Source organism: Eleutherodactylus coqui, chromosome 5, assembly GCF_035609145.1.
Source record: "Eleutherodactylus coqui strain aEleCoq1 chromosome 5, aEleCoq1.hap1, whole genome shotgun sequence".
Classification (NCBI taxonomy): Eukaryota; Metazoa; Chordata; class Amphibia; order Anura; family Eleutherodactylidae; genus Eleutherodactylus; species Eleutherodactylus coqui.
Window position 1 is genome coordinate 267,367,467 of NC_089841.1, and position 119,306 is coordinate 267,486,772.

At 47.8% G+C, this 119,306-nt stretch overlaps 1 protein-coding gene across 1 annotated transcript; it reads left to right on the top strand.

Moving 5' to 3' along the window:
- Positions 1 to 3,508: 3,508 nt before the first annotated feature.
- FSTL3 (follistatin like 3) lies at positions 3,509 to 65,800 on the top strand. The gene is made up of 5 exons (XM_066604637.1): positions 3,509 to 3,787; positions 20,665 to 20,850; positions 22,386 to 22,601; positions 49,420 to 49,647; positions 63,297 to 65,800. Exons 1-5 carry the CDS (start codon positions 3,703 to 3,705, stop codon positions 63,347 to 63,349), a joined length of 768 nt encoding a protein of 255 aa, XP_066460734.1. The 5' UTR covers positions 3,509 to 3,702; the 3' UTR covers positions 63,350 to 65,800.
- The last annotated feature ends 53,506 nt before the right edge of the window (positions 65,801 to 119,306 follow it).

The following is a 119,306-nucleotide window of genomic DNA, read 5'->3' on the forward strand; positions in this document are numbered from 1 at the left end:
AATCACTAAAAATTGCATCCATCTACGGTGTGTGGGCTTTATAAATAAAAAAGACCAAAACAACTGGGGATAATCTCACAAACCCCAAGTACCAATATACCCCTGCCTCATACATTACCGGCTTTAAGCAGGACAAAAAAACTTTGTGGTCGCCGGTGACCAGATCACACAAACACCCACACACACAGTACAATTGGATGCCCATCTTTAGTGACGGTGTGGTTGGATGGTATTTACCACGCCCCTTACTTATCTTTTTTTGTTTTTGTTGTTTTATGTGTTGTGCCCCTATATGTGCATTTTAAAAAGTTCAAAATAAAAATTATATTTTTTAATTCAAGTCACCACTGTGAAAGGGCTACTCAAGTTAAATTTGGAGACTTTTTGCTCTGCCTACTCTGTGAAATAGAGTTCTGCAATGGATGGGCAGCCAATGGAATGAATGGCATAGTGCACAGGCATCTGAGAAGCGGCTGGATAGGAATATGAGCCTGGCTGCCACATTTAGCATGGATTGGAGAGTGGAGAGTCTGGTGCTGGGAAGGCCAATGAATAGAGAGCTGTAGAAGTCGAATGGATGAGGGCAACAGCAAGTCTTTAGCGTGTCTGTGCTGAGGAACGGCAATATTTCTGAGGTGCAGATGGCATGTTCGTGCTAGAGATTGGATGTGAGGGGTAAAGAAGAGGTCAGAGTCCAGTGTGACCCCCAAGGCAGCGGACGCGCTGTCTGGGGGTTATGATGGTGCCAGATACTGATATAGAGATATTGGGTGGAGGTCAGCTGGATAAGAAAAAGGGAGGACATGGTGTAAGAGACAGCGGACAGTCAGTGATGTCTTGGAGGAATGCTGCCGAGATGTCACGGGAAGAGGTGTATAGTTGGGTGTCGTCATCATAGAGATGGTATTAGAGGCCAAATTTGTGGATGGTTTGTACAGTTGGGGCTGTATAGATAGAGAAGAGGGGGCCGAGGACCGAGCCCTGAGAGACCCCGACAGGGAGAGGAAGTGGAGAAGAGGGGGCCAAAGACCGAGCCCTGGGGGACCCCAACTGCGAGGGGGAGCGAAGAGGAGATAGAGTCAGTGAAAGAGACACTGAAAGAGCAGTCAGAGAGATAGGAGGAGAATCAGGAGAGAGCAGCCTCCTTCAGACATAACAAGGAGGAGGTCATGGTCGATAGTGTCAAATGCAGTGGCGAGGTCAAGGAGGATTAGTAGAAAGTAATCGCTCCTTTGACTTCACCGTCATCAGGTCATTTGATACTTTTGTGAGGGCGGTTTCGGTCAAGTGTAGAGGGTAGAAACCAGACTGGTGGGGAACGAGGAGAGAGTTGTCAGAGAGAAAGTGTAAGGTGGGAGGAGACCAGGCGTTCTAATGATTTGGAGATGAAGGGACGTTTGAGATGGGTCCGTAGTTGGCGGCGTCTGTTGGGTCGAGGGTCGCTTGCTTTAGTATAGGGGATATGATGGAGTGTTTGAATGAGGAGGGGAAGATGCCAGAGAGAGGTTGAAGATGGTGGTGAGGTGGGTAATGACAGCTGGGGAGAGGGACTGGAAAAGGTGAGAGGGACCGGAGGAGGTGAGAGGGACCAGAGGAGGTGAGAGGGAAGAGGGACCGGTGGAGGTGAGAGGGAATGGTGGAGGTAAGAGGGACCGGAGGAGGTGAGAGGGACTGGAGGAGGTGAGAGGGACCGGAGGAGGTGAGAGGGATCGGAGGAGGTGAGAGGGAAGAGGGACCAGAGGAGGTAAGAGGGACCGGAGAAGGTGAGAGGGACCAGAGGAGGTGAGAGGGAAGAGGGACCAGAGGAGGTATGAGGGAAGAGGGACGGGAGAAGGTGAGAGGGACCGGAGGAGGTAAGAGGGACCAGAGAAGGTATGAGGGACCGGAGAAGGTGAGAGGGACCAGAGGAGGTGAAAGTGAAGAGGGACCGGAGGAGGTGAGAGGGAAGAGGGACCAGAGGAGGTATGAGGGACCGGAGAAGGTGAGAGGGAAGAGGGACCAGAGGAAGTATGAGGAAAGAGGGACCGGAGAAGGTGAGAGGGAGCGGAGGAGGTAAGAGGGACCAGAGAAGGTGAGAGGGACCAGAGGAGGTGAGAGGGATCGAAGGAGGTGAGAGGAATCAGAGGAGGTGAGAGGGACCGGAAGAGGTGAGAGGGATCGGAGGAGGTGAAAGGGAAAAGGGACCGGGAAAGTGAGAGGGACCGGTGGAGGTAAGAGGGATGGGAGGAGGTGAAAGAGAAGAGGGACCGGAGAAGGTGAGAGGGACTGGAGGAGGTGAGAGGGACCGGTAGAGGTGAGAGGGATCGGAGGAGGTGAAAGGGAAGAGGGACCGGAGGAGGTGAGAGGGAAGAGGGACCAGAGGAAGTATGAGGAAAGAGGGACCGGAGAAGGTGAGAGGGAGCGGAGGAGGTAAGAGGGACCAGAGAAGGTGAGAGGGACCAGAGGAGGTGAGAGGGATCGAAGGAGGTGAGAGGAATCAGAGGAGGTGAGAGGGACCGGAAGAGGTGAGAGGGATCGGAGGAGGTGAAAGGGAAAAGGGACCGGGAAAGTGAGAGGGACCGGTGGAGGTAAGAGGGATGGGAGGAGGTGAAAGAGAAGAGGGACCGGTGAAGGTGAGAGGGACTGGAGGAGGTGAGAGGGACCGGTAGAGGTGAGAGGGATCGGAGGAGGTGAAAGGGAAGAGGGATCGGAGGAGGTGAGAGGGAAGAGGGACCAGAGGATGTATGAGGTAAGAGGGACCGGAGAAGGTGAGAGGGGCCGGAGGTGAGAGGGACCAGAGGAGGTATGAGGGGAGAGGGACCGGAGAAGGTGAGAGGGATCGGAGGCGGTGAGAGGGAAGAGTGATGAGAGGAGGTGGGAAGAAAGAGGGACCGGAGGAGGTGAGAGGCAAGAGGGTCGCTAGCGCAGGTGGTGGGGCAAGCAGTGGAGAGTAGTCTGGAGACGTCTACCTCTGTCATTGGTTCTAACATAGCTTGATTGAGGCTTTCCGCTCGTTCCGTCCCGCCAGGACACGCGCAGCGCCCTCTTAGATCACTGTAATATCGGACAAGCTGACGTTGCCCCCTTGCTTATGCTGATGTGAGGAGACCCTCAGGAGCGCCCCCCACAGCCATGTCTACAAGAGAATATCTGAAGGACTGGCTGAAGGATGGCAGCCGGGGGCTCTTCTCCGGCTCCTCTGACACCTCAGCACTAACTATGAGGTAAAGCTAAAGCCTGACAGGAATGGGGGGGGGGCATTCCCCCGAGGACGCCGCACACTCGGTCTGCAGCCCCGCAGGCAGGACGGCCGCCGGCCGCACACCACTGAGAAAGTTCCACAAATGTTGTCCCAGGTGACACGGTCGAGCAGGCAGCCCTCCCCGCCGCCGCCGCCGCCAGACATCGGCAGACAGCCGCACAGGCAGGTGAAGCAATACTACAACAAAGTGAGGAGAGCAGCCAGCGTGGGGGACGGCAGAGGAGGGGAGACCCGGGGAGAGGAGGGGAGACCCGGGGAGAGGAGGGGAGACCCGGAGGGGGCAGACATTGGACAGCGCTGAGACACAGGACAGACATAGGGGCACAGATAAGGGGAGACGCAGGCGAGAAGTGGCCGGCAGACAGCGGGGATCGCGGGAACACTTCCCCCAGCGACAGACGGCGGCCACAGCCAGGTAGACAGCGGCCAGACACTCCTCGGACTCGGCAAGTTCCTGCACCATGCTGCAATCACTGCTGCTGCCCCTCCTGCTCTGGACGGCCACCCGATGCCACCCCATCCCGGGAGGGGACACCCTGCAGCCGGGTAAGTCCGAGCAGAAGCCCCAACTGCCAGGCTGAACCCTGCAAGCATGTGGGGAGCCCGGCTGGGACATGGCAGCTACATCTCTCTATATACATGTGTCATGTGTGTGTATACTATGTATCTATATACATGTGTGTGTACTACCCATCTGTGTGTATGCTGTGTATCTCAGTATATATATATATATACACTACCCATCTCTATATATACTATCTATCTTTGTGTGTTTATATATATATATATATATATATGCTATACATTGTGTGTAATTTTATATATATATATATATATATATATATATATATATACACTATCTATCTATATACATTTGCGTGTATACTATGAATCTCAGTATATATATATATATATATATATATATATATGCTATCCACTTCTGTGTGTGTGTGTGTGTGTATATATATATATATATATATATATATATATATATATATATATATATATATATATAACCCATCTCTATATATACCATCCATCTGTGTGTATGCTATGTATCTCGGTATATATATATACTACCCATCTCTCTCTATATACTATCCATCTCTGTGTGTTTATATGTATATATATATCCTATACATTGTGTGTAATTTTAAATATATATATATCTATATACATCTGTGTGTATACTATGTATATCAGCATATATATATGCTATCCACTTCTGTGTGTGTATATATATATATTACCCATCTCTATATATATACTATCTATCTCTGCCTCTCCAGCTATCTTATTGCACAGACATGACTTTCGGAGCCCCGTAGCCCCCAGAGTGAGACCCTCCTAGCCACAATAACCCATATATGAGTGAGACCCTCCTAGCCACAATAACCCATATCCATCGCTGTTCCTCCTCTAACTGAAGTGTTACATTCGTCTGTCTGTCCTGCATGTCAAAAATATCATTTTCAAAACCTGGAGCCCTTGCTTTCACTGCGGGTGCGTCGTTGTGCCTGCCGACACACAAGCACTGGTGGACCTCCGCTCTACCAGCAGGTGCAGCCCGAGACTCCGCGGAGAGCCCCCCGTGCCGGCAGGTGTCCTCAGGGACCTTCGCAAAGAGAGAACGCTCTGCGGGGCGCAGCAGGATCTGCTGTCCTGACGATAATTTTCCATCCCGCGCGGAATGTGACGCGGGATGTGATGCGGAATGTGATGCGGGATGTGATGCGGGATGTGATGCGGGATGTGATGCGGGATGTGATGCGGGATGTGATGCGGGATGTGATGCGGGATGTGATGCGGAATGTGATGCGGGATGTGATGCGGGATGTGATGCGGGATGTGATGCGGGATGTGATGCGGAATGTGATGCGGAATGTGACGCGGGAAGTGATGCGGAATGTGACGCGGGAAGTGATGCGGAATGTGATGCGGGATGTGATGCGGAATGTGACGTGGAATGTGACGCGGGATGTGACGCGGGATGTGATGCGGGATTGACGCGGAATGTGATGCGGAATGTGATGCGGAATGTGATGCGGGATTGACGCGGGATGTGACGCAGGATGTGATGCGGGATGTGATGCGGGATGTGATGCGGAATGTGACGTGGAATGTGACGCGGGATTGACGCGGAATGTGATGCGGAATGTGACGCGGAATGTGATGCGGGATGTGACATGGAATGTGACACAGGATGTGATGCGGAGTGTGATGCGGGATGTGACGCGGGATGTGATGTGGAATGTGATGCGGGATGTGATGCGGGATGTGATGCGGAATGTGACGCGGGATGTGATGCGGGATGTGACGCGGGATGTGATGTGGAATGTGATGCGGGATGTGACGCGGGATGTGATGCGGGATGTGATGCGGGATGTGATGCGGGATGTGATGCGGAATGTGACGTGGAATGTGATGCGGGATGTGATGCGGGATGTGACGCGGGATGTGACGCGGGATGTGACGCGGGATTGACGCGGAATGTGATGCGGGATGTGATGCGGGATGTGATGCGGAATGTGACGCGGAATGTGATGCGGGATGTGATGCGGGATGTGACATGGAATGTGACACAGGATGTGATGCGGAGTGTGATGCGGGATGTGACGTGGGATGTGATGTGGAATGTGATGCGGGATGTGATGCGGGATGTGATGCGGAATGTGATGCGGGATGTGATGCGGGATGTGATGCGGAATGTGACGTGGAATGTGATGCGGGATGTGATGCGGGATGTGACGCGGGATGTGATGCGGAATGTGACGCGGGTTGTGACGCAGGATGTGACGCGGGATGTGACCTGGAATGTGACGCGGAATGTGATGCGGGATGTGATGCGGAATGTGACGCAGGATGTGACGCGGGATGTGACCTGGAATGTGACGTGGAATGTGACGCGGGATGTGATGCGGAATGTGACGCGGGATGTGATGCGGGATTGACGCTAAGTGTGACGCGGAATGTGACGCGGGATTGACGCGGAATGTGATGCGGAATGTGACGCGGAATGTGATGCGGGATGTGATGCGGAATGTGACGCGGGATGTGACGCGGGATTGACGCGGAATGTGATGCGGAATGTGATGCGGGATGTGATGCGGAATGTGATGCGGGATTGACGCGGGATGTGATGCGGAATGTGACGCGGGATGTGATGCGGGATTGACGCGGGATGTGACGCGGGATTGACGCGGAATGTGATGCGGAATGTGACGCGGGATTGACGTGGAATGTGACGCGGAATGTGACGTGGGATGTGATGCGGAATGTGACGCGGGATGTGACGCGGAATGTGACGCGGGATGTGACGCGGGATGTGATGCGGAATGTGACGCGGGATGTGATGCGGAATGTGACGCGGGATGTGACGTGGGATGTGATGCGGAATGTGACGCGGGATGTGATGCGGGATTGACGCTAAGTGTGATGCGGAATGTGACGCGGGATGTGACGCGGGATTGACGCGGAATGTGATGCGGGATGTGACGCGGGATTGACGCGGAATGTGATGCGGAATGTGATGCGGGATTGACGCGGAATGTGATGCGGGATTGACGCGAAGTGTGACGCGGGATGTGACGCGGGATTGACGCGGAATGTGATGCGGAATGTGACGCGGGATTGACGTGGAATGTGACGCGGAATGTGACGCGGAATGTGACGCGGGATGTGATGCGGAATGTGACGCGGGATGTGATGTGGAATGTGACGCGGGATGTGACGTGGGATGTGATGCGGAATGTGACGCGGGATGTGATGCGGAATGTGACGTGGGATGTGATGCGGGATTGACGCGAAGTGTGACGCGGGATTGACGCGGAATGTGATGCGGCATGTGATGCGGAATGTGACGCGGGATGTGACATGGAATGTGACGCGGGATGTGATGCGGGATTGACGCGGAATGTGACGCGGAATGTGACGTGGGATGGGATGCGGAATGTGATGCAGAATTGAAAAAGCAGAATTCTGCTGGTGATTCCACCTCAAAATCTGCAGTTCTGGCCCCTTTAGACGGACGTATTTGCGCACGTAATATACAGAGACGAGAGCGCCTTGATTTCGATGTATTCATTCTCACCCTCCCTTTTGGCAGCATGTAACAAAAACTGTAGCATGCATTTGTGCAACAAAAGTCCCCACAGGGACTTACAAATGTATGCGCAATACGCCAATCCCATGCAAAAAACGCATCTTATTGGCCATGTAGACCACAGCAGCGCTGTCCTGCGCCCATGTGAGCAGGCTCGGCGAGTGTAAAAAGTGTAGTAAAATGCGCCAATGCATGCGCAAAAGTTGTCTCATTCACTGTGACATGCACTGTGCATACGTCCGTGGGCGGAGCCCGGAGAGCTGCAGATTTTGGTGCAGATTTCTGCAGTGGCGAATTCGGAACAATTCCATTCTGTGTGAAAGGTCCCTAAGGAGGCGCATCGGGGGGCCGCGCATCAGGGGGCTGCGTATCGGGGGGCCGCGCATCAGGGGGCTGCGTATCAGGGGGCCGCGCATCGGGAGGCTGCACATCGGGGCGTGCTCAGACCACCGTGTTGTGCAGGTATTTGCGTTTACAAAACACAAAGAATAGAACCCAATGACTTCTTCGCTCGGTTCGTTCTCACACATGGAATTCAGTGGGATCTGCTCTACTTTTCACATTTTATGCAGCAAAGACCCCCATAGAAGTCTATAGGAGGTGCGCAAGGGGAAGCGGGAAACACTGCGAAAACACGGGAAAAAATAACACATCTGGACCTCATTAGGCTAAATAGCCATTTAATCCACGGAAGGGGAGCGTCACGCGTGCAAATGGACCTCATCCAACCGCGTTCATGCGCCAATACGGCGCTCTGTTGAAGTGTTTTTGAGCATTCGCTTGTTTGAAGAAGCTCTTACACGTATTTTTCATGTTTATAGGGGCTTATTCACATGAGTGTATATCAGCCGGCCATGAAAACTGGGAGACAGCCCATCCCTCCCCTCGCCGGCTCTCTGCAAGGGGAGGAGCCAGGACGGGAGCTAGTGTGCTCCACCCCCTCGCCCCATTAAAGAGAAGGTACAGAGTTTAGCAGTCACGCCTCCCACCTCCCTTCTCCTGCAGCTGCCGCCACCGACATACAAGCGCCGGGCGAGCGCTTTCACGCTGCGGAGATACGGCCCCGTGCACTGATGCATTACTGGGGCGGCGTGAAAACTCGGCCCATATACGCCCGTGTGAATAAGCCCTAATACACAGTGCGCAGTTATATGCTCATGTAACACGCATATTTACTGCATATTTTAACCCCCGATGGTGTATAATGTGCTTATTACGCACTAACAGAGGGCACAGTGTGGTTCTTACGCACGTGTGAAAAAAATGGCGTGTCTGAATGCTCCAATGCAAATCAATGGGATTTCAGGACTGCGCAGCCCCCGGTGTGAGGGAACCCTGAGCGCACACTAAAATGAACGCTGTATGTTCTATCTTCATGCGTTCAGCGCGTTTTTGGCGCACTACATCAACCCTTGCAATGATGGGGTGCTTTAAAAACGCTGTCAAAAACACCGTTCTAACGCAGAAAAATGCAGCGTTTTTACAAACGCCTGTGAGAGCGGCCTGTGCTCCCACCCCCTCTCCGCCCCTCGCCACTAGTTGCAGAGAGGGACAGCATATATATATATATACGCATGTCAGAATAAGCCCTAAAAGTGCAGCAATCAATCTAATTTCATCATTCCATTCACTCGAAAAAACCCTCAATTGGAATTACTTCTAATAATTAAATGGAGGCCCCTGTAAGCTTTTCCCAGCATTGGCCGCTGCTGAACTCCCTCCCCCTCCCTTTTTCAGCTGCTCCCATAGAAGCCTATGGGAGCTGCCAGCGTATATCGGCCGAAGGATAGGGCAAGACCTATAAAATCGGCCGCGGTATTCGATCACCGATGTTCTATCTTTTCCGCGGCTAACAGTTGGTCATCTGAATGAATGCATTGGACTCCGTGCCCCCGATGGTAACTGCCCGAATAATCACTGGCGCAAATAATATACGCAGACATTGTAAAGGAAAGAGTTGCAAGTCAGAAGGTTACGCTTGTTATGGCAAATGTGACTCACAGCTCATATTGTGCTCCCCACCATGTGAATCTCGCCCCAATATCGCACTCCCTACTATGTGAATCCGGCTCCCATATCGCGCTCCCCACGATGTGAATCCCGCCCCATATCGCGCTCCCCACTATGTGAATCCGGCTCCCATATCGTGCTCCCCACCATGTGAATCCCGCCCTTATATCGCACTCCCTACCATGTGAATCCCGCCCCCATATCATGCTCCCCACCATGTGAATCCCACCCTCATATCACGCTCCCCACCATGTGAATTCCGCCCCCATATCGCACTCCCCACCATGTGAATCCCGCCCCCATATCATGCTCCCCACCATGTGAATACCGCCCCCATATCGCGCTCCCCACCATGTGAATACCGCCCTTATATAGCACTCCCTACCATGTGGATCCCACCCCCATATCATGCTCCCCACCATGTGAATCCCGCCCCCATATCGCGCTGCCCGCCATGTGAATCCCGCCCTTATATCGTGCTCCCCAACATGTGAATCCTGCCCTCATATTGCGCTCTCTGCCATGTGAATCCCACCCTTATATCACGCTTCCCAACATGTGAATCCTGCCCTTATATTGCGCTCCCCACCATGTGAATCCCACCCTTATATCACGCTCCCCAACATGTGAATCCTTCCCTCATATTGCGCTCTCCACCATGTGAATACTCCAAGGATGCGAGGCATTTTCATGCCCAAACAGCCTGGCATTACTTCGGGGAAGAAGCAGTCCTGCGGCGCGGCTGTCAGCCACAGCAGGAGGATCGCGGGATTTCTTTCATTGCTTTCAACGGAAGACCTCGCACTGCTGCCGACAGCCGCACTGACACCAATAGGGCTGCGATGCGAGATCACGCAGGGAGACAGAACATGCCGCGCTTTGTCTCCACACATCGTGGGGCCATGCAGGAACACATCGCTCATGTGTATGACCGCATTCAAAAGAATGGCGTCCATGTTTGTGCGTCTTGCACGCCAGTGTGAAGGCAGCCTAAGACCTTATTCACACAAACCCTTTTATGTGGCTATTAAGTCGTCCGAAAATTGCACCGTCAAATTGCCGAATTTAGTGACCTATCTTTGGATGAAAAACGTAGGCGGCTCCCATAGACTCCTATGAGAGCTGAATAAAAGGGGAGGGGAGGGAGTTTACCTGCGGCCGGCACTCGGAAAAGCTATTAATATTTAAGCTATTAGAAGGATTTCTGCGGACTGCCGGAACTTCACACTGCAGCAAAGTTTTCACATGATGTAAACGGGCGAGCAAACGGTAATTCATATTAGGACTCGATTGCGACTATTTTTCATTGATGCTACTTTCGGCTGCATGCAGCCAGCGTAAGAACTAGGGATGAGCGAGTATACTCACTAAGGCACTCCCCGCTCGAGTAATGTGCCTTAGCCGAGTATCTCCCCGCTCGTCCCGAAAGATTCGGGTGCTGCCGCGGGGCGGGGAGCTGCGGGGGAGAGCAGGGAGGAACGAAGGGGAGATCCCTCTCTCCCGCCCGCTCTCCCCCGCTCCCCGCCGCAACTCACCTGTCAGCTGCGGCGGCCCCCGAATCTTTAGGGACGAGCAGGGAGATACTCGGCTAAGGCACATTACTCGAGCGGGGAGTGCCTTAGCGAGTATACTCGCTCATCCCTAGTAAGAACGCACACGCTGGTGGGAATGAGGCCTACGGGTGTCTGTACGCTCTGCGTACCATCTGCGTTACCTGCTTACCTCGGCAACTGAGACACCAACAAGTCCAGAATCTGCCTGGCAATCAGTGATTCTCTGCAGATCATCCACGGCGGGTCGGGGCACCGTAAGCTGGGAATGCATCTACTAGTACTAGTGGGACTCCAACGCCAGCCGGTCTGCAGTAAACCTCCTCCTGCAAGTGGCACGGAGCAGTAGGCGTGAGGATAGAGCGCTCTTGTGTAAGTGATGCGTAGACTGGAGTTGTAGGGATGATTTAGTCGGGGGCCGCTCACAGGCTGTAATGCAAGTATTGATGGAGCGTGCTCTCACATACGCGGGTAGTCAGGGTGAACTCCTAAGGAAGTAGTCTAGTGCTTACCAAGACCCCGTGAATCCGCAGCGGATTTTAACTCTTCTGCCTGCCTGCGGATCCGCACCCCATAGGGATGCATTGACCACCCGCGGGTAGAAAAATACCCGCGGAGGGTCAATAAAAGTGATTTAAAAAAAAAAATGGAGCATGAAAAAATCTGGGCCATGCTCCATTTTCGTGCGGGTCTCCCGCGGGGACGGCTCCCGCGGGCTTCTATTGAAGCCTATGGAAGCCGTCCGGATCCGCGGGAGACCTAAAATAGGAATTTACTCACTCGCTCCGGTTCTTCTCTTCGCCGAGGCTCCATCTTCTCTCCGTCGCGGCCGGATCTTTTTTCTTCGGGCCGGCGCATGCGCGGGGTACGTCACCGACGTCATCCTGCGCATCCGCCGGGCCGAAGTAAGAAGATCCGGCCGCGACGCAGAGAAAATGACACTGCGGCGAAGGAAGGATCCGGAGCGGGCGAGAGGTGAGTTTATTCTTATTTATTCTGATTTTCAGCGCTCATGTCCGCGGGGCAGGAGGGACCCGCTGCAGATTCTCCATGGAGAATCCGTAGCGGGCCTGATTTTCCCCGTGGACATGAGGCCTTAGTGACGGAGCTTTTTTGCTTTTTTCCATTTTTGCTTTTTCCTCCCCACCTTTAAAAAATCATAACTCCTTCATTTATCCATCGACGTCGCTGTAGGAGGGCTTGTTGTTTTTTCCGGGAGGAGCTGTATTTTTCAATGGTGCTACTTAGTGTACTGAAAAACTTTTAAAAAATTCTAAGTGGAGAGAAATTGAATAAAAATGACATTCCGGCATCTTTCATGGCGTCTTGTTTCTACACCACACAAATTGCAACAAAAACGACATGATAACTTTATTCTGTGGGGCAGTACGATTACTACCGTACCAAACATATGTCGTTTTTTTTTTTTTTTTGCTGCACTACTTTTATTTTTTTAAGATATTTATTTTTTTATTGTAAATATGTTTTTTATAACTTTTTAAAAAAAAATAATTAATAAAACTTTATTGTTCTTATTTTCACATTTTCTTTTAGTCCCCAGGGGGAATCGGTGCTTTGATCGCTCCTGCAGTATGATGTAATGCCATAGCATTACATCATATTGCTATCTGACAGGCAGTCTTATCAAGCCAGCCCTCGTGGATGGCTTGATAGGCATTCTGTCATGACAGCCCTGGGGTCTTTCAGAAGGTCCCCGGCTGCCAAGAAACCCGCACAGCTCTCCCAAACTCATTGCGAGGGGGGGGGGGGAGGGGGGTGTACGGGACATTGAACATCGTTAGGGGAATTTAAATGTCGCTGTCAGATTTGACAGGGGCATTTAAAGGGTTAACAGCCCTGATTGGCCATGCGTGCGGCTTGTTAGGGCTGCTGCCCACGGGTGTCAGCTGTTTCTTACAGCACAATCTCCATCCATGCATGTCCTGCAATGGCAGGACGTAAAAACACGATAGGCTGGTCACCGAGGGGTTAAAATGTGCTTCTGGGCAGACAGTTTAAAATGTCCCGCTGTAGGTAGCTGGGAATTCCTCCAGCCCCATTGTTGGACAATTTCCCAGTGGCGGGGGCAGTAGGGGACTCCATCCACCTCTCTCCCCAGCAGTGGGTTGCCCAAAGGATTTCCCTATAGCGGGATAAGGCAGGGGGCGGGGTTAGAAGGCTTCCCTGAGAATATGTGGGAGAGGGTGGAGCTCGAGGGATCCACCCTTTAGCCATGCCCCTCTCTACTTACTCTGGGAAATCCCTGTGAGAAGCCCTCTAGCCCCACCCCCTTTCTCTGTGTTATGGGGATTTTCTTCGGGGATCCCCTGTAGCCCCCACCTCCTCTCTCTTTGCACTATGGGGTTATCTCTTGGGGATCCCCATTGCCACACACTCTCTCCCTGCTATGGGGAAATCCCCTGTAGCCCCGCCCTTACTCTCTCCCTGCTATGGGGAAATCCAGAAGCCCTGCAGGGCTTCATCTCTCTCTCCTCCCGGAGCAGCTGCGTTTTTTTTAAAGTAACACGCTATTTCAGTGAATGAGCGATTTTTCACACACGATGATGCTCGGGTCCTCTGTGTGTGAAAAATTGCCTATTCACAAGATTTTTAGTGTACTTTAGCCGCGATTTTTGGACGTACCTCTACTGTGCTAAAACCAAGCCCTAAGCACTAAGTATCGTATACAACTGAAAGTGACTGCAACCATCAAGATTATTGCGCCTCTGTGTGAGCATTTTTTTTTTTGCTTTGCACCATAAAATCTCTAAGGCATTTCGTAGCTGTCGCGACAAATATAAGCTGGGCTCTGATTAGTTGTTCTGGGCTACATGGTCAGTTTTCTCTCACACTTTGCTACAGATTTTGGAGCAGATCCCCAGCAGATTTCAGTTAAATTCAAATTGGAAGAGTGAAACCTGCTGCAGATCTGCAGTAAATCTGTTAGATGTGACACATCCTTAGGCCTCCTCACACGACCGTATGCTTTTATGTTCGCATTGTAGAATCGCTGGAATGACTTTTTGCCCCCTGATCCTAATTAGCGTATTCAAAGCCATTGACACACCATTGTAGAAACAATATGCAGAAGCGATGGTAAGCGACAATCGGCAGAAATCCTTCGAATGCCAATAAAATGCCTAATTACGGCGAGCTGTCTCCTATTCCCACGCAGGGTAACTCCCTCCCCCTCCTTTTTTTTCAGTTTCCGTAGAAGTCTATGGGAGCTTGCTGCGTATCACGTCAAAGATAGGGCAAGACATATGTGTCCATGTGCTGTATACAATGGGCGTGTATGGTCACGCGAGGATATGTTATGTGGGAAAGAAGCGTTCGTCCGAATGAAGCCATTGAAATCCGATGCTCCGCATGGTTGTGTTTTCGGATGCGCCTAAATGCTTGCGTGAACGCCCCAAGACACTTGTGATAAATGATGTTTGAAAACGTTGAAGGCGCTAAAGCAGCGCGGGTCCGTGGGGAATTAGCGTGCCAACGGCTTTGGGATAATGACAGGGCCGCAGCGTTTTATATGTTGGCCCGTAAACTCTTCTCACATTAGGATTTGGTGACCCGCAGAGATAGTTTTATGGAACACTTGCGTCACGTTGAAGTCATTTCCTCTTTGGAGATGGATCCTTTCTTCCAGTGCGTTTTATCATTACAGCCAGCCATTAGTCAAACAAGTGTGCGTGAGGCTGCGTACTGTCGTGCACAAAGATAGAGCAGTGTTATAGAAGAACCTCTAGAATTACCAGAAACAGTCTACCTGCCAGCTGTCAGCGCACGGCCGCCCGTCAGGAACCTGTCTGATGAGAGTCTCTGCACCCCGAACCTTCCAGGTCGGCCAATAAAGGGTGTCACTTCTATGATACTTTTCTCTCTATATTTGAATCTTACACAATAGTATCTAACATCACACGGCTAATTGGTTGGGATTCCAACATTCCCATCCACTTAAAGGGGTTGTCCCGCGGCAGCAAGTGGGTCTATACACTTCCGTATGGCCATATTAATGCACTTTGTAATGTACATTGTGCATTAATTATGAGCCATACAGAAGTTATTCACTTACCTGCTCCGTTGCTGGCGTCCTCGTCTCCATGGTTCCGTCTAAATTCGCTGGCAGCTTGCTTTTTTAGACGCGCTTGCGCAGTCCGGTCTTCTCCTTTCAGCACGAGCCGCTTCAGTGTGCTCCCCGCTACAGCTCTTCTGCGCATGCGCAGACGAGCTGTCACTGCTCGGGAGCGCACTGGAGCGGCCATTCTGTACCATCCTCTGTTAGAGGAAGGTGCAGAGCCGCCCAGCTGTCCGGAGAAGCCGCCCAGCTGTCCCGCCGTCCTGCCGTCCTGGTAAGTGATGGGCCGGGGGGGGCTGCCGTTGCGCCGGGGGGGGCTGTCGTCGCTGTGCCGGGGGGGCTGTCGTTGCGATGGGGGGGGACTGTCGCTGCGATGGGGGGGGCTGCCGCTGCGATGGGGGGGCTGCCGCTGTGTCGGGGGGGGGGGGGGGGGCTGCGCCTGTTACCTGCTGCCTGGCGGTGGGTGACTGGTTGGCCGTGTTCACTCCAGGGGTCCCGTCGGCGGCTGCGTGGCGTCTGGTTGTCAGGGAGATACAGCTGGTAGCGTCTCGGGAGCGCGCACGTCGGGCTACAGCAAGCGAAGGGAAAAGAGCTGGTGGCCATCTTGGGAAAATTTTTAGAAGTTGCTGAAACGCTGGAACGGTAAGTACAAACCAGCTAGAAAAGTCATTTACAGGGGGGCTTAGTAATGTATGCTTAATTAGGGGGACTGGGCAAAAAAAAAATTCACTCCTGCCTCGAGACATCTCCTTTAAGTACTGTCATGAGTCTTAGTTCGTTAACGAGCATCCACTGTCTCTGGCCGGTGGGCAGTGCGGCTCCCACTTCAAGGTCGGGCTCACTGGAGCGCCCGGTAAACACCACAGTGTCGTAGCGTCATGCGGATCTGCGGATCACTGCATATGTCATCGCGTATGCCTGCGCATTTATGACTATGTATCTCAAGCACGCTCTTCTGTACCGAACTCCCTAATGCATCCATAGAGAACAATAGTTCTCTGTTGTGTGTAATACGCGGTAAAATAGAACATGCCCATATTATACGCGATGAATGTACACCAGTGCGAATGGATCAACGAAATCACTGGACTTACGTCTGTTCAGAAAAAATTACCAGCAGCACATATAATGAACCACAATTATGGTGGGACCTTTAAATGATGCTGCAGCCACCAGGAACCGAACCGTGGCAGCATCCGTGGATGTGCTCTATTCTCCCATAGCACCAACAGAAAGAGGCGATGTCTCGGCTCCCAATTGGGGGCCATAACGGCGCCTCTTTCTGTTGATGCTATGGGAGAATAAAGCACTTCTTGTAAATTCTTCACATCCGTGGATGCTGCCACGTTTTTTCATTTGTACTTCCGTTTGTATGAGCCTAAGAAGGAGCTGTTACAAACTAGAGATCTGGAAATGACCCCACAGCTGTCTGTTCCGTAAGCGGCTGCTAGAGCAGAAGAAGAGTAAGGGTGGTTCCCGATGAGCGTGGTTCTGTCCCCTCATACAGTGGTGATAATCCCAAACCACTCATATCAATGGATTTCAGTGGTTTCATTAGCGGGATTCACGCCTGTTAATTGTACCAGTGAGAAAAGCTAGGACCTGTCCTAGTGAATACTACGTGCGAGGAAGATTGCGCGGCCCCTATCTTCACGCCTCTTGTTTCAAACTTCTGCACTCTGGCGCGGAGTTTAAAGAGCCAGCGAAGGGGAAGGGATTCCCCTCATTCAGGCGCCACTACACTCCCTGCCGCTGTGTGTAGATATGCCTATGGCAGTGAGAATAAGCCCTTAGGCAGTCCGATGTCGCGCTCAGGAAGGTGTGATTTCCCCACGGATGGGAGGCGTTTTTGTGTCAAAAATGCCTCCCATAACTTCAGAGAAGTAGCGATCCTGGGGTGCGGCTGACAGACGCACTGGGACCTCAGCAACATCTTGCACATCTAATGATACTTTTGCCGGCGATGCATTCCAAGGGAATGCCCAAAGATAAGACGTGCCACGATTTTTTCCTGCCCCGCAATGCGATGGGGGAAAGAAATTGCACATGTATATGACCCTATTCAAAAAGAATGTGGTTCATACTCGTGCATCTCGCAACACACAAATCTTGCGCGGTTTTCTCGGCTGAGTGAAAATGATCTTCCCCTAGCAGAAGCCTGTATAATAATCTCACAGAGGATACTGGAGCTCTCACCTATTGCACCTCTAGGAACCTCCGGACTGTCCCCCATCTCTCTCCTCTCATGCCCCAGCCTGGCTGCTGAGCATTACTCCACCACCCTCAGACGTGTCCTGGCTGAAGCAGCGCCCCCCTGTGACCCAACTAGTCCACCGCAGACCATGACAACCTTGGCTCACACCCCAAACGCACTTCATCCGGCGGTGGTCTAGGTGTGCTGAACGTCTGTGGTGCAAATCCGAACAGTGCGTAGACTTCATCCACTTCAAATTTATGCTCAAAACATACAACCTCGCCCTCCACCATGCCAAACAATTTTATTTCACCTCCCTCATCTCCTCACTATCCCACAACCCCAAACAACTCTTCAATACCTTCCACTCCCTCCTCAGTCCTAAAGAACAGGTCCCCATGACGGATCTCAGTGCTGGAGAGCTAGCCGCCCATTTCAAAAAAAATAAAAAATTTTGAAAACATTCTCAAAGAAATCTCCAAGCAATGTCCGGCTACCCCGATACCAGTCTCTAAAGCACTGCATACATCACTCACTATGTATACAAGAACAAACGACACAGGAAGTCTCCAGACTGCTTTCCGCTGCTCGCCCCACCACCTGCCCTAGCCTCACTTTTTCTCCGGCTATCATTACCCACCTCGCCACCATCTTCAACCTCTCCCTGATCTCTGGCATTTTCCCCTCCTGATTCAAAGACTTCATCATATCCCCTCTGCTAAAGAAACCGACCCTCGACCCGACCGACGCCGCCAACGATTAACCCATCTCAAATCTCCCCTTCATCTCCAAACTACTTTAACGCCTGGTCTCCTCCTGCCTCACACACTTCCTCTCTGACAACTCTCGCTTTGTTCCCCTCCAGTCTGGCTTTCGCCCCCTACATTTGATCGAAACTGCCCTCACAAAAGTATCAGTCGATCTAATGATGGCCAAATCGAGAGGCGACTACTCGTTACTAATCGTCCTTGACCTCTCTGCTGCATTTGACATTGTCGACCATAACCTCCTCAGTTTGCTTTGCTCCATTAAAGTAAAGTACGCTGCTCTCTCCTGGTTCTCTTCCTACCTCTCTGACCGCTCTTTCAGCGTCTCCTTCACTGGCTCTATCTCCTCTCCGCTCCCCCTGGCTGTTGGGGTCTCCAAGGGATTGGTCCTCGGCCCCCTCTTCTTCTCCATCTACACAGCTCTAATCGGACAAACCATCCGCAGATTTGGCCTCCAATACCATCTCTACGCTGACGACACCCAACTGTACACCTCTTCCTGCGACATCTCAGTACCATTCCTCCAAAACATCGCCGACTGTCTGTCCGCTGTCTCTTACACCATGTCCTCCCTTTTTCCCAACCAGCCAACCTCCCCCCAACATCTCCATTCCAGTGTCTGGCACCATCATAAACCCCAGACAGCATGCCCGCATGACCTGAACATGCCATCTGCACCTCAGGAATATAGGCGTTGTCTTGCAGGATCAAGATTCTCTCGGTCTTCCAGGACGTTCCTCATCATTTTTGCTCAAGGGGCCCGTTTTAAATTTGGCAACCCAGTTCTTAACTGTAGAATATGAAGAGCATTGATCCCCCAATGTCTGCCACATATCATCATGAATATCCGCCGCGGACGTTATCACTCCTCTGCTCTCATTGGCTGTGAATATCGCCTTAGACTCCGCCATTTTGGTTTCCCGCGTGCCGAGATCACTGTTGCTGTAAGCTACAAACACATATATTAGACACATAAGGCTTTCATGTGATGTAACATCCGTTACCATGGAAACAAAAAAAGAAGACAAAGACTTATCAGCGGCCCCTCGTACGCTGCTCTAGGCGGTGATACTCCAGCTCACACAGCGGCATACACACAGCACTTCACGCATACGCTCCTGTGAGCTGGCCCTTCATTCAACAGGTTATGCTATCTAAAAACGGGCTATCCTGCAGGCTATTGCTGTGTTTATACCACCTGAATAAGGCTGGGTTCACACAGGGCGGATTTGCCGCGCGGAATTTCGCCGCGGCAAATCCGCCCATGGCCGCTAATCTCGGGATTAGCCAGCCATGTGGACGAGATTTCTGAGAAATCTCGTCCACACGGGACGGCCAATCCGCTGCGGTAAGTCCGGCCGCCGCAGCCGCGGTTTCAAAAGATGCAGCATGTCTATTTATTGTTTACTTCCGTCGTGGCCGCGCTCTCCTCTGTGGGAGCGCCGGCCGCAACGGAAAAGCAAGCGGCCGGGCCGCGGGTTTGGAGCGGCGCTTCTCCCGGCGGAAATCTCGCTGTTTTTGCTGCGGCCAAACCGCGGGATTTCCGGCGGGAATAGGCCCTGTGTGGACCCAGCCTAATAATACCAATATTTATGTTTTGGAGAAATAAGAGTTTAGGAAATAAATAGTGTGTGTGTGGGGGAGGGTGTGTGTGTGGGGGGGGGGGGAGGGTGTGTGTGTGTGGGGGGGGGGGGGGAGGGTGTGTGTGTGTGTGTGTGTGTATGGGGGAGGGTGTGTGTGTGGGGGGAGGGTGTGTGTGTGTGGGGGGGGAGGGTGTGTGTGTGTGTATGGGGGAGGGTGTGTGTGTGGGGGGGGGAGGGTGTGTGTGTGTGTATGGGGGAGGGTGTGTGTGTGTGTGTGGGGGCACATATATTGATGAAACATTTGTGAAATTAATTTTTAAAAATGGTGACAGAACCAACAAGTACCAAAAACGAAAAAAAAAATCAGCAGATTGACTGGTTCTGATGGTCAATACTGTAATATACGGCGGCAGCTCGGCCAGTTGGGGAACCTGCTGTTTATCCCCTTCTATCTATGTGGACGCCATAGCTCCACACCCGCGCACTCCGTGCCCGGAACTTCGCTCCCCGCACTCCGCTGGTCTATGAGGTCGGCTGCTTCTTCCTTTTTCCTATGTCTTCATACAAGTGCAAATCGCTCTATTTACCTAAAATACCGTTTACTATAAAGCGCCGGCCACTAGAGGGCTCCTTTACTTCTAATTTGTTGCCCACAGCTAGTTTTCAAGTTGGTCTCTAGCAACAGAGACATATAGACAGAACACAGGAAGTGAAGGAGGGTGATGACACATACTGCTCATAGTAGTCTCACACCGATGTGGCTGCCACAGCTAATAGTAAGTGATTTACAGCTACCGAAATCGCATCTACACTGTTCAGCGCTGCTCGTCATGTCCTCCATTATACTGCTATTTCTCTGTGTGCTGCAGAAAGTTGGGGAGCAGAATCTGCTGTTTTCTCCATATGCAGTTATATAGAAGACATCATCGAAGCTAATCTCCAGCTACTAGCACAGAGAAAGCAGAAACTTTTAGATAGACTGTAGAGGTGAAAAATACAGGACACAAGTCATACAACCGCCAGATATAGCGTTATTCTTCATGTACACGCAGCAGTTCTAAGCCCCAAACAGGCCTAGTAATTAAGGGGTTACGATAACGCTTTCACTATTATAAATGATATTTCCTACTTCCATCCTATAGGGGGCACTTGCTGGCTTCTACAGGGTTCTACTTCGACATGCAGCTTAATGCTGTTCACTGCGGTGACGTGGGATGAATGCTGCAGAGACGGACACCTCGACACGGCCTGGTCTAACTACACCGACCCCATGAATAAAATGAGCCTCTTGGGCTTTCTGGGACTGGTGAATTGTCAACCTTGCAGAGGTGAGTGACGCAAGAAGATGAATCTCCGACAAGTTGGATGTGATTAGCCATAAGGGTCTGAAGAGCGGCAAGTTATTGCTGAGCAAAACCATCCTTGACCTCCAAAGGGAGTCCAGATGGGACAACTTACCTCCCGAGATGTCTGTTCTTTGTCTTCAGCTGTGCAGTTTGGGTGGTTCTGTGTACTGCTCGGCTGTGCCGTTGGTTATATGAGCATTGCAATCCCTTGACCTAAGGCCAGTCTCACACGGGCATCAGTAAAACACGTTCAACGGCATCCTCAACGCTCCCCGTCATTTCAGTGGGTGATGTGGGGCATTAAAAATCGCTGAAATGCACTAAAATAGAACAGTGTTCAAAAAGCGTTCATCTGGAGGCTCAGTGCAGTGGTCTAAACACCCGATAAATGCTGGCAAAAACCGCCTGTGTGAGAGTGGCCTTAACTGATGTCCTATTGTAAGAATAGGGGATCAACAGCTGGTTGGCTCACCAAAAAAAGGTTGGGCCCCATATCAAGAATTTGAATGTGCTGCCCCCTTGAGCATACTGCATGAACATTTTGTGACCCCATGTTACTGAACAAAACCCCTTATACCAAGAACAGCATTACTAATAAAAACACCATGAAAGGGACAAATAATACCCCCAGACCATGAACATGTATTACCACAACATAATGATGGAATAATATCATACTTCACTGAAAAAAAACACCACGGAAAGACCACTATTGCCAGAATACATTAACCACTTAGTGGTATGATACCATTTCTACACAGACACTTTGCAGACTGCGGTCGTTTTCCATTTTCTTCTCCATCCTGCCCAGACCGCCATGACCACTTCTCCCGGCCACAACTTGTCTCTGCAGAATTTGAGAAAGACATCTTTGGCTGCTCAATTTTCTAGCAACGTGACTTCTTCTTTCCACATCTAAACAAAAATCTCTTCATCTATAGTGCCCCAGCTAGTAGTAATGCTACGTAAGCAGACACTCACTAGCTCACCAGTCAGATCCACACTGAAAGGATACAGCATGGACCGCGCCTGACTAAATATATGTATGAACTTCATAGAGATACAAGAGGACAGTGCAGTGAATCAAAATGGAAAAACTTCACTTTATTAATTAAAAATAAAAGTCCTTTTCACAGTAACCCACGACAAAATCACTTATGCTGAATCACTTCCAATGCCAGTCTGGCATCCTTAGTTGTAGCCTAGCATCAGCAAAATGATTCTGATCACTGCGGCCAATCCTCGGCCTCACAAATGCTGAGGTTGGAGGTTGGCTACAGCAATCGTGTGCTTGTCAATTGACAGTTGGTGGAGGATCGCAGTACGAAGACTGCAGCGTCCAGGAGGGGAACAAAGGAGATCTTTTTATTTGACTCCACTGCTTTCATTGATAACACTGAGGAGTGCTTGGCTTCCCTGCTGACCCAGCGGCCCCCTCTGCCCGCCGGGCCCTTGTGCTGCACTCACTATGGCGACCTGTGATTCATATGTGTCTAACAGTCCCTTTTCTTCTACAGACAGCTGTGATGGCGTGCAATGCCCATCTGGTAAGACCTGTCTTCTGAAAGATGGCCGCCCGCAGTGTGAATGTGCGCCGGACTGTTCGGGTCTGAACAGCGATATTCCCGTATGTGGCTCAGATGGAAACACCTATCCGGATGAATGTGAGCTCATCACAAACAAATGTCGTGGCCAGCCGGACCTGGAAGTCATGTACTACGGGCGATGCAAGAGTAGGTTACCGCCTCTTCTGTATGTTCACTACATGTATAGGAGCCATCTTGGAAATGTCTTTAAACGGAAAGCATCTTGCAGATAACTGAGGCATGAAGTCCCTGCGGCTCCACAGTACGGAGCTAGAGGCCTTCTCCTTGCTGTGGAAGCTGTATGAGGTCGCCTGCGCCAAAATCTGTACATCTACTGTGGATTTTGATGCAGTTTTGTGGATTTGTATTTGCAACATCACTGCAAATTTGCATAAAAATCCCAAATGTTAGACCTGCGGATTGTGATGCATATAGCTTCTGCCCACGTGAAAGCACCCCTATATAGATTTTCTACCCTCTGCGTAAGGGTCGGATTCACACGGCCGAGCGCATCGGGCCGAGATATCGCGCTCGCCAGTGTGCATTTTTCTCGCAGGAGAGTCTCGTCTGTGTGAATGTAGCCTAGAGGTGTTCGGTCAAAGTCATCTCCGAAGCTCTAGCCTTAAGGCCTCTTTTACACGGGCGACAGCGATATCCCCGCAAGAAATTTGCAGCAATATCGCAACTATGTTCCCGCGTTTTTTGTGAGATATCGCTGCATTTTCTTACGGCGATAACGCGATTTCCTGCTCGACTCTATCTTACAATTTTGGCGCGATTTTGGGATAGGTCCTATTTTCCCTTAAAATAAGACATATCCCTAAGATAAGACCTACCCTACATTTTTCAGCATTTTCGGAGGGTTGGTTGAGGGGAGGGGGCCTAAAATATAAATCCTACCCCAAAAATAACTCCTAGCTGCATTACATTAAAAAAACAATACATTACCTAATAGTTGGAGTTCATAAACCCCGGATTGGTTCATCGAGCATTGATTGGCCGTGCCGCGGCGCTTGAGAACCATTTAGGTTTATGAACCCCTTAACTAGGAAGCGATTTCCTGAGTACTGAAAGAAAAGTGTGCCGGAGCGAAGGAGACCTGCGGGAGGACCCAGACCGCGCCTGTTAGGTGATGTATTGTTTTTTTTATTTTTTTTTTATGTAATGCAGATAAGGGTTATTTTCAGGGTAGATTATATTTCAAATTCCCCCCAAAACACATCAAAAAATTAAGGTAGAGCCTCCTAATGTTAAAGTCACATCACATGAGAGCTGCGACTTCATGCGATGCAACACAAACGAAAGCTCCATAAAAAAATAATGGCTACAAAAAAAAAAATTGCGAATCGCATCTGTTAAGAGCATGTCGCCATTTTTTTTCCTCGCAACATCACTAGAGATGAGCGAGCGTACTTGCTAAGGCAAAGTACTCGAGCGAGTAGTACCTTATTCGAGTACCTGCCTGCTCGTCTCTGAAGATTCGGCTGCCGGCGCGGGAGAGTGGCGAGTTGCAGGGGGGAGCGGGGGGGAGAGAGGGAGAGAGAGATCTCCCCTCCGTTCCTCCCCGATCTCCCCCGCTGCTCCCCGCCCCCCGCCGGCAGCCGAATCTTTAGAGACGAGCGGGCAGGTACTCGAATAAGGCACTACTCGCTCGAGTAGTTTGCCTTATCGAGTATGCTCGCTCATCTCCAAACATCACAATAGAGAAAACATTGTGGATGTGAAGGAACCCATTGGAGAGTATGGCCCCACATGCAATCTGTAGCGCTGTCACATTGACGGAAAATTGTGCAATTTTGTTGCCCGTGTGAAAGCAGCCTTAGACCCAGAAACAACATTCCTTGAAAACGGGACACTAAAGAGGAAGAGACTTCATTTAAATGAATCCTCCCATGAGATTGTCCCCAGCAAGAGAAACCAAGTCATCTTGCAGATATGCTACCTTTTAATGGCTAACAAAAATACATGATGCTACCGCGAGCTTTCAAACCTACTTAGGGTTCTTCCTCGGTCATAATGAAATAAATCCGAAGAGGCATGCATATATATATGCACACATACTTCTGACAAGGCACAGACACGGATGTGATTAATTTGCACTTTAAAGAATCCACAACAGGATGAGTGGATAAAGAAATACTTAAATAGTCACTGATAAAGATGTGAAGGTTTTTTTGGTCCCTGAATTAGTGTTAGGGGGTCACCAGGCCATAGTGTTATCTGTGCTATAGATAACTTCCCAGTCACACATGAATCCTCTTGAAGAATTTAACCCTTTGTTGAAAGTGTCAAAAGTTGTTATAAATTTGTACTCCCAAATTCTTCTATGGCTTTGTGATTTGAAATTGCCTTTCAGTATAATAACTTTCATGTATTCTATGTTGTGTCCGTGATTGGGGAAGTGCTCGGCCGCAGGTAATCCTGTCTTTCTCTCCTTAATTGTGTGGCGTGAGATCTCATCCTCACTTTCAGTAATAGTAATATAACAATGATTCTAGTTCTAAGATGTCAAAGAAAACAAAGCAAATGTTGTATTCCACCAAACGAGTCCAGTTTGGACTTTCCATGCCACAATATGTGTGATCAGATTTATGGTAATATTTTTTTAACCCCTTCCCACAACAGGGTGTACATGTTCACCCTCTGGCGGCGGAGAATCTATGGAGCTGCCCAGCAGTCGAGGCCGCTCCTTACATGGGGGGTGGTGATCGTCTTTGATGGCTGATATTTAGCCATGAAGGCCACAATTGGAGATAATTAACCTTATTGATGTCGCTGTCATCATTAAATGGCCCAACAGAGGAAAGGGGGGCTGCTTTGTCACCTGAATGGCCCCCTACCAAATTCAAAGGTGATAACCGGAATGAGGTCACTTCCTATTGTTAGTTTTGCAAAAAACATTTACCCCCAAAATAATCCCAATAAGCTCTACAATTCATGATGTAAAAACCATCCTTCAGCTACTTTGATGGAAAATATACAAGTTATAGATTTTTCAACGCAGCGATGCCAGAAATGAATACATTTCCAAAAAAGGGGGGTTATTGTGCAAAAGAAGAAAAACCTCTAGGAAAATGTATTTTTCTGGTACCATAATTGCACCATCCAGCAAATAAATGTTATGTCATTTATACCTTTTGGTGAACGGCAGAAAAGTGAAAGACATCTCGTCCTGTCGCTGCGGCATTTCGTTCATATTCTCGCTGGATTGCGGGATATATAATAATATATCAAATAGTCAGCCCGTAAAAGTAGCTTAATATAGCGCTCAGTAAAGGCTTTAAAGGAGTTAGAGGCCACTCCTGGCATCCTGGTGCCCAGGATGTGGGCGCAGAGGCTAGGAGAACCAGCGGTGACTTTGCTTCCTCTGATTGGCCGGCAGCGGTCACCTGACTTTCACTGTCAACCCGCATCAGGAAAATAGCAGGGCGATGATTTGGCTCTAAATTTGAATATAGTTCAGTTCGGCTGTTTGCTAAATGACTTGTAAGATGTTTGTTGCTTCTAAGCTTATCGTTAGCCAGAACGCTCGGACGGCAGACTGTTGGCACGGACTTACAACTTTTGGGCAGGTTCTTGACTCCATTGAGGTGAAACTGTTAAATCTGGATACAACAGCACGGCAGCATTGAATTGAATGCAATTAACCCCTTAAGGACCAAGCTCTGTAAATTTACGGCACTTGATCCTGGCCTATAATCCTATACAATTAAAGCTCTTGCCCCTGCAGTCTAGCAGGAACGGGTCTGTTCCTCGCCTGTTAGTCACAGCCATGGGCTGGAGGAGTCGGCAGCAGCGGTTTTTACCCGCTTCTGCCTTCTCCTTTTACTGATTTAATAGCACTCAAAGAGCGCTATGTAGTAAAGAGAGAAAGCAGAAGTGTTACTTCCGCTATTTGACCCGGTGATCATGTGACCGCCGGACGCCCCCTGCCAAGGCAGAGTTGTAGGGTCCCTGCAGACCCAGATCAGCTCTGTTAGTGACTACTGTCACTGCAGGAAGATGTTTTTTTTTCCCCTGTAGCTAGGGTTTCTATGGGCTCCTATGTAAAAGTTTGAAATAAAAAAAAAAGGCAATGTGAATGACCCCCAGAGGTCTTGTATGACATCATGGGGGATATAGATGTGAAAAATCCTCTGAAACAGATCTGCAGAACTCTCAGGGTTTTATGGGAGGGTTAGGCGCAGGTTAGGCACAGGTTTTGAAGTGGCTTTGCTACCCGTAGTCTGCTGTGGCCATCTCTCCCCATGGAGAGGAAAGATGGCCGCAGCGGAGACGGCGCTAAAATTGACATGCCACGGCTTTGATTTCCGCGCGGCATGTCAGTTTCAGCACGGCTTGGCTGCAATGGCTTCTCTGCAGTGTGTGGACAGAGGCTAATCAACCCATTAGTAGCTAACTAGCTTCATTTCCATGTATTTAGAGAACAGCAGGTGGTCTGTTCTCTAAATACATCACTATTGTTCTCCAGTGGGACAGCAGCTGAAAGAATGTTATCAAGGCTTCCCGCGGAGAACTGAGCGTGCGGTCCATTTTATCAGTCCTGATGGATTTTAAGCTGAGCTGAACTCAGCAATGGACGAAAAGTGCACGCTAAGTACATGACGGGCGCACATTTACACGCAACGATTCTCGCTCAAAATACGGCTTTTGAGTGAATTTTGAGCGATAATTGTTGCGTGTAAAAGGGTCTTTAGGGAGAGCTGTCTGACAGGTCTGGTGAAGAGATAGTGGGGGTACTAAAATCAGTCTAGATACTCTAAAACGCTCACATCCCTATCTGTGGGATAAGTAAGGATTTATGGCCCTTTTAGACGGAGGAGAATCTCACGACTTCCGTTTGCTCGAGCGAACGAGCTGGTGACGCCATGAGCAGCTCGCCTGTTTAGACTCACGATTCTCGTTCCATGTTTCACACAATTAGTTTCGTGCCATACGCGGATCAAAAACTGCCTGTATTTGCTGAGTATTTTGGGTCTTTATTGCTTTTTTTTTTTTGCGCACGTTTTTAAAGACGCAGAAAAAAAAAAAAAAACTTGAAGTACCAGAGGTTTTCTCCAGCCTTGTTAAAGCTCCCATAGACTTTTATAATAGAGACCAAAATAGGACATTCTGCGATTTTTAATTTTTTTATTTTCACGTAAAATGCTTGTGTGAGAAATACATGTTTGACTTCCGCTCTGAGCCGGCGGGGCTTCAGCACTGTGGATTATGTACATAAACAAATACGCTTGTAGGAGTAAGTAATGGCTAACAAAAATCCATGATGTTATTGCCAGCTTTCAGATCCCCCCCAGAGTCCTGGTGACACAGACAGATGAGTGAATGTGTCTGCTGCGTGCAGAAAGGTCAGTATGTAGCAACGTGTCTGCTGGACGTCGTTCTCGGGAGACACTGCTGGCCAACAAATCCTGAAGGTGTTTTCCCATTTAGTGTTTCTGACTATTGTCTCGGCGGATGTCTGGTATGCCGGTATTTCTGCAGTAGGCGGTGTGGTATGCGGCTCCTCCTCCGATGCCAGCAGATACATTGAACACGACGTCACTTCAGCTCTTCTGTTTAGTTTTAGAGATTGTTAACATTTACACTCTTCATCATTTCTGGGAAGTCAGATGGAAGCAGCAGCAGCCCCTCCGAGCAGGGACATCATCCCCGTACACCAAGATCACACCGTCATCCCACATTCATCAGACGTGTCTGGTTATATGTGTAATACAAATATATAGAATACAATCCATACAAGTAATGCACACAGAGGGGTTGTTGGGATGGAAGTGGGAATGTAATGATGGATGTGATTAGGAGAAGGTTATTGGGGAAAACTGTACAATTCAAAGGAATCTCTGGTTCCCTGTTGGACCACCTCCAGCCTAAATACATGATGAGATCGGGTCGGCCAGGGAGGCATAGAGGCTCCTTATGTTATCCTATGTCCACAAATGTTGCAACTGGGCCTCTAGATCCTGCATACTGGGAGGCTGCCGGAGCTTGGGGTCCTGGCTCGTCCCATAAGAGCTTGATTGGCGAGAAATCTGCCGAGAGGGCAGACTTAGAAAGTGTGGCAACCCGATGGAGGCATTCCAAGGAAACCCTTGCTGGGCATGGGCAAGCATTATCCTGCTGTTGGAAGCCCTGCCATGATGGCCGCACATATCGCTGAGCTCCACCAAGCCACCAAGTCCAACACCAAAGATACAGGAGATACATAAGAAATAGAATTTTATTAGAACTCAAGATTGCTTAAAAACATAGTATTCAGTGTCCATATAAACAGTTCACACATCTGGTAATATTACATTGAGACAAGCCAATACACAAGTAGTCCTTGCATATGTAATAACTCAATCCCAATATGCAGAAAGAAAATAAGGAGGACTACAGATATACCAGTAGTGCGTTCCTGCACCCCGACGCGAGTGTCACCACTGGCTTTCTCAAGGGGTCCTGTTAGTGTCCTTGTTATCACTACTGGGCTGGGTTCACACAGGGTGGATTTGTCAAAACTCTCGTCCACATGGGGCGGCGAATCCATTGCGTCAAAGCCGGCGTTGCGGAGCGGATTCTCCGGCTGCAGCATGTCAAATTTTTTTTAACGTTGCGGCCACGCTCTCCTCTATGGGCGCACGGGCCGTAATGGAAACGCATGCAACCAAGCAACTCCAAAACCCGCGCTGCGGGTTTTGAAGCAGCGCTTTCCCGGCAGAAATCTTGCGTTTTTTTGCTGCTGCCAAACCACGAGATTTCCGGCAGGACTTCACCGTGTGGAAACCCAGCCCTAAAGGTAAACGACTGTCACATGCAAGGTCTCCCAGATGATCACACCAGCAGTTGGGACAGTGTGTTCTTCCACAGCAAAGGTAGGATTGAAGCGCTTACCACGAGGTCTTCATATTCAAGCATGACCATCGTCAGCTCTCAAGCAAAAACTGGATTTGTCGCTAAAGACGATACGGCTCCATTCCTTAGCAGTCCAGGTTTCTTGTTCATGACACCACTGCAAACTAAGGCGACGGTGTTGGGGTGTTAGACCGTGCGCACAATGGATGCCGTGGCACCAGATTCCCTTAAGCTAAGTGCCTGCAAAAATGTCTGGGTAGAGGCAGGGTTCAGTAATGATGGTGCCCCGTGTCTGGATGGTGGACAACAAAACTGTTGGATCTGCTCGTGCTCGTCGGTGGATCAAATGATCCTCTCTACTGGGGATCTGTCTGGGCTATCCGGAGCCCAATCGTCTTGTGTGCATGCCCTCAAGTAACCACTTCTCCGAACACCTCCTAACAGCTTGGTAAAAACAGACTACATAGTATATCTGGTCTCTTTTCAGCGTATGTCCATCCAGTTCAGCATATTACTTCCCCTAAAGAGTTGCCAGTTCTAACCCTTCCTATCCCTTCACCCCCATTCTCATTACTCAGTTCCAGGTCACAGTCTTCACTATTTTCCTCTATATTTCTCTAGTTTCCCCATCCCCTTTACAGATGTCAGATAAATATGGTGGTCTTGAGATTTTGAGATTGAGATTGAGATTTTGCCTATCAAGCTCTGCCATGGCATTCATGCGTGAAAGCTCTGGGAGCGTTCTGTATGCTGTGGGCTGACATGTAGACTCACCAGCCTTGCAGTGGTTTGGGGGTATCAATGGGGTGCAAGAAGGGGTCCCCCCCCCTCCTGCTGACTGTTTAGATGCCACGGTCAAAGCTTCTGCGCATCTAAACAGTTATTGGCCACGTTCAGAGCTAACTATGAACGTGGCAGTTACCAGTGGTGGTCAGAAAAAGCTGATCGCCTATGAATGTGAAACTGACTCTACTTCCAAAGCTGTCAATAGCCCCTTCATGACCGCCTGATGTAAATTTACTATCAGTGTTAAAGGGTTAAATGGTTGGTACCAGAATTAACTTTTATCACCTATCCATTTCTCACTGCTGAGATCCCCTCCGATCCCAAGAACAGGGGTCCCGTTTCTTCCGTCGTCCTCGCTGTGGGCTTACTGTGTACCCCACAGTGAGGAGAAGATTGAATGACGCGATGGCTCGGCCACTAGGCAAGATTGCCGGCACATGTAAGTAGTCAAACAACTGCGATTGGAGCTAGCTTTTGATGGCGTCTGTTGGCAGCAGGTATCAGCTATTTCAAACAACTGGCACTCGCTGGGTATCCAGTGGGCTAGGTTCCCAACTGCACTTTATACACATCCTGCACCTCTATGACATACATGTACATCACAAAGGATGAACGCATTAAACATCATTATTTTCTCTTTTTTGGGGGGAGTGGGGGGTGTTCATCACTGTCAGTGACGGCTGCTGTGAAGAATGCAGTTCTGTAGTTTGTCCCCTCCAGGCTGTGTATTCTGCACTTTTCTTTCAGCCTACAGGTCACATGACCAGCACTCTGACAAAGTTCTGTGTCCTGCAGTTATACGGCAGATTTATGACAACTGTCATAAAGCAAAACTTTCTTGCCCATAGCGACCAATCACAGTGCAGCTTTCATTTTGTATTTTAGTCTTGAGAATGAAAGCTGCGCTGTGATTGCGTCTATGCAGATCCATACTTGGCTGCCTACCACGCAGATCCAGGGCTAACTTTTTTTTTCTGTGGGATTGGACCGGACTGGATAATCGTCATTCTCCACATATAGCAATGAAGGTCAGGTGTTCGTGACCCTGTCAGCGATTTACTGGTTATCTTCCTTGGCCCACTCTTTCTAGGGAATGGCCACTGCATACCGGGAACACCCAACATGACCTTGTCTAGCCATTACAATTACGTCTGTGTCGGAATTGCTCCGAGCCTTCTACTTGCCTATTTGTATGAAGATGAGCTGTGGACTATGGTCCATACCACGTGGTTGACACTTCCCCTTCCCCAGAGCAGCATTCAAGCACTCATTGGCCTCAGCGGTCACAAGCTTAGATGGTACCGGACCAACTGCCCAGCAGTAAGCAGAGACTGGTGGGGAGCGAAGAGGCGAGGAAGACTATAGGTTTGTGCATTGCAAGTGCCCCTCAGGCCCGCTATTAGGGAAGGTTCCACTTCCCTCAGCAGTGTATTGAACACAGTACATCACGCTGCCAAACAGACGCTGATATATACAGATTAAGTTGGCAGCACGGTTTGTCAAAGCATTCTTGCCAACATGTAAAAACAATTTCAGAAAGTATGTTGTTGGGCAGGTGCATAAATGCTCTTTGTGTGAGGAACATCAGATGCAGACAGAACATTGCAGCTACCCAACAAAACACTAGAACATCATCAGCGAATAATTATATTTTGTATTTAGCAGGAAAACACAAATCTACTAATTAGTAAAATAAATTGCTGTAGTTTACGTATATCATGGTAGTTGGCAGCTCGGTAAAGTCCCCCGGTGCGAGCCCCGAGTCCGGCTGACTCCTCCGGTGATGTTTTCTTGGCAGACTGTTTTTGTGGTTTGCCATTGGCTTCCCCAGTTATCTTTACCCCCCACCAAGCTGGGATCTCATTTTACTGACCTTGGAAGGCTGAGTCAACCTTGAGCCCGGCTACCTGGACCAACCTTCAGGTCGTGAGCGAGAGCTTAGGACTGCACTTCTGCTGCCTGAACACTCTGCGCCGCACGAGGCTCATTTAAGTAATTGCAGTGCTTTAATTAAAGAAAACAATGCTCCAAGTGACCGTATATTGTTCCAGACAGGGCAGCTACTAATTGCAGGCAACTTATCTCTTCTATATCACAGCGTTTGTGCGCTCTCCCAGCGATACATATCAGGTCTCTGTTACTTCATCTCATAGTTAATCCTTGGGTTCTGTTCACACGGCGGATTTAGCTGCCTATTATGGATCAAATTCATGCAGCAAAGCCTCTCATTCATTTTAGTGAGCATCGGCACCACAGTCTATACGGCAGGGAGCTGAGGCGCATTCTGCTTCTGAAGAAGGGCTCATATGTGTAACCGCACATCACGTCTGTAGCCGACAAAGCCTGACGGATGCAGAACATTTGTCACAGAAGTCTATAAGCAATAACTTTATGTAGCACGGCAATTATGGATGTCACCGTTTTGGGGTGGCATTTGATTAGTACTTTTCTAATTTTCAAGCCTGACCTGTAAAGTGGCCATAACTTTGAGGCGCTGTTCCTTAAAGGGGTTGTCCCGCGCCGAAACGGGTTGTTTTTTTTTTCAACCCCCCCCCCCCCCCCCCCCCCCCCCCGTTCGGCGCGAGACAACCCCGATGCAGGGACCTAAAGAAAAATCCGCACAGCGCTTACCTGAATCCCCGCGCTCCGGTGACTTCTTACTTACCGGCTGAAGATGGCCGCCAGGATCTTCTCCCTCGGTGGACCGCAGGGCTTCTGTGCGGTCCATTGCCGATTCCAGCCTCCTGATTGGCTGGAATCGGCACGTGACGGGGCGGAGCTACACGGAGCCGGCATCCTGCACGAGCGGCCCCATTGAGAAAAGAAGAAGACCCGGACTGCGCAAGCGCGTCTAATTTGGCCATTAGACGCCGAAAATTAGACGGCTCCATGGAAACGAGGACGCTAGCAACGGAACAGGTAAGTGAAAAACTTCTTATAACTTCTGTATGGCTCATAATTAATGCACAATGTACATTACAAAGTGCATTAATATGGCCATACAGAAGTGTATAGACCCACTTGCTGCTGCAGGACAACCCCTTTAAGCCGATCACACAAGGGTGGATTTGGATTGCGGATTCTACGATCGCCGTCCGCGTGGGCGATCCACAGTAAAATGCAGCCATTGAAAGCCATACATTTTGGGTGTTTCATTCACACTCACAGATACGAATTGTAGGTTCCATGAGCAGAAGAAAAATCTCAGCATGTTGTATTCTGCCGCAGAATCCGTGCAAACAGCTTCTACTAATGTCAGTGGAGGCCATCCGACATCGCATGTGGACTGCGGGGACCCGCGTGAGTGACGGGGCGTGAAATAAGAACAAGCAAACAAAACCCCCCTCCCAGTACTGCACATTCACAAAAGAGTGGAAACAGGTACGCAGGTGACCAAGCGGCTCACAGACGAATCCGCTGCGGGCCTCACCTGAGTCCAGCCTTAGGCCGCCTGCACACGAGCGGAAATCCCGACGCGGGATTTCCGCCGCTGAAAGTCTGCATAGGAGTGCATTACAATACGCACTCCTATGCAGACGGCCGCGGTTTGGCCGCGTGAAATCTTGCGCGGCAAACAAACCGCGGCATGTTCTAATTTTCTGCGGGGCACGCACTCACCCGGCTGCCGGCTCCGGTCTGCGCATGCGCCGCCTGCGCGGCAGCCGGCACATGAAAGAGCCGGGGCCGCCAGGCGCGGGTGAGTACGCGCTCGTCCCTGCAGGCGCTCGGGTCGGATCGCGCGGCGAGAATTCTCGCTGCCGGATCCGACCCGCTCGTCTGCAGGCGGCCTTACCCAAGTGATGCTGAGATTTGTTTAGCTTTTTCTGACACATATTTTCATATTAGTGGTTAATTTTGTTCGGTACATTTATGTATTTATTTTTTAAAAATGACAGAAAATTTGGAATAATTCGCATTTTTGACATTTTTTTTAACATTCAGTTGCATATTCTGCTATGTAGAAAAATCTGTATGTCTGACATGCGGAATTTGATGTGGCTCTGTAAGCGTCTAAATACCACCACAAGCTCATGTCGAAATCCGCAGGTCAGACATGTTAGGGTGAATGCGGACGGCCAGGTCGGATTCTCACAGCGACCCTGTGTCCCGGCATTGACCTCTCGCTTACTCGTCCGGCATCTTGTCCCTCTGCTCTGCGATGATGCGGCAGAAGCTCGTACTGAAATAGGACATGCCGCGATTTTGTTACCGCGCGAGTTTTCACGCCGTCAAATCGCATCTGTCTGCATAAACTAATGCAATCCTATGGCAGCGTGCAACGGCGGAAATTCTGAGGGAAATCCCGCCGTGGTCTTTCCGCCCGTATGCCTTCAGCCTTATATTCCCTGGTGAAATATTTTATTGTGCGTTATGAAATATTCTGGCGCGCTTACTTGTTTCACGCGAATTAAAGCAAAGTGGAAACTAAATGTAACATTTTCAATGCTTTTGTAGATTTCCAATTGTAAATTTGTTTTTGGAACCTCAGGAGTCGAGAAGCAGACGTCAGCGGGGAGTATTGTAAAAAAGCTTACTGACTCAGGTATACGGGGCGTATACAGCTTGTGCTCGACTTGTGCAGATAACGACGGATCAGAGAACACGCGGTGATCATTCACATGGCCCGTCGCTCGGTGAGAAGCCTCATGGGCTATTATGGGGCGGTTTGCTGTCCACGGAATGTAAGGACAGCACACAGCCAGGAAATTCAGCTACGGAAATGGTCCCTAAGGCTGCGGTCACGCGGGGCTGAAATCTCGCGAAATGTTCTAAGCCGGACCGCACAGACATTTGCAAGATTTCCACGGCAAACAGGCAGCTTCAAAACCTGCACTGTTCGACAGGCTTGTCCACCTATATTCCGCTGCGGCCATCTCTCCCTATAAAGAGGAGAGAGTCCGCAGCGGAAATGGCAGTACAATTGACATGCCGCGCCTTGGCTGCAACAGACTGTCCGCAGCGTGTGGTTTTTGAAGATCGCACCCACTTTGCTGCGTAGGCTCATGCCTTAGATTGCCGGTGGAATGTCTGCCCCGTGTGGCCCAGCCTGGTACTTCTGCTGGATCGGCTTCTGACTTTGGCTCCCAAAAACATCCAGGAAAATTTTGGTGTTTTGTGTCCTCAGGCCGGTATCACACCGACACATGTTGACACATCTGTGCTATAGGGGACGCTGCAGCTGGATGTCAGCACTAGATCATCCGTATTTGGGGTCATTGATTTTATTTTGGATTGGCCAATTGTGAATCCATTTTGGCTCAAAGAAATAATCCCAATCAATGCAAATGTGCGGATAAAAACTGAGAAGTAACACATGTTGCGTTATGTAAATACACTTATTGTCAAAAATCCTGAAGCAGCTGGAAGGAGTAGTCAGAAGCGAAAGAAATTTTCTGATATAAGTAAGTGATTACAATATCTGAGCAAAAGGATAGTTAATTGCGATTGCGGAAAACTAGACATTAGAGCTCTAGTACCCTGTTGTACCGCCTCTAGCTTGGATACAACATGTAATACGGAGGTCTTGGAGGCTCTAGTACACCGGTTATGGAGGTATACAGGTTCCGTATGGTATCATGCAGCATATTGCTCCACATTTGCTGTAACTGAGCCTCTAGATCCTGCAAACTCTTAGGCTGTCGAAGTTGGCATCCCAGATGGTCCCTTACATGTTCTATTGGCAATTGATCTGGTGACCAGGCAGGCCATTGAAGTGTGGCAATGTAATGGAGATGTTCCTGTGATGCCCTTGTGTGTGCAGCTGAACATTATCCTGCTGCCTCTTAGAAGCCACCATAAGAAGAACACATGTGACTACAGGATATCCTGAACATATTGCTGAGCTATCATTGTCCCTCGTACCACTACTAGGGGTTAGGGGTGGACGACTGTTGTATGCGATGGCCCCCCAGACCATCACACCACCAGGTGAGGCAGTGTGCCGCTCCACAGCAAAGGCAGGATTCAGGCGCTCATCCTTAGGTCTCCGTCAGTGCTCAAACTAAACCTTGTATTATCACTGAAGAGAACCCGGTTCCAATCCATAGCAGTCTAGTTTCGTCATTCACGACATCACTGGAAACAGCGGCGATAGTGGGTGTCAAAGGCACTATACATAATAGGATGCCATGAGACCAAATCTCCTTCTGCCAAGCAACTGAAAATGGTTTCGACCGACACATGGGTGTAACGAAGGTACCACCTGTGTCTGGTTGGCAGACAACCTTTAGAGCTGCTCATGCTTGTTAGATGATCAGACGCTCCTCTCTACTGGTGGTCTTTCAAAGGCGTCCTAAGCCGGGTCACCTTGTTAGCCCCCATCCACTGGTCCCAACACCTAACAGTCCAGTCAGACGCTCCTCTCTACTGGTGGTCTGTCGGGGGGTCCTGAGCCCGGTCACCTTGTGTGCCCCCATTCACTGGACCCAACATCTCCTACCAGTCTGGTCAGAACGGCCCAGGTGATGGGCAATATGTTGCTGTGACCATCCAGCTTCTCACATCCCAATAATGCGCCCCTCTCAGACTCTGGTAACGGGGTCTCTTGTCTGTGTCGTAGAGTCGTCTAGTGGTCAACAAGCTCTACACAAGTGGAAGAAGAGGTCACTACACCAAGGACCCTCTGAGAGCCTCTTATAGGCCAAGGGGGGAACCACTTATAGGACTTCCAGTGACAAGACCGTCCATCTAATCACCACAACTCTCATCATTTGTATTTCAGACTGAGATGGAACTGCAGGCAACTTCTAGGTGATTGATTCTTAGTTTTTTTTTTATGGATATACATTAATTCCTTAATGCGGTCCACAAAACACCGACCGAATACAAAATAAGAACATGGGCATCCGCAAGTGTCTTTCATTATATGTCACTGTAGACAGCGAAAGCCTTATTATGAGCTGCCGCCATCCTTGTTGTCATCAAAGGCAAAAGACTTGAATGAACATAAAAGTAAGAGAGCTGGAACAAAGTTTTTATTGTGGATTGTTTTCTGTATTTCGTAGGAATGACATTCTCCAGGGCCTGTGAGCGGTGGAACCCAGAATGTGGCCAACACTCAGGACGTTTTATAGAGAAGTTCGCATTTGTAGAGATGAATGTTGGGAAATAGATTTCAGGAAACACAAAAAAATAAGTTATTTACAAGATTTTCGAGAGATTAACCAGCTGGCTTGTATTGTAGAAGGAAAAACACGTTCTTGTCTTCAGGCAAAGTCTTCAGCTATGTTAACTTGATAGAATCCATAATTGCCAGAAATGTTTCCCTCGCTCCACTCCATCAAGAGGAAGGGTTTTATTTTTTTAGGTTTTTTTCTTTTCCTTTTGCGTTTTCTTGGAAAGTGAAAAGAAAGAAACACATTTTGTATTCTTAAGAAAAGCAGCAGAAATCCGTGTAAACACTTGGCAGCAGGAGAAGGAACAGTCCGTCCGCTCAAACACATGTCTTACATCTTCCTAACTCTTCCGGCTTAAAGAAACACACTGATAGCATTCATTCGCAACAAAGGGAAACTATTGCAGAGTTATTTAATATGGCTGTAGCATGGAGTTGTGCAACGAGCTCCACCTCCACGGTTAGGCTGGGAGGCTCAAGAAGTCGGCAAGTAAATAAACCTAGGGACTTATTGCTAATTGGTCATACAGTCTAAACATCTCCTCCTCATAGACTGGGGCGGGTTTGTTATTGTAGTTCGTCAGGACAACAAAAAGAATCAATAAGGGATCGATCCAATTAGCAAGTAACCAGCTGCCAAGAGACAAGTGGGTCCGGAAGGAGCGTGAGCAGAGGGGCGAGGGAAGCAAAAGAACTTAGTCTAGTTTTTATCTTACAGAATTCCTGTATTTACGGCATGCACATTTATTTTGGAGCTCAATGGGAGCTGGAAAAGTCTGTTTTTAGTAAACCCCCTCAAATGGTGACTGTAGGTGGCCTGAATGATTTCATTCAAAAAGGTTGTCTGGTTAAGGAAACTGTCTTTCTACCTGCTGGGGAATTCATACCAATTCTGCCTTTAAAGGGATATTTTCATTTTGGACTTTTATGACATATCCTCAGGCTATATCATCTGCATGTGACGGCCTGGAGTAGACGGGAGAATGGAAACGTTTCCGTAACTCCAATAGAAGTGAATGGGAGTTATGGAGACAAAGCATCACAGTGAGCTCCGATGCTTCTATGGATCCCAGGTTTCAGAGACAGCGTAGCTCTCTGCTGTTCCTCTACTGTAAGAAACGGCAACTCTCGGGGCCTCTGTGCCCGCACTGCCGGTCCTACCACCCGGGTTGCAGGAGTGCGGCGCAGGGGAGCCCTGGTTCTAGTGATCTCCCCTGGCTGCCGTAACTCTGGTAGCAGCCGGGGTGCTAAGGGACGCAGCTGATGCCGCCCCACGGCGCGTACCCATTTCCCTGACTACCGGGCGTGCTTCCTTGGCATCCGTCTGTTCAGCAAGGCTGGGGGCGGTGTTCCCAGCGTCTCCTTGATTGGGTCCTGCTGCTGTCAGGCTCCCCGCCCGAATCAGCAGCCGGGCGGGAGTTCTGACAGCATTTAAATGTGTCTGTTTCCTTCCAGCATTGCCAGTGTTAGTTTGGTCTTCCAGCTGCACCCGCGTATTGTTTTGACTCCTGTTGTGACCCTGGCTTTCTGACTTCTGCTTTTGGACTTGACTTCATTTTTGCCCGACCCCTTTGTACCGCGTACCCTCCTGTTGCCGACCCGGATAGTCTGCCCATTCTACTGTTTGTTTGTCTCCAGTGTCTTTTTGTCGTTCCCGTTTCCTGCTTCTCTAGTTTAGTGTAGGGACCGCCGCCCAGTTGTCGCCCTGGGGGTTAGCCCAGGGGGGCAAGTAGGCATGGACAGGGGTTGTGGGTTTCTCAGGGACTTCCATTATCCCGGCCCCTGTCCTGACACTCATACACATTTATGGGTATAACAAAAATATTTGTGCCCAGCCCGCTTAGCTGTTCCCGTACTCCTGGCCACCACGCATAGAGGGCTATTGCTATCTCAGTCATGATTGGCTGAGATTTGAATACTGTACTCCTTTTATTAGACCTTGATACATTAGCAAGTGTGGAGAGTGGTTACAAAGAATGTCTCACTCTGGGAGAACAAGCATATCTGCATATTACATGGAAAGCCATTCATTTCAGTGGGCAACATGTAATACTTTTCTTGCTCTGTGCACTGCAGGAGAATTAGAACAGTTGCCACCAGATTTCATGGAGATTACAGTGGATCCCTTATGGTCCCATCAGTATAACTTTCTGTAATCAACTCATAGTCAGGGGATCCTGAAAGTGATTATCTAAAATGGACAACCCTTTTAACTCTTTAGCCATACAAGGGATTTTGAGCTTTGCAAAATTAAAATAGGGCTTTAACCCTTGCAACAATATATTTTGAATTGAATCACCACAAAAGTTGGGACCAAACTTGTTGCATTTTGCTGGAAGACTCGTGGCTCTGTGAGTCAGAATGGCTAATGGGTTCTGCAGCAAGTGAAATTGTCATAACTTTGGGTTTATAGTAGGAAGAAGGGGGGAACACATAAGAAGTTTTTAGCCAGGTAAGGGAGGAAGAGGTTTGGAGATGTACAGCTAGCATCAATTATATGAGTAATGTAGTGTTTTTGATTCAGGGCTCCTGTGAGCAATGCAAGTTGGGTCCCATTAGAGAAACTTTGCTTTTTTTTTTGGCTGTGCCACTTCTCTTTACTCCGCAGACTCCTGATCTCTTGGTAGCAGCGGGGAGTGAATAGAGAAAAAACTCAATTTTGACTGATGGATTTTGGAAGAAAACAAGTCTTCTGGCTCGTTGTGTAGAGATACTCTGCAAGCGTAAAAGCAAAATGATGCAAAATAGAATAACAAGCATTGAAAAAAAAGAAACGCGTAAACGTTCATGTAGCTTTTAATCTATTCACTACCGTTAAACACTAGAAATATTTATATGAACTCTTCACTACCATAATCACAAGGGTTGTTACAAGTAGTGATTAGTGGAAGAATCTATTTGTGTCGGGATTGGGCCAATTTCATCAAAATCATTGTGAAATGACATGGCCATTCCTACTCCCAATAGAGTCACTCACTAATTTGCCATCTAGAAGGGCCCCAGACCAAATGCAGACAGAACCCCCCAAAGTTCATGGCAATAAAGCCACACATCTGGGGAACACTGAACTGGTCAACATAGTGTACAGTGGTGTGAGGGTCAATTGTAGTATAGAGGTGTTACTGAAAACAGAAGACCCATATAGGGTATTTTAGATCAAAAATTGTGCCAAGGAAGAAGACGGTGTGCTGCTTGTTTTACATGCAATGTCATACATTTTACAAGGATAGTTTCTACCACCCAAGCACGGGCCTCCTAGTCCTCCTGCTTCTCCAAGGAAAAGCGCTAGAGTTAACAAAAATGACACTAAGTAGACAGAAGGCGTGATGCTTGTTTTAAAAGCAGTATTATAAATTTTGCAAAGGGCAAATTCAACCGGTGAACAAAACAGCCGAGCACGGGCCTTCTCCAAGGTAAAGCCGTAGAGCTGCAGGTGTTTCTTGTGCAGAATGAGAAGGAAACATGGCAGACGCAGGAGAAGGAGAGCAGCAGTTCTACCACCAGCACCTCGAGCGCAGGGTGTGCTTGTGAAAACGTTTCTGTATTGACATGTTTTGCATTTGGAGAAGGAAAAGGAGAAAATATGGTGGAAGCTGGAGAGGCAGAGCACCACCAATGGCAACAACACCTTGAGGGCACAGTTTGGTCTTTTAATAGAAGTCCATGCTCAGTCATGTGCGATTAAAAATTGCCAGCACGCTCACTAATCAGTGGAATCTACCATGGGGGTACAGAAGGCAGGTGAAATCCACGGCTGCTTCGTTTTTATAAACGTCAGGCAATCTACATTGTCTGTGGACAGGCGGATGCATCTGTCAGTTATAATGCCACTAGCTGTTTTGACCGCCCTTTCTAATGGCATACTGGCAGTGGGGCAGGCACACACCTTGTTGGCGAATTCCACCATGAGCCGCAGAGATGCAGTCCATTGTGAATGCATCCCCACAGTCATAGTGAAATGCTCTGCTCAAGCTGCTGACAGCTGACAGGAGGATAAGTAGGGAGTAATCACCCCCTGATTTAGCCTTCAGGAGGTCATTCGACACTTTAGTCAGGGCGGTTTCTGTCGTGTGTTGAAGCCGGACTGTAGAGGGTCAAGAAGAGAGTTTTCTGAGAGATAGCTTATAAGGTGGGAGTAAACCAGGCGTTCTAATAGTTTGGAGATGAAGAGGAAATTTGAGATGAGTCGGTAGTTGGCAGCATCATTCGAGTCAAGAGTTGGTTTCTTTAGCGGTGGGGATATGATAGTATGTTTGAATGAGGAGGGGAAAATGCCAGAGGATAGGGAGAGGTTGAATATAGTGGTGAAGTGGGAGATGACCACTGGGGAGAGGTACTGGATGAGGTGTGAGGAAAGAGGGTCGCTAGCGCAGGTGGTGGGGCGAGCAGAGGAAAGCAATCTGGAGACTTCTTCCTCTGTCTTTGGTCTGAGAGATCGCTCCTGTCAAACCAACCTAATCAGTTTCTATGAGAAGGTAAGTTCTAGATTGGACCGGGGAGAGTCATTTGGATTTTCCAAAGCATTTGCTGTTGTGCCACATAAAAGGTTGGCATATAAAATAAGAATGCTTGGTCTGGGCGAGAATGTGTGTAAGTGGGTAAGTAACAGGTCAGTGATAGAAAGCAGAGGGGGGTTATAAATGGTATATACTCTGATTGGGTTACCGTTACTAGTGGGGTACTACAGGGAGCAGTATTAGTGGGGTCATTGTTACTAGTGGGGTACCACAGGGAGCAGTATTAGAGGGGTCACCGTCACTAGTGGGGTACCACAGGGCGCAGTATTGGAGGGGTCACCGTTACTAGTGGGGTACCACAGGGGTCAGTATTGGAGGGGGTCACCGTTACTAGTGGGGTACTACAGGGGTCAGTATTGGAGGGGTCACCGTTACTAGTGGGGTACCACAGGGAGCAGTATTGGAGGGGTCACTGTTACTAGTGGGGTATCACAGGGGTCAGTATTGGAGGGGTCACCGTTACTAGTGGTATACCACAGGGAGCAGTATTGGTGGGGTCACTGTTACTAGTGGGGTACCACAGGGGGCAGTATTGGAGGGGTTACCGTTACTAGTGGGATACTGCAGGGGTCGGTTTTTGGCCCTGTTCTTTTTCATATATTTATTAAGGACCTGCTAGAAGGATTGTGCAGTAAAAGATCGCTGAGGGGCGACCGAATAACTATGTATAAATATATCAGGGGACAATACGGAGATCTCGCCCATCATCTATTTATACCTAGTACTGTAACAGTCTACAGACCCATTTAGAGACACAGATGATCACTCAAAATTCGTCAGAATCTGACAGTTTTGAGCGATCATTATGCATTAGATACTAATAGGCTAATCAGCCCATTAGTAGGGAACCAGCTTCATTTGTATGTATTTAGAGAACAGCGAGTGGTCTGTTCTCTAAATACATTGGTATTGTTCACCAGTGGGTCAGCAGTTGAAAGAATGTTATCAGCGCTGCCCATGCAGAACACCCTTGCCATCCCTTTTATCAGGGACGACAGATTTTGGGCTGAGCTGAACTGGGCGATGAACGAAGAATAAGTGCACGATTGCAACACATTTGCACGCAACGGCTATCGCTCAAAAGTCGTTGTTTGGATGAATTTTGAGCAATAATCAATGCGTGTAAATCATCCTTGTGTCTACAGGAAAGAAGGTTTCTACACCGACATAGAAGGGGGTTCTTTACTGTAAGAGCAGTGAAACTATGGAATTCTCTGCCTGAGGACGCGGTGATGACAGTTTAGAAGAGTTCAAGAGGGTTCTGGATGTCTTTCTTAAGCGTTATTATTAGTGTGCCTTATGCGAGTACCTGCCCGCTTGTCTCTAAAGATTTGGGTGCCGGCGGGGGGCGGGGAGAGCGGGGAGGAACGGGGGGGATCTCTCTCTCACTCCTGCAACTCACCGCTCTCCCCCGACGGCACCCGAATCTTTAGAGACGAGCGGGCAGGTACTCGCATAAGGCACTACTCACTCGAGTAATTTGCCTTTGTGAGTATGCTCGCTCATCTCTAGTTATTATATGTATTATAATTATATGTATTACAATATATTGTTACAATTATATAATATGTATTACAATATTATATGTTATAATCATTAATAATTTCAATTCGGCTGTCAGGCGTTCTGGATTGGATCATCACTTAACCAGTAGGTTGATACAGTGGTTCCAAAGTCGTTACAGTGGGTTAGCATAGAGCAGTGATGGCGAACCTTTTAGAGACCGAGTGCCCAAACTGCAACCCAAAACCAACTTATGTATCGCAAAGTGCCAACACGTCAGGGGGCGGGGCTTATCACGACATGATTTTACCCCCGTCGTTCTAAAATGGGCAGGGCTGCTTCAAAATAGACAGGGTGCAGATTCTGACTGCTTTTTGGATGTGGAAAATTCTGCAGCATTTCCGCATCCAAAAAGTTGTCAAAATCTGCACCCTGTCTATTTTGAAACAGCCCTGCCAGTTTCTGCCGCATGTAAACATACCCCAGTGGTAATAGTGGCCCTCCTAGCGATAATAGTGACCCCCCCCAGTGGTAATAGTGACATACCCCAGCGGTCCCCCAGCAGTAATAATGCCCGCTTCCCCCCCAGCGGTTCCCACAGCAGTCATATTACCCCCCCCAGTGGTCCCCCAGCAGTCCTAATGCCTCCCCCACCCCAGCGATTCTCCCAGCAGTCATGCCTCCCCTCCCCCGCTAGCGATTCTCCCAGCAGTCATAATACCTCCCCTCCCCCCCCAGCGATTCTCCCAGCAGTCATGCCTCCCCTCCCCCCCCAGCGATTCTCCCAGCAGTCATAATGCTTCCCCTCCCCCCCAGCGATTCTCCCAGCAGTCATAATGCTTCCCCTCCCCCCCAGCGATTCTCCCAGCAGTCATAATACCTCCCCTCCCCCCCCAGCGATTCTCCCAGCAGTCATGCCTCCCCTCCCCCCCCAGCGATTCTCCCAGCAGTCATAATGCTTCCCCTCCCCCCCCCCCAGCGATTCTCCCAGCAGTCATGCTTCCCCTCCCCCCCAGCGATTCTCCCAACAGTCATAATGCTTCCCCTCCCCCCCAGCGATTCTCCCAACAGTCATAATGCTTCCCCTCCCCCCCCCCCCGCGATTCTCCCAGCAGTCATAATGCTCCCCCCCCCCAGCGATTCTCCCAGCAGTCAGAATGCCCCCCTCCCCCCCAGCGATTTTCCCAGCAGTCAGAATGCTTCCCCTCCCCCCCAGCGATTCTCCCAACAGTCATAATGCTTCCCCTCCCCCCCCAGCGATTCTCCCAGCAGTCATAATGCTTCCCCCCCCCCCAGCGATTTTCCCAGCAGTCAGAATTCCCCCCCCAGCGATTTTCCCAGCAGTCAGAATGCCCCCCCCCAGCGAATTTCCCAGCAGTCAGAATGCCCCCTCCCCCCCCAGCGATTCTCCCAGCAGTCAGAATGCCCCCTCCCCCCCCCCCAGCGATTCTCCCAGCAGTCAGAATGCCTCCCCCCCCCCCAGCGATTCTCCCAGCTGTCAGAATGCCCGCCCCCTGCCCCACATACTTACCCCTCCTCCTCGCGGGAGCGCCGCTCTTCTCCTGCCTGATCCCAGGTGCATACTGAAGGCAGTGTGCTGCTGTTGGATGCCTTCTCCTCCTGCTCTTGCGGAACCAAAGTAGGAGACGTCGGGGGACGGGGGAGAAGGATCCTAGCTGCACACTGACTCAGTGTGCGCCGGGATCAGCACAGAAAGCAGCGCTGAGTGAATGTCAGCAGGGGAGCCGCGGCCCCTGCAGGCATTCACTAAGGTGGTGAGCGGCAGATGGCGGCGCGTGCCAGCAGGGAGGGCTCTGCGTGCCGCCTCTGGCACGCGTGCCACAGGTTCGCCACCACTGGCATAGAGCATCGTGTTTCAGAAGTTGTCTGTGTTTGCAAGCCTTAAGGGCAATGCTTGCGTTCAGGATCCGTGCTCATGGATTGTTGTGGTGGAATTTTTTTTACGTCCCACTAGCTGGGGGATGTAGGTCTGCTGACCTAGAACATTCTGGAATATGGGGTTGATATCAAGCTCAACTTCCGCTCTCCATTTCCCACTTTTGGCTCTGAAGGCTGCAGCCCAGTCATCAATTGCAGAGGGGAGGCTTGAAGTAAGCGCGCTACTGTCCCTACACAAAACTGCCACTCTGTGCTCAGAGGTTACACTGTGAATAGGGAGAGAGATGGAGGAAGAGACAGCTGTGCAAGTGGAAGCAAGATCAGGCTGACTGCCCTCTAGCCCAGGTGGGCTCTCAAAGCCAGTAGGTGTGAATTCATGTGGCTCTTCACACGTTGGATTGAAGTAACATAGTATGTAAGGCCGAATGAAGACAATGTCCATCTAGTCCAGCCTATTTAACCTTGTTGATCCAGAGGAAGGCAAAAAACGCCAAGAGGCAGAAGCCAATTAGCCCCTTCGGGGGAAAATTCCTTCCCGACTCCCTAATTGCAGTCAGACTAATCCCTGGATCAACCTCTAATAGATCCTACCTGTCTGTAGACCTGGATCAACAACCTGCTGGTCGCCTAAAATGTATATCCTGTAATATCCTTCCGCTCTAGAAAGACATCTAGTCCCTCTTAAACTCCTCTATGGATTTTGCCATCACCACATCCTCAGGCAGAGAGTTCCACAGTCTCACTGCTCTTACAGTAAAGAACCCTTTTCTGTGTTGGCGATGAAACCTGTTTTCTTCTAGATGTAGAGGATGCTCTCTTGTTGCAGTCCTGGGTATAAACAGATCCTGGGAGAGATCCTTGTATCGTCCCCTCATGTATTTATACATAGTTATTTCGTCGCCCCTTAGCCGTCTTTTTTCAAGGGTAAATAATCCCAATTTGGATTATTATGGTCTTTTTTCAAGGGTAAATAATCCCAATTTGGATTACCCCTCCGGGTTTTCCAGTCCTCTCATTCCATGTATTAGTTTAGTTGCCCTTCTTTGAACCCCCTCAAGCACTGTGACATCTTTCCTGAGCACCGGTGTCCAGTACTGTACGCAGTATTCCCTGTGGGGCCTGACAAGTGCCTCATAGAGATGAGCGAATATACTCGTTTCGAGTAATTACTGGATCGAGCACCGCGATTTTCGAGTACTTCCGTACTTGGGTGAAAAGATTCGGGGGGGGGGGGGCGGGGGGAGGCGTGGCGGAGCGGGGGTAGCAGCGGGGAACAGGGGGGAGCTCTCTCCCCCCCCACTCCCCGCTGCAACCCCCCACTCACCCACGACGCCCCCCGAATCTTTTCACCCAAGTACGGAAGTACTCGAGAATCGCGGCGCTCGGACGAAAAAGGGACGTGGACGAGTAGGTTCGCTCATATCTAGTGCCTTATATAGCGGGAGAATAATGTTCTCGTCCCTCGCCCCTATACCTCTTTTAATGTACCCCAAGACTTTATTAGCTTTTGCAGCAGCTGACTGGCATTGGTTGCTCCAGTTAAATCTACAATCCACTAGTACTCCCAGGTCTTTTTCCATATCACTTTTTCCTAGCAGTACCCCATTTAGTGTATATTGGTGACATCCGTTCCTCCTGCCCATGTGCAGAACCTTACATTTATCCACACTGAACTTCATTTGCCATTTTTCTGCCCAAGCCCCCAGCTTATCTATGTCCTTTTGTAGCCGCACATTGTCTTATATAGTTTTGTATCATCTGCAAATATTGATATTTTACTGTGCAGCCCCCTCTATCAGGTTGTTGATAAATATATTGAACAGAATGGGGCCCAATACTGAACCCTGTGGCCCCCACTAACAATGGTGCCCCAATCAGAGTATGAACCGTTTATTACTACCCTCTGCTTTCTATCTGTGAGCCAGTTCCTTTCCCAGATCCACATGTTTTCGCCCAGTCTGAGCTGTCTCATTTTATATATCAGCCTATTATGCGGCACAGTGTCTAATGTTTTAGAGAAGTCCAGATATACGAGATCAATAGACTCTCCTAGGTCCAATCTAGTACTTACTTCATTGTAGAAGCTGATCAGGTTGGTCTGACATGATCGACCCTCATGAACCCATGCTGGTGAGGAGTTATACCATTGTTCTCCTTGAGGTATTCTTCGATGGCGTCTCTCAGAAACCCCTTGAATATTTTTCCAGTTACTGAAGTGAGACTTACCGGCCTGTAGTTACCAGGCTCTCTTTTGGACCCCGTTTTGTACATTAGAACTACATTGGCAATGCGCCTATCCAGTGGTACAACCCCGGTCTTGATAGTATCCACAAATATTAGACATAGTGGTCTAGCTATCACATCACTTACTTAGTTCCCTTAGAACCCTTGGGTGTATTCCATCTGGACCCAGTGATTTAACGATTTTAATCTTCTTTAACCTGTTCCGCACTTTCTCCTGTGTTAGGTATCTAATATTTTGCAAGGGGTTTATTTTATGCATCACATGTGGCATTTCCTTTTCGTTCGTGAATTAAAAAAAAAACATTTACTAGATTTGCCGTCCCTCCATCATCTTCAATGAATTCTCCTGCATTATTTGTTAAAGGGCCAGCACTCTCAGTGCAAATCCTTTCGCTGTTAAAATAATTGAAGAATAGTTTCGGGTTGTTTTTGCTCTCTTTGGCGATCAGGCTTTCAGCCTCCTCTTTAGCAATTTTGATCTTTTCTTTGCATATTTTTTTTCCGTGTATGATTTTAACGCTTCTTCGCTGCCTTCTTGCTTTAATAGTTTAAACGCTTTCTTTTTTCGTTTATTGCCCCCTTTACTGTCTTGTCGAGCGGTTTACGTTCTTGCTGCATTTTTTAAGCACCTGTGGGCCGGATGTTGCTGCTGTGACTAGCGGCATCGCCCTTGTGTGTTTCTGCTACACCCTACTTGCTGCCTTGGCAGAGTGCTGTCGCCTCTCACTGCGAGCTGCTATGATGATGCTACCTACCTTACCATGTTAGGTCATCCTCTTCCTTCTCCTCCTGATTGGACTCTATTTTGCTGTGAGCATTGGGAGCTGGCACCTCCGTTTCCACATCCCCCTTGGTTGGGTTAAAGCACTATAAGGTGATGGTGATAACAACAAGTATATAGAGTATGCAAGCGGACAAAACATGCCTATCACACAATGAATATAGGGTGCATGGCAGTAACCAAAATATGTAGGGATGGGGGAGGGGGGGGGGAATATATATATACATATACACACACACATCTGTATACATATATAAGAGGCCGGGAAGGCAAAGTAAAACGAGAAAGAACACAGCAAAAAAATAAATGAATTAGGGTGGGATGAATATAAGAAGTTAACATATAAAATAGAACGCACAAAGCGTAGATACACAAAATAGCTTAAATAAGTACAAGACCAATAAGAAGTGTCAAAAACTATATATATATAGTACACTGTAAAGCAATACACTAAATGGATATATGAAGCATTAAACAATGAATTCCCCTCACCGCACTGCTAGTTGCGTAAGGCCTGCAAATAATTTGTAGTGGCTGGACTTGGGACTTTGAATGACATCTGAGGCCACAAACACTGAGCTGTAATATTCCCCACACCAAGGTGGAGTTTGTCTGTGTGATTTGCTGATACACACAGTGACAGCAGCAGAGATCTCACAATGTACAACCACGTATCGTATAGGCATATTAACTTGATGCTGCTTCTTCCTCTGGTTCCTCCATTCCCACCTTCTTTGAGTGCTCTGCTGGTATACAAGCTCTCACACCAGCGGTAATATCCCCTCTGCAGAATATCTGTCCCTAACAGACAAGTTTTATATATGTGATGCTGCTTCCCTCTCGTATGCTCGGCTGTACACTCGTCGCTGGTTACACTATGCCTGTGCTATATGGCTAGGTCATGTGATGCAGGCGTCCAATGAAACTGCTGCCCATACACAAGATTGAGGATACATTTAGTGACATCGTCAAGGCTAACCTCCCTGCCAGGCATTATGGGAAATTCGGTTTTCCCATGAATTTTGCTAAAAACCTGGTTGGAATTACCTGATTCAATGTAATTGCCCGGCCAATCAAGACTGGCAACATTCGGTACTAGTACCTACCCTATGTCATTTATAATGTTACCCCTTTAGCCCCTTAGATCAAAAACGAGCTAACCGTTCCATGAGCTTCAGTAACTGATCTGCACACCAGATGACATGATTGACTTGGATGCTGTTTATACCAAGTCATGGTTTACAATTAATGTCTTGTCTATTTGTCACTGTTCTGCACCTCCAGAGTCGTGTTCTAACGTGGTTTGCCCGGGGACTCATTCGTGTGTTGTGGACCAGACTGGCAGTGCCCATTGTGTCATGTGTCGCACCTCTCAGTGTCCAGCGCCTCTTGCCTCTGACTACATGCTGTGCGGGAACAATAATGTCACCTATCCCTCAGCCTGTCACCTCCGAAGAGCCACGTGCTTCCTGGGACGATCCATAGGAGTCCGCCATGCAGGCGGCTGCGCAGGTAAAGCATCTAGTTGTCATGTCCGCTCTCATGCTAGTTATAGATCATATATATTAGTGTCGTAGTGTTGTTGTGCATAGAATGTCTGCCCTTTATTATTCTGCATTGAACTTTTTTGTTCTTCTTATGTCTTATGCGCAACTCATGGGCGACTATTGTTGCAAGCAGCTGGCCAACTGAAAAAATACAGGTTAGGCAGAGTGTTGGCAGTTTTGCCCCCAGGTACCTATTTACATAGAATATTGTTTTATTGTGTCCTAAAGACCATCCAGCTCATCCTCCATCCGTGTTACATTCATTGTATACAGTATTGCCCACTTGTTCTTCAGCATTATCTCATAAAGTACTTTTTGTTACATTGTATCTGTTGTCTGTAGTTGCATTTGTAATATATATATTTATACGCACACCTAGGCAATAATTGTCTAGAACCGGGATTCTTCTTGTATACATTTCATTAGCTTACATTTCTGCATTATTTCACTACTCGAAAAGAGACGATTTAAGATCTCATCTAAAGAAAAATGTATATTAACCCTTTCCAATCCACTGTCTGACGTCTAAAGACATTCTCACTGAAGGCTGTACAGCTCTGATGTCGGAAGACGTCCAGCAGGGTATTCTTACTGGCCGCTCTTTTGTCCGGGGCCTCTCCAGCATATCACATACCACAGTACTGACTCTAGCCAGCAGATGGCGCCGTTGTATAATGGCAGAAAGAGAAAGCCCCCTAGGAAAAACCCTGAATCCAAAATTGGATTGCAAAGGGTTAAAGCATTATTTGTATATTTTATTCAAGCAAATGATGCTAAGGTTATTTAATGCTACAATTTGTTATACATGAGCTTGGATCCCAACCACAAAGCTGCTGTCGCATACGAAAGCTCAGCAGATGCAGCACTTGACTCGGTCAGCCTAAAAGTGAAAAAGGTCAGTTACCCAAATCAAAGTATCCCAAATAAACAGTTTGCCATTATGGCTACAATATCTTATTACACGAGCAAATGGAAAATAGGAGGGAAAGAAACCAAGATGGCAGCCCAAATACCTCAAAAACAGTTCAAGGTCATCCGGGCTTTAGAAATTGATTGTCGATCCTCAGGATAGAGTCTTAATATCTGATGGGTGCTCCACCGCCCAGGACCCCTGCCGATCGGCTGATAGAAGGGGGCACAGCGCTTGTCCAAGTGCTGCAACCTCTTCAGTGTTTACATCAGTGCACAACCCTGTCAGCGCTCCGGACACCATATAGTGGCCGTTCTGAGTACTACAGCCTTGTGACATTCATTCCAATAGGACAAGCCTGTTCTACTCAGAACGGCTGCTATTAAACAGATGGCATTCTATGCTCCGATGAAATCTGGGAAGCTGTTCAGCACCCCTTCAGTCCGATGATCTACATGTTAAAGCCTAGCTAACACCTCTTTGATGCCAGTCCAAACCACACACAAGGTGTATTGGCAAAACAATACTTGAGCACATATAAGGATGTGAGATATCTAGCTGTAGAGTGAGAATATGCAAACATACCCATATGTAATAAATGTGGGCCTTACTAGGTAGGTCATGAGGGTCCACATACATTACTTCAGAGGACAGACACACCGCTTCACATGTGTTTCGCATGGACTACCTTTTTCATAAGACAGTGAAAGTTAAAACTTAAAGGGGTGGTCTCGCGAAACCAAGTGGGGTTATACACTTCTGTATGGCCATATTAATGCACTTTGTAATGTACATTGTGCATTAAATATGAGCCATACAGAAGTTATTCCACTTACCTGCTCCGTTGCTAGCGTCCTCGTCTCCATGGTTCCGTCTAAATTCGCTGGCAGCTTGCTTTTTTAGACGCGCTTGCGCAGTCCGGTCTTCTCCTTTCAGCACGAGCCGCTTCAGTGTGCTCCCCGCTACAGCTCTTCTGCGCATGCGCAGACGAGCTGTCACTGCTCGGGAGCGCGCTGCAGCGGCCATTCTGCACCTTCCTCTGTTAGAGGAAGGTGCAGAAACTGGAGCTGCCCAGCGGAGAAGCCCAGCCCAGCCCAGCCCCGCCCCGAGAAGCGTCCCAGGTAAGTGATGGGTCGGGGGGGAACTAGCGCTGCGCCGGGGGGGGGGGCTGTCGCTGCGATGGGGGGGCTGCCGCTGCGCCGGGCTGCGCCGGGGGGGGGCTGCCGCTGTGATGGGGGAACTAGCGCTAGGCCGGGGGGGCTGTCGCTGCGATGGGGGGGGCTGCCGCTGCGATGGGGGGGCTGTCGCTAGGCCGGGGGGGCTGCCGCTGTGATGGGGGAACTAGCGCTAGGCCGGGGGGGCTGTCGCTAGGCCGGGGGGGGCTGCCGCTAGGCCGGGGGGGGCTGCCGCTAGGCCGGGGGGACTGTCGCTAGGCCGGGGGGGGCTGCCGCTAGGCCGGGGGGGCTGTCGCTAGGCCGGGGGGGGCTGCCGCTAGGCCGGGGGAACTAGCGCTGGGCTCCGGGGCCTTCACCTGGGCTGAGGGTCTAGCGCTGGGGAGCCGGGGGCTAGCGCCGGTTACCTGCTGCCTGGCGGTGGGCGTCTGGCCGGCGGCTGCGGGGCGTCTGGTCGGCGGCTGCGATGCGTCCGGTTGCCATGGAGACACAGCTGGCAGCGTCTCGGGAGCGCGCACGTCGGGCTGCAGCGAGCGATGGGGAAAGAGCCGGCGGCCATCTTGAGAAAACTTTTATAAGTTGCTGAAACGCTGGAACGGTAAGTACAAACCAGCTAGAAATGTCATTTACAGGGGGGCTTAGTAATGTGTACTTAATGGGGGGGACTGGGCAAAAAAAAAATTTAACTGCTTCCTCGAGACATCTCCTTTAAATGATATAAATAGTATGACAAAGGATGACACATCTGTGTGTGGGACACACCGGCGCATGGCTGACGTGATAGTACCTCGCCACGGGGAACTGGGGCACCATGCTCGTGTCTCAGGCAGTGTATACGCTCTGTGGTGCCCCTTTAGATCTGTCTCTTCTCATGGGCAACCCGTACTGTTCTGTCTATGAAATATACGGAAAGGTGGATGCAAAAAGTAAGTGATGCAAAGTATGGTAACTTTTATATATTTGGATGTACGCTTGAAGTCACATATTAGATGAAACAACTTGATAAAACACTTACAAGGTGGTCCTCCTGTATTAAAGGGGTTGTCCCGCGCCGAAACGTTTTTTGTCTTTTTTTCAACCCCCCCCCCCGTTCGGCGCGAGACAAACCCGATGCAGGGGTTAAAAAAGAACACCGGAGAGTGCTTACCTGAATCCCCGCGCTCCGGTGACTTCTTACTTACCTGCTGAAGATGGCCGCCGGGATCTTCTCCCTCGGTGGACCGCAGGGCTTCTGTGCGGTCCATTGCCGATTCCAGCCTCCTGATTGGCTGGAATCGGCACGTGACGGGGCGGAGCTACCAGGAGCCGGTCTCCGGCACGAGCGGCCCCATTCAGAAAACAAGAAGACCGGACTGTGCAAGCGCGTCTAATCCGGCGATTAGACGCTGCAAATTAGACGGCTCCATGGAAACGAGGACGCTAGCAACGGAACAGGTAAGTGAAAAACTTCTGATAACTTCTGTATGGCTCATAATTAATGCACAATGTACGTTACAAAGTGCATTAATATGGCCATACAGAAGTGTATAGACCCACTTGCTTTCGCGGGACAACCCCTTTAACCATGTGTTCCCCGCACAGAAATGTATCATGCTCCAGTCTCTAGAAATAAACCAAGAAGCGGGGATGGGTTTTATCTGGAAATACTATGTTAACAGCAAACATTCCAGTGGATTAGAGAGGTGCCCTCGCTCTAACACGTCTCAGGGACCTTCCACACAGGACTGAATATTCCACATTGCTGTTGTAGAATACGCTGTCCCTGTCCACACCAAAATGCGCACTGCTGGCTGTGGATGTGGAATTACCGGCAGGTTGCTGCTCTTTTCAATTCTGCACCAAAGTCTGCACATCGGCAGTGCGGATTTTGCAGCTGAACTTTCCACAGAAGTGCGTGTTCCCTCTTATGTAAAAGGTCCCTCACAAGCTTTGAGCTCACTAAGGCCTCATGTCCACGGCATTAATGGTTTTTCAAAATACAGCGCGGGTCTCCCGCGCCCATAGGGAATCATTGGGCACACGCAGGTAATTAAATACCTGCAGATGTCACTTTCCCCCGGTGCGGATCGCTTGCGTGGGAAAACAACAGCAGCGTGCTCCATTTTTATGCAGTTTTCCTGCACGGAAGGCTCCTGCAGCTTCCATTGAAGCCAGCAGAAGCTGTTTGGATGCGCGACACATCTGCAGCTGTCACTGCGTCCGTGCCGCACACCGCAGGAAAGCAGGAGTTAAAAGAAAAAGGCACAGCGCATTTGCACAACACAACGCCGGCGTCCTGGGTGCATCCACCATGCAGAAGAAAGAAGATCTGTTTAAAAGTGTTTTTATTCATTTTCAATACTCAGTTGTACAATCAATTTCAAAGGCATTTCAACAGCATCTATTACTTTCTTGCTCATTAAACTTCTTGCTTGTACTAATAAAACTTTACATCCCGCCCGTCCCTGCTAGTTACGCTTATAATTGCTTCTAGTAAACTTTTATGATCATCTTATTCTAAAACTTTGTAACAGTATAGAAGGAAGAAGGGGTAGGAGGGGTCTAAGGTGGGTTAGAAATAGGGGTGGGGGGAGAGTGTTTGAGACATGGGGTAGGGGTTGGTCCCCAGCCTTGCCTCGACATCCCCTGGACCCCTAATGGGGGGGGTGACAGGGGCGCGGAGGGTGGCAGTTGTGGACCGCGCCTGGTTGTATGCGCGTGTTGCGTAAGGGTCTATGAAGTGGTAAGAGAGATGGGTGTAAGACAGTGGAGGGGGGGGGGGTATTCTTGGCTCCGGGACTGTTTCGCACCCTTTCAGGTTTGGTTCTAACTTACCAACCATTGGTCAAATCTTGGGGAGCTACGAAATGTTAGCCACGGTTCCCATGTGGCGTGGTATGCTGAATATTTCGTGTCTTCTCGTGCTTTCAGTTCTTCCATGCGGCCTATTTCATCTAGGACGGTCACCCACTGCACTTTGGTAGGGGGGTCCTGGGATCTCCACAGTCTGGGTATCACCGTACGCATCGCTAGGAGGTAGAACCTAAGTGAGCTTTTCCTGTTGCTTTTTAGTGACCCCGGGAGGATCGATAAGAGGGCCATCTCAAGGGTCCACGCATAGGATCCCTTGTTCAGCGCATTGTACAGTGCTTCTATTTCCCTCCAGAATGTCCTAACCTGGGGGCATGACCACCATATGTGTGACAGTGTGCCAGCCTCCCTTAGGCATCGCCAACACAGGTCAGACACCCCCCCCCCCCCCCCCCCCCCGCCGTACTTAGCCAGCCGCACTGGTGTTCGGTACCACCTCGTTAATAGCTTATAGTTAAGTTCCTGGTGGCAGCTTGAGATCGTCATTTTGTGAAGGAAAGAAGATCTGGCCTGCATGGAGGACAGCCCCGCAGCGTCCGGACAGGTGAGTATAATGGATTTTCTGGCCTCATGTCTGCGGGCCGGGTGGAATCTGCTGTAGGATCCTGCACGGGGAAACCATGCAGGCCCGTGGGCATGAGGCCTAAACCCTGTGGAACTCAAACCTACTTGGGTTCGGAGAAGCTTCATCAGACGTGTTTTACATGGATAGGTGGCTATTAGGGTTTATCATAATAGCTATATGGCATCACAATGAGAATTAACTACGATCCTCCAAAGAAGGAAGACGCATTGCATTGCAAAGGCAGGAAATTAAAGAATTGAGAATTTAGCTAGATGACCATTTTTTCCCTAAAATTAACTATTCCTAGGCTGCCATTTAGAGAAGGTGGAAGTATAAGAATTGGGACAATAAAAGGGTAAGATGAACTTAAAGCATACTTGCATTTTCAGATGACTCTTCAGAATAAGCTGCCCCGTGGAAATAAGGGATAGCTGTGTTGTTGGCCATTCTGTGACTTGTATCCTGCACTTTCCCCTGCAGGGAATATATCTGTAATTTTCATTTTTCTTTGAGTTCGTGGGAGGAATCTACCCTCTATGCTGTGTTGTATATATGGTGCACAGAGAAAAGCAGGATATCTTCTCTCTGTAGTACAGACATAGCATCATCATACAGAACAACCCCGATGCAGGGGTTAAAAAAACAAACCGGGTAGCACTTACCCGAATCCCGGCGGTCCGGCGTCTTCATACTCACCTGCTGAAGATGGCCGCCGGGATCCTCTCTCTCTGTGGACCGCAGGGCTTCTGTGCGGTCCATTGCCGATTCCAGCCTCCTGATTGGCTGGAATCGGCACGTGACAGGGTGGAGCTACACGGAGCCGGCATTCTGCACGAGCGGCCCCATTGAAGACAGCAGAAGACCCGGACTGCGCAAGCGCGGCTAATTTGGCCATTAGAGGCCGAAAATTAGTCGGCACCATGGAGACGAGGACGCCAGCAACGGAGCAGGTAAGTATAAAACTTTTGATAACTTCTGTATGGCTCATAATAATGCACAATGTACATTACAAAGTGCATTAATATGGCCATACAGAAGTGTATAGACCCACTTGCTGCCGCGGGACAACCCCTTTAACACTAGAGAAGGGAGCGGATTGTTGAGAAGTTGCATGATGTCCCATCAGGAGGTGCCTACTGGGGGTCCTCTTTCAGGAGATATGGTGTGATCCGAGTCCACTCTTCTCACCTTTCTTGGCTTGTTTGGAGTCACTTGAGTCAAAGTATCGATTTTGGGAAGAGAAGGAAGATCTAGTGAGTCCTCTGCGGATGTCCAGCCTGGAATCTGGATGTGTGAAAGGTCTAGTTTGTGCAAGACCAGAGGGAAGTCTTCTAGTATCTTGATGATCCATGTTCTGTTTGGACTTGACATGGCCAGAACAAATGGGAAAAGCCATTTATAGGGCATTTCTTTTTCCCTCAGTATACTTGTAAGGGGTCGGAGTTGTCTTCTTAGGTCTAATGTGAGTTTGGAAAGATCTTGGAAAATTTTAATTTGTTTATCGTCATATTCTATTTTTGTGCCAAGTCTGACTTTGTATAGGGTTTCCTGTTTCATTTTCAAGCTTTCTACACAGCAAACGATGTCTCGTGGTCTATCAGATTCCGCAGATCTATATCTGAAAGCCCTATGAGCCCTTTGCACACCAAGATCTGTGTTTTCGTCTCTCTCTATGAGACCGTTGAAGATTTGGGAAAGAGTGGTTAAAATCTTTTGACAGGAATGTTTTCTGGGATTGCACGTATACGTAGATTACTACGTTTGGACCAGCTCTCCAGATTGTCTATGGAGGTAAAGGGATTTGTGATTATCGATGAGAATATCCTTGACTTTTTCTGCATGGCTAATCATTTTGGCGCATTAATCCTCGAGGGTGTAGATTCTGGTATGTATGTCTTTTACATCTTTCCTTCGGTCTTAGATTTCTTTCTTGACTGTTTTGGGTGAATTCTTTAACCCATTAAGGACCAAGCACAGTAAATTTATGGCACTTAGTCCTCGGCTTTTATCCCAGCTGATAGTAAAAATACAGCACGGGATTAAATCCCCTGTTCTGCAATCAATCAGAAGCAGGTTGGGTTGTCAGCTGTTAGTCACAGCTGATAACCCGGAGGAGAAGGCAAGAGTGATTTTTAACCACTTCTGCCTTCTTCTTTCTTTAGTACACAGCGCTTAATGAGCGCTATGTACTAAAGAGTGAAAGTAGAAGTGTTTCTTCTACTGCATGAGCCGGCAATCATGTGACCACCAGGATACCCGACACAGCAGAGCTACAGGGTCTTAGAAGACGCTGATCAGCTCTGCCAGTGACTATTGTCACTACAGGGGAATGTTTTCTCCTGTAATTGGGGCTCCTATTGATGCCTCAGTTACAGTGATAAAAAGGTCAAATTTAAAGGGGGTGTCTCGCGCTGAAACAGGTTTTTTTTTTTTTTCCATAGGACCCCCGTTCGGCGCAGGACAACCCCAATGGATGTGTTAAAAAAAAAAAAAAAAAACATATTACTTACCCGAATCCCCGCTCTGCGACGTCTTCCTTCTTCCTACTTCTTCCTTCACCAAGATGGCCACCAGGATCTTCACCCACAATGCACCGCGGGTCCTTTCCCATGGTGCACCGTGGGCTCTGTGCGTTCCATTGCCGATTCCAGCCTCCTGATTGACTGGAATCGGCACACGTGACGGGGCGGAGCTACGATGACCAGCTCTCCGGCACGAGCGGCCCCATTCACCAGGAAGAAGACCGCACAGCGCAAGCGCGTCTAAAAACGCCAGAAGAAAGCGAAATTAGACGGATCCATGGCGACGGGGACGCTAGCAACGGAGCAGGTAAGTGAATAACTTCTGTATGGCTCATATTTAATGCACGATGTACATTACAAAGTGCATTAATATGGCCATACAGAAGTGTATAACCCCACTTGCTTTCGTGAGACAACCCCTTTAAGAAGAAAAAAAAAGACCATGTGAATGTCCCCCGGAGGTCTTATATGATGTTATTGGGGACATAGTAAAAAAAATTGCATAAATAAGTAAAACAAAATTACAGAATAAAATTAAAATATATACGGAAAAAAGAGAACCCATAGCTGATGCCAACCAAAACCGTCGCTGTAAGCACCCTGTGATCCAAAACCATACTTATTATATAGCAAACCTTCCAAAACACAATGAGGAACCCATTCCCATACTTTATTTTTGCGTAAATATACTCATTAAAAAAATTAATATGAATGTTAGAAAAAAAAAATTTTTTAGCGATTTACCACCAATAAAACTAAAAAATGGGGGGGGAAAGTCAGTGAAAACGATATTTAAAAAATAGCTCTATATGTCATGGGAAAAAAACACAGAAAAAATTATTTTGGTAGCGGAAAGAAAAAAAAATAGGGCAGGTAAACCACCACATGGGTGAAATTGCTAAAAAGTGTCAGGTCATTAAGCTACAAAACAGACTTTAGAGTCTCTGGTTGGCAGAGCTTCGATGTATTAGTCCGAGGTTATTAGTGAATTCTCTTCAGATTCACTTTCGGAGCCCAGAGAAGGGGGGGAAGGGGGCTATTATCTTCTTCAAATAGCGTCTGCTTGGTTTTGATAATTTGGAGAGCATCAAGAGAGGATTTTCCAGATGTTTTCACGGTCCTGCGGGGTCTTTGGGTCCGTGGTGTCTTGCGGGGTCTTTGGGTCCGTGGTGTCTTGCTGGGTCTTTGGGTCCGTGGTGTCTTGCGGGGTCTTTGGGTCCGTGGTGTCTTGCTGGGTCTTTGGGTCCGTGGTGTCTTGCGGGGTCTTTGGGTCCGTGGTGTCCTGCGGGGTCTTCGGGTCCGTGGTGTCCTGCGGGGTCTTTGGGTCTCTGGTGTCCTGCGGGGTCTTTGGGTCCGTGGTGTCCTGCGGGGTCTTTGGGTCCGTGGTGTCCTGCGGGGTCTTTGGGTCCGTGGTGTCCTGCGGGGTCTTTGGGTCCGTGGTGTCCTGCGGGGTCTTTGGGTCCGTGGTGTCCTGCGGGGTCTTTGGGTCCCTGGTGTCCTGCGGGGTCTTTGGGTCCCTGGTGTCCTGCGGGGTCTTTGGGTCCCTGGTGTCCTGCGGGGTCTTTGGGTCCGTGGTGTCCTGCGGGGTCTTTGGGTCTCTGGTGTCCTGCGGGGTCTTTGGGTCTCTGGTGTCCTGCGGGGTCTTTGGGTCTCTGGTGTCCTGCGGGGTCTTTGGGTCTCTGGTGTCCTGCGGGGTCTTTGGGTCCCTGGTGTCCTGCGGGGTCTTTGGGTCTCTGGTGTCCTGCGGGGTCTTTGGGTCTCTGGTGTCCTGCGGGGTCTTTGGGTCCCTGGTGTCCTGCGGGGTCTTTGGGTCCCTGGTGTCCTGAGGGGTCTTTGGGTCCCTGGTGTCCTGCGGGATCTTGGGGTCTTTGGGTCTCTGGTGTCCTGCCGTGTCTTTGGGTCTCTGGTGTCCTGCGGGGTCTTTGGGTCCCTGGTGTCCTGCGGGGTCTTTGGGTCCCTGGTGTCCTGCGGGGTCTTTGGGTCTCTGGTGTCCTGCGGGGTCTTTGGGTCTCTGGTGTCCTGCGGGGTCTTTGGGTCTCTGGTGTCCTGCGGGGTCCCTGGTGTCCTGCGGGGTCTTTGAGTCTCTGGTGTCCTGCGGGGTCTTTGGGTCCCTGGTGTCCTGCGGGGTCTTTGAGTCTCTGGTGTCCTGCGGGGTCTTTGGGTCCCTGGTGTCCTGCGGGGTCTTTGGGTCTCTGGTGTCCTGCGGGGTCTTTGGGTCTCTGGTGTCCTGCGGGGTCTTTGGGTCCCTGGTGTCCTGCGGGGTCTTTGGGTCTCTGGTGTCCTGCGGGGTCTTTGGGTGTCTGGTGTCCTGCGGGGTCTTTGGGTGTCTGGTGTCCTGCGGGGTCTTTGGGTCTCTGGTGTCCTGCGGGGTCTTTGGGTTTCTGGTGTCCTGCGGGGTCTTTGAGTCTCTGGTGTCCTGCGGGGTCTTTGGGTCTCTGGTGTCCTGCGGGGTCTTTGGGTTACCTGCCACTTTGTCTGCGTGGAATTTGTATTTTTTGTGTTTTGCTGTTTATTGAAACGTAAAAAATTGAAGTGGTGAAAGGAAGTAGCTGCGATCCGCTGTCAGCGCTGTTCTCTACGGTTCTGGCCTTGTCATCTTTTGCTAGGATACGTGATTGGTTGCTATGGGCAATACAGATTTTCACAGAAAATCTCAATCCATATTAATGTGTCTTTCGTTCAAGTTTTAATCCAGGGCAACGTGGGGTATCCCTGCCAGCTTAAAATTCACATACATGCGGCAACGACGTCTGCTCTCAGGTGTCTGCCTGCCTGGGGAGGCCTAGCTTATAATGTGCACCCCCTTCCCCTCCTCTCTGCCGCACTTAACCCTTTCCAATCCAATGTCGGGCCTGCCCCGACATCATCATTTTCCTCCACAGCTCCGATGTCGGGGCAGGCCCGACACTGCAGTGCAGGAGTGCATCTGCACCCGATCGTCAGACACATCGGGTGCAGATACACTCCTGCACTGGTCCTCATCGAGGACCCCCGAGGAGAAGGCAGAAAGGGTTTTTAACCCTTTCTGCCTTCTCCTTTACACACTACATAGCGCTCAATTAGCGCTATGCAATGCATAGAGATTCCGGCCGGCCGGCGATCATGTGACCGCCGGTGTTACCTGACCCCCGGCGGTCACTTGAACTCCGAGCCGGGAGCCTGCACCGTGGGGGGTCTGCTTACCTGACCGGCGTCTTGCGCATTCTCCTTCTGTCTCCCGGCCCGGCGATCATGTGACCGCCATGTGCCACCTGACCCCAGCGGTCACATGATCGCCGAGCCGGGAGGCAGAAGGAGAATGCGGAAGACGCCTGACAGGTAAGCAGGTCCCTCCACGGTGCAGTAAGCACCTGCACCCTCCTGAACTCTGTCAGTTCAGGAGGGTGCAGGGAAAATGTATTTTTTCTCACCCATTTCCCCAGCTCCAATTTATTTGGAGCTGGGGAGAATGGGTGAGAAAAAATAAATGGATTGTAAAGGGTTAATAATCACATACATGCAGGAACGATGTCTGCTCTCAGGTGTCTGCCTCCCTGGGGAGGCCTAGCTTTTGATGTGCACCCCCTTCACCCTCCGCTCTGCCGCGTCTGCACAACATTGAACAAATCTGTCTTGTCGCGCTCCCTAGAGAACGCTATACATTTTTGGGATATTATGTAGGCTATGTCCTCCATTGGGGTGACTACCCACTACAGTTTTTTTTCACTGCGAAATTCGCAGCGAAAAAAAACTGTAGTGGGTAGTCACCCTCAGGATGCAAGCTATCTCCCTGCCAAACTTCATCCAAATGACTTCAGCAGTGAAAAGGTAACAGACAGACAGAGGTGCTTTCACATTTATAACATTGGTATTGATCTTCTAGTTTAATGCCTTTGCAGAGCTTGTAGGTTGTTGTATTGCTTTCCATCACTAGGTGGTGTTACAGCCTAGGTACGAGTTAAAGGGGTTGTCCCGCGGCAGCAAGTGGGTCTATACACTTCTGTATGGCCATATTAATGCACTTTGTAATGTACATTGTGCATTAATTATGAGCCATACAGAAGTTATAAGAAGTTTTTCACTTACCTGCTCCGTTGCTGGCGTCCTCGTTTCCATGGAGCCCATCTAATTTTCGGCGTCTAATGGCCAAATTAGACGCGCTTGCGCAGTCCGGGTCTTCTTCTTTTCTCAATGGGGCCGCTCGTGCAGGATGCCGGTTCCGTGTAGCTCCGCCCCGTCACGTGCCGATTCCAGCCAATCAGGAGGCTGGAATCGGCAATGGACCGCACAGAAGCCCTGCGGTCCACCGAGGGTGAAGATCCCGGCGGCCATCTTCAGCAGGTAAGTAAGAAGTCACCGGAGCGCGGGGATTCAGGTAAGCGCTGTGCGGTGTTCTTTTTTAACCCCTGCATCGGGGTTGTCTCGCGCCGAACGGGGGGGGGGGGGGGGGTTGAAAAAAAAAAAAAAAACATTTCGGCGCGGGACAACCCCTTTAATGATGAACAGAGGAATGTATAGGAGACTGCTGCAGAAGTGCTGAGTTTAGCCTGGTAGATGACCAATTCCTCCTTGTTGTACAGATTACTTGCAGGACCTCTGTATAAGCTGCAGACTCACTTCTTTAGTGCAGATGATGGGGATTTGCAAGTGGAAATACTTTGCTTGCAGAGTATAAGCCCGTTAAGACATAACGAGTAAGATGTCTTTTGAGCGATAATCGTTGTGTCATTCACAGCAAAAGATGATCGCTCAAACGTTGAGTGATCACCTTGCGCTCCGAGCGGAGGATGCAGAAGACAAGCGGGGTGTCCCAGCTGTTCCCTGCTCTGAGCGCCCGGCCTTTATACAGCCGAGCGGTTGGAGCAGAGAATGCAGAAGACAAGCCGGGTGGGCCCAGCTTGTCTTCTGCATCCAGCTGTTCCCCGCTCGTAGCGCTCAGCTGTTATACAGCCAGGCGCTCTGAGCAGAGGATGCAGAAGACAAGCGGGGTCTCCTTTGAAACCCCTTAAAATCAGTAATTGCCCTTTGAAATCGATAAAGGCATGCTTGTGTGCAAATGTGCTCAACGTGTGTGCACAAATACATACAGTACACCACGCACATGTGCTCGCAAAAACACAACGCCCATCGCGTAAATGCTTGAGCAAATGTGCTTGTGAGCGTGTGATGCCAATCAAAGGTCTCATTCAAGTGGCCGTATTGTGAGCTGCGCCCAAGAATCTCAGGTGCCAGTTGCATGGGACAGCACACGACTGCCACCTGCTGCCCAATACATACTACTTATCCGCTGCTCGGCCATGATACGGACCAGAAGAGGACATGCTGTCTGTTTTATCGTTGTGCGCGGCAGCATTATTTATGATGGGGTGCATTAAAAATGCTGCAATGATAGATGTGATAAAGACTGTTAGAGCTGGAGCCTGGCCATCAGCGGGTAACCGAGTAAGCCCATAGTGACTGCCGTAATGAGGCCTATTGGTGGTTACTTCGCACATAGTTTACTGCCCTCTATATAAGGTTCTGTACCCATATTTATTAGTGTGTGCCGAGGACATCTGTGTTATAACTATCAGTATACAGAACGGAGCGACTCATAAGACTTCTCTTTGCTTGCAGCGCACACCGAATTTTCCATGGATTTTGATGATGCAGTTAAGAACTTTGTGTGAAATCCCCATGATGCCAGCGAAGTTTCGGGACGGGCAGACGGGCGCTCCATGTGTATATTGTACATACAGTGAGGCATATTTATTGACTGGCCGTGTTATTTATATGTATCCAGGCTCTTTTACCCAAGAGTATACTAGCGGGGTCTAAACTCCGCCATATTTAAGGTGATATCTTGTAAGAAATGTTATGTCTTGTAGTACCACTTGGTGAATCTGTTGGCATATTGATGTGTTCCTCAGGCAGCAAATGAAGTCTTCTCATCTGTTACAGGGTGGCATGGTGGCACAGGGGTACAATGGGCACTTATTGACACTAAACAACTAAGCATGTGACATGAAGGCCGTTCCAGAAGTGGCACAGATAGAAGGAAGCTATGAGGTTGGCACACTACTGGAATGCCAAACCACACATTAATAAGCAGAAAAACGGAGCTCGTCCTTGGGTTTGTAGGACAAAGCATAATGTTTTCTCTGCACTTCTCCTTTTGAAAATATACAGATATGTCGGCATATACTGCCAGCCCGACGCACGCAGGCACATGGCAGCCGCAGGGCTGCGCACACAGGCAGTTTTGTACCTTTTTTTGGCTTGTGAAAAACATTAGGGACATTTACAAACTCCACCGGAATTCGGGCATAGAAAAGGTGAACATTGGGAGCAGTCCTGCACACACAGAAGTTTTGTAACTTTTCTGCAACTTTTCCAGAATTCTCTGCCTGCTCCTAGCTGGCGCAAGGGATGTGACTGATATATAAAGAGTCCGATATACGCTACCATCTGAGCTGTCTATCCCCTCCCCTCACTGGCTCTCTGCCTCTCTCCTCCCCTCTGGCTGTTTGCAATGGGAGGGGCCAGGATGGGGATGAAGCTTAGCTCGGCCCCCTCATTGCTGGCTGTGGACAAGGGGGCAGGAGCTTAGCTCCTGTCCCACCCCCTCCTATTGCAAACAGACGAGGGGAGGAGAGAGGCAGAGAGCCAGCAAGGGGAGGGGCAGACAGCTCAGATGGTACCGTATATCAACCGAGCGTGAAAACAGCGGCCGATGTACACTCCTGTGAATAAGCACTCGGTCTTCGTAAATTTACCCCCATGGCTTTCATGTTCTTTACAAGTATTTTGTTTAGGTTAGGGCGACATGGTGGCTTTGGCTGTAACGGGTTGTGTGATCACAGATCGCAATGTATCTCCTAATTTAATAGAGGTCATTGCATGTTTCAAATTGCAAGACGTCCAGCAAAGTTGAATTTCTTGTGCTTTATGGGCAAATGTCACGGCTACTCGTGCCAGCTGACTTTGGTCACTGAGCAGCCCTAGACTTGGCGTTCACTCTCACGGCCGTCTTTTGGCTGTGTATTATGTGTGTATTGCTTACGCACAGCAAACATGAATGTAGCATGCGTATTTTAAACCCCCATAGCCTATAATGGTTATATTACATGTGTGATAAATGCCAAAATAGGACATGCTGCGTTTTTCTTTTCTTACGCAGGTAATAAAAAAAATGCAGGTCTGAGACGCCCAATAAAATGTAATGGGCCTTTAGGACTGAGTAATATGCATCCTACATATGCTTTTGTGAGTAAGACGTGATACAAACACGTTCTAACATGCATTGTTTTAGGGAGGGGGTTTCAGGCCTACAGAGAAGCTTATGGGAAAATGCCTGAAAAACAATTCACAGCACCGAGAGCGCTCTGTAACTGGAGAAAATGCATGGGTTCAAAAAACGTACCAAATTCAATAGATCACCCCCAAACAAAAAATCAGTGTTGTAGGGCTTTAACTATTTCACGATTGCCTTCCAGCAAATATCTAGCAGAAATGTAAAAAAAAATGCTGGAAAAGACATTAGGAAAATGCTGGAAAAACACAGTTTTTCCTAAAAGCATGAAACCACACTGAGGTCTTACTCAGATTGAGCGGCTGAGGTTAAAAACCACTTGCTGTTTCACAGGGATTTTTCTACAGTTTTTAATGCAGTTGTGGTAAAAACTGCAATCACATCAAGTTCTGCACCAAAACCACTTGCAGTTCTTCCCTTTGCAACTTTGGATGTAGGTTTAACCGATTCTCAAATACTTCTGGAAAAACCCTTTGGGTGGTTTCCTTCAAGCTGCAGCATGCTCGAGGAGACGGACACTTACTGTTTTCATTTTGCAATAGTTCTCTCTAAAAGAAAAAAATACCCGGAAAATTTTGTCTGTAATTAAAAAAACCCAAAAACATGAAATTCCTGGGAGTTTTTCCAAGCCGTTATAGAAAAGCCCCACAAAGCCCTGATGTGAGGGAAGCCTCGTCAGACTGCGAATCAGTATCAGCTGCTCAGTGTCAGGGGTAATCTGCCTCCTTCTTGGACGGTCGGGGACCGCAGTGCTGTTTTTCTATTTTTCTATCTTTGTGTCTTTACTGTTTTTCTATCCATAAAAAAATTAAAAAAATGAATAAATTTGTCTCATTTCATGTTATTTTGATATTCAGCCTTCCCTCCACCCAGAATCACATTGTCTAAAGTAATATTACTAAACTTCAGCTTACGACTTCTTTCTTTAGAGTCATAACCTGTGACATCTGAGCAGCCGGCAGTAGTGGCAGGTACGCATGAAGATGCGGCTTGGCCACACTTAGGCCTCATGTCCACGGGCAAATTATGAATTAAAATCCGGAGCGTTTTTCCTGCATGCGGATCCGCGCCCCATAGGGATGCATTAGACACCCGCAGGTAGTTAAATACCTGCGGATGTCATTTTTCCCTGCAGCCGCGGGTCCCGCATGCAGAAAAAAATCCGGACATACTCCATTTAGGTGCGGGTCTCCCGCAGAGCCGGCTCCCACAGGCTTCTATTGAAGCCTATGGAAGCCGTCCAGATCTGCCGGAGACCCGCACCAGAATTTAGCTCACCTGCTCTGGACGGTACCGGTCTTCCCTTCTTTCTTCGGCCCGGTGGATGTGCCCGGCGTATGCGCGCGGCACGCAGCCGGCGTGCCGAGCACATCCGCCGGGCCGAAGAAAGAAGATCTGGCCGCGACGGAGAGATCAGGCCGCGAGAAGGGAAGATCCGGAGCATGCGGAGAGGTGAGTAATTCTTATTTTCAGCCCTCATGTCCGCGGGGCAGGAGGGACCCACTACGGATTCTCCATGGAGAATCCGTAGCGGGCCTGATTTTCTCCGTGGACATGAGGCCTTACAGTTACTGTATGTTCCTGCGTGAATCGTGTGGAATGTCCGCTCCACTACGTGGGAACATAACCTCATACGGGTATCCTGGGACTTCTACCCCTTGCACTATTGATGGGGGTCTGCCGCTCAGGACCTGGCCAATCAGCTGATCTCAGCCTGTTAATCAACTATTTGTCACATGCCAAACATAATCAAACTCCAGAGTGTGTGTTACTCGGGCTTGCTTATAGGCGTCATGTGCAGCGGATCCTGCCATCACATATATGCATGTAATAAATCACAGACACCATAATTCTTCACTTACTTGTTGCTGTTTTATCTCATGGTTCCCCAGGCGTACACACACATGGCTTTTTTTTTTTTTTTAACCAGAAAGTGCTTTTAGACCATGAAGTGCTTCAATTCATTGCAGACATAGAGAATGGAGGCACATCAGCAATAGCAGCAATGTTTTGGGAACGTCTCCCTTCCTCAGGTATCTGAGGCACTACCTCGGCTTGCTGTGCATCAATAAAAGCACTTTATGGTGAAAAAAGCCTTGTGTATATACGCCTGGGGAACCATGAGATAAACAGAAACAAGTAAGTGGTGACCAAGGTCTGCGCACCTTGCAGACCAGCAACCTATTAATGACGCTATAATAATTCGGAGGGTTGCCCTGCACCTTAAAAAAGAGAACCACATTGGTACTGCCACCCTGGGCTCCCCCTGGCGTTTAAAAGCCGCACTGCATGTGAATAATAGATAAATAAATGCAAGGCATTAGTTGGATTATGGGCCAAGATACATCAGCTCACTAACCGTGTCAAGGTTTCCTGAATCAACAATTTTTTAACAAAGACTTATGAACCACATTAATCCTGTGTCTTTCCATTTGGAGATTCTGAGTTCTATGAGAATAACAATTTTTTCCCATAATTTTGAAAGGGCCGATAAAACGTGTATCTAACTTAAAAGACTGTTGTTTGAGCTTTATGTTCTTAGTTGACAACCACACCAAGTCTCCCACCAAGAAATTCATCCCCTCAGAACATCTATTATCCGCCACTCGCTTGAAATTTTTAGCCATCCTTTGAAGATTCTTCTGAATATCTTCCCACACCGCCTCAATGCTAGAGGAGAACTCATTCTTCTCAGGTACCTCCGACACTTTCTTAGAAAAGGGACCAAAACATGGCTGGAACTCATAATTACTAAAGAAGGGTCAATGTCCCTGTAGATTACAACAATCTATTGTTAAGTGCGAATTTAGATAGAGGCAAAAACCCCAACCAATCCTTCTGATTCTCTTAGACATAACACCGCAAGTATTGTTCCAGACTCTAGTTACATCTCTCAGTTTGTCCATTAGTCTCTGGATGATAGGCCGAGGAAAACGAGAGCTTAATACCCAACCGAGAGTAAACAAAGCGCCAGAATCAGGAAACAAACTGGACCCGTGATCGGAGATGATATTTGCTAGTAACCCGTGCAATCTCACAATATGAGTAATGAACAATCTGGGCAGTTTTAACATTGGGAAGAGCCACAAAATGACACATTTTGCTAAAAAGATCAACCACAACCCAGATAACAGTATTACCCTCTAAAAAGCGGCAAAGCCGTAATGAAGTCCATAGACAAATGAGTCCAGGGTTTCACAGGTATTGGCAAAGGCATCAACCTCCTGGCAAGGGAATTACGAGGCGATTTAGTCCTCGCACAAACCTCACAGGACAAGACAAAACATCTTGTCGCAAAAACGGACACCAAAAAATTTTTTGAGTAATTTACGGGTATTTTTAATCCCTGGATGACCTATGTACTTCAAGGAGCGCTTGAACCTCAAATGAACAGGGACAAACAACTTTCCTATAGGAAGAATTTCCGGGGCTAAATCCTGTGCTTTCTGGACCTGCTCCTCCACTCTAGTGAAACCACGGACACCAAAACCACCTCCAAATCAGTGGGCACAGGGAGTTCATCCAAAATCACCGGAACAAAACTCCTGGAAAGAGCATCGGCCTTAACATTTCTACTGCAACCAGGAAGTCAAAACACGAAAAAAAATTGTGAACAATGCACCTGTCTCGGGTTGTCTTTTGGCTGACTCTAGGTAAATCAGATTTTTGTGGTCGTAAAAACCTTCACCTTATGCTGAGCCCTTCTAGAAGGTGCTGCCACTCCTCAAATGCCCATTTAATCGCCAACAGCTCTCAATCACCAATGTCATAATTCTGCTCAGCAGTAGAAAATTTACGTGAAAAAAAAAGCACAAGGACGAAGATCTTTCACTGTACTTGTTCTCTAGGATAGCACCGCCCCACCTCCAACTTCTGAGGCATCAACCTCCACCATGAAAGGTCTGGATGAGTCTGGTTTCACTAGAATCGGGGCCGTCACAAAACATCTCTTCAAGGCAGGAAAAGATTGTAATGCCCTTGGTGACCATTTAGAAGGGAAACAACCCTTCCTTGTCATATCCGTTACTGGTTTGACCACTGCCGAAAATCCTCTGATAAACTTCTGATAATAATTTGCAAACCCCAGAAACCTCTGAAGCGCCTTCACATTCTCTGGTAACACCCAGTCCTTCACCACCTGTACCTTCTCCGAATCCATCTTGAAACCTCTCTGAGTAATAATGTGTCCCAGAAATGTGATCTCTTAAACAGAAAAAACACACTTTTCCTTTTTCTCAAACTATTTTTTCACAAAACTTGGAGGGCCTGATGAACATGAGAAATGTGTGATTCGAAATCTGATGAAAAGATAAGAATATCGACAAAATATACCAGAATGAAGCGGGTAATAAGTTCATAGAATACCTCATTAATAAAGGATCGAAAAACTGCAGGAACGTTTGTTAAACCAAACGGCATCACCAAGTTCTTGAAATGCCCTTCAAGGGTGTTAAACGTAGTTTTTCATTTGTCCCCCTCAATCTGAATCAAATTATCCACCCCTCGTAGATCTAATTTTGAAAACCAGTTGGCACCATTCAACTGTGCAAACAGATGTGGAATGAGAGACAACGGGTACGGATTGCGCTTGGTGATCTTGTTTAGCTCCCTGAAATCAAGACAGGGCCGCAAACCCCCATCCTTTTTCCTAACGAAAAAAAACCAGTGGACAGAGGAGAATTTGAGGGGTGTATGTGTTTCTTTCTTAAACTGTCCCGGATATAAACCTCTAGAGCCTGTCTCTCAGGAGCAGTCAGGTTGTACATGCGGCTTTTAGGCAGTTTACAGTCTGGGATGAGTTCAATAGAGCAATCCCTGCCCCTGTGAAGCAGTAATTTGTCTAATCTCTCCTGCCAAAGACATCAGAGAAGTCCGATAAATAATCAGGTAAATCATCCCCTTGCATGGAACACACCTTTACAGATATGTAACAATTTTTACAGAAAGGGCTCCATTTAGAAATGTCTCCCCTCCCAATCCACCACAGGATTATGCAACCGCAAAAAAGGCAACCCCAAGACCACTTGCATTGGGACAAAGATCTTGAAACAAAGATCCGAAGCACAGAACTTAGAGGCATCGATGGCAGAAACTGAAATGTGTGAATCGAGAGGTTTTTACCTTTAACCACAAACCTTTTACCGTCTCCTGATGAATAAGATTGACACCAGTTCTATAGTCCTAAAAGATTGTGATTGTACCACTATCACCCCAAAGAATATCTCAGCGGGAAGAACCAGCCTGGAGGACGACATCCAGGCAATCTGTGGGCCTAGAGGAACGTTTCCTCTAACCTCCAGGCCACCTAGTTTTCCGTCTGTGACCGGCTGCGAGGACAATTCTGCATAAAATGTCCTGTCCGACAGCAGAGAAAGCACCATCCTCTGACCAGACTCCTGTTCTCTCTATTGACCTTGCCAGTTGATGGACCCAGTTGCATGGTTTCCTCCCCCTCAGAAGGCAAGAAAACAGAACTAGAGGAAAGGTCATTATGCCTTTCTGTAATCCTTCTACCTACTCTGATGGTTAAAGACATTGCCTCATCAAGACTTTGGGAAACTGGATAAACCACCGATACGTCTTTAATTTTATCAGTGAGACCACAGAATTGGCTTTGCAAAGCAGGGTCATTCCATTGAGTCTCAGTCGCCCAACGGCGGAATTTAGCGCAGAAATCCTCAGTAGAAGAGTCTCCCCGATGTAAATCTCTAAGCTTTCCCTCTGCCAGCAACACCCTATCGGGATTTAGGGTGTTGAAGAAACGATCCACAGAGGACAAAGCTTCAGAGGAGGAAGACAAAGAAAATTCCATGCCTGTGGAGCCCCCTGCAGCCTGGAAATGACTGTGCCAACCCTCTGTAGCTCGTCACCAGAAGACACAGGGCATAACCTGAAATACAGCTTGCATGACTCTCTAAAACAAACAAATCTCTGTCTATCTCCAGAAAAAAGGTCAGGCAGCTCGAGTTTAGGCTTCTTACCTGAAGCCCCCAGGGTCAGTTGCTGCGGTTTCACTTCAGCAACTTTAATTGCCAGTGCCCTCAGTTGGTTTGACACAACCTCAATGGGGTTCATATCGGAAGGTGAAAATATCCCACCGAGTAAATGTGGTGGTTGATTATGTTATATCCAACCAGGACACGCTGGATCTGTCACTTGCAGATCTCCTACAAATGCAAATAAATGCGTAACAAAACAGGGATAAAACCAAAATATGGGAAACACTGTCTCTATATAACCTAACACAGGGAAGGGGCCCTGCCTGAACGCAAGGTGATCGCCCCAATAAAGACGGCCCTGACCACATGCCTCGGCCCCTAATTGACCCTATGTGGGAAAAAGAAGTAACAGAACAAAAATTAAAACTAGAAATGAAAACAAGCACAGAACTTAGCTTGAGATGCAGAAGGTAACTGAACAATCTAGGACCAAACCTCTGAATGCTAGCTCTGCCAGACAGAGACTGAAAATCAACCGCAGTTGAGCTCAGTATCAGCCTAGGTAAAATAGCCTTAGTAATTACCCACAGCACATCGCACCAAATACCATACCCACTCAGAAGATGTAAAAACCTCTCCAAAACCAGCACCACACTTCTCAGCAAGGCGGCAATTTCAGAACCGCCGCAACAACTAGTTCAGGCTAATTAGTCCTGCAGCTGTTAGCTTAGGTAGTGGCTGGTGATTGACAGCTCCATCAGCCAATCAGTTTCTTCCCACTACCTATATAATCCAGCTCTTCCTGGCTGGGATTTACCAGTTATTTTTCAGTGTTCTTGAATAAGTAAGCTTGCTCAGTTCTCCTGTCTGTCTCCTGTTTTGTCCCATGTGTTTGTTTGTCTTGCATTCTGTGTTCTTGTCCCTGGTTTACTGTATTCTGGTTCCCCTCTAATCTTGGACCTGTCCTCGTGGAAGTAGTGGGGTTGTCCCCTTCAGGACGGGTGCTCCGCTGCGAGGTGGGTTCTGTCGGAGGGGTTCACAGTGCTCTGCTCTGATCGCTACCTCTTGTTTCTGTCTGCTCCTGCGTCTAGCTACCTGTATACCATGTTTCCCCCAAAATAAGTCTGTCTTATATTAATTTTTGCCTCAAAAGAGGCACGGTGTCTTATTTTCGGGGGGTGTCTAATAATACTCACCTACCTCCGGCATTTTGGTCCTCAAGTTGGCCTCCATCGCTGCTGCAGGCTGCCGCATCCTCCTTCAAGCCAACAAAGCAGTTTTTCCTGGAAGCAGGGCTTGAATACCCCACCTTCAGGACGCTAATGCACTGATTAGTTAATCAAGCACCATGTCAGCCAATGAGAGCTGGCACTCGATTAACCAGTCACAGCCATTCAGTGAGATCATTGGCGATGAGTTCCTGGTAACGACATCTGTGCAGTAGAATCTGTTATATGGTCAATCTCACGATGTTGCCACACACTCGCGCATGCGTAAATGATGGGAGACATCCGGCGCAGATACATTGGCTAGTCACATTACATTGGTGATGTGGTGGCCCTATTGCGCATGTGCTGGGGCGTTCGTGTCCACGGTGGATGACGTGGCGTCACTATGGTGCATGTGCCCTTATGGTCTGTGTCCATGGTGGGTGACATCGGGACACTAGATGCTATAAGTGGACGCATGTGTGTCTAATGAAGCTGAATGCCAGGTAGTTTTGTTGATCAATACTTGAAAGACACATGTTATCCTCATCTCGAAGTGGGTACACCTGCCATGGAAATCGCAGCACCAATGAGATGGGTAAGAAGGTCAAAAGGTTTGGTGTTTGTGATTGGTTTGTGGTTTATTCGTTTGTATTCATATTTGGTGATTTGACTATATCTGTATGCTTGATAAAGACAGCTGTTGTTTCGAAACATTTCATGCATATTATGGAGGAAAAATAAAGTACAACTTTTACCTACAAGTATTCTGCTGGAGTGAGTTCCTGAGTGCAACACCTTTTCGTGTGTTTGAATTGAATATGGAGGACTGAAGGGTCTAAAGTCCTATAGCAGGGAGCTAGCACCTCGGTTGATCTCTTCCCCACGGTGTGGACCAACTTGGAATGCCTCTGACAACGCTTCTTTTCTGATAGATAGGCTTCATCTGTATGAACATACCATAAGTTTGGCCAAAATACAGCTCATTCATACATAACAGACCTTGAAATCAGCTTGTCTTTTACTGTATACTGCTTTTATGAAGTACACTTCTAGTGCACTGGTCCACATACTATCTCACTGTTCTCTCTAGTAACATACATAGTATGTTAGGCCGAAAAAAGGCACATGTTACGTCCAAGCTGGCTGTGAGAACAACTAACTACATGAATGCAACTTAAATAGAAGGCTAGATGAAAAACAGGAAGAATAGCACTCAGTCACCAACATACATAAACAGAACATGCAAACACCACCACAAGAAAACGGATGCTAAAATACTTACCAAAAGTACCAAACAGGTGGGATTATCTATAAGACGTACATACGAGGTATTGGTTTGTATTTTGGGCAGAATACATAAGCTCACAAGCCCTCGTCAAGGGTCCTCGTCATCTTGCATGTCCCTGCTCTAATAAAACACAACCACAACAATGGAGTCCTGCCTACGAGGGGCTGATCATCCCAATAGGGAAGGCCCTAGGCTGGAACCTGGGGAGCTGGCTCTCCATAGATGGTAACAGGGCGGAACACCAGACAAGGGAAATAGCACAACAGACGTCTGCTCACCTACTGACACAGATATCACCACACAGAATAAAACACTGTTCACACCTATTATCTGAACACCTGTAAACAGACACTGAACACATCACTGTTCAAGGAAATCCCACCCAGAACCTCATGCATGCAACTTACACCGATACAGAACACGCATGACCTAAAGCACCAGAGTTCTGAGATGGAGATGGATAAATGACTAGCACCCTCTATTAAGAAGGGCTGATATGTATGTGCACAAGACTGATGGTGATTGACTGACTGGAGAAATCCACACCATAAGGCGAATGACCACAGACGAATTTTCACTGCGGAATTCACGGCCAGACACCCGCTGTGAATTCTGCAGCAATGTCCGTCCATTGACATGCTAGGTTAAAAGTTTCTCCCCTGTCCACGAGCGGAAATCAATTGTGATTTTCCGCTCATAGGGGAGAATCGCAACATGTTCTATCCTGTGCAGAAAATTGCACGGACGGCTTCCATTGCAGTCAATGAAAGCCATCCATCCCGCCATACTTCCGCAGTGAGCATTGCAGAAGTATCATGGGAATCTGCATCATACCCCAGTGCGTCATGCACTGTGTATGCGCATCCGGGCAGGTGAGTATACAGTCTCTGGGGGGCACCGGGTCTGATTCCACTGCAAGATTTTGCAGTCGGAATCTGTCCCGGCCTTGGGCATGAGGCCCTTGGTAGCCAAATCAATGACACCTGCAGCAGTCTCCTCCTGGAAACCCCCAGAACTACAAGTCCCAAGAGCACAAATGTGTGAGTGTAAGAAAAAAAGATCCAGCGCTCATAAGGAGAAAGGGTGGCAAACCGAAATGGAAAGATAACATACTTCAGAAAGAAGTACCCCTTGCAGGTCGAACAGACAGAAAGTGATCAGGAAGGGAGATTCTGTATTATTTTGGGTAAACTAAACGATCAATCAATGACCATAATTAATATGTATGCCGCCTCGGAGAACCCATGGCCCACCATGAGGTCGATAGCTAAAAATGTCAAACGTACTCACAATATAAGTTGTTATGGGGAGGAGATTTTAATTTCTCCTTCAACCTAACCCTGGACAGATCAAGTATTAACCCAGACAGATTCTCTGTGTCACAACAGAATTGGGAGAATAAATAATATATCTGCTGTTATTAGCAGATAGCTGGAGAGAGATTCACGGAAATGAGAGTGGATACACTTTCTTTTCGCCAGTTAGTCAAACATACTCGAGACTTGACTATATATTATTATTGACATCCCTCCTACCCCACCTCATAACTACAAGACAATTGTTAAGGTATACTACCCTTGATACGCCAGCCCGGGTGCCCTAGAGCTCACCAACAACCACTGTTCCTGCTTGCTTGCCTCCACTCCTGACTAACCCCAAGCGGGCAACTGGGTGGCGGTCCCTACCCTCACTAGGGACCGAAAAGGGACGCTGGCGTATCTCGATGGAAAGGGTAGAATACCGACAGAAAAGGCAGATGTAAATAACCAACACGAGCAATACTAAGCAAAACTGAGGCAGATGGAAAAACCTGGCGGACGATAACAAAGTATAGCAGACAAGATGAGAGAAGCAGGAGACCAACAGAGGCAGACTAGCTAGCACACTGAGGGAAACCAATAACTGGCAGTGATTGCAAGTCTCTGCCCAACCTTTAAACAAAAGCCTCCGCCCAGGGATGGAGAGAGGGAGAAGCCAACTCCCAACAGAACATAATAAAAGGGAGCTCATGCACGGCAGCTGCACTCAAAGCAACCAGCACCATGCTGGCCGGGCACCTGTGCCCCCGGCAGCCGGACAACAAGCCGGGAGGACACGCCCTGACCGCGGGACCCCGCACACCGCCACCCCGGGAGGCCCGCCGCATGGTAACAATACACTTGTGTTTGGTTGGATCACGGCCTCGTACTCTCAGAGATTAATTACAAGGAGACTCCTAGGACTATATTCAGATAGCGATTGAACAAAACTCTTATTCGACACCCTACCACTTCGGGGCAAATTTCCAGTCAGATCGCTGATTTCTTTGGTCTCAATACTAATACTAATACACAGTCTCAGTGGGTATGGTTATCTCATAAGGCATATATCAGTGGACAACTTATTCGCTTGTCTTCTCAAAAGGAAAAGTTTCAAGCCTTTCTAGCTTTGGAAAGAAGGCTATTTTTGTTGGAAAATTATAACCAAGGCCTTCCCTCGAGGCCAATAACCAAAGAGATCAGAGATCTTAAGCTGCAGCTCAACGTCTTTCTGTCAGATATGGTGGAGCGGGCATTCGAGTGGACTAGATATAAGTATTACAAATATGAAAATAAACCAGAGAGGTTATTAGCTAGAAAACTGAGAGATGGACAAAGGTTGAACTTGGTTTTTAGGCTATACACCCCTCATAATGCCACCACCACCAAGCCAGATAAGATTTATAATACTTTTGCTAAATACTACACATCATTATACAAAGAACATAAGGGGTGTGGAGACTATGGGGCATAAGTTCATGGAGTCCTTCCCGCTGCCCACCATTTCTTAAGCCCAAAGGGAAGCCCTGAATACAGATTTCACATCGGAGGAGATTGCCGAGGCCATAGATAATTTGAAATGAGAAAAGGCACTGGGCCTAGACGGCTCTACAGCTATTTATTATAAAAATGTAAGGACATATTGATTCAGCCTCTATAAAATATGTTGGAGACCTTGAAGAAGGGAGATGTCCCACCCCAAGAATTCCTAAACTCAAATTTAACATTTATCCTGCAAGCTGTGCGGGAGCAGATGGCCAGGGAAGATGCTGTGCGGCTTCTTATGTCAAAGCGCAAGGGCTTCGTCAGGGGAGATGGGAGGGCAAAGCCCCACAGCAGGGCAATTCCTAGACCGGCTGCAGTATCACACTGTCAGGTGAATTAATACACTTCCACGGAGCCATAACGCTAACTTGGGGAAACACGATTTAAGAATGACGAGCTAACATGAAGAGATTGCGGGAATTACTCCCTCTCTTTCAGTTTGTCAGCGGCCATAGCAGCAGAGAGCCGGCGTCACTGGCAGTGGCGACAGACACTGAGGGGTGTGAGTGAGTTCTCAGCAGCCACAGCAGCAGAGAGCCGGCGTCTGGGATAGAGCTGAGAGGCGGCACAGCGGCTCAGACACGTCTGCAGAGGGAGCTGTGGGGCAGCAGATGGCCAGGTGAGATGCTCTGCGGCTTCGTAAGTCAAAGCACAAGGGCTTCACCAGGGGAGATGGGAGGGCACAGCCTAACAGCAGGGGGATTCCTAGAGCAGCTGCAATATCACACTTTCAGCACAGGTGCCGCCTAGCGGTTCGGTATGGGGAGAAGGAAGAGGGATGGCTGCTCTGGGGAGAGTGATTGCTCCAGCGTGCTAGGAACTTATTCATGGGAGCCAATTAGCTCCTGGGGGCGTCACCGCCCTGTCAAGCACCCTGTATCTTGTCTCCACCCATACATCCAGTGGCGTCAAGATACAATAGTACCACAGGCAAGAACCAAGAAAAAAAATTGAATCAAGCTTGTGCATGTCAGAGCCGGCGCGGTCAGCTGGCAACATGTTGATGCTGCTTTCCATTACCTCACTCTGGAAGTTCTTTTCTTTGAAAGTTATATTTTTTGGCATTGTGTATCTTAAATGCACTGATGTGAATTAATTAATAGTAATTTTGAGTTTAAATTTAGTTGAAAACTAGAGATGAGCGAGCACCAAAATGCTCGGGTGCTCGTTACTCGGGACGAAATTATCGCGATGCTCGAGGATTCGTTTCGAGTAACGAACCCCATTGAAGTCAATGGGCGACCCGAGCATTTTTGTATATCGCCGATGCTCGCTAAGGTTTTCATTTGTGAAAATCTGGGCAATTCAAGAAAGTGATGGGAACGACACAGAAACGGATAGGGAAGGCGAGGGGCTACATGTTGGGCTGCATCTCAAGTTCCCAGGTCCCACTATTAAGCCACAATAGCGGCAAGATTGGGCCCCCCCCCCCCTCCCAACAACTTTTACTTCTGAAAAGCCCTCATTAGCAATGCATACCTTAGCTAAGCACTACACTACCTCCAACAAAGCACAATCACTGCCTGCATGACACTCCGCTGCCACTTCTCCTGGGTTACATGCTGCCCAACCCCCCCCCCCCCCACCACCCAGTGTCCACAGCGCACACCAAACTGTCCCTGCCCAGCCTTCAGCTGCCCTCATGCCACGCCACCCTCATGTCTATTTATAAGTGCGTCTGCCAGAGGAAAAGCAGGCACACACTGCAGAGGGTTGGCACGGCTAGGCAGCGACTATCTTTAAAAGGGGCGGGGCGATAGTCCACAATGCTGTACAGAAGCAATGAGAAATCCAATCCTGTGCCACCTCCATCTGGAGCTGCACACGTGGGCATAGCAATGGGGAACCTATGTGCCACACACTATTCATTCTGTCAAGGTGTCTGCATGCCCCAGTCAGACCGCGTTTTTTTATAAATAGTCACAGGCAGGTACAACTCCGCAATGGGAATTCCGTGTGCACCCACAGCATGGGTGGCTCCCTGGAACCCACCGGCTGTACATAAATATATCCCATTGCAGTGCCCATCACAGCTGAGGTAATGTAGTGCTTAATGCAGGTGGGCTTCGGCCCACACTGCATGCCCCAACCTGACCGGGGTTTTTAATTCATAGACACAGGCAGGTACAACTCCCTATTGTGAAGTCCCTGTGGACCGACAGCATGGGTGGGTGCCAGGAAGCCACCGGCGGTACATAAATATATCCCATTGCATTGCCCAGCACAGCTGAGGTAATGTCGTGCTTAATGCAGGTGGGCTTCGGCCCACACTGCATGCCCCAGTCAGACTGGGGTTCTTTAGAAGTAGACACATGCAGTTACAACTCCGTGTGGACCCACAGCATGGGTGGCTCCCTGGAACCCACCGGCGGTACATAAATATATCCCATTGCAGTGCCCAACACAGCTGATGTAACGTCAGCTGTAATGCAGGTGGGCAAAAAATTCATTTGATTACACTGTAGGCGAGGGCCCCCAAAAATTGGTGTACCAACAGTACTAATGTACCTGAGAAAAATTGCCCATGCCCAACCAAGAGGGCAGGTGAAACCCATTAATCGCTTTGGTTAATGTGGCTTAATTGCTAACTAGGCCTGGAGGCAGCCCAGTAAAAATAAAAATTGGTTGAGGTGAAAGTTTCAACGCTTTAATGAGCATTGAAACGTATAAACATTGTTTAGAAAAATTATGACTGAGCCTTGTGGGCCTAAGAAAAATTGCCCGTTCGGCGTGATTACGTGAGGTTTCAGGAGGAGGAGCAGGCGGAGGAGGAGGAATATTATACACAGATTGATGAAGCAAAAAGGTCCCCGTTTTTGATGGTGATAGAGAACGATGCTTCCATCCGCGGGTGCAGCCTACGTATTGCTTAGGTATCGCTGCTGTCCGCTGGTGAAGAAGAGAAGTCTGGGGAAATCCAGGCTTTGTTCATCTTGATGAGTGTAAGCCTGTCGGCACTGTCGGTTGACAGGTGGGTACGCTTATCCGTGATGATTCCCCCAGCCACACTAAACACACTCTGACAAGACGCTAGCCGCAGGACAAGCAAGCACCTCCAGGGCATACAGCACGAGTTCAGGCCACGTGTCCAGCTTCGACACCCAGTAGTTGTAGGGGGCAGAGGCGTCACCGAGGACGGTCGTGCGATCGGCTACGTACTCCCTCACCATCCTTTTACAGTGCTCCCGCCAACTCAGCCTTGACTGGGGACCGGTGACACAGTGTTGCTGGGGAGCCATAAATCTGGCAAAGGCCTTGGGGAATGTTCCCCTGCCTGCGCTGTACATGCTGCCTGATCTCCGCGCCTCCCCTGCTACCTGGCCCTCGGAACTGCGCCTTCGGCCACTAGCGCTGTCGGATGGAAGTTTACCATCAGTTTGTCTACCAGCGCCCTGTGGTATAGCATCATTCTGGAACCCCTTTCCTCTTCGGGAATGAGAGTGGAAAGGTTCTCCTTATACCGTGGGTCGAGCAGTGTGTACACCCAGTAATCCGTAGTGGCCAGAATGCGTGTAACGCGAGGGTCACGAGAAAGGCATCCTAACATGAAGTCAGCCATGTGTGCCAGGGTACCTGTACGCAACACATGGCTGTCCTCACTGGGAAGATCACTTTCAGGATCCTCCTCCTCCTCCTCTGGCCATACACGCTGAAAGGATGACAGGCAAGCAGCATGTGTACCCTCAGCAGTGGGCCAAGCTGTCTCTTCCCCCTCCTCCTCATGCTCCTCCCCCTCCTCCTCCTTCTCTGGCCATACACGCTGAAAGGATGACAGGCAAGCAGCATGTGTACCCTCAGCAGTGGGCCAAGCTGTCTCTTCCCCCTCCTCCTCATGCTTCTCCCCCTCCTCCTCCTCCTCAACACGCTGAGATATAGACATGAGGGTGCTCTGACTATCCAGCGACATACTGTCTTCCCCCGCCTCCGTTTCCGAGTGCAAAGCGTCTGCCTTTATGCTTTGCAGGGAACTTCTCAAGAGGCATAGCAGAGGAATGGTGACGCTAATGATTGCAGCATCCCCGCTCATCATCTGGGTAGACTCCTCAAAGTTTCCAAGGACCTGGCAGATGGCTGCCAACCAGGCCCACTCTTCTGTAAATAATTGAGGAGGCTGACTCCCACTACGCCGCCCATGTTGGAGTTGGTATTCCGCAATAGCTCTACGCTGCTCGTAGAGCCTGGCCAACATGTGGAGCGTAGAGTTCCACTGTGTGGGCACGTCGCACAGCAATCGGTGCACTGGCAGATGAAACCGATGTTGCAGGGTCCGCAGGGTGGCAGCGTCCGTCTTGGAGTTGCGGAAATGTGCGCTGACCCGGCGCACCTTTCCAAGCAGGTATGACAAGTGTGGGTAGCTTTTCAGAAAGCGCTGAACCACCAAATTAAAGACATGGGCCAGGCATGGCACGTGCGTGAGGCTGCCGAGCTGCAGAGCCGCCACAAGGTTACGGCCGTTGTCACACACGACCATGCCCGGTTGGAGGCTCAGCGGCGCAAGCCAGCGGTCGGTCTGCTCTGTCAGACCCTGCAGCAGTTCGTGGGCCGTGTGCCTCTTCTCTCCTAAGCTGAGTAGTTTCAGCACGGCCTGCTGACGCTTGCCCACCGCTGTGCTGCCATGCCGCGCGACACCGACTGCTGGCGACGTGCTGCTGCTGACACATCTTGATTGCGAGACAGAGGTTGCGTAGGAGGAGGAGGGTGGTTTAGTGGAGGAAGCATACACCGCCGCAGATACCACCACCGAGCTGGGGCACGCAATTCGGGGGGTGGGTAGGACGTGAGCGGTCCCAGGCTCTGACTCTGTCCCAGCCTCCACTAAATTCACCCAATGTGCCGTCAGGGAGATATAGCGGCCCTGCCCGCCTGTGCTTGTCCACGTGTCTGTTGTTAAGTGGACCTTGGCAGTAACCGCGTTGGTGAGGGCGCGTACAATGTTGCGGGAGACGTGGTCGTGCAGGGCTGGGACGGCACATCAGGAAAAGTAGTGGCGACTGGGAACCGAGTAGCGCGGGGCCGCCGCCGCCATCATGCTTTTGAAAGCCTCCGTTTCCACAAGCCTATACGGCAGCATCTCCAGGCTGATCAATTTGGCAATGTGCACGTTTAACGCTTGAGCTTGCGGGTGCGTGGCGGCGTACTTGCGCTCGCGCTCAAACAGTGGCGCAAGCGACGTCTGGACGCTGCGCTGAGAGACATTGCTGGATGGGGCCGAGGACAGCGGAGGTGAGGGTGTGGTGCAGGCCAGGAGACGGTAGTGCCTGTGTCCTCAGAGGGGGGTTGGATCTCAGTGGCAGGTTGGGGCACAGGGGGAGATGCAGTGGTGCAAACCGGAGGCGGTGAACGGCCTTTGTCCCACCTTGTGGGGTGCTTGGCCATCATATGCCTGCGCATGCTGGTGGTGGTGCCTCCCCAGCTGATCTTGGCGCGACAAAGGTTGCACACCACTGTTCGTCGGTCGTCAGGCGTCTCTGTGAAAAACTGCCACACCGTAGAGCACCTTGACCTCTGCAGGGTGGCATGGCGCGAGGGGGCGCTTTGGGAAACAGTTGGTGGATTATTCGGTCTGGCCCTGCCTCTACCCCTGGCCACCGCACTGGCTCGGCCTGTGCCCACACCCTGACTTGGGCCTCTGCGTCCTCGCCCGCGTCCACGTACTCTAGGCCTACCCCTACCCCTCAGCATGGTGTATTACCAGTAGTGCAGAAACAGAACGCTGTAATTAAATGTGCCGCTTACTGGCCTGTGGTTGGAGGCTGACTTCGCTTACGGAACGCCAGGAAATAATTTTGCGCAAGCCTGCTGTAACACTTAGCTGGCTGCGTATGAATTTGGAGAACTACTACACCCAGCACAGACCCAGAACACTGAGGACAGTCACAGGCAGCCCAAATAGATTTTTTTCCCCAAATGTTTTTGCAAAGGCCCACTGCCTATATTCAATCAATATGTCTTCTGTCCCTGCCTCACAATATATGTCTTCTGTCCCTGCCTCACCACTACTGGCCCTGGAGTATTACTGCAGGGCGCAATGCTCTGCACGGCCGATATACCAAAAAAAAAAAAGTGCAACACTGCAAAAAGCAGCCTCCACAGTACTGCACACGGTTAGATGTGGCCCTAAGAAGGACCATTGGGGTTCTTGAAGCCTAAAATACTCCTAACACTCTCCCTATAGCAGCTCCACCAAGATAGCACTTTCCCTCCTCTATGTCAGAATGCATCTGTGGCGAGCCGCGGGAGGGGCCGATTTTTATACTCGGGTGACACCTGATCTCGCCAGCCACTCACTGCAGGGGGGTGGTATAGGGCTTGAACGTCGCAGGGGGAAGTTGTAATGCCTTCCCTGTCTTTCTATTGGCCAGAAAAGCGCGCTAACGTCTCAGAGATGAAAGTGAAAGTAACCCGAACATCGCGTGGTGCTCGGCTCTAGTAACGAGCATCTCGAACACGCTAATACTCGAATGAGTATCAAGCTCGGACGAGTACGTTCGCTCATCTCTATTGAAAACCCTAAGATGAAAAAAAAATTAAGAAAAATTTGCTAAATTTGAAGAGAATTTAGCATTTGTGGTAAATCCTGACATCTAGGATTTTTTCAATTTTTTTTCGTTTTCAGCACACCAAAATGCATAGAAATTAGTTGAAAATAATCAAACAGCTTTTTAGTCATAGATCTGTGTAATCTGTTTCAAGTTTTTAAGTAAAGTTTATGCCGGGCTCTAACTTTCCTAGAGACCAGTGGTACTCAAGAACTGATTGTGGCTGCATTTATTCTCTGTCGAGGGTCATACTGGTGTGTAAAGGAATGGTGGCGTCACCTGTAACACCTACAACTCCTGTTGTCCTGTTTATTGGGCATTCCCTATCCTCGGGGTGTCCCAGGTGGCCTGCAGTGATACTCTGGCCTTGGCTGCGTGTGTCCCTCTGGGATGGAGTTTGGCAAGTGCCACCATGGCAGCACTATACCCTCCCAACTCTTCATGTATGTCAGGTGTCCGGGGTCACCCTATGGGATGCTGCATGATGAAAGAACAATTCCAAACAAAATTTAATCCTCCTGCTTTAGAGAATTACCAAGTCAATCAAGTCTTTCATTTCCTACATTCACTGAAGCTACCTCATGTTCTCCCAGACATGACTATGTTTGAAAGAATTTGTATGTGAAACCCCATGATGAAAGAAACCCTGTCTTTGATTTATAGTATACTAAACAACCCTAAGGGCTCCTTTCCACTAGCCTTTTTTTTATAGCTGCGTTTTTTTAACGCGATTGTCAATGGGACTTTCTAATGCTAAAAACGCAACGCAATGCACCAAAAACGCAATTGCATTGTGTTGCGTTTTTAACATTAGAAAGTCCCATTGACAATCACGTGAAAAAAAAACGCAGCGATAAAAAAAGGCTAGTGGAAAGGCACCCTAAAGGAGAGGGCAAACATCCATGTATGCTGAAATGGGAAACAGAGTTGGGAAGTAGTCTGTCGGAATAAAGATGGTCCCACTGTTGTGAAACAATCTCTAAAGGCAGCCATGAGGTCACCTTGATGGAAACGTCCATTAAAATCTTCGTACCTGTCAGACTAAACAATTTCTTCCCAACTTCATCACTTCAGTATTTCAGGGGGTGCCCAGAGAAGGGGACCCAGCTACATATTTGGTGGACCTGTCCTGAGACGGCTCGGCTCTGGTCTCGGGTACATAGGCTACTTCATATTCTTTTTGTAGGCCCATTCCAAAAATGTCTTTCAGTGTTTCTCCTGGGAGATCACCTACCAAAGGTTAAGTGCCAGGCACATAAACTAATTCAGATTATTTATATGGCCACTATAGTGTATATTGCAGCCAGAAGGAAACAGCCTCACCTATCCTTTCAAGATGTGCTAAATAGGACCTCACAGATCACTCTATACGAAGGGCTACATGCTATGAAGTCAGATACGTTAGAAAGATATGAGCTGGTATGGGGTCCAAGAGCTGGTGGATATCCGGGGAATCTGGCATACTCTCCCTTCAACCCAGAATGGCCTGGTGGGCTAAGTATTGATAAATTCTGCCTTAAAGGGGTTGTCCCGCGAAAGCAAGTGGGGTTATACACTTCTGTATGGCCATATTAATGCACTTTGTAATGTACATTGTGCATTAATTATGAGCCATACAGAAGTTATTCACTTACCTGTTCCTTTGCTGGCGTCCTCGTTTCCATGGTGCTGTCTAATTTTCAGCGTCTAATCGCCGGATTAGACGCGCTTGCGCAGTCCGGTCTTCTTCTTTTCTGAATGGGGCCGCTCGTGCCGGAGAGCGGCTCCTCGTAGCTCCGCCCCGTCACGTGCCGATTCCAGCCAATCAGGAGGCTGGAATCGGCAATGGACCGCACAGAAGCCCTGCGGTCCACCGAGGGTGAAGATCCCGGCGGCCATCTTCACAAGGTAAGTAAGAAGTCACCGGAGCGCGGGGATTCAGGTAAGCACTGTCCGGTTTTCTTTTTTAACCCCTGCATCGGGTTTGTCTCGCGCCGAACGGGGGGGCTATTGAAAAAAAAAAAAAAACGTTTCGACGCGGGACAACCCCTTTAAGGCCCATTTACATGGGACGAATGTAGGGCAAACGATGGCCGACACTCATCCCTGCACATACTCCCTGTGTATTTGTTATACAGGATCTAGTATCGTTTCTTCACAGCGGGTCGGCTACAGGAGATTTCTCTCCTCATTCTCCCCCGCCTCTCTCCATTTACTTAACACAGCGGCCATTCAGTACTGAATGCTGCTGTTTACACTCATCGTTCAGGATTTTATGCAGCCTAAACGATGAAAGATGAGCTGAACAATGAGCGTTCAGTGTAAACAGCAGCCGGTCAGTACTGAATGGTCGCTGTGTTAAAGGGTTTGTCCCGCGCCGAAACGTTTTGGTTTTTTTTCAACAGCCCCCCAGTTCGGCGCGAGACAAACCCGATGCAGGGGTTAAAAAAGAAAACCGGACAGTGCTTACCTGAATCCCCGCGCTCCGGTGACTTCTTACTTACCTGGTGAAGATGGCCGCCGGGATCTTCTCCCTCGGTGGACCGCAGGGCTTCTGTGCGGTCCATTGCCGATTCCAGCCTCCTGATTGGCTGGAATCGGCACACGTGACGGGGCGGAGCTACCAGGAGCCGCTCTCCGGCACGAGCGGCCCCATTCAGAAAAGAAGAAGACCGGACTGCGCAAGCGCGTCTAATCCGGCGATTAGACGCTGAAAATTAGACGGCACCATGGAGACGAGGACGCCAGCAATGGAACAGGTAAGTGAATAACTTCTGATAACTTCTGTATGGCTCATAATTAATGCACGATGTACATTACAAAGTGCATTAATATGGCCATACAGAAGTGTATAGACCCACTTGCTTTCGCGGGACAACCCCTTTAAGTGAATCGAGAGGGGTGGGGGAAAGGGAGGAATGAAATCTCCTGCCGCTGCCCCTCTGCGAGCCAAAGATACTCACTCCTGTTCAGCAGCACCGCAGGGAGTACATGCGGGGACAAGTGTTGGGCATTGTTTGCCTAACAGTCGTCCCATGTAAATGGGGCTTTACACTTGTTAAAATACTTAGCTAATTAAGAACAAGATGGCTGTGGTTTAATATTACAATGTTTAGCATATATTTCACTTTAAAATTTAAATTTTCTGAGAAAATTTGGAGATATCTTACATTAGAAATGCATAAATATGTGTACCTGTTTTAGCAATCAACAATATGGTGACATTAAAGCCTAAAAGATATTTGTACCAGATTATAATATTTCAATAAAAACTTTTTGAAACCTAAATAGTTGATGGGAGAGATCTCTGTACTGACCCCTGATATATCTATACATGGTTATTAGAGCGCCCCCTTGTTACAGTCCTGGGTATAATAGATGATGGGAGAGATCTCTGTACTGACCCCTGATATATCTATACATAGTTATTAGAGCGCCCCCTTGTTACAGTCCTGGGTATAATAGTTGATGGGAGAGATCTCTGTACTGACCCCTGATATATCCATACATAGTTATTACAGCGCCCCCTTGTTACAGTCCTGGGTATTGTGGTAATGTCCTCCAGGGGAGGGGAGGCAGCGACACACTGGACTCCCAAACAGTAGGTCAAAACTCATGGTAGTCTATTTTCAAAACACAGCAAACAAGAAAGTGTCCTTTAAAGTAGCAGAGGTACCGCGCAGGGTCCTCAAGTCCCATGAACCACACAAATGCAGTTTTGCACTAAGTGCACAGGGGGTTTCTCCTTAGGCTGTCAGACCCTGACTTCCTGGAGCTACAGTGCTTTAGAAGCTGCACTTCCTGAGAACGAGGGTGAAGTTGTAGACTGGTGCGCCACCCTGTTCAGACTAAAAGCCTGGGAGGAAGGTATACTCTATCCACAACTTCACCATTTAAATGCCTATATACCCCCCTCCCTCTTCTCCAGACCGGAGGGCTCGGTCTTCTTGGTGATTAGACAATGCACCCTAGACAGGGCATCAGCGTTACCTTGTGACTTGCCTGGCCTATGCTCGAGGGCGAACTTGAAGTTCTGAAGTGAAAGAAACCACCGCGTCACCCTCGCATTCGTTTCCCCACTTTGCTTCATCCAGGTCAAGGGGGCATGGTCTGCCACCAACTTGAATTCTCTCCCCAAGAGATAGTACTTTAACGTTTCTAGTACCCATTTTACCGCTAAACATTCATGTCAATGTCATAATTCTTCTCCGCAGGAAATAGCTTCCGGCTTAAATACAGTACTGGATGTTCTTCCCCATTTATGGACTGGGAAAACACTGCATCCAACACTACATTAGAAGCATCCGTCTGCACAATAAACTCTATTTAGAAGTTGGCCGTTATCAACACTGGCTGTTGGCAAAGGGCCAACTTTAAATTTTGAAAGGCCTTCTCAGCCTCGGCTGTCTATGCCACCATTACCGACTTGCCCCCTTTCGTCAAGTCCGTAAGTGGTGTTGCAATGGAGGCAAAGTTAGGCACAAACTTATGGTAGTACCCAGTCATTCCTAAAAAAGCTCTGACCTGTTTTTTTATTAAAGGTCTAGGCCACACCTGTATGGCCTCTACCTTGTTGACCTGGGGTTTAATGACACCATGGCCAATAACATAGCCAAGGTACTTGGCTTCTTCCAGGGCTACTGCACATTTCCCAGGGTTTAAGGTTAAACCTGTCCCTTTTATGGCATCCATGACTGCCTGTACCTTCCCAGGGTGACTCTCCAAATCCCTACTATGGATTACAACATCGTCTAGGTAAGCGGCCGAATAGTTACGGTGAGGCCTCAAAATCTGATCCATTAACCTTTGGGAGGTAGCAGGTGCGCCATGTAACCCAAACGGCATGTCCTTGTACTGAAACAGGCCCTCTGGGGTTGAGAAGGCCGTTTTCTCTTTGGCCTTGTCAGTCAGAGGTATTTGCCAGTACCCTTTGGTAAGGTCAAGTGTGGTGATATATCTGGCATTACCCAATCTCTCAATTAATTCATCATCCCTGGGCATGGGATATGCATCAAAGTTGGAGATTTCGTTTACCTTCCTGAAATCATTACAAAACCTCCAAGTGCCGTCTGGTTTGGGAACAAACACAATGGGGCTTGACCACTCGCTTTTAGATTCCTCTATCACCCCTAGTTCCAGCATGCGCTTAACCTCGACAGAAACGGCTTTCCTACAGGCTTCTGGAATCCTATACGGTTTTAAGTTTACCTTCTTCCCGGGCTCAGTTACAATATCGGGCCTGTCAGAGAATTTGTCTCTGTTTCTCTGCAGGAACTCTTTTGTCTCCTGCCATTGGCATAACGAGAGGGCCTCCCCTACCCTAACATCGGGCAGGGAAGGCTTCGGCCTACCCCTCCTAATGCTTGAGGTAGCCAAAGCTTCTCTATCCTTCCAAAGTTATTAAATTAACATGGTACACTTGATATGGCTTCCTTTTCCCTGGCTGGTGCACTCTATAGTTCACGTTGCCTACCTTCTCAACTATTTCATAGGGACCCTGCCACCTAGCGAGGAATTTACTTTCTACAGTAGGTACCAAGATGAGAACTCAGTCTCCAGGACTAAAAGTTCTCACCCTGCCAGAATGATTGTACACTCTGCTTTGGGCCTCCTGGACCCTCTGCAAGTGTTCCCTGACAATGGGCATTATAGTATTAATGCGGTTCTGCATCTGAGCCACGTGCTCTATGACACTTATATAGGGAGTAGACTCGGTCTCCCAGGTTTCTCTGGCTATATCCAACAACCCTCTGGGGTGCCGACCATATAGCAACTCAAATGGAGATAAGCCTGTGGTACTTCCCGTATGGCGAACATGAGATAAGGTAACAGATGGTCCCAGTCCCGACCATCTTTCTCCATGACCCACTTTAGCATTTGCTTCAAGGTCTTATTGAACCTCTCCACCAACCCATCCGTCTGAGGGTGGTATACTGAGGTTCGTATGTGATCAATGTTAAAGAGGTGGCACCATTCTTTTGTTACTTTGGACATGAACAGGGTCCCCTGGTTCATGAGGATTTCCTTGAGAAGTCCTACTCTGGAGAACATAAGGGACAATTCTCGTGCAATGTTTTGGCAGTAGGGCTTCTCAAAGGAATTGGCATAATCTAACACAACCAAAATGTATTGATGTCCTCTAGCTGACTTGACTATAGGACCCACTAAATCCATTCCAATTCTCTCAATGGGAACCTCTATAATCAGGAGAGATACTAAGGGACTGCGGAAGTGCAACACAGGAGCTGTTATCTGACAGGTGGGGCATGACTTACAATATTCCTTTATGTCCTTGTATACCCCTCGCCAGAAGAACCTTTGAAGAACTCTATCCTGCGTTTTATCAGTTCCTAAATGTCTCCCTAATACATGATTATGTGCCAAGTCTAGCACCTTGCGCCTGTACCGCTTCGGCACGAGCAACTGTTCCACCACTTTCTCGCCTATTTTTGTTACTCTATACAACAAGTTATTAATTCATGGCAAAATGGGTGAACCGTTGGTCAAAATCTGGTTCCTGTAACACACCATTTATCATCACAACATTCACTTTTGCATTAACAAGAGTGGGGTCCCTTCACTGGGCTGTCCCAAAGTCCTTAGGCGCATTCTCCAGATCGGACACATCCTGAGCCGAGGGGTAGACTTCCTCTTCAGCATCATCTACAGCTAAGACCTGTAAAGGAAAAGTTACATTTCCTGGTTCAATGTCCACATTTACGCCGCTCTCTGAAGGAGTGTAAGATCAGCTGGGTCTGCGCCAGCCTTTCTAGGCGGGGTTGTCATTTTCCCCCACAACTCCCAGAACACAGGAAAATCACGTCCCAAAATCACACTGTTCATTAACCCTTTGACCACATCTACATCGTAGGTCATAGTTCCGATAAGGGTTTCAAAGGTACAGCGTGCCTCAGGATATGCCCTTGTGTCACCTTGTATACACACCACACTGATGTGCTTACCTGGTAGGAAGCCCTCTGCTACCAGGCTAGCATGCACTAAGGTGACCAGGCTCCCCGAGTCCAACAGCGCCTCCAGCGAATGGCGGTTTACACTTAACTGATAGAGTTGTGGCTCCGTCTCTAGTCTCTGGGAGGCACCGCAACTAGGCCTAGGGATTCCAGCTGAGCAGAACAGGTGGTGGACATAAACTGATGCAGCTGACATGTTCAGGTGAAGATGCCCTGTGTGGGCAGCAGAGGCTGAGGGTGAGAGCCCTGAGCTGGAGACACCACATCACACTGCAGGGAAGGTTTGCTGTGGCTATCCCTTATTGTAACCAAGAGGCTTTTGGGTTACTATTGCTGGACTGATGATTTAAAAGGACTTTCCTTGTATCTTATGTTATCTGGAGAATGCCAGTACTTTATGTTATGTTCATCAAGTCTGACTAAAGACAAGACGCTCAGCATTTGGTCGTGGCCTGGTGTATTTCCCCCTGCATGGCTACAATAGTTATTAGAGCGCCCCCTTGTTACAGTTCTGGGTGTAATAGATGATGGGAGAGATCTCTGTATTGTCCCCTGATATATCTATCCATAGTGATTTGGTTGCTCCTCAGCCATCCTCTTTCTAAACTAAATAACCCGAATTTTGATAACCCCTCTGGGTATTGTGCTCTGCCCATTCCATGTGTACAGTGTTTTGTTAAGAGGAAGAACAATGTTCTCGCCATGCGCCCCTAGACCTCTTGATGCACCCTATGATCCTATTTGCCTTGGCAGCAGCTGCCTGACATTGGTTGCTACAGTTAAGCTTACAGGTAACTAAAACCCCCAAGTCCTTCCCCATGTCAGTGTTCCCAGTGGTTTCCCAATTTAGTGTGTAATGGTGACATGGATTTCCTGCCCATGTGCAGAACCGCACATTTATCAGTGTTAGTGGTACAGATAATGGTCCTCTGCTGTCATCTAGTGATGCTTTCTAAGAAAGCACTTCAGTAAAATAATTACATTTTAATTAAATTATAATTAAAGAATTCTAATTCATCTTCCAAATCTTTTATCTCCCCAGTACGATATCCTTTTACTTTAGTTATCTGCATATGGTATTTTCTATCAGTCAGATTTTCATTATTTGCATAGCTTGTTAAGTTGATATTATAAAATAGTGAACATGATGCAAAGATTGGTTGTGTCATAGACGTACCGGAGGCCCACCGCCCGCCATATACAAATTGCATCATAGGTATTGCCGGTCGGTCGCACTGCTGACCCCATGATTGTTGTGGCCAGCAGTGTGAGGAGATGAAACCTGGAGGAGGGTAAGAGGCTGGCGCACGGCACGCAGCAGCGTGGAGCCGGTGATGATGTCATCATGCTGCTGCTTCTGTACGACGTCTGCGTGCTGGGAGAGCACAGAGAAGAGGTGGTCCGAGGGTTCACAACTGTGATTCAAGCAAGGTATGGTGGTGTTCCCAGGAGCCGTCCTAATCTGACTACCTAAAATCACGGCAAAGCGCTTTGCGACGTTCACGTGTGAGGGGACCCTTAGGCCACTCTCACACTGCCATTACTTCTTTCTGCGTTTAACGCCGCGTTTTCAGCTCGCCACTAAATGCTGTCAATCACGACCATTGATTTCAATGATGCTTCTCAGACAACGCTGCGTTTTTCAAGCGCTGTTTGTTCTATTTTCATGCATTTCTGCGTTTTAAAACCCAATGCTTCGCTCCTTGAAATGAATGGGGTGCATTTTCAGCGCTGCTAAAGATGCTGTAGATTGTGGTAACCGCGTTTTCAGCAGCATTTTTTACTGTCATTTTTCAGTTCGGCGTTATCAGCTCGCTTGACGGCGTTTATAACTGCGCTGAAAACGCTGTCAAAATGCAGGATAACGCGGTAAATGCGGTGGTTAAAAAAGTAGGGTTTTTTTTTTTCATGCGCCGCTGTGAGAGCGGCCGAGACATCTTTCGCACACACTTCTTTTACACTCAAAAATACCTGTTGAAAAAAACAGCATTTTTAACCCCTTAAGGACACAGGCCTTTTTTTTTCCGTTTCTAGTTTTTCTTCCCCCCTTTTAATAAAATCATAACCCTTTTATTTATCCATCGCTGTCGCTGTATGAGGGCTTGTTGTTTTTTTGTGGGACGAGTTGTATTTTTCAATGGTGCTATTTAATAAAAAGTGTAGTAAAATCTAAATTCCGCCATCTTTCGCTGCGTCTTGTTTTTACAGCGCACAAACTGCAACAAAAATGACCCGATAACGTTATTCTATGTACGTTGACTACGATACCAAACTTGTATCGTTTCTTTTTTTTTCTGTACTACTTTTTTTTTTCAAAAATATTACATTTTTTAAAATTACTTTCCGCCGCCAACTTCTGACCGCAGTAACTTTTTTATTTTTGTGTCCACATAGTTGTGCGAGGCTCGTTTTGTGCAGGACATCCTGTCGTTTTCGTTGGTACCATTCTAGAGCGCATAGGACTTTCATTGCATTTTTTTTATTACATTTTTTTCTTAGAGACAGGGGTGACCAAAAAAAGCACAATTCTGGCGTTCTTTATTTTTTTTTCTGATGACGTTCTCTGTGCGGGGTAAATAATGGAGCCAGCAACACTAAACATGTATTTTTATTTACTATTTAGATTATTTTATTATAAATATGGCAAGGGGGTGTTTTAACACTTTTATTACTTTAAATTTTTTTTTACAATTAGTAAAACTTTTTAAAACTTATTTTTACCTCTTTTTTTTTTTGGTCCCCAGAGGGAACAAGAACATGCAATGCTTTAATCGCTCCTGCAGTATGATGTAATGCATTACATTATACTGCGGTCTGACAGGCATTCTATCAAGGCACGCCACAGACATGGCTTAATAGTCATTCTCCTATGACGGCCCTGGGGCCTTTCAGAATTGACTGCGGCATTTAAAGGGTTAACAACTCCGATGAGCCCCGTAGCTTATCTGAGCTGATGCAGGTGGGTGCCGGCTGTAAGAAAAAGTCTGCAGCCACGTTATATGGAGCGAGATCGACCCCGCGATCATCCTTCATTCATACCCTGAAGCTGCAGGACCTAACTACGTCCTATAGCATTAAAGGGTTAAACACATGGGCGTGTTTTACTCCTATTATGCAGCCATGATAATTAATAATGGAGAAAGCAAAAACAATTATTTCAATGGTTTTCTTTTCAGTAGCTTGTGAATACTATGTCTGAGGAAGACAGGACTTGCCCTATCTTCCCGCGTTTTTTTTTTCAAACTCCTGTGCTATGGCCTGAGAAGGAAAAAAAACAGTTCATGTGTAACGATGCGCCGCAGCGGCGGTGTAGATGTGCGAATAGCTGTCTGAAGCAGCCTTCGGTGCCTTCTCACACAGCAGATTTTGTTGTGAGCGTACTTGAAGACCCGGAGTGTTGGCTGCATTTTTGCCACAGATCTACAGCTCGTTTCATCCTCTGCTGCAAATCCTCATCAAAGATCGGCCCCAGAGATGTGGATGGCGGTTCAGTCTCTGAGCATGCTGTAAATCACGCCAACGTAATCCATAGCAGAGGCCCACACAGACCATACAGGGGATATGGTGGACAGTTTGGGGCACCGGTACTCAAGAAGGATATATCAGAGCTTGAGCCCATACAATGGCAGGCAACTAAAGGAATAAATGGAATGATGGACTACAAAACCCAGAGGGGTCATCAATATTGCATTTTTTTTAACTTCAGAAAAAAATGAGGCAGCTGAGAAGTGACCAAAAACACTTTGTATAAACTCACATTGTAAAAAAAATCTCTTCCCTAGAAGTGGGAAGAAAGAAACTTTCTCTGTGATTGTAACGCTGATATAAGTAAGAGATTGCAATATCAGAGCAAAAGGGTAATTTATTGTGTAAAACTGAACAGTTGAAGAGAGGATGTACGATATGATATGGGCATACATGGAGGCTCTAATTCCCTGTTGGACCGCCACCAGCTTGGATACAACATGTATACGGGTGGGCATGGAGGCTCTAGTATCTTCTTGTACCACCTCTAGCTTGGATACAAGTATAACATCCCAATGAGCTTACTATTGTGAGTGTCTGGAGGCCTAGTCCTTGTCACGCGACGCCAACACTCTAACTGGACACTAGAGGTGATATGCCGCAGAAATAGTGGAGTCAAGTCCAATATAGTTTAGTATTCTGAGAGTGTGCAGATTTACTAACTTTAAAACTTGCAGTAACAACTATAATACACAGTTCTCTGTAAACGTATTTGCAGAAAGTACACCAAAATGCAGCACTAAACAGGCAATTTGCGTACAACAAGAAGGTACAGCAGCATTGAATTGAACATACTCTGACTTCAACGCTCTCTCACTTCCTTTCCTGGAGACTGATTTACTAGACAATTTCCCCACTAGTGGATTTAGATGAATAATTGAGTTACATTTGAATGAAGGATTCATGAAGCAGAGGGACGAGTGGCTGTAGGGCTAATCCTGGCTTTGACTTCACTGGGTAGCTATAACTCACTGTTTGTGGAAGATGGACCTCTTTTTCCTCCGCTGTGATGCCAAGGGCGTGGGTTTTCACCTCACTCCACCTTGGGTGACAAACGTGCTGTAAGTGACTCCTCCTCTTTGACAACTGAACTGCAACCTCTCCTTTCTCATGCCTGGCTGAGTCTGCCTAACTGCTCACTGTTTGTTTGTTTTTTATCACCTCTTTCTTTCCGCACTTCTGGACTCCATCCACTCTTGCATACGGACTTGTATGTTTCCCGCTGTTGGGGCTCTGCACCAGTGAAATTAAACCTGACTGTCAGCCAATGAGAGACTAGCTGACATCAGTGCTAAGCTCTAGGCGTAAGGAAGAAGGAGAGACACAGGGTTTCTCCCACAGACATCACCTTTACATCCATGGACGGCATGCAGACAGGTGTGATAGGACAAGTTTGCTGCTAGTGTTTTGTAGGACCTGCTGGGCCACCACACAAGATGTGATACGGGTGGGCATAGAGGCTTTAGTATCCTGTTGTACCGCCTCTAGCTTGTGTACAAGACGTGATACGGGTGGGCATAGAGGCTCTAGTACCCAGTTGTACCACCTCTAGCTTGGATACATGATGTGATAAGGGCATACATGGAGGCTTTTGTATCCTGCTGTACCACCTCTAGCTTGGATACAAGATGTGATATGGGTGGGCATGGAGGCTCTAGTACCCTGTTGTACCACCTATAGCTTGGATACAAGATGAGATATGGGTGGACATGGAGGCTCTAATACCCTGTTGTACCGCCTATAGCTTGGATACAAGATGTGATATGGGTGAACATGGAGGCTCCAGTACCCTATTTTACCACCTCTAGCTTGGATACATGATGTGATAAGGGCATACATGGAGGCTTTGGTACCCTGTTGTACCACCTCTAGCTTGGATACAAGATGTAATACGGGCAGGCATGGAGGCTCTAGTACCCTGTTGTACCACCTCTAGCTTGGATACAAGGTGTGATACGGAGGGGCATGGAGGCTCTAGTACCCTGTTGTACTGCCTCTAGCTTGGATGCAAGATGTGATACGGGCAGGTATGGAGGCTCTAGTACCCTGTTGTACCACCTCTGGCTTGCATACAAGGTGTGATACGGGGACATAGAGGAATACAGGTTCTGTATGGTATCCTGCAGCATATCGCTCCACATTTGCTGTTACTGAGCCTTTAGATCGTGTAAACGTGTAGGCAGTGGAAGTTGGTGTTCCAGATGGTCCTATACATATTCTATTGGTCATAAATCTAGTGATCGGGCAGCCACAGAAGTCTGACAATGTTGTGGGGGCTTCCTGCGACCCCCCCCCCCCTATGTGTGCAGCCAAGCATTATCGCGCTGGAAAATATACAGGAGATGTATAACTTATATCAGCTGTACAACTTATATCAACTTATATCTTTCTGTGTGCTCTCGCATTGCATCTCCCATTGTCCTCAATAGGGCTGGCAGCAGCAACGCACCATGTTCTAGGTACATGTGATATGATGCAAGTGTTCCCCATTGCCAGCCACAGCGGAGGATGGCTACTTCCCCGGAGTGCTGCGAGACATCTTTGATACAAAAATGCCTTGGATTTGCGGCAAAATGTCAGGCTGGCGAGTGTGATATCTGGTTGTGATTAACGCCCCCATATCGAACTCATCCGTGTGAAGTTATCCTAAGGGGCTACAAGCAAATTTTCATGTATTCCAGGAAACGTGTCATGTTTGGAACGCTTATGCCAAGAGGCAGATCATGTATGTGAATTTGTTTTACAGCTGTAGGCAGCACTGTTTAGGTATGGGTACCTGTACAGAGGGATAGGGGGCCCAAGCTAAACTTTTGCACCCAGGCCCCTGAGCCTTTAGTTATGCCCCTGGGTTCAGTATAACATGGGGGAGCTACAAAGGATACAGTCATGATTTCAGGTATCATGTGGAAAAATTACCAACATAACGTAAGCTGAGAGAATGGAGATGTTTGTAAGCAGAACATTATGCTTTAGGCGGCTCTAACACTCGACACTTTTTACCGCAACTAGCGAGGCATAATGATTTTCAAACGTTCTAGTTTTGTGCGTTTTCACGTTTTTAATGCACCTCATCACCCATCACAATGATGGGATGCGTTAAAAAACTCTATGAAACTCTGCGTTAAAAACGCAGCTCGAAATCGCAGTAGAAAACCGTGAACGCAGCGTTTTGTGAATGCATAGGTGAGAGTGGCCTTAGTCACGAATATAAAAAGCACAAGAGCTGGTGGGAATACTAAGAGTATTTAGTCAGCTAGAAGTTGGGTGGGAGTTTAAAGGGAACCTATCAGTATTCACCGATGTAAGCCAAGATTGCTTCTACAATTATGATGGTCCTCTCTTTCCCACAGTTATTTTTGTACAACTGTAGATAAAAGGATCCCTGAATAATCACAGTTTAATCTTCCCGTGTCACATGTAAATGAGGCAAGGTGGGCCGGACTGCCTCCGCTAGTGTAGTGGCCCAGTACATGCTTTTCTGGCCCCCTTCAGAATGTCATACATGCAAGTGAGAGGTTAAGTGTTGGCAAAGCCTGGAGACTCTCTGAAAAATTGATGTCCTGTCACGTGGTGTGAGAGAAGCTATAAATGCGAGTGACTGAGAACAGGAAAGTGGGTCTTCCATCTTCTGGAGCTGAGAGAAAGTAAAGCGCAAAGGCACCTGAGGGCACTTTCAGCCCTCATGTGTTGAAGATAGAAGAGGAGGAGAGATTTTACGAGTACAGGGATCAGCATGAGCAGTAAGTGAGCCCACCCCAGACAGAGTGTAAGCCAGTCCTAAGTTTTTCTTGCTCAAGGGCCAGTGCAGAGGTACTTTCTGTCTTCAGCTGCTCATGCCCAAGCGTCCTGAAGTCTGGGATCGCTGTGTGGAGGTACTCATCTTCAAGTCTGTCTATATATATATATATATATATATATATATATATATATATATATATATATATAATCTCTGTAACACTACCTGCACTTTGTCTACTCTTGCCTTGTATTGTTTGAGTTGTTATCCAGTAAAGTTATTCCAGGCCCTGACTGTAGCCGGGGACCTGAGGTACTCTATTCCTGTCTGTGGCTCATTTATTCTCCACCGATTTTCATGCCGGTGGATACCGGAATGGTGGCGTCACCTGTGATAAACTCTTTCCCTGTTCTACCATCTATTGGGCATCCCTATCCTAGGGGATGTTGGAAGAGGCCCAGTGCTGCCCTGGCCTTGACTGCGTGTGTCCCTCTTGGAGAGAGCGTGGTAAATGCCGCCGTGACAAGCCAACATCTTGCCCTCCCAGCTCCTCAGCATATGCCATGTGTTCGGGGTCCCCCTACGGGACGCTGCACTAGCTACATGTTTTGTCCAAAAACGCACCCCCTCATCTCCTCTGTTGTGAATGATGAATCCACACAGTGCTGTAAAGTTTCACAGTAGCGCCATAAGTTCGTCTACAGGCGCACAAGCAGATCATCTATTATTCGCGGTTGCGTAATGGTCATAGCACTGTTCTTGGTTTGCATTGGTAAAAACTTTAAAGGGAATCTGTCAGTAAATTCATGCTGCCCTAATCATCAGTAGCATGAACTACTAAGTCTCCCAACATTACAAAGAACTATTTTGTAAAATGAGCCAAGCTTGGGGAGAAGTGTCCACTCCTCTCCAGCTTTGCTTGATTGACAGCTCTCGCCCCCATATAGTATGGCTGACTACAGACTTTGGAGAGTTATTGACCTCACCGGGGTAGCCTATCACAGCTTCTCTGGGAAAGCGCAGACTTATTGTCCCTTCTAGTGGACACCAATACTGTTGACAGCAATGATGGGTGAGAACCGGTGGCCCACTACAGCTTGGCCAACCAGGAGACTGCCTGGTTGACAGATTTTCAGCCCATGAAAAAAAGTGCCTCCAGTAGCCATCTCATTCCATCCACAGTGCCCAACTGCATTTGTAGTAGGAGTGAGAACAATCTGATAAGAAGCACTATGGAAAGGAGTAGTGCATAAAAGGAAGGTGGCAGAGGCTGGTAGCCAAAGAGAGAAAGGAGGCAGACGGAGGCCAGAGAACACTACTAGGTCTTACAGATTCATTGGAGAATGATTTGGATGAGAATCGGAGAGGCAGTAATAGTGGAGGGAAGAATAGACTGAGTGAGAAGGTAAAAGGAGGAAAGCATAAAGCTTGGCCCAGATCTGACAACCTGCAATACACATCAGTAATTGTTTTGTGTTAAAGTGTGCCATTTTGTGTCTATGATAACTGTCAATTTACATTAATCACATACAGTTGTGAAATGTACAACCTTTGCACTATTTTTGGTCACTAGACCTTCTATCATTATCTGGATGATTATGACACTTCTGTAGGAAGTTTAAGGCTTTACTGAAGGTGTATAGGCGGTTTACAATCCATTTCCAAAAAAGCAGAAATGAGTTAAAATTGAAAAACAACTTCTGCTTCTTTGATTGTTCAGTTGACGGGGTGTCGGGGGGGGGGGGGGGGTTATTCTAAGGGGGGTCTCACACGAACGGATTCTAATTGCAGAATCCGCGATCGCTGTCCATATGGGAGATCCGCGGCAAAACGCAGGCATTGAATGGCATGTAGTTTAGATTTTTCATAAAACTTGCGAATACAAATTGTGTACCCTGTAAGTGGAAGAAAAATAGCTTTTTCTTTGGAGCTATACTAGAGATGAGCGAGCACGCTCGGATAGGTCAGTTACTCGAGCGAGCCTCGCTCTTCTCGAGTAACTGCATTCTTGTCCGAGCGTGCTCGGGGGGCAGGGGAGAGAGTGAGAGATCTCTCTCTGTCCCCCACTACTCCCCCCCCCCCCGAGCACGCTCGGACAAGAATGCAGTTACTCAAGAAGAGCGAGGCTCGCTCGAGTAACGGACTTATCCGAGCCTGCTCGCTCATCTCTAAACCATACCCTTCATGACAGGATGATGGTAGCCCAGAGATTCTTTCCTTTTGATTTATGTCACAGCTATGATTGACCACAGCAATCAAAGAGCTTAAAGTTGAAGTCCCTCCCAGCCCCCTCCCCACTGGTTAGTGCACGCAGCGATTGTACATGTATAGAGCCCACCTCACCACAGCGTCTGATGGAATTTATTGTAGTTTCTTTACATCCCTGTTGAATCCAAATGTCATATATTTTACCTTATCAAGATAGGAAAAACAGAAAAAATGGTGTTCCTGCGCTACTTTGCACGAAAAACAAAGACCGGTTCTTTTTTTCTTGTCAAAGAATTGCAACGGTCAGTAATGATTCATATTAAGGACATTTATTTGAACATAACAAATTAAGGTCAAAAGCCTTATATAAAATAAGTATAATAAATAAATATACTTGCAGCATAAAAAAATCCAATGCGACGCGTTTCGACGTTCTAGACGTCTTTCTCAAGCATAAAACACTGCAGGACAAGCCAGGTATAAATAGTAACAAAATACAATAATGATTAATTACATACCTTCCCTTGAAAAGGTCACCTGTATTGTGCATCGTTCCGGTATGTGGCGCCATTTTGGGCCAGGAATGATGACGTTCTCATAGCTAAATCATGTGACTAGTCTCTGGGAGCTGGCGTGCGGTGTCACGTCACATATCTCCCAGTCCGGAGCTACGTTGTGTGGATGGCACGCAGCGCTGCGTTCCACACGTCGTCAAGATGCCAATAGTTACGGCTGATTGCCATGCCCCGTCACATGACTCCCTAGGGAGGGGGGGGGGGGGGGGGCCGCGCCGTATAGGTGAGGCGCAGCGCTGCGTTCCAAATGGGGGAAAAAACAAGCCGCAGGCGGCACAGCGGAGCCGCGTCACATGACAGCTCTACCCTGGATTAAAGCCCGGTCATGTGACTGACTTTAAAAGTATCCGAAAAGGTTTACAATCACTATATATCACAAAAAAGGGTGCTTTCAAAACACCCATATATTGCAAATACTATTAAAAATATGTAACAGATGTCAAATATGCTTAAGTCCATATGTTACATATACATAGCTATCCATTGTCAACTCTATCATTAAATCAATAAGTTAAGGCTATGTTAGACATAATAAAAAATTTTTTTTAAAGGAAAAAACCATAATGGGATGGGGTGGGAAGGGGAAGAGAAAAAAAAAAAAAAAAAAAAAAAAAAAAAAAAAAAATTTTTAATATACACACAATCAGAATAACTCATAGACAATTTTAACGCTATAAAAATATACATACTTATCAATATAAAAATTATTATATATAAAATTCATTTGCCTGACCCTAAATAAACAGACTATGTATTCATATTTACCCTGTATATACAAAAACTCCTCTAAAACTGTTCAATGTTCAGACAAGAAGACTATGTCTTTCACAGACGAAACCAAATTACCTTGTGCTCAAAAAATCTTTTCCAAAGATTCATTCAAACCTCTTGGATAAAGGGTATCCATACGGAATATCCAAAACATTTCCCTCGTTTTAAGACGGGAAAATGACCTGGAGGTGATACATTCTACCGGAGTGACTCTTAATAGTGAAGCATCCTTATGATGCTTCTCTAAAAAGTGTCGTGACACGCTATGTTTTTGAAAGCCCTTCACAATATTATACCTATGTTGGTTTATTCGAGTTCTAAGGGTTTTCGTAGTGCGTCCAATGTATTGGAGGCCGCACGGGCATTCCAAAAGATAGATGAGGAAAGATGAACTACAGTTCAAAAATTGGTCCAATACTAACCGTTTTTTCTCCCGATTCAAAAATATATCCTTTTTGCCCTGTGTTATTACTGGGCAACACTTACAACGGGCCTTAAGACATTTGTATATGCCGACTCCTATATTGGCAAGTACAGAATTACCTTCTTTCAAATGGTGTTTGTCCGGGTTGGAAGGGGCCAATATATTTTGCAAGGTCCTATTTTTTCGGTAAACAATTTTTGGTTGGCTAGGAATATTATCTTGTAGGAATGGATCTTGTTTTAGGATCGTCCAATATTTTGCTATAATATTTCTAATTTTTTTATATTGAACGTTGTATTTGGTGATAAACAATGGTTTTTTACTATCCAAACTATTTTCTGAATTAGTTGTGTGTATTCTATTCTTCCTAGAAATATCATCCAAAGGTACATCCTGTAGATTTTTTTCATACGCAGAGCGAATTAGTTCGGAGGGATAGCCTTTTTCCTGAAACCTAGTCATGAGAACTTTTGATTGATGTTCATAGTCACCTACCGTAGAGCAATTCCTTTTAATCGTCGATTCCTTTTAATCGTCGATAAACCAATATAGGAGTCGGCATATACAAATGTCTTAAGGCCCGTTGTAAGTGTTGCCCAGTAATAACACAGGGCAAAAAGGATATATTTTTGAATCGGGAGAAAAAACGGTTAGTATTGGACCAATTTTTGAACTGTAGTTCATCTTTCCTCATCTATCTTTTGGAATGCCCGTGCGGCCTCCAATACATTGGACGCACTACGAAAACCCTTAGAACTCGAATAAACCAACATAGGTATAATATTGTGAAGGGCTTTCAAAAACATAGCGTGTCACGACACTTTTTAGAGAAGCATCATAAGGATGCTTCACTATTAAGAGTCACTCCGGTAGAATGTATCACCTCCAGGTCATTTTCCCGTCTTAAAACGAGGGAAATGTTTTGGATATTCCGTATGGATACCCTTTATCCAAGAGGTTTGAATGAATCTTTGGAAAAGATTTTTTGAGCACAAGGTAATTTGGTTTCGTCTGTGAAAGACATAGTCTTCTTGTCTGAACATTGAACAGTTTTAGAGGAGTTTTTGTATATACAGGGTAAATATGAATACATAGTCTGTTTATTTAGGGTCAGGCAAATGAATTTTATATATAATAATTTTTATATTGATAAGTATGTATATTTTTATAGCGTTAAAATTGTCTATGAGTTATTCTGATTGTGTGTATATTAAAAAATTTTTTTTTTTTTTTTTTTTTTTTCTCTTCCCCTTCCCACCCCATCCCATTATGGTTTTTTCCTTTAAAAAAAAATTTTTATTATGTCTAACATAGCCTTAACTTATTGATTTAATGATAGAGTTGACAATGGATAGCTATGTATATGTAACATATGGACTTAAGCATATTTGACATCTGTTACATATTTTTAATAGTATTTGCAATATATGGGTGTTTTGAAAGCACCCTTTTTTGTGATATATAGTGATTGTAAACCTTTTCGGATACTTTTAAAGTCAGTCACATGACCGGGCTTTAATCCAGGGTAGAGCTGTCATGTGACGCGGCTCCGCTGTGCCGCCTGCGGCTTGTTTTTTCCCCCATTTGGAACGCAGCGCTGCGCCTCACCTATACGGCGCGGCCCCCCCCCCCCCCTCCCTAGGGAGTCATGTGACGGGGCATGGCAATCAGCCGTAACTATTGGCATCTTGACGACGTGTGGAACGCAGCGCTGCGTGCCATCCACACAACGTAGCTCCGGACTGGGAGATATGTGACGTGACACCGCACGCCAGCTCCCAGAGACTAGTCACATGATTTAGCTATGAGAACGTCATCATTCCTGGCCCAAAATGGCGCCACATACCGGAACGATGCACAATACAGGTGACCTTTTCAAGGGAAGGTATGTAATTAATCATTATTGTATTTTGTTACTATTTATACCTGGCTTGTCCTGCAGTGTTTTATGCTTGAGAAAGACGTCTAGAATGTCGAAACGCGTCGCATTGGATTTTTTTATGCTGCAAGTATATTTATTTATTATACTTATTTTATATAAGGCTTTTGACCTTAATTTGTTATGTTCAAATAAATGTCCTTAATATGAATCATTACTGACCGTTGCAATTCTTTGACAAGAAAAAAAGAACCGGTCTTTGTTTTTCGTGCAAAGTAGCGCAGGAACACCATTTTTTCTGTTTTTCCTATCTTTGTGATCCGACCTCTTATGAGGTACGGATTTCTCTGGGTGACACCTGCAGCTCTCCATTGGAGGACAATTCGGTGGATTCGTTTGTGACAATAAGAAAGAAAAATGCTATATGCCTGCCTGGATACTAGGTGCTGACATGCTCACCCTAGGGTGTCATGTCTAGCACCAGGTGAGTTAATATAAGTCACCAACTACTTTTTGAAAAGTGTTTGGCGCCCTCCCTAACTTCCTTACCTTATCAAGATAGTGAATTAGAGGTCCTCATGGCCAGTGCCCGGGCATACGTATCATACCTGTTGGCGTTGTCCTAAAGTGCATCGGATTCTGATACATGGGTATTTACTCATCCATATATAATGCAGCATTTTACCGCTGCGTGAGCCGCCATAACATTGCACATGGCAGCGATTTATGACTGCGCACGCCGTCAGTTTCTCCCGCATGCTGTTAGTATTGCCCACACGCTGTCATGCTGAGTCTTCCTTGTTTCCTTGTTTCGCTCTGTGACTTAGCGACCTCGCGTATAAATGCCGCACATATGCAATGTGATTGTGTATGTACAGCATTTATTACGCGCGCATGGAGAGCAATAGGGCTCTACCATGCATTATTCGCAATAGAACAGAACATGCTCCTTTCTTTTTCATGTACATGTTATGCACAATGAATATACTCTAGTGTTAGGGCTCACACCCTCTTGCGATTTTTTTTTTTTTTTTTCCTTCCCCCCCCCCCCCCTGCAATGAGACAGTGATGATTATGAAACCAATAATTTTCGATGGCTTCATACTCATTTGCGATGTTTCAGTAGAGCTTCGCATGGCAGGGAAGAAATTTGCAATATCGCTCAGTGTTATCAATGGGGCCAATAGCAGCAGCACTAGCCTTATTGAAAACATGGGGAGTATACCGCGGACTTCTGCCACATCTGTCCAGGATGCTATCCCATTGCTTTCAATGGGGTCAGCACTGCTGCCGGCCTCATTGAAAGCAGTGGTTTTTGGCAACCCCCACAGCATGATTTTCGGGGAAGGGCTTGAAATATAAGCCCTTCCCTGAAAATCATCCCTAGCTGGTGAGAAAAAAAAAAAACTTTACTCACCTCTCTGCTCCTCAGATGTGTCCTCCAGCTGGCTCCCCTGCACTGCTGTCCAGCACTTTCAGCAGGCGGGGATTTAAAAATCCCTGCCTCTTGAAAAGGCTGTGCTGATTGGCTGAGCGCTCAGCCAGTTACAGCCAGCGCTTAGCTGCTCATTAATGAAGAGTTCAGTAAAGTTTTTTCTTTGTTTTTTTCTCATCAGCTAGGGATGATTTTCGGGGAAGGGCTTATATTTCAAGCCCTTCCCCAAAAATCCTGCTGTGGGGGTTGCCTAAGAACCACTGCTTTCAATGGGGCCGGCAGCAGCGCCAACCCCATTGAAAGCAATGGGATAGCATCCTAGACTTCTGCTGTGACAGTTGTGGCAGAGGATTACTTCATCCCTGTGGTCCCCTGGTGATATCGCAGTGTTTTTTTGCGCTGTGAGGTGAGTGTTTTCACTCGCTCTTACAGCACAAGAAATAAAAGCGCCAGTGGGTGTCCACCCTTAATGTATCAATGAAAATCAAATGCACTTTCATTGACCCCATTCACTGTGTATTATGCGTGCTGTGGACCGGTAAATGGGAAGGTGCTGGACGGGGTGTATATCTCACTCAGGCTAAGTTTCTAGGGATCCAGTACGGAGCTTTCTTGTGGGTCTCAGTGAGCTCAGCTGACAACATTACTGGGACACAAAGACTGCAAGGATATGTACAGCATCCAAGGAACGGGTCCTCTACTTAGGAGACAGCAGGGTAGAGTCTGGGTCTTGGGCTCTACCATCTCCTACCTGAGGGTAGCTCGGGACCCGTCCAAGTAGCTGAGGGACAGCCTACACACAGGAAAGCCACGGCACCTTTTACCTGGACTTTAGGTTGTCACGGGTGACACCACAGTTCCTTCCTCTGCGGTAAATCCGGGCGATAAAAAAACCGGTCCACACTCACGAGGTATTTTAAATTAGCAAAGCCGGCAACGGTCGGCAGTGCCACTTTACTGGAATAAAATTATTTACAGTCCAAACCAGAAACAATCCACGCTAGTAGGATATTCAGTACAACTTCACAAAGTGGTGCAACAAGGAGGAAAATCACGGGTACACAAAGTAGTCTACAATCTGTATGGCTCGGGCCTGGCAAAACTTCTCTCTCAACAACTCTCCACTGATCGGCACTCATGTTAAGCACACACTCCACTCTGCAACGCTGGGTCACGGTCTTCCCTTTCTTTAGTACCTCAGTGGGTAGAAAACCACTGGCAACTCCTGGGTGTAAATGGGCCCAGGAAAAAGCTAGGGTCACCTCTCTCTTTTCCATAACTGCTCCCCCACGGACTGAAGGTGTCTGCTTGGGTCTCTCCAAACTCCACTCACTCCCACTTATATAACAAACATGTGACAAAACAAGATACATTTCCAGACATAACCCAGACAGGTAACCCATTTAGTGCTGCAGCTATGCAATACACATCATATTCAGACAACATAAAAGACGCTGACAACACGTAGGCACAAGACAATTTCATTCATGAATTATGGAGGGGCTCCACTGTTCTGGGCCACTACACATGCAGTCTGGGTCAGAACCTGGAAGTCGGAGCTACTACTATTGGTTCTTTATCAATGTTTGTTGCAAGCCAGACTTGGGTGAGAGGCTGGCGCCTTGCCAAGTTACAGAGTATTTTATGTTCTGTTTTTCCCTACGGCTGCCTGCAGATGGGCGGAAATTCCGTGGTGGGATTTTCAGCGGAATTTCTGCTCTTGGAAGCTGCCATAGGATTGCGTTAGCAAACACAATTCTAGGCAGACGGCTGCGGTTTGTCCACGCGAAATCTCGCGCGGCAAACAAACCACAGCACATTCTTTCTATGCGGGGCACAGAAATGTCACTCACCCGCCGCTGGCTCCGGTCTGCGCATGCGCTGGCTGCCCGGCAGCCTGCATATGAAAGATCAGGAGCTGCGGGGCGCGGGTGAGTACGCGCTGCTCTCTGCAGGCGCTCAGGTCGGGTCCCGTGGCGAGAATTCTCGCTGCCGCATCCGACCTGGCCGTCTGCAGGTGGCCTAAATCTTAAGGGCCGCCAGTGGCTGCTGTTTGTTTGTGTTACGTTATTTATGGCTGGAAGCAAGAAAAATACAAGCACCATGAACTTTTATTTGGGCTAAGTAATGCAATGAAATTACCGTATATACCGGCGTATAAGGCGACGGGGCGTATAAGACGACCCCCCAACTGTCACCTTATACGCCGGTATTCAGTGGAGAAAAAAAAAAAATTTTATTACTCACCTCCCACGGCGTTCTGTCGCGCTCCGGCAGGATGTCGCTCGCTCCGGCAGGCTGTCGCTCGCTCCTCGTCCCCGCCGCAGCATAGCTTTCTGAATGCGGGGCTTGAAATCCCCGCTTCCAGAAAGCTAATACACACGCCGGCAGCCATGACATCATTGAATGGCTGTGATTGGCTAAAGCACACGTGGCTTCAGCCAATCACACTATTCAATGACATCATTGAATGGGTGTGATTGCTAACACGTGCGCCTTCAGCCAATCACAGCCATTCAATGATGTCATTGAATAGTGTGATTGGCTGAAGCCCCGTGTGCTTTAGCCAATCACAGCCATTCAATGCTGTCATGGCTGCCGGCGTGTGTATTAGCTTTCTGGAAGCGGGGATTTCAAGCCCCGCATTCAGAAAGCTATGCTGCGGCGGGGACGAGGAGCCAGCGACAGCCTGCCGGAGCGAGCGACATCCTGTCGGAGCGCGACAGAACGCCGTGGGAGGTGAGTAATAAAATTTTTTTTTTTTACACTTTTTTTTTTTGTATTACCGGCGCATAAGACGACCCCCGACTGCAGAGCAGATTTTTCGGGGTTCAAAAGTCGTCTTATACGCCGGTATATACGGTATGCTTGTGTGAGTCAGGCTGTAGATCTGCTATATGTATCTGCCACTCTCTTGCTATTCCGGGCAGATGTGGGCATCACCCTGCTCCTTCTGTATAAATGTACTTGTTTGTTCTATTTTCTTTCAGCACTGAGGAAATTAACCAGTTCATTTGCTCTCAGCCCATCTTCAGGGTTAATAGGCATTACTCTCCTATTTAAGCTAGGCTGCTGTACTTCTTCCTTCCCTCAGTATTGTTGCGTGTTACTCTGACACATGCAGCACATCTAGTTCCAACACCACTTTTCTTGATAGGTACTCACACTTAGATGTTCTCCTTGTAACTCCATATCTAGGCTCCGGAACTAGACTACTTCTTCGAAGACTTTGTGTAGATGTTTGCCTTGTAACTCCCCAGTCTCTATCTCTGGGTGTCTTTTCTCAGCTATCTCCAAGACTAGACCTCCTCCATGGCTGAGCCCCAGGACTCACTGCCTAACCACACCCAAGTGCTAGCTTTTTTAAAGGGGTTGTCTCGCGAAAGCAAGTGGGGTTAAGCACTACTGTATGGCCATATTATTGTCGATTCCTGATTGGCTGGAATCGGCACACGTGACGGGGCGGAGCTACGCGATGACACGTAGAAGGGGCGGAGCCAGAACGCAGCTCGTGCCAGACCGAGCCGAAGGCAGAAGACCCTTCTGCGCAAGCGCGTCTAATCGGGCGATTAGACGCTGAAGTTAGACGGAGCCATGGAGACGGGGACGCCAGCGCAGGGAAGGTAAGTGAATAACTTCTGTATATTACAAAGTGCATTAATATGGCCATACAAGAAGTGCTTAACCCCACTTGCTTTTACGAGACAACCCCTTTAACTCCCCACTAACCAATCCTGGGCTAGAGAAAATTCTGTCTAGCCAATTTCAGGGCTAGCTAGAGGTGATCGGCAAGACACAGAGCAGATTAAGTTACATTCTGCAAAGTCATACACAAGTTAACTAGAGAAACGCCAGACATTGACCTTTTGGTGACCTGTCTAGGCCAATACACATAACCAGACACAGTATAACAGACATATACAAATACACTTCACTTGAGGTAGCTAACAAAGTGCTGTGGGGGCCCCTAACTCTGGGCCACCACAGACGGACTTAAAGGGGTTGTCCCGCGGCAGCAAGTGGGTCTATACACTTCTGTATGGCCATATTAATGCACTTTGTAATGTACATTGTGCATTAATTATGAGCCATACAGAAGTTATAAGAAGTTTTTCACTTACCTGCTCCGTTGCTGGCGTCCTCGTTCCCATGGAGCCGTCTAATTTTCGCCGTCTAATGGCCAAATTAGCCGCGCTTGCGCAGTCCGGGTCTTCTTCTGTTCTCAATGGGGCTCCGTGTAGCCCCGTGTAGCTCCGCCCCGTCACATGCCGATTCCAGCCAATCAGGAGGCTGGAATCGGCAATGGACCGCACAGAAGCCCTGCGGTCCACGGAGGGAGAAGATGCCGGCGGCCATCTTCAGCCGGTAAGTAAGAAGTCATCGGAGCGCGGGGATTCAGGTAAGCGCTGTGCGGATTTTTCTTTAGGTCCCTGCATCGGGGTTGTCTCGCGCCGAACGGGGGGGGGGGGGGGGGGGGGGTTGAAAAAAAAAAAAAAAACCCGTTTCGGCGCGGGACAACCCCTTTAAGGTGTGCACAGTCCTGTTTAGGGTGCGTGGTGTTCTGTGTTGTATGCAAATCTCTAGTGTGTTGGTGTGAGCTGCGTTCAGTCCTGCCGTGTTGTTTGTCATCTAGGCCTCGGTAGTTCCTTAGGATCCAGCATGGGGCTGTCCCTGTTGGAACAATCGCCTCGCATGCAGGCAGGTTTCACGTGGAAGTTGTCTAATTGAGTAGGGGCGCAAGAGAGAACGAGGATCCTTGAAGTGGTCTCGCTGGCTTAAGTATCAAGTTCATCCACCTGCACAGATACGCAGGAACATGACACTGTTCACATCTAAACACAAACAGGGGAAAGACCAACAGCCTCTAGCAGAGGAGCTAGTCTTTATGAGCAGCAGACCAGGAGGATTGGCTAGCTGGAGAAAGCCACACCTAGCCAGCTCAATCAACCCCCACCTGTGGGACTGTGTTGCTGGAAACCAATGTAGAACAGATCCAAGCCAGCACACCATGACACTGTGTCTATTCTGTATGTTCTTGGCCTTGTGCTTTAGTCTGTGTGCGCTTGTCCATTTTCTCCCAGTCTGTGCATCATTCCCTGTTCTGTGTTATGTGTGCCCCGTGTTCAGTACATCGTCCCTGGGTCCTGTCAGGGATAGTTAGCCCCGAGGTTCCAATGTGGGGCCAGTCTTATCAGGATGCCTAACCTGCTTTTAGGCAGGCGGCTTTCCATCTTCCTGATTAGCTAAGGTCAAGATTCCCCATCTGAGATTGCCTTGCAACTGGGGTCAGCTGCCAGCCACACCAGGTCTGGTCGGAAAGCGAGGCTAGTTGGTTAGCACAGTGGGTCCACTTTCACTATCCATAACAGCGGCCTTACCCTTACGGGTCATAACTTAGTTAAGAATCCATGGGAAGCTCTACTCTATTAAAAAATCCCTTCTGTGTCCCGTTATTCTTATGTTTTAATTTCGTTTGTTTTCTTAGCTGTGAAGCAAACTATCTGCATCCTGGAGAAAACTCGCACTTGATTTCTCAAACAATGTATGTCCTGGTACATGACTAATGAAAAACTGACGGCCGTACTGTCAGATGCAATGGTAAAGTTTTGCAAGATTTAGTGCCCATGGGTTGGAAATAGCAATCACAAGAAGCACTCATTTCTGTGGGAGTCGCCCAATACTGGACCTGGCAGGAACTTCATGGGCTAGTTCTCCGGCTCTTTTCTTCCTATGATCTGTGTCTCTCCTTTTCCCTTCCTCTGGCTCTCTTTTCTCTTTCTCTTGCCTCCCCTTTACCGGAGGAGGGAACACTCTGCAGGGCAGTGATGCAGGTGTTGCTCTCCAGTCACTTGAATGACAACCCTTGCTTCATGGCATCATGTAATCGAACCCTTTGATTTTGTTTGCCCCTCCTTTTTGTTGGGGATTTCTTTTATGTTACTTGTTTCTTCTAGTTTATTTGTAACCTATGGAGTTGAGTACATTTAGATCCTGGCAAGAACTCCCCCCCCCCCCCCCCACCACCACCTTACTGACTAGCTCCACCTATATGTGGGCAGCTCACTCTACAGTCCCTTCTTTTATTTAAGGGCTCACATCCACTGGCGATAGACGTTCCTGTGATGCGAGAGTGAGAGAAAACACATGATTATGAAACCAATGATTTTATTCCCATTTGCAATGTCTTCACCCAAGGCTTGCACCGCTAAGAAGAATGCACTATCGCCCATTGTTTTCAATGTGGCTGGCAGCGTTGGCCCCATTGAAAACATAGGGAGTATGTCACGCTCCCCTGACACAGCCGTGACACTAGAATGCACTATGGTTGATTTTCCACTGCATATCCATTGGGAGATTTACTCTGTGTAAATTTTGGGTATATACATTGCACATATATAACACAGTTATGGGGTTCGGGATATGAATTGTGTTCCATTAATGGCGTGGGCTTATATGATTTAGTAAATCTTAACCCCTTAACGACTGCCCCATCGGGAAACTACGTCCTCAGCAAGTGGGCTTTAATCCTAGAGGACGTAGTTTTATGCATCCTCTTTGGATTAATGCCCACTTGCCTGAGGACGTGACAGCTCCATGCTGTCGGTGCCCGCAGGTAGCTGACAGCATGGAGCTGTCATCCTAGGATGCGGGCAGTCACCCCCGGCATTGCGATCGGTGCTATCCAATGGATAGCGCCGATCGCAATAAAGTAAATAAAAGTAGTAAAAAAGTTAGATATTCAGCTGCCCTGATGGATCCGATCCATCAGGGCAGCTGAAAATACTCACCCGGCTTGTCCGCGGTGTCCCCCGGAGATCTGGTCCTCCCGGACCCGCCGCCGGCCTTCTGTGCATGCGCGCCAGGTGATGACATCACGCGCATGCGCAGAAGCCCGGGAGCCCCTGACAAATTTAAAATCTCCTGGCTCCCGGCTCCTGAAGGTAGCCAGGAACCAGGAGCTGTTACCGGGGACCATTGGATAGCGGCGATCGCGAAAAAGTAAAAAAAAGGAAAGTTTCACCTCCCCTCATGGATCGGATCCATGAGGGGAGGTGAAAATACTTACTTCGGGTCCCCTGCGATGTCCCAATGTCCCGGGACCCGAAGTCCCCGTCTGCGCATCCGTGCCCGATGTCAATCATTGGGCGCGTGCACAGAGGGTCTCGAGCCCTGGGAAATTTAAAATCCCTCTGCTCCTGGCTGCCATGTGTAGCCAGGAGCAGAGAGATGTCAACAGGGACAGGATCACTGTCATCCAATGGATAACAGTGATCATGTAAAGTGTAAAAAGTAAAAAAAAAAGTTAAAAAAGCTTGCGTTTCATCTCCCCCCACGGATCATATCTGTGAGAGAGGATGAAATGACGTACCTAAGGCCCGCGGATTTATCCGTGGACCTTACCCCAGCTTCTGCGCACGCGCCTGTCGCCACGATAGCAGGCGCATGCGCAAAAGCTGTGATAATTTAAAATCTCCCTGCTCCGGCTACAAAACTTAGCCGAGAGCCTGGAGATTTTACGGGGGGCCGCGGTGAGCGGTTCCTGATCACGTGTTCGCCGTTATCCAATGGATAATGGCGATCACGTAAAAGTAAAAAAAAGGTGAAGGTTCATCTCCCCTCACCGATGCGATTTTTACTGGAGGTCTCCGTATTTGCACCCCAACGTGATCTTCCTCCGTGAACTTTCCCGGATTCTGCGCATGCGACCGCCGGCAAAACACCGGACACATGCGCAGGAGTCGGGGAGCCCAGGAAATTTAAAATCTCCTTGCTCCCAGCAACCAACGGTCGCTGAGAGCCTGGAGCAGTGACGGGTGGCCTCGTTGAGTGGTCCCCGGTCACGTGATAAAAAGTAGTGAGCTAACATAGGTTGGTCTCACATGACCGGATAGGAATTAGGGATTCGGTATTACGCAGATCAATCGCATTGGATTACACAATTCCACTCACATTAGCGTGTCGGAATTGCATAATCCACTCGCAGGTTCTATTTTACCGCGGATATCCGCAACATAGAGCCCATTGTGCTCCATGGTCATGGATATACTCGCAGCCCATATGCAACTACGTTGTATACGGGCTGCGGGTACACGTGTCATCGCTAAGTGACGGTGTGGGAAATACAAACAAAATAAAAAAAATTATACTGCGCATGACGGCCTGTGTGAGTAGGCAGTTATGCGCAGTACATTACGCGGCCGTACGCAGGGTCACAGCCGGGCTCACAGATGGGATCCGCTGCGGGCCTCCGCAAGCGGATTCCGCCTACGGCTGCGTGAGCCCGGCGTTATTCAGACCGCTACCTGTAATACGCAATTTACAAGAAGCCCCGGGAACATTCGCCTTCATGCAGTTCCAGGAGCAGCTTGTTGAGCGCCTTCTGTGTGAGACCGTCACACCTCATCAAGCTTACGGAGACTCACAGAGCGCCACTTTTTACACCCCATACCCGCTACTGAGGTCACGAAATACCCCCAAAAAGCATGAGAGGAGGGGGGATACACTGTTTTATTGACCCATGTACCCATCCCAACCAGCCTCCGTAATTACCTCTGTCTTCGGAAATACTACACAGTTCACATTATTACTTTTATCTAAGATTTGGGGAACGCCGAAAGGGGCGCAGAATGGGGAGGGGATGTTTTTTAAGGTGTCAATTTTTATTCCGTACAAGTGGGCAATGGGGCCTGGAATTTATTCAGTTGTACCCTGCAATCCAACGGGTGTTCCCTCCATTATAGGCCTTGCCATGTTTCCTGTAAGTAGATTAGGGTCACAATGAGTATGTTTTTGAACACGGGACAAACGGGGGTACCCATTTTGGGGTGAATGTATTCATTCCTATGTACACTGTACAAAAAAAACCAGTTTTTAAATTGACAAAATTGCCAAAAAAATGAAAATCGTAATTTTTTCCTTCTGCTTTGCTTAGATTTATTCAAATACTGTGGGGTCAAAATATGCAGCACACCCCTAGATGAATTCGTTAAGGGATCTAGTTTTTAAAATGGGGTCATTTGTGGGGGTTCTTTATCGTTTTGGACGCTCAATGGCTCTATAAGTGGGCGATGGGGCCTGGAATTTATTCAGTTGTACCCTAAAAACCAACGGGTGCTCCTTCCATTATAGGCCTAGCCATGGGTCCTGTAAGTAGATTAAGGCCACAAGTGGTATGGTTCTGAACACGGGACAAACAGGGGTATCCATTTTGGGGTGAAAGTCTTCATCCCTATGTGTGCTGTACAAAAAAAACTGTTTTTAAATTGATACAACTGCCAAAAAAATGAAAATTGTAATTTTTTTCCTACTGCTTTGCTTAGATTTATTCAAAAATTGTAGTGTAAAAATACACAGTACACCCCTAGATAAAATAGTTTGGGGATCTAGTTTTCAAAATGGGGTCATTTATGGGGGTTCTCTGTTGTTTTGGCAGCTCAAGGGCTCTACAAGTGGGCAATGGGGCCTAAATCACCTTCATGCTAAATTTCTGTTCTGAAAGCCACCGACTACTCCTTTCATTTTGGGCCCCGTTGTGCATCCAGACAAAAGATTAGGGCCACAATGGGTATGTCTCTGAACACGGGAGAAACAGGGGTATCTATTTTAGGGTGCAAGTCTTCATTCATATGTGTGCTGTACAAAAAAAGCAGTTTTTTAAAATGACAGAATTGCCAAAAAAATGAAAATCACATTTTTTTCCTTTTGCTTTGCTTGAATTCATTCAAATACTGTGGGGTCAAAATGGTCAGTACACCCCTAGATAAATTTCGTTAAGGGGTGTAGTTTTCAAAATGGGGTCACTTGTGGCAGTTCTCTTTGGTTTTGGCCGCTCAAGCGCTCTACAAATGTGCTATGGGGCCTAAAACGCCTTCAAGCAAAATTTATTTTCTGAAAGACACTGACTACTTTCGTTTTGGGCCCCGTTGTGCATCCAGACATAAGATTAGGCCACAATGGGTATGTCTCTGAACACGGGAGAAACAGGGGTATCCATTTTGGGGTGCAAGGCTTCATTCATGTGTGTGCTGTACAAAAAAAGCTGTTTTTAAAATGACAGAATTGACAAAAAAACGAAAATCACAATTTTTCCTTTTGCTTTGCTTGAATTCATTCAAAAACTGTGGGGTCAAAATGGGTAGTACACCCCTAGATAAATTTGTTAAGGGGTCTAGTTTTCAAAATGGGGTCATTTGTGGGGGTTCTCTTTGGTTTTGGACGCTCAAGAGCTCTACAAAAGTGCTATGGGGCCTAAAACGCCTTCAAGCTAAATTTATGTTCTGAAAGACACCGACTACTCCTTTCATTTTGGGTCCCGTTGTGCATACGGACAGAAGATTAGGGCCACAATGCGTATCTTTCTGAACACGGGAGAAACGGGGGTATCCATTTTGGCGTGTAAATCCTCATTTTCATGGGCACTATAGGAAAAAAATATGTCTTTAAAATGACATATTTGCAAAAATATGAAATTTTATTTTTTCTCCTCTAAATTGAATTAATTCCTGAAAAAAAACGGTGGGGTCAAAATACTCATGACACCCCTCAGTGAATACATTAAGGGGTGTAGTTTTTAAAATGGGGTCATTTTTGGGGTATCTATTATTCAGATACTAATGAGCCTTTGCAAACATGGCTTGGTGCAGGAAAACAAAGTGTTCCTCAAAATGCTGAAAAGTAATGTTAAATTTGTACGTCATCTAAATGGTTAAAAAAACACAAAAGTTTTTCAAATGTGCATTCAGAATAAAGTAAACAGATGGAAATATATATCTTATCAAAAATTTGTACAGTATGTTTGGACATATTTGAGATATTAAAAAAAATTACCTCAACTAGAAGTGCTGTCCGGCTCTGCTCTCCAGCCCCAGCAGTCTTTACTTGTCTTCTAGTTGCCGGGGAATGAAAAATCCCCACCTCCAGAAAGTGCTGTCTCTGATTGGCTTAGCACTGTGACTAATCAGAGACAGCGCTCAGTCGCCATTGAATGACAGCTGAGAGCTGCCTGTGATTGGTCACAGCACTCAGCCAATCAGAGGCAGCACTCAGCCATTCATTGAAATTAATGAATGGCTGAGCGCTGCCTCTGATTAGTCACAGAAATCAGCCAATCAGAGGCAGCCCATTCTGGAGGTGGGGATTTTTCAATCTCTGGCTACCAGAAGACAAATGAAGACTGACGGGGATGGAGAAAAGAGCCGGACTGCTCTTCTTTAAGAAATGGGAAACAGCCAGCAGACATCTAATTTCATTGAAACTGCACTCAATAACACTTAAGGAAGATTATAAAGTCAGACATATACCGAGAGGGCTTAGGCCCCATGTGAGACCTACTGTAATGGCACATGATGCAAAATTTTGCAGTATATTTGAGAACACCACGAATAAATTTTGTTTTGATATGATCCTTCTCAATATTGAGGTTTTGCAGTCTGAAATCCAGTCTAAATCTGATTATCTAAAGAAACTGGAAAGTGAGATTCTGCAGAAGGCTCCACAAGAAGAGTGGGACTCTTTTCGTACACGGACTGAAATTTCCTTAAAGAGGTACTGTGAAGATTTGGACACTATGAAACGTAGCAAATGGTATTGGGATTTGAATGATTACAGTCTGGGCTCAGTATTTAATTGGCAAACCTCTGGAAATGTATCCATTAACACACAGGAGGTCCCAGAGGGAGAGGACGCCAGAGAAACCAACGCAATAGGCGACAAACGGACATTTTATTCATCTAATGGTTCTCTTTCAACAGATGATTCCTCTAAAGGACAATCGGCCAGTGGTCTTTCTTTTTTAGGCCAGACCGCTGCAATGAAACCACCTATCAGAGATAGCGGTGGCCAAAGAGAAGAAGAGGAGGTATCAAGCATGATAGAAAACTGAAAAAGAGGAGGAATGCCGATGAAGACCAGATCTACCAACAAGCAAGTACCATTGATGTTCATGAGGAAATAGAGGTAGAAAAGAATTTAGTGGTTAACATTTTGTCTAGAACTTTGTCTGCAAGTGAAACATTGATATTATCCAAGGACTATCTTTTTGCCCCTCCATTGAGACTGATTGGTTTCAATAAGATCTTGACTTGGAGAGGTTCTTTAGAAACCTCCGTTTGAAGGCAATGTTCTCTGAAAAATTGGATGCTTCCGGCGCGCAGTCCACCCCCGTGAGGGTTTCTCCTTGGTGGGGGTTGGACTGTGTAACTGGAGCACCTCTCAACCATCTGCTATGAATCATAGTGTGGAAACCTACATTAATTTTGTTAAAAAAGATATATATAAACTTAGAACAGCATATCGGTTCAAAAGGATCCCAAAGCATGAAAACCTAAGTAGAAATGAGAGGATGGCCCTGAAATCTCTAGCAGAGGATAGAAGTATTGTTATCAAACCTGCTGATAAGGGGGGAGCAGTCGTGGTCCTTGATGTATATGTTTATTATACAGAGGTAATGAGACAACTGAATAATCTAGATGTGTATGAGAGGCTCACCTCTGATCCGACGACCAGGTTACAGACTGGTCTGAGAATCGTGCTGTATGAGGCATTGGTTGATGGGATCATTTATGGAGATCAACGCAGATATCTTAATATTGAAGTTCCGAAAAATTCCAACCATATATATCTTGCTAAAGATTCACAAAAGCCTGATGAATCCGCCCGGTTGACCAATTGTCTCCAGATGTGATTCACTCTTTAGCCATCCATCAATCTTTTTAGATAAAATTCTACGCATACATGTGACGAATGCTACATCTTACGTCCGTGACACAAGCTATTTTTTTAACATCATTTCAACGTTAGAGGTAAACAAATCCATGTTGGTCACGCTTGATGTGGTAGCACTATACACATCCATTAGGTACAACCTGGGTTTGGAGGCTGTGGACCACTATATAACCCATTCTGATATGTCCTCTGGATGCATCGCGTTTGCCTTGTCGCTGCTGGAGTACATCCTCATTAATAACTATTTTGTGTTTGGGGGGGTGTACTACTGGCAGCGGCAGGGCACCGCGATGGGATCCAATGTGGCACCTACCTACGTCAAACACAACCATGTTTTAATTTTACCTTAGTATCTTGAAGTATAGACATGACATTCCTCATACCGTCTCATGAATAAGATACATAGACGATGTGTTTGTGCTGTGGGATGGCTCTGAAGATGATCTCTTGGAATTTACCAACTACTTAAATGACATTGATAAAGATCTCCAATTTACGTTAACTTGTTCTAGGGACCATATACAGTTCCTCGATGTCATGGTCCATAAAGAGTCAAATAGACTCGCCACGGATCTCTTTGTCAAAACAACAGATCGCAATAACCTGTTTCTGTACTCGAGCAATCACCCTAGAAAAACGGTGGAATCATTACCCGTTAGTCAACTATTAAGAGTTAGGAGGATAGTGGAGGAAGATAAAGTAGATTTACACCTTACACAAATGTGTAGGAAGTTCGAGCAAAGGGGTTATCCGGATACTCTGACTAAAAATGCTAAAACCTTAGTAAGGTCAAGAAAACGTGAAGACCTATTAAAACCTAGAAGTGACAAAAAAAGAGCTAAAATGAGTACCATTTGTCTCTACATACGGCCACCTCAGTGGTAGAATTGGTGGTATACTGAGGTGACATTGGCCGATTCTTGCTCATGGTAACCCTAAGATGATAGAATTTAAGAACAATCCTCTTATATCCTTCTGTAGAAGTCCAAATATACGTGATGGATTGGTCAGCCCTTTGTATCCACCTCCAGATATTGCATTACAACATTCTCTCCTCTCTTAAGTGTGGCAGTTTTGTCTGCTTGAATTGCTGGTGTTGCAGCAATCTAATTAAGGGTAATACTTTCAAACACCCCCTTACGGGCAATATATTTCACGTCAGGGGTAGATATACCTGCACCACGTCTTACGTCGTCTATCTGATTATATGCCCCTGTGGGTTGGCATATGTAGGCGAGACGACCATGCAGGCTTGCTCTCGTATGATTAGTCATAAGAGTACGATCAGAACCAAAAAGGTTGATTTACCAATACCGAAGCATTTCCATCAGCCAGTTTAAATACAAAATAATTGACCATGTTCCACCACCTACGAGGGGAGGTGACCGAGAAAAAATATTGAAGAAACTTCAATGGATATATACCCTAGATACGTTGACTCCCAAAAGGTCTTAATGTATACTATCATTTCTTGTGACTCGTCTGTAATGTACTACTGGACTGATAGTTTTTATTCTCCTCTTTTATTGATGGTGTTTCTGTTTTTGTTTTAGGACGAATGTTGTGCCCAGCGAATGTGGGTTGAACTCCTCTAGCAGCATATCCAACTGCATATGATTAAAGCTTAATTTCTGTTTGTAATAAGGCTCTAATAAAAAATATTTAGACATCATCATGCTGTTACCGTCCTCTGTGTGCCCCTATTATGTGGTGTTGACTCATGGATGGACACCAATGACATCCATAAATATTTGGAGAGGTTAGATTTGGTTCTGCATTCCCACATTATTGATACCCTGTATAAAATATTTTACTACGTAGTTATACTCCGTATAACATTGTGTACCATCATATAAGAGGAATATTTGGCTGTGCTCATACTTAATGTTACTAATTTTGGGATATTCCTTGATATTCAAGCTACCCCCGCCCTCCCCTCCCCCCCCCCCCAAAAAAAAAATCATTGCTGCAGGGTATGCCTTCAACCCACTGCTTTCATTGGGACGGCAGCAGCACCGGCACCATTGCGAGCAATGGAATAGCATCGCGGACCTCTGCCACAGCTGTGACAGCTTAGGCAGGGGATTCCTTGAAAACAATGGGCGATAGCGCATATTTTTCTTAGCGTTGTGAGCCCTAAGTGAAGACATCGCAAATCTGAATAAAACCATTGAAAATCATTGGTTTTATAATCAAGCTTTTCACTCACTCTCGCATTGCACAAAACTATCGCCAGTGGGTACGAGCCCTTAGTGTTTAATGTATCGCTGTAAAACCATTAATGTACAA

Coding starts and splice junctions, on each gene's coding strand:
- FSTL3 (XM_066604637.1), top strand. CDS start 3,703: ATGCTGCAATCACTGCTGCTGCCCCTCCTGCTCTGGACGGCCACCCGA. Junction 20,851..22,385: donor GAATTGTCAACCTTGCAGAG/GTGAGTGACGCA, acceptor TTTCTTCTACAG/ACAGCTGTGATGGCGTGCAA. Junction 22,602..49,419: donor GTACTACGGGCGATGCAAGA/GTAGGTTACCGC, acceptor CTGCACCTCCAG/AGTCGTGTTCTAACGTGGTT.